The following is a 141,506-nucleotide window of genomic DNA, read 5'->3' as shown; positions in this document are numbered from 1 at the left end:
GTGGGCGGCTGACACCTTGGCAGACAGCTAGCAACCTGTGAGGGCACCAAGCTGTCACTCAAAGCAATTCCTCCCTTAATTATGCAGAAATTTAGACCCATTCATTGTACTCTAACATTTTAATATGGAGGGAATCCATTCACTTTTGAGGAACTGTAACTTTTAGGCATTTCCGTGTTGCCTTTGTAAAGTTGCTGCTGGTCCGGGGCAGGACATCATCATTCCTCTTATGTGTACAGCTGTCTTCATAGTCTTTGTTTTTTGTTTTTTTAGTTTTGTCTTCTTAGGGTGCAGGATTTTTAATAAGCTTCGAGGTCAAATCTAGATCTAACCATTTACTGTAAATTGCACAGCAAAAGCTCATGAATCAACATAAAGAGCACTCTCTCTGGCTGCCCTGACCATTACTGCTGGCTTAATCAAACAAAATTTCAGCATCAACTTTTGTTTAAAAGCCCAATAAAATAGTTCTTTTGTCTTTTGTTGTGCTGATAAAAACCCGGTTCTTGGTACTGGAATAACAACTGACCAGCGAGAGCTCTGTAGATAAAATGTGGGTCGTCATTTGTCACATTGCGCAGCAATAAAAAGCAACAATGGGGTGGATTAACAACCATTAGAGTAACATTTCAGCAGAGAAGAATTTCTCACAAAAGGAATGAGCTATCGTTTAACGTGATGTCTCGCTGAATGAAGGGTTTTTTTAGATCGACTGTCTTGCGCAGACAGGTTTCCGTGTATCTTCTTGACATTTTAAAAACGTTTGTTGAGCCGAGGACGACATAATGTCAGTAAATGAGTTTCAATTGCACACGTTTCACACAGCCCTTCATTTATTTGTCTCCAGATCTAATGATCTAATAAAATACATGTTTGGTTTCCAGACTTGCCCTGCTTCTGTAAACAACTCTTATTGATCAGTCTGGTCAGCAAATGGTCCATCACAGAGGCAATGTGTGGGTTCATTAACTTTTTCTTTAACTAAATACGAAACAACTGTTGGAAATTAAACCTGCGGTTTTGATATCGCTCCAAAATTAGTCATTCAACTCAATTTAAAGTGAAGGGTAAATCCAGTGAGCGCAATTTACCGACTCAGTGACAGAGCTGCAGTTGCAAAGTAAGTGACAAGTGTTTCTAACGGACATGCGCGAGGCATTCATCACAAGAATCAGGAACAATGGTATTAAGCACAGTGGGAGAATCACACACAGCACTCCTTTCATTTCCTTTCAGCCATTTCTGAATTAATGAAGAGTTATTACCAAGGTTAGTCGACCACAGGAAATCCATGTCGCCGTCTTTCTCACTATGGAATTAAAGTTAATTGACTGTACCGGGGATTAGGTGTGGAACCAAATCAGTCTTTCTGTTTGAGGTGGAAATTCAGAGCACATTCTCAAAGTGAAGTATTCATTTCAAACTATTTAACATCACTTTGTCACGTTTTAGCACATCCAGGTGATAGTGATGCAGCTTTGGTATGTTTACTCGCGTTGTTGATTTCAAGGTGAGGGCAGATCACAGAGTCCCTGTCTTTTTATTTTAGTTCAGACCTTTCTCAATAGATGATAATTCATTAGTTACTGTCATAATCACTCAATTCATTGCAGCTTGACCTTTTATTCTCAAATTTCTGACTTAGAAACATATGTAGTATTTAGCTGAAACCTTTACCTTTAGTTGAAGAGCTTACATAGTGTCAGAACGTAGCCAATGCAGGCATTGCTGGATAAGAACAAAAAAAGAACAAAAGTTGCTGCCGGGATGTGCAGAAAAAATCTGAAACGTAAGTTCAACAAAAGTGAGTAATCCGACTGATAAAAACAAAGGTCAAAGCCAAAAGGGAATAGCGAAAGGTGAGGCACACGGAACCAGGAAATCGCACAATTTACGATAATGGCAGGTACACAGGATGACTGACAACAAACTGAAAAAGGAGAAGGTGAGAGACAGGGTTAGACACAAGGGCTGATGAGATAACGAGACACAGGGGACACTAACGAGGGCAGAGCAAGGAAGACAAGAGGGACATAAAAACTAACAGGGGCAACAAACTTTTCAAAGCAAAACAGATATGAAAATTAAAGACTGAAACTCATGGGAAAACAACAAAAGTCAAAAAACAAAGGAAAAACTAAATCCTGTATCATGACGCATACACAGACCAGGCTTAACATTGTGACCAACTCCCTAATATTATGTCTATCTCCCTTATGCCTCCAAAAGTTGTGTGGCGTTTTTGGTACAATATGTGCTCTGTCAACTGATCTAAAATTAGATTAGATTAGATTAGATTAGATTAGATTAGATTAGAAATGCAGTGTAACATCTATCTAGTATGGCACAGATTGGTTCTATAGCATATGGACAACATTTACAGATGAAAACCTATGTACCATATACCCCCATGGACCATATATACAGGTGAGAGGAGAATATACACAATGATTGATTGAGGTACTATGAATATGAGATATACAGATGGGTTTGTATGTTAAAAGTAAGTAGACTATAAACAGGAACTAAAACTTAATTTATAGTACAGATGATACAAAATACAGATGAAGTGAGCATTAAACAGTGTATAAATAATAAGCAGTAGCTGCCTAATGTTACTAAACTAGTGCAATATTCAGCACATAGTTCTGTGCAAACAGATTGTGCTGAGCAGTCCAGTATTGCAGTGATGTTGTAACAGTCTTTAGTCAGAGAGGCAATGAGGAAGGTTATGAGTAGATTGGTGTGAAGGGGTCACTGGAAGTGGGGGAGTTCAGTAACTTCTCAGCTCTGGGGAAGAAGCTATTCCTCAGTCCGCTGGTATCTTGTATGGAGGCTTGGATTTGCTGGTGACGGACTGAGGATGCATTTGAGATTCTAACATTGGGACTGTTCAGACTCGGTTATCTGAATGTGTTCTCTGTGATCCGACCACAAGTAACCTAACAGTTTAATGCTTTTGCCTAAACATGACATTCTAAATGCATCCCGAGATCCGATCGCAGTTTCGTGCTCCGCATGCGAATAAACCCCATCATCATTTAGGACGCGGCAGAAAATACTGAACAGCTGCTGTCTTTAACGGGCCTCGAGCTACTGCTGCATTATAACCACAACCAGTGCTGTTTGTAGCCTGTGCATCCTGACATGAAGACTTGTGGAAAAGGGAACAAGATGTGATGTGTGGCTCGCTAAAAGCGTGCACGTTAGTTATCATTTATTCATTGATCACTGCCCTTGCCCATCCCTGAGACTCATATTTTAAAAATCTCCGCTGATGAAGGTAAATAGGCTGAAATCACTTGTCACTGCTGAGAAAATGCAGCAACCTTACTCCACATAGCTGTTTTGTACACATCAACATGATCACATAGATAATTAACCACGTGGCAATATGTATTTAATGACAAAATCACACAGTATACACAGATTCAATAATTTAATTTGTCAATTCTTGCTTAGAATTTATTTATCATTTAGTTAGTTAACAGCTCCGAGGACAGCATATTTTAAAAGGTTCTCATTACTAATGCACAGACATCCCTTACAGGGCTTTTGTCTTTTCATGAGATCATTTGTATTAGTGCATGTGTGTGTGTGTGTTTTTTTTTCTTTTCCAGAATGAATGAGGCTAAACTCTTAATGCAAGACAGCCCATGTTTGTCGGTGGTCTGTTTTAATAGTGGAAATAAGACGTGTGTTCTGGCCACAGATACACACAGTATCTGTCTTTCTAAACATTACTTTACAGAAATATAAAACTCTGAGTTTAAAAATATCTTTTACAAGCGCATCACAACCAAGAGGTGCAGCAGCAGAATTAACAGGATTTCAGTCACACGCAAGAAAAAGTAGAAAATCATCAGTATCAGGGATCAAAGCATACACAGGTCATTGAAAATAACTCTGAACTCTGAGCTTTCTAATATTGCACATCATGCGGACTGTATCATTTGCTCAAAAGCACAAAAGGTCATTCTGTCCAGGAATTAGTCACAGCCGATTTATGCACGGAGCCCGTGGACATCCAGAAGGTTGTCCCCAACCTTGCAACGACATTAGCACGTATTAAACCTGCAAACTTTCTGTTGCTCCAACCAATGGGCAACCTTTATTTTCTCCTCAGGGCCTGGAGTCACAGCTCTAATTATATATGCAAAGAATGTCTTCCCTTGATTTCAGTCTGCAGAGCCAGCATGGGCCTTTGAAGGTTGACGCAGATAATGTTTAAATCAGTAAGTCCTGACTTCTGTCTGTCTAGGCAAGTCTCTGCAGATTATTCTGATGGCATAAGCTCGCCACGCTGCATTGTTGAATTATTTCTGAAGACTGAGAATTGTTTTCTGAGCTTTTTAGGCTCCCCCACCGCTGACAAAGCAGAAAGACAAATTTGGTTTCAGACTCTGGTTTGAACTGATATAAGATTTTGAAGACACATTTCTAGTATTTTTTTTATGAAGGCGTTCATCTAATAAACACTTCTGAATATTGTTTTCCGCCTCCAGTTTAGAAGCACCCTGAAGGATAATGTAAGTGTAGTTCACAGCGTCTTAGCTCCTTTCGCAGTAACTACTTCAGCTGTGGTGGAAAGTACAACCACTCAAGTACAGTGTATTCTGTAAACCTTCCTACTTTCATTTCAATTAAATTTCATTTCATTTAACCATTATGCCTTCCTCAAATTCACTACCCTCTGGTCGTCTTCGTGGGAAAAATGTACACGTGCAAAAAAACAGCCATAAAATTCTCATACATCAACATTTTTTCTACTTTTTTTTTTCATAAATCTCTTCTCTTCTCTCTTCAGCCTTGCTCAAAACTACCAAAATTGCAATAACTTTCTATAACTAACCAGGATTTTAACTCTTTAAATGCCAGTCTAATGATTTGAGAACAAAAAAAAACAAAAAAAAAAAACACAAAAACTGAATTATTTTCCATAAAATGAACAGTGGTATTTTGGTGGTAATTGGAGTCTTGGGTATGTCAAAGATCAGCAATAAAATTGATTTGATAGCATCATTATTTTTTATGCAGTGTCACATTTAAAATTTTGCACCTTTGCTCTGGACACCTTTGTGGAAAAAATGCACACGTGCAAAAAAAAGCAGCCATAAAATCCTCCTCATAAGTATTGAATGTGTTTTACAAATAATACAAAAACTCAGTGCAATGCAATAAACAAATGCACAAGCGCAGTGGCGTCTTTACATTAGGGGCCCGTGGGGCACGGCTCCACCAGAGAGCGCTGCTGTGCAGGAGAGGATTACAAGCTTTTATAAGTTTTCCGGTGTAAGTTAATAATAAATTCAACTTTGGCCCCGATGAAATGTCGCAGTTTTCATTTTATGAATGCGATTTTTTCTGTGAATATGTTTTTTAGTATAGTTGTGTGTGAATATTGTTCCAGTGCCACTTGAACACTGTGTGTTTTACATCTGTCCCTGTTTTCTTCTGCTCTATTGTTATTTCGAGTGTAATTTAGGACATAAATAAAATTAAAGATGCGTTTCCTGGATTTTTCCGTTATTTCAGTTTTTGTTATAGTGACTTTTTTTGTCCATTTTTTTGAAGTGAAAATCTGATATTGTGACAGACCTACACTGCAAAAAAGGAGGGTCTAAAAACATGATAAAAACACTAAAAACTAGTGAAATTATCTTGCTGCATGGAGAGATAATTTCACTTGACAAGATTTCTTAAATTAAGATTGTTAAATTTAGAAATAAGCAAGTTAAACACTTAAAATAAGAAATTAACTCTTAAAACAAGACAAATTATCTTGCACTTCTAAATCTAAGTTGTTTTTTTTGTCTTGGAAAGAACCAAATAATTTGCAGTGTAGTCTCAATACGCTTTACAGAACCCAGAGCAAGGAACCAAGGCAGTGATGGCAAGCTAAAAGTCCCTTATGCAGAACAAAGCTCTTGTGAAGGAACCCATACACTTGGGGTTCAGCCTGGTAGAGACAAAAAGAAAGAGAAGACTGGTGGAGAAGAGAGCAGCTAGAGAAACATGATGGTACATCTGTCGTACATACGTATCATTAAAGCATACATGTAGCATCTAATTGTGATGCAAGAGTACAAGATAACGCTGATGCATGTTACATAAGATATTAATAATAAAAAGAGATGGATAGAGTTGGCACTTGAAATATTAATTGTAGAAATGCTTAATGGGTATACAGAGTGCTCATAAAGTTACAGGGGCATTAAACTGTTATGAGGAGGGAAATGTTTTTTTTTTTTTGGCTTTATGTAATGGAGCCCAGGGGTTCCATTCATACGCACGATGTTGATGCAGTACGGTTATGACATGAATGCTAAAACGTTTACAATGTCTAGTTTTAGTTAAATACACATTTCTGTATTTGTTGCAGTAAAAATATATATAAGGGTGATATAAAGCAGAGGAGGGCTGGCCGACCCGTCTGTGGGAAAAGAAACCTTTAATCAGTGTGGTTTGAGTGTTTTCTGTTTTAAATCATTACCTGCTCGAGCCAGTACGCACCTCCTTCTGGTTTTCTCCTTGGCCTTTTGGAAAACGGTTTGCAAAAACAAACAAAAAAAAAACACACATAAAAAAAAACACTGTCTTAAGAGGCAAGGCAATAAAAGCAGAACTTGTGCTGATTTGTTTATTTGGTTTCAGTGTTTGAGCTATTGATCTGTTGAGGGGTATTTGCATTTATGTAAATACCTTTTTTTGTGTGTGTGTGTGTTCTCTGGTGTAGGGTTGATGTGAGTATTATAGGGTAAATAGTGTAGTATAATGTTTCATGAGATGTTGTCCCCTGTAAATAGACTCGTCCTGTCCTTCCTTTGGAGGGTATTAAACACAGCCTTATTGTCTCGGTTGGCGCCTCACTGGAGTTAATAAATGGCTTTTATTAGCCTTTTTCATGGAATTTACTTCAGTCTCTTTCTAAAAAAAGAACTTGAAGTCTCCAATACTGACACCTCTCGAATCTTTGCAGAACCTTCTTTGTGCCTCACGCCACTGCACTACACTGTGACATACTTATACAGTACATTTATATCCGCTGTTGTGTCTGCTTTGCAGAGTAGCTGCCCCACTACAGACGCCGGTGTGATATCTGCGTTGCTGTGTTCCACATCAAATAAGTCACATCTTTATTGACACGCACAAGTTTCTTTATGTACTTCAAATAATAGCGTCTGGAACCAGCCGGCAGTCAACAGCCACTGAACTGAGGCAGGATGAGCAGCCACTGAGACGTGAGTGGAAGAGGAAGCGGATTTTGGACGAATCACAGTCGTTGTCGCTCTGCATCACCGTGACATGTATTTATATATGTGGGGAGGTGCTGGTCAGGCTACGGCATAGCCTGTCCGAGCTATGACAATCCAATAAAGCTCAACACCGCTGCATGCACATCACGGATGCACTTACTTTATAGACCTATGTTGTATTTTACACACTGTAAAAATCTTCACTTTACACTGACGCTTTTACTCTTATTGGTCCTAAAAGTCATATTTTCTAGAGACATTAAACATGTTTTAATAAAGGTCAGTGAATTTTGCGTTATTACCCTTTTTCCTCATTGTAAAACAGCAGTCATGCTTGGAAACTCTAAGGAGCAGTTCAAATGGGAATCGCCATGACCAGCTTACAAATTAAAATGCTACTTCCATTAATTTTTTACCATTAACGTGCATCTCTTCTGCAGTTTTAGTGGACATAAATGCAGAACCTCTTCTTGTAATGAAGTCTGTCTGCATGTTCGGTATAACATTCCTCCATCACATGTTCAGCTGCTACGGTGTAAAGATGATAATCAAATAGAACATTTCACTCATTGCATTGCAGTTTTAAAGACTGGCAGCTCTAGTCGAGGAGTGCACATAATATTAAAAATGGAAAGCCCTGTCTGGCCAATAAAAGAGCAATCAATATCATAACCCTGCCTCAATTATACTGACACAGAGTGAACCCTGCAAACTGGTAACTGCTGGTTTGCACACTAAGGAGGCTGGCTGCCTGACAGGTCTGCGACGTGCAATGCATGAAGAAACGAATAAAATGGACTTCTGTCTGTCTTTTGATTCATAACTTGCGCCTTTGAGGATTCATCTGTCCAGTGTGTACATGAACGCATTGATTCGTTGTCTGATCCCTCACATCCTCCATCTTTATTGAAATCTGCCTCAACGCCTCGTTCTGAAGTTGGTTCTGATTAGTCTGCTTTGTCTCCGGCTACAGGTTTTCCATAAATAATGTTGCCAGTGCACTGATGGGTCACACTTGAAACAAAGGGGGCTGAACTCTGCAGCGACCTCCTGTTTCATCACTCTGAATCATTCATTATTCTTTTGTGAGCAAAGAGCTGCAGGAGGATCAGCGGCGGGGGAAATAAAAGACATATAGGATTGGAGTCGGTCAGCCATGTGTTTTAAGAGGGCCTCTTCTCCTGACAGTCCGCCGTAAGAAACAGCAGGATCAAAGCAGGAGACGCACTGGAACATAAATGAGTATCGACTGCGCGGAAAGCCGACGGCAGCTGAGACGAAGCTTATCGTGGCGATCTGTCATTTTCACACACCAGCCTTTTCACAAAAAGAGTGCCTCCCTCTCAGCTGAAAAAAAAAAACAAAAAACGCTCAGTTCATTAACCTTTGAAATAATTGTTACTGCTTACTGTATATCATTAGCATTAAGCTGAAGTCCCCTGGGAGGGCTTGGCTGTTTGTTTCCTTTGGGCTCAAACAGTCGTGCTCATCCTGTTGAATAAACAGGCTCAGATTATCCTACCCTAACACGCTAACTGCTTGAGCAACAGATCCACTAAGAAGCAACTCTCATAAGGAGCATTAAATGATCTGAATTAGATGATGAAATAAAAAGAAGCAGAATTATTTATGGGACAAGTCTTAAGAATATAAATCAGTTATCTGATATAATTTACCTCATGACATACAACTATCACATATATATATATAAACTATTTTAGAGATGCTACATTATACACAGATCAGCCACAACATTATGACCACTGACACTGAATTGTGATAATTCAACGTTCTGCTGAGAAACGTTTGGACCTGACATTCATGCCCAGCAGGATGCGGCATCAAAAAGCGTGTGAGCGTGAATGGTTGTCTGTCTTTCTGCGGGATGATCTGTCTTTCTGTGTTAGCCCTTCGATAGACTGGTCCAGGCTGCACCCCGTTTCTCGTCCACTGACAGCTGGGATAGGATCCAGCAGCCCCACGACCCTCTAGGACGGGGGTGTCAACTCATTTTAGTTTGAGGGCCACACACACCCCAATTTGATCATAAGCGGGCCGGACCACTAACATAACAGAACGATAACCTAAAACTAACTACAACTACAGATTTTTTTTCTCCATTTGTTTTAGTACAAAGAAGAGTAAATCAGAATGTTTACATTTACATTACAGTTAGAATGTTTACAAAAAATGAAAATTTCTTAAGGAAAATAAATGCAATTTGGGCTCATTTCTGTGGTCTCAGTGTTGTGTCCTGTCCACTTCTCTGACTAAAACACTGGACAAATTGGGGATTGCAGTTATTTTCAGTGAAAGAATTGGGACAGATTTAGACTCTCTGGTAGTCTGCAGACCATATGCTTGACATAATATGAACAACTCAAAAAATAAATAAATAAAAATTGACCTGGCCTCCAAATTCACTAGATCCCAAACTGTTCAAGTGTCTGCAGGATTACCAGATACCACAGGACGTCCTCAGCAGGCCCATGTCCATTCTCTGATGAGTCACAACTGATTTGCAAGCACAAGGGAGACCTTCACAAGATTCATCATAATGGTCATAATGTTATGCCTGATCGGTGTAGGAAGTTACTATAACTTCAGTTCAGTGACAAGACCCCTGTGTAACTCTATTTCCAATGCTTATCTATAAAGCAATATGTTCCATCTTTCATTACAGGAACAAGGGGGGCAATCATCCCTTCCCCTCCACCCTTCTCATCCCTCCAGCCATTTCCTTTACCTAACCTGTCTACTAATAAACTTCCTTCCATCAATTCCGACTTGGCCTTTTTGTTAGTGAAAGGTATATTAAGTATGCACACATTAGATTAGAAAGTTCCTCCTTCTTTGCTGATGAGAAAGCTGCTACAACTATAAATAACAAACCGTCACTGAAACGACACACAAATCTTGCAGTGCATTTGTGTCCAGACGTGACTGTGCACGTGGCAAAAGATCAGTCAGAAATAGCCCAAATACTTTTATAACTCAATCTTCCCTTCAGCGTGAGTATGTGTCAAGCACAGAGTCCCTGAAGCAAAGCGCAGCAATGCACGTACAGGGCCGCGCAGTTAGTGTGACTCGGTGCTCGTCACATAACGTTTTGCAGCATTGTCGTCCTGGCTTTATCTCCACTCTCATTTAACACACACTCTCACTTCGTTGGATTCATTCACAGTCTCAACCAAGTTACTGCACGCAACAGGACGCTTAATTTAAGTTTTCCTTTGCTTTTAGCCATATACCCCAAGTATGGGGTAACGCATACAAGAGCACTTCACAAATAATATTCACATTACATGAAAGAGAAGTCAGGAAAATAAACCTCGCTAAGAATCTCAATCAAACTAATCCTAAAGCATCATTACTATTATTTAAAGCAAAAAATAACAATAACAATAACAATATGATATTATTCTGTTTTTTATTCCTATGTTTGTTTTATTCCTTTATGTTCAAGATTAATTCTATTAGTTTCCCACTTGTGTTTAGTTCATGTTTGTGTTTCATTTGGTCTAATCAAGCCGGTATTTAAGTCCTGTTGTGCATCATTGTTCATTGTCATTTTGTTGAGTTTAACTTTGTTGATGTAAAGTTGTTAAGTTATATTTCATCCAACCTCATGCATAAAACCCACTGTTTCAACCCAGAACATTCATCTTTTTGTTGCCCTACTGCTTGGTCCCCCACTGGTTCTTTTTAAAACAAATTAAACAGAATATATTCTTTCGTTTGAACTTGACAAGCTGGCCAGAAACTAATAAATGCAACATTTTAGATGCTGAAAGGTTTTTCATTGGAACAGGCTTGTATAGGATTGAAAGCATGAAATAACTTCCAAGGGTAGACTTTGCTTATTAGCACTGACTCGTTCTTGCCTCATTAAAGTTGTCTTTTGATGTTGAACATATGAAACTGAATGCAGCCATAAGACTGACTGGAATGCAATGATTTTTTTTTATTTAGTTTTGCTTATTATGTTGAGGATTGTTGGCTTCATTTAGAATGAATTTGTTGGGTAACTTCCAATGTTTTCTTGCAACATTAATGTTGGGTTTTGATCCAAAATTATCCAGATTCACTCAGTGGTTTCAGTAAAATTGTGTTTCCAGTGTATTTTCTTCTAACATTGCATCTATTGTGTTCTTACTCAAGCCTCTAATATTCAGCGCGTTGCTATAATGTCTCTATCATTACTGAGGTACCACATTCCTCAGGATGATGTTCTATTTACCTCCTCTCAGTTTCTAGTTGCAGCACAACAGCATCTGACTTATGAGCAGAGAGTGTGATTTGCTGGTTGCCATGACAGTGGGTTTAGTGCCACCAAACTCCTCATGATGGCTAAGCTGCCATCACATTGCAGTAGTCACAGTAGCACGGAGACGCCACAAGATGGTGGTGTTTTCCAGGAAGTTGACACTGATTTTAACTTCTACTGGCTGATATTCAGCATATCAGTCAAAAATTGACAGAGTCTTTGGTTTTTGAGTCAAGGTTCTGATAAGCAAGCTACTACGTGCCTTATCGGAATGAAGCAATGATCAAACGAATGATTCCCTCCAGTGAAAAACAAAAATGTCATGTCTCTGGCACAAATTGGAATGCAACCAAAGATTTTTTCTCTTTTATTGCAGCATTTCTTCCTGCTTATATTAAAATATAATTGCAGGCTTAAAGAAAACTCTTCAGAGGCCAATAAGTTTTGATGATTAACTAAGTTAGCTGTAGTCAGGCGAGGCCAAGATGGTGGGGCCCTGAGCCATCATTCCTGAATATGCAACTTAGATGCTGATCCTGAAACATTTATCATTAGAACATAACTGATTGATTAACAACTTGCAAGCTGACTAGAAAGTAGCGAATGTTTCTCAGGAGATCAAGCTTCATTTTCTTTTGCCATTTTGCTTTGCTCCTTGTTAACATGTGTAGGCCTGCAAGCGTCCTTAGCTTAGCTTTGCTTGTTAACTTCAGGGTAATCATTTGCTTTCTACCTTTGCTAAAGAACATTTCTGTAGAATATATTGGACATATTAAACACATTTGGATAAATGGGATAATATTTCATTTGAAACATACATCCCTATAATGTCTTATAAATTCATTCAGATCGTCACTGGAGATTATGGTGGAGTGGAGGTCCTGGGAGCCATAATCCTCCAGCCAGCTCTGAATACATGCGCAAAGAAAAGCAGAAAGCAGTCTTTGCTCTCCCTTTATGCCGTATGTCATATTTGTGTTAATGTGCTTCCAAAACAAAAAGCCTGAGTGAAACACTTCAGGTCAGTAATAAGGTTAATGGAAATAGTAAAATCATCTGGGGTCCATTTGTATTTCTCTCCAACTATGGCTGAATCACATATAACCTGTAATTTAATATTTTAAGAAAATTGAAAAAAAGATCTGTATGAATCTCTTCCGTCCTCTAGTGGTGACATTAATGATGGCATCAAGTCCAGCGTTCCCTCCAAAGAAATGCTGTACATCAAGATGCAAATAATGGCTCGGAACAGCGGCGTCTTTGCATTAGGGGACACCAGAGGGCGCTGCTGTGTAGGGCTGGATTATAACCTTTTATAAGTTTACCTGTGTAAGTTAGTAATAAATTCAACTTTTTCCCTAATTAAATGTCGCAGTTTTCATTTGATGAACGCAATTTTCTCTGAAGACACTTTTTTTGTGTGTTGTGTGTGAATAGTTCGTTGTTCCTGATGCTGCGTCTCTGTTTCCGCTCGATGGGGGACCCTGGTCTGTAGTGTTGTGGACTTGTAAACTGCTGCACGTGAATGCAAGTGTACAGAGCACACTTCAGTTTGGATAGTTGGGCCTGAAGCTCAGGGCCCCAGGGTGCTTATCATTGGGTGATTGGAAGCAAGGGGCGGCCACTGCACAGGTCTCACTACCTCAGCTAAAGTGTGTATTGTAACATACTGGTAGCTATTAACGTTTCATTCATTCATTACATGATGAATCGAGTTGATTACCTGGCTAGTGAAAGATTTAGGTCTTTACCACTTGAGCAAAAATTAGAGATAAAACGTGTGGGACCACATCGACCGGAGAATTTAATTTAATTTCTCAGAAGTAAAAAGACAAAACTAAGTCATTCCACCCGGAGAGGTTTAAGGATATGGAAATGAAACTGATAATGTAGTTTATGGGGTCAGCTCCCTCTGGCCTGGATCAGATTGGGCCCTTGGTCTACCTAATCAGTCTCTGCGTTGTGTATTTTTTATTCCTTGGCTGAGGTGGAAGACAGAGGGAATAACCAGGCGAGGAGACAGGATCTGGGTTGCTCGGTTTTCGCTTTACAAAACAAGAACATGTCACACTGCAATAAAACCTCTAGCATAATCCCCTCCAGTAACCAGTAGGTAACAGGTGCGTGCCAGGGTAATCGAAAGAGTATGTGTGGTTGTAAATGAGCGAGTGAGTGAGGCTCTTTGTGTGTGCGTGCACGCCCACATGACAGCACCATAATATGAAAAGAAGCAACACATTTCTGTTCTGCTCCCCCCCTAGTGGAGAGATGTAGCTCTCACTGCTTACCTTAGCACAAAACATCAGATTGTGACCTAAAATGGCCGCAACCAACAAAGAAGAAGGCCATTGACAGTACCAGAACAAAACAGCAAGGTAGCGCCCCCTGGAGGCTCCTTGGATAAGTTATCCATATTGTTTGATTTATAGTGGAATTTGTGTAGTGTGTATGAATGTGTGTGGGAGATACAACCTTATGGAGCTGTCCACCTGTTTGTGGTGCTGAAATGGCTGTTTGGCTGTGGCATATCGTGTGTGTTTAGTTTGCATTGATTGTTGTATGTATTGCCTGTGCGCCTTTCACATTATGAGCCGTGCATTGTGTTTTTGTTGTTGTCACATAAGAGTATTTGATATGGGGAGATCTAGAACACTGGCATTTAGTGGTGATGGCCGTCAGACTGGCATTGTTTGTGTGGTCGTATCATTCAGCTAACATTTTTGTTTTCGGGTGCAATTTTGAAGCTAACTAATTGTTACTGCCAGCAGTGATGAGGACTTTACTTTCTTATACAAACAAAAATCCGTCCTTGTTTGTACCTTTGAGGCACAAGCTCTGTGTGCCTCAAAGGTACACACACGCTGCAGGTACCAAGTGCAAGTTCACAGGGAAATCGTGGACTGGATTTTCAGGGCTGGAATGGAATGGATTGGATAAGGACGCACTGAAGGGAAACGGGCAGGTTTATGATCATATTTAAGTTGTCATATATTATTATCTATATAAAGTCGTATTCTGGCCACTTTATATTGAATTTGTTGTAATAAATAAATAAGTTTAGGGGGGCTTAAGAATATTTTAGGGAGGCTTCAGCCCCCCTAAAATAGGCCTAACAAAGCCATTGGTGACGGTTGTTACACAATTTTCATGGTCTGGGTGGGAAACCACTGCCACACTTTTGTAATCCACACACTGTATAACCTAGGTGGATATTTTTAGCCGGTGCAGTTGTGCATCACTACAGTAAGAGCCTCCATACATCAAGCACAGTGAATCCCTACGGGAGGTCCAAAGGTATTTGGAGCTTCTACCTATCAGCTGTGTTCAGAATCAATCAATTCAAATATTTCTTTAGGCTTATTGTAAAGGAGAAACCCGTTCCCAAAGGTTATAGGTTATCAGGTGTTAATTAATTAATTAATTTAATTTAATTAAAATCTAAATATTTCGAAAGTCAAATTTGAAGCCAAATGCACTCCCTTTGATTGTACACAGCAAGGTTTGAATTTGGAAAAAACATATTAATATTGGTAGTCAAGGTATATGGTTAGATTTAACTTGATAGGGTTGCTGCTCATCAACACTTCACACAGCCGTGTCATTTTGAAAGGGTATGTGGCAAGAATAGATTAAATATTACATATTGACCAGTTAATGTTGTTTTTGGAAAGGAGTTTCCATTGATTCTGCCCTAATGGACAAATGGAATCATGTCATGGGCAGCTGTTGAAATAAAATTAAAAAAAAAAAAACAAAACAAAGGTATACTGTTTACAATAACTAACAAATAGTAACATGTAGAAAATATTGTACCACACATTACACGCAGAATAGTACACCTGCAAATGCGAGTACAGCTGACTGAACTAACTGTCAAAACTAATGTTAACTTGTTAGTATTTTACATTTAGACGAGTAAATAAGGTACAATAGCAGCAATAATGAGAAAAAGAACATATTGTATTACGAAGACAATGAAGCAGTATTGAGAAATTAAGGAAAATCCCAGTTGCTCAACAGCTTTTGATTCATTGTTTCCCAACTGAAGTCAGATGCGGTATTATTTGTTTACTAACCCTTCTGGCTGCTGTTCCTACGTTTACGAGAACATCCGACATAAAAGTGAGCGTGTATTTCTGTAAAACAGTTACATTTTAACAACCAAAGACAAAAAAGAGTATTGGACATTTTTAGAGTAACACCAATTCCTTCTTCCCATTTTACACTTGAAAGCCAGATCACATTTGAACCATAAAAATGCTTTACTTCTTCTTTTTTTCTTTTTATTTCTTATTTACTCAAGACAAGAGGACCCTGGACTGAAATTTAAAGCATTTTGTTTGCCCTATTGATTCCTGCAAATGATTACCAAGAAAGAAAAACAAAAAAGCAAAACAAATAAACCTTTTAAAGGCATTGCACGACATTTAAAATGTTCTGGAAAATAAGTTTATATTTTTGTTTAGTTGCTTTTCCGAATTTATTGAGCACCCATGTGTCTTAGTCATACTGTATACTGTGCTAATGTTATCAAAAAACTGGATTTTGTTAAGGATCTTGTGTGTGATATAAGGTGTTGTGTGTGGGCACTTCTGTTGACAGTAAGCCCTGATTATATTTGGAGGCTGGAACATACTTGCGTAAATCATTGAGCAACATTGAGCACTGTAAAATGCACAGCTCATCCCTTGTATAATAGCAGTTTGGTCTTCAGTTTGGACTCTTTGGTTTGGTGATTGAGGGCAATGAAGATAAAATGCATACAATAATCAAAAGCTGTGCTCTACTTTTGTGGTTGCATACGTTGACCTTTGTGAAAAGCCAAGGTAAGATCCAAATCATTTCATGTTAACATTTAAAGATTTGCTCCATGTTGGCGTTGAGATAAACACACAAAATTGGATGTTTGTTGCTGTCCCACAGATTGTGCTCTTCAACAGTTTTTAGATGACCCAAGCTTGTATGATTCCAATTTTGACACCACTGGTCTTCAGGCCAGCTACCCTGGTGGAAAACAAGTAAGAGTGGGCTGCAATGTTGGTTACAGTGGCTTTTACAAGCTGATTTGTGTCGAAGGAAAGTGGCAGTCTAGAGGCAGTAGATGTCAACGTAAGTTACTTTCTTTAACTGCTTATAAAGGCTACAAACGTATGTCATTCTGTATCAGTGTATGTTTTCTAAATTACCAAGAAGCTTATTGAATGTACTGCAGATTCTCATACATTCACTATTATATATTATTTACTCACATTCTCCCTTGTTTGTGTTTTAAGCAAAATCATGTGGTCACCCCGGTGATGCAGAGTTTGCAGATTTTCAACTCCAGAAAGGAGACGATTTTGTGTTTGGATCACAAGTTCTATACACCTGCTACCCTGGGTATGAAAAATATATTTATGTTATGCGTTATGTATGTATTTTTAGTAAATTTGGCTTCACTTATTGATAGTTTACCTTAAACTTGTTTCAGTTATCAAATGGTCAGTCGGACGAACATTCGCCGTTGCATGGCTGACGGCTGGGATGGAAACCTTCCAGTCTGTGAAGGCAAGAGCTGAAATGAAGGATCTTGTTCCTTCAGTACCTGACACGAAATGGGAATGTCACATCACCTCATGTTTGCTTGTTTGCAATTTACTGTAAATACCTACCTGCCTAAGTTTATTTTTTGGTCTTCCTGTTAATTTTTCATGGTGATTTTTCTTCCAGCCCAACTGTGTCCAGTGATTCATGTGGCCGATAATGTTCAAGTGTATGGGGATACAGAAGAAGCAACCTACGGCAAAGTAGTACGATTTAGCTGCAAGTCCAGCACTGAAATCCTGAAAGGGGCACCAGAGATTTTTTGTAATGAAAACAGCGAATGGAATGAAGAACCTCCTACATGCAAAGGTACTGTACTGCTGTCTACTTTCAGAAAAGGCTTCACTCGGCAACTAATCAGGAACAAACTATCTAACTGGTGACTATGCTGTTACACCATAACAACCAGTACAAATCATTATAACCTGTACTTATTTCAGATGTTAACTTCCACAAACTGACCAAATCTTTAGTATTTATTTATTTTTTGTTTGTTTTTGCATTTACTCGCCATTTGCTCTTATTTAAGTACAACTCTAAACGTGCAGTACGAAACTGTAACAGAAGTGATAAGGTCTCTTGAATACTCTCTGACTTGCGGATTGTAATGCTAAAAATGTGGCCTTCTTACTAACATGAAAAGATCAATGCCACCTTCACCTTTTCATATATTACATTTTTTTGATGAATCTTTATTGTCTACGAGAACATAATGAAATTTTGCAAAGACCTCAGGCTTAAAAGGCACACACATATGAACAGACATTTACATAGCACTTATGAAAAATACGAAGACACTTATGAAGAAAGAAAATGTAAATAGTGTAATAATGTACATAAAGTGCAGCTTAGTGCAAGTCCAGGCTATGAAATGTTGTGAGTGTGTATTTGTGAGGGGTGCATGTGCATGTCTGGAGGGGGGAGGGTGGAACCTAACCTATGACTGTTGAATATGTTGGAATACAGACATAGTTGTCCTCGCTTTTTTTTTGATATTGTGATTTTCTTTTAACAGAGATAACATGTGGAAGACCTGCTATTTTAAATGGCTTTGTGAGGGGAAATATCGAAGAGTACAGAGAACATCAAGTCCTGGACTATGGGTGTAATGCTCAATATAAGCGTTCTGAAGAAAGATCTACAAAATGCGTAAAAGTAGGATCAAGAGCAGAGTGGAGCCCCACACCTTTGTGTGAATGTGAGTATAACCTGAGAAATGAATACACTGGACATGACACCATGACTAGTAAAAAGTGATGACGCACTCTATATGTCATGGTACTGAAGTCTGCCTTGTTAGAGCAAACTGACAGATAATATGACTTTATTTTCCACTGTAGACGCAACGTGCAAAGTGAAAGTGCCACCACTGGTAGGAACGCGATATGAACCATCTGGCAAAAGTGTTTTTTCTCCTGGTGACAGAGTGAGAGTTATTTGTGGAGAGAAATACTTCATTTTCAACCGTCAGACGGCCTCAGCAGAGATTCTTTGTAACGACATGGGATCCTGGGAGCATAGACCACTATGTGAAGGTACAAGTCGACATGAACTTTAGTATCAGTTAATGTGGTTATTGTTCTTTGCTGTGGGTTTCATTATCAACCTGTGGTGATAATTATTATTCTTTCATTACAGAGATCACATGCAGCCGTCCCGACAGCCAACTTTTAGATTACTGGGGTGGAGGTTGGTATCTTAAAAGAGCGGGTGACACTGCAACTTATAGGTGTATATCAGGCTACAAGAGCACGAATGGAGATGATCGGGCCACATGTGCCAGAGATGGATGGACACCAAACCCACTTTGTCAAGGTATTGTGCCCTTAACCTTGTGTTGTATTTCTTTACTGATGTTATGTCTTTAATAAAGGAAGGAGACATTTTCTATTGGTCACATTTTACCCCAATGATTTCTTCCCATCAAAATATCCAGGAAGTATGAGATGTAAAACCAGAGATAAATCAGGAGCTAAGACTTCTGTCACTTCAGGATACAGTTAATCCATCCCGTTCTCCAATGCAGTCCTTTAGACAAAATCATAATACATACATCATCACACTCACATATGCTTCATGATCTACAAGGTAACTTCATGTTCCCACTCCACTTTTACACTGGGGTGTTGTCACTATTATTGTAAAGCATAATATGGAGAAACAAGTTGAAAACTATAGAAATGTTTTACTTTAAAATCTGGATCTAGTTCATCAGCTGCAATGTGAAGAAATAAACTGCACAGAATAACTACATTAGATATCATTTTTATTTTATTTTTCAGAGATAACATGCATGACACAGGATCACCCAAATGCTATCATTGGTGGAATAATTAAGCCAGTATACAAGTACAATGATCAGGTCAGGTATATCTGCAAGAATGATCATACCCGATATTTTACTCTAACCTGCACGGACAAAGGATTGTGGAGGGGATCTGTTCACTGTCCAGGTAAGAAAATACATTAAACAACACATCAAAAAAGATGAATACAATTCTTTCTAACTCCCAACGTTGATATTGTTATTAAGGGTGTCCAAACCAGTAAGGCTTGATAACACATTCAAGAAGTGATAAAAAAATTAAAATAATTTCCTGACAAAAGTTTTGTCTTAGGTTATCATTATTGTTATTATGGTTGTTATTAGTTTAGATTCAGTAAAACCAAAGCTAATTAAAGCCAAACTAAGACTAAACTTAAAGTTATTAACATTTAGACTCATGTGGCCAGCACCCTTTTCTCTGCTGTGGTCTGCTGGGGGAACAGCATTGCAACATTGCATTGCAATATCAGAATTACAATTCAAATAAGAGGATGCTCACCTCTACGTTTGTTCAAAAAAACAGAAGAACAATGACTTCAAAAATCTTGAGCAAAACTATAAAACAATAAAATTATTTATTTTAGTTTGGCCTTTAGAAGAATGTTCATGTCTGATGACACAAATCTACTCCCACACAGAGAGGAGCAAGTGAGCCATGTGTCTGTTTTTATAACTTCTCTCTCACTATTATATTTTTTCTAGACATTGGCTGCTCAAAACCTGTCATTAAAGATGTGGACATTATTGAAAATGACAGGAGGGAGCGTTTCAGTCATGGTGAGCGTGTTGCATGCAGGTGCAATCACGGTGCTAGAGAATCTTTTACTGTTACCTGTGATCAAGGTAAATGGACGGGGATTAAAAGCTGTTCAGGTAAGAGCAAACAATAACAACAAACAATCTGATGGTTCATGGGACGGTCATGAGTGTGGTGAAATTTAGATTATGTAATTGCTATAGCTATATCTGCTAGGAAGCATTGAATACCAAATTACATTACACAATCTATTTATTACTTGTGACTATTAGTTTAGACCAGATACGGTATCTCTGTAGCCACACTACAAGTACACTACAATCTTTGTTGCTGTCATTGTAATTACAAAAATTTTTTTGTTTAACCTCTTTCTGCTTTTATTTATAACTCAGGTTGTGGAGAACTTTCTGTTGAGCATGGATTTGGGGTTCATCCAAATGCAACAGTGCCATTAGCGTACTACACCTGTGATGAGGGTTACAAGCTTTTCACCAAAGGCTGGTGGGCTGAAGCCAAATGTAATGATGGTGAATGGTCTAAACTTGACCAATGCATTGGTAATTAATCTTTATTATCTCTTAGCAATATATTTTACCTGTTTGTACCTTATTGTTCCATCCTGTGCTAATTTCCATCCATAGTCCTCACATTAAAAGACCAACAGACCACAAATAGTAGTTAATGCAATACTGTATGTAGAGGGAACAAACTGTTGGAAGCAGTGACACAATAAATTGCAATGGAATTTAATAAATAAATAAGGGGCTACAGTAGAGACTTTTAATAGAGAGCTAATTAACATTTAGCAAAGGTTCAGGTAGCTGACAATTAAAATAATCTTCAATGTAAGTGTGATTGTTACCAGTATAAACTAAACTGGTCACATTAAGTCCCAATAACAATGTCAACTATAGTTCCATTGAGCTGTGCCGCTCCTTCTCTGCTTCTTATATTGAGCATCATTTAGAAAGGATAAATTTGTATTTAATGCAGTTTTTTTTCCTCACAGTATATGAACTTAATTGTAATTGTATCCACTCTAGAGCAAAGCCAATGTGGAGAAGAACCCGTGATTCCTAATGGGAAGGCAACACGTCGAGAGACCAGACAAGGACCTGTCCAAACTTTACAGATCGATTGTGATGCTGGATACTTGGCTTCAATCGCTCAGTTAAGGTGTCAAGAAGGACAGTGGAATTTAGAATTACCCCCTGAAGAAATCTGCAAACGTGAGTCAGTTTTAGTTTTATTTAATCAGATGTACAATATTACTAAAAAGAATAAAATTTTAATACACATTGCCATCTCTTGCAGGTAATGCTGATCTCTGTGGTCCCCCTCCTAAAGTTGAGAATGCTGTTGTTTCGACGCCATATCAGAAGGAATACTTGTCTACCTCCCAAGTAACTTATCAGTGCCGTGATCAGCATAGGATCCAGGGAGAAGACACAATTAGATGCAGAGACGGAGAATGGGAGAGGAAGAACATTAAGTGTATCCGTATGTACATAACACAAGAAAGAAAAAAAAAAGTAATATTCAGACAAAAGTTTATGCACATGGTACATGGATATGTTCTTATTACTTCAAAGACAATTAAAACACAATTTCATTATATCCAAGAAGCAACATAATGAGTTTAGGAAATTATCCCCACGTAATACTCCTGCTGTCAATCACGATTACCACCCTGTGGCTTCTGTGTGGCGTATGGACTGTATGTAGTTCTATTTAAAGAAACACAACAATTAAATGTATCACCAAGGCAAAATAAATAAGGACTACACAAGTTAATATCAAAGAAAATGATTTGACAAGATTGTCCCTTGTTCTTTCAGCATTCTGTGGGAAGCTTAAAGACAAGATGAAAACAATGACTTTCTCAAAAAGTAAAGAAAGGTATGCGACTGGAGACGTCATCAATTATCGGTGCGTCGTACCTGAGCCAATAGCTCGAGGCACTGCAACATGTGAGAATGGCACATGGATTAAAACAGTGGAATGTAAAGGTAAGGAGAACCTGTAATATATATATATATATATATATATATGCAATAGTGGTATTGATGAATAATCTATTTTTCTTTTTTCCTTCAGTGAAACCATGTCCGACTCCTAATAATATTAATGGTGGCCGGCATGCCATCATTAAGGGTAAAGGCTATGTTTATGGAACAGCTGTGAAATACACATGCAATGAAGGGTATGTGACTCTAGAGGGATTTGTAGAAACTTGACACACTGGTCACACAGCTGATATAAGAATTACGGACACACCACGTGTTATTTAAAACATGTGGTATTGTAACACTGTGTTATTACCAACTGGTTTTCTTTACAGGTATCGAATGGAGGGTCAGCACACTTTGAAGTGTACGCTGGATGGTTGGGACAATATCGAGCCACGTTGTGAAAGTGAGTCTCAGCAGAAGGGTAGTTTTGCTCAATGTTCAGTCTATTTCTATCATTGTTCATTACTCCGCACAGAAGGTGCTTTATTTGTGTAAATGCAGCCACAGATTTAAACCATCACTGATTTACAAAGCGTTCCATTACTCATAGCTTTACATGAAATTGTCCAAGTTGAATCGCTCCTACAAGATTCTACTGAAGGGTCAAACTTCACCACCACATCCAAAACTGTCCACCAGTCTATCAGCTCAGGGTTTTGTCAGGTGATGCAGGACAGCAGGAGATGAAGCAGGAGCTCAAACAAAAAACTATATTTAATGGCAACAAAATCTAGCAAAGCGTTACAGTGATGGCAGGTAAAATCCAGATATGAAGCGAAGAATCCATGAGGGGACAAGAATGTGATAGGATGACAAACAACACAACAGTGAACAAATGGAAAGGCAGGGCTATATAGACACAGGTGGGCAGAGGAGTGACGAGACACAGGTCAAATCAATCAGGGTGCAGCACACAAGGAGAAACCAATGAAGCAATCAAAAGGGGAAAACACAGGGAGTAAGAACTTTACGAAATAAAACAGGAAACTAAATACAGAACCATGACTGTTTGTTCGTGAGTGTTTTGAATTAATTTTAAGTCTAAACGGTTTCCGGTGGTTTAGGTTTATGATATCAAAGAACCGCTACTTGTTTATTAATATTGTTGGACCAAAATATATGCTTGATTGTGGTCTACAAATGAATCCTCTTTTTTTCTTTTTTCAGGAGTCACGTGTCAAGTTGGTTCAGTAACCCCTGGTTTTGCGGCACCACCGGCAGGTGAAACGGTGACAGCTGGAGAGAGCTTGGTGTTCAGCTGCAGAGATAACTATGACCTGGAAGGAGATGGAGAAGTCGAATGTTTAGGAACTGGAGAGTGGAGTGGCCCCTTTCCAACCTGCTCTAGTATGTTCACTCCTTTAAATTTATTTGGTGTGCCATTTTCATTTGCATATTTCAATTTAGCCAAGTGATTTCGATATTAATGATCCACTGAACTCATTCTTGGAATTTCTGGAATATTAAAAGAATTTCAGACTTTTTCCCTAAAACATCTTCATATATTCCAATATGCAGTTACTGGTGTTTGGCCACATGGAAGCACAAAACTGCCATGAACACAAAAACAGTGACTATATATGCTTAAGTTCATATGGTTTACTTGGTTATAAAATGTTGTTCAGCTACTACAGAGCAAAAATATTCAGCACTAAGCTAAAGTTGCTGTGTCTCACCACACCAGCGTTCATTCTTTTTTGGTTCTGCTCAAGTCTCTATTAAACTCCAAAGTAACAAAACTAAAAGCGACACTTTTACTGTATTTATCTGTTGGATTCAGTCATTTCAGACTCTTTTTTTTTTAAATGAAACTTCTGTGTTGTTAAAACTTTTAAATCTTATCTCCAACTACTTACTGGGACCTGCACATGGATTTACATCACTTTATGGTACATCAGATTTAAAATGTTATAGTTTATTTGGTGAACTTTTTAATAAAACAGATTCTCTTCTTCAAAACAGAGAAATGCCAAGTCCAGAATGTGCCATCCACTGTAAACTACACCCCACGAGTACCAACCCTAAGTAAAGGAGAAACATTAACATTTTCTTGCAAAAATCAACAACACGTGATTCAAGGGAGTTCAACTGCTGAATGTTTGGAAAATGGAGAGTGGAGTAAAACTTTTCCGAGTTGTGGAGGTAAGTCTATTCCTGTCTTTTTATATCTTATCACTGAAAATGATGGCGTGAAGATCGAAGGCAACGGTGGCGAGGAAAACACGAAGAAACCTCGAGCAGAATAGAAAGTCTTCCATTTGCATTCAGTTTTAAGATCACAACACATGACTGCAGCAGTTTATCACAAGTAAACGTTACTCATGGTGATGATGTGATAACTGCAATATAATAATTTGTGAACCTTAACTCTCTTTGTCCCACTTTCTTGTAGCTTCTTCACATTGTGGAAGACCACCCTCTCTGGAAGGTGGAGACACAGAGGAAGCTACTCGAGATCAGTACAACCGGTACGACAGGGTTAAATACATTTGTCAACGTTTCTACACTATGGAGGGTGGGCCTTACAAAACCTGCATCAATGGTGAATGGACCGGAGACATTAGATGCCTCAGTAAGTTACAGTTCTCTTTGTATTTTTCATATTGTACTCCAGCTATTATTATTACCAATTTTAATTTGTACTTCAGAAAAGTCATAATGTAAGGGAGCATAAAACACAAGATCCTCCCAGAGAATGTGGAAGTGAAGTGTAGTAAAGCTTTAAAATTAGTGAAACAGCCATTTGGTGGATGTTAGAAGTTGGGTAATTAAATGTCTCAGCTTAAAAAATACAGGCTTCTGTTTCCTGTCTAATGAGTTACATGAAGAAGAAAAACGTACATTACATTTTGGGAAATTACTTAAGAAATGATTTCCTTTAGGTAATTGATTTGAGCTCTGAAAAAAAGGATGATTTAAGTATGTTTTCTTAAGAATTATAAATCCTAAAACCGTTATTAACACTTTCACGTTTAGCCGCTCCACTATGCTCATTTTAACCCTTGTCTAATTTCATGCATCGCTTATTCCTGTCTGTAAAGGGTCTTTAAGTTCTGGAGAAGTGCTATACAAATAAAATGTATTATATGTAAATATATATATACACATACGTGTATATCACAGAAGAAAATCCTATGACAACATGATGAATAGCAGAGCCTGTGTAGCATCGGACGACTTGACAGAGGACAAAGGGAAGGACATTGTTAATTGAACTGGGTAAAACTGATTACAAAATAAAACAGGAAACACCATAAAACCAAACAAAGTCATGCAAAAAGTTCAAATTCAACCGTGACAATCTGCCTGTTGTCTCTTGCAGAACCCTGCACGGTGGATCAAGACGCCATGACCAGGCATAATATTAGATTCAAGTATTCATATCAAGATAAGCTGTATTCAACCCACAATGATGAAATTGAGTTTACGTGTTCCAGCGGAAGACATGTTGGTAGAGTGGGAATGCGTCAGAGGTGTCTTCATGGTGTTATTGAGCTGCCCACTTGCGAGTGAAACTTTTTTTGTCAGCTGAATGTCATAGACATGTTTAACGAATTAGTCAAGCTTTGTACTGCGCTGCTGTGTACTTGAAATAAAAGAACATATATTCACTCTGTTCAGTCTGTTTTATGCCTGTTTGAATAAAGTCTCAAAGGTAAGGTAGGACAAAAGACATAAACCTTAATGCAAGTATTCAAATTTAATAATGTTTTGTTTTGGATTTCACATTGAACATGGAGTTTCTTCAAATGCTCTTAATTTACAGTGGCACTGTTTGGGCCACTCAGGGCCACTCAGGACCCTGAGCTGCTTGATGATGATGTTTTCTTTGTGGGCATTTTACGAAAGAGCTGTACTTTCAGAATAAAGCAGGCATTTGTTACTCACCAACATCAATGAAAAGATGAAAATAACAAATCTTAAGATGCAAATCTTTTTTGTTGAGAGCTATTTTCAGTTACGGATTTCATTTACTAATGATTGTTTATGATGGCAGGATGGTGTATGTGAGACTGACTCTATAAACTAAACCCAATTGCTTTTAATACTTTTCAGACTACAATGCAGAACATTATGACCATCTTCCTAATAGTAGGTCTGTAGTGTATTGTATAAGGAGGTAGATCATCCAGGCCTCGTGATGTTCTTCACTTTTTATTTATATATTTTAAAATTTTCCAAAAAAGTGTTTTTGTCTATGTGCCGGAGTCAGGCAGCATCCTACTGGAGATGACTGCTGCCATCAGGGAGTGTCATTGCTATGAGGTGCAGGTGTCTGGTCTGGTCTAGGTGGGGGCTACATGTCAAAGTACCACATGAATGAATGCCAGGTCCAAAAGTTTCCCAGCAGAACACTGAACTGTCACAAGAAGGGTCCGGTCATAATGTTATGCCTGATCGGTTTACAAAACAGTCACAACCTTTTCTGAAAATACAACTTGCAAGATTTTACTTAAACTATGAACTGTCTCTGTCATTACATATGAACATTTACAAACATGTGGGGACCTCCTGGCCTGGAGGTTTTGTCTAAAGTAGTCCGTCCACATTGTCCTCCAACATAGAAACATGTCTATGGAAGGGTTTAAATTAGAATACAAAGAGTTAATGTCTTCAAACTATCTGTCTGAGAACAATTTCCTTAACAGGCCTTTATGATCTGAAGGGATAGTAAACAATGAATCACGTGCCGTAACACACACTCCCACTGGGAAGTCCACGTTAGGAGTCCATAAGCTCAGTGAGGACTAGAGCTGGGAACGACACACTTGGGATTCTCCACAACGAACAACAACATGAAGACCATGAAGCTGTCTTTAACCTTTCTATTCCTCCAGCTGTGGGGGTGTGTGGACGTTTCTTTGTCTTTGACTGGTAAGACTTGACTCATGTCTTATGATTTAGGTTTGAGTGTAGACTGCCATCGGTTTTCCATGTTTGTCGTGTTTCATTATTACTTATGAATCGTGCATACCATAGGAGATGAAACACAACACATTCAGTTTCTTAGCTGTATAAAGAATTTTATAACCTCATGTTAATTAGGTAAAATAATGCCTTTAACATTAATCAGCTCAATCGTGTTTGGGCACAGCTGGTTTACATAGTCCATTCCAGCGGAGAACATTTGATGTGGAACCTCGTGAGTTTGAATGTTCTCAGGTCTTAAATAGCTTTAAAGATTAATATCTGACATATAGTTAAGCATCTAAAATAGTCATCAGCTACTACGCTACAAGCTGTACAATCTGAATATTTAATGTATTTCTGTTTGTACTTAATTGAACTTATACAGATGTAGAATAAGGGGTGGGTGCTAGCTGCACACAAAACAACTGTTAGTGTCAGAGTTTATTTTCATACAACCATGTTTTTCGTTCTTAGCATGTTCAACTCTCCCAGAAGTTCGTCACGCTCGTGTGTCAGAAGAAAGCAAAAAAACTGAATACCAGGAAGGAGACGTCATCGATTTCCCTTGTGAACTTGGTTATAGGTCAGATCAAACCTCAAAGTATGTATGCACAAGAGCAGGCTGGCAGATGGCCCTTCAAGGAATGTGCTACTGTGAGTTGAATGGCTTTATGAAAGACCGATTATTGGGGTTGTGATTTGAGTGCAGACGCATTAAAATAGACCATTTACCAACCACTTCATCCACTGATAGAATTCAGGCCAAGATACGAGATTCAAGTGCATTTCACTGCGCAGGTCTGCGTGGTGACCACAGTAAGGTTAAACCCTGACTAGTTTTGTCATATACTGTACATACAATAGCAAAAACTTGGACTTTAGTGTCCAGATCCCTTGAAGATATAGATAAGCTATCAAGCTCAATGATAATGGCTGAAAAAACTGTACTACCATTATGTGAATCATATAGACCGCTAACCTTGCGGGTCATAAAGTCATCCTCGACACCAATCAACAAGCAGAACCATTTGGATCTAATAATGCTGGCTTATACTTCTCTTTCACTTACATATTTAGGGAGAATTATTATCCTACATTTAACTATTTTACTATACATGTTCGGTGTCTTATTTCCACTTCTGTTCTTATGTCTCAATGTATGTTAGCATGCTCAGTGACCCCTGATGTCCCACATGGATACGTAACAGAAGAGACCAGAAAAGCTGACTATGAAGTAGGAGACATGATCGATTTCGCTTGTGAGGCTGGTTATTCTTCAGGTTGGACCATCAAATACGTTTGTTCCAGTCAGGGCTGGTTGCGGGTCCGCCAGGGATCGTGTCACCGTGAGTTCAATGGCTTTCACCTTCCATCTGCCATTTTGGATTTTCAACTTGTTTTCAGCCACTGTTTGGTTGACAAAGATTGTGGTTTAGGTCAAAAGAGACCCTTCAACGTGGAACACACATCACAAACTTCTCCGACATGGTGACTAGGCCCATCCCACACATGTTTACACAATCACAGGATGAGTAATAGCTGCGTAGACCATATTATGTCCTATTATGTCTTATGTTTTCAGACAATGCACATGGGTGCAATGAACTGCACCTGATGAGTTTTTTTTCCAATCTTCATATCAGCATACATGTGCACCCTCTGGCTTTGGCTGATGAAACTTGTGTATTTTAACATCCAAATGTTGCCCTGTTAAGCTTTTTCTGTATTTGTCATGTTTTCAGTTTCAGCTTCGGGCTGTGACGCCTATCCTGCCAATGACAATGTCACAGTGAAGGGTTTACTAGGAAATGGTAATCCCGTACCTCCTGATCACATCCTCACATTCAGCTGTGATGACCCTGGGAAACATCTAGAGGGAAGTTCAGTGCTGATATGCGGTAAAGACGGACAGTGGGATAATCCTTTCCCCTCTTGCAAAGGTGAAGATCAATATGTTAAGAGTCCATGTCAAAGTCAACTTTATTGTCCATTATACATATACAGGATTGAAATTACATTCCTCAAAGGCCTACGGTGAATACAAAAGATGACTTAAAGAGGAGATAAACGGGAGACAATATATGTGTGTAAATAGTTACTTCACACTGAAATCATTTTACTTGTTGCTGGACAACACCACCTCAGGTACTCAACCCAAGTTAATAGCTATTACCAGATCTTTTTACATCATACAGGTCCGTTGCTCAACAGGCAGGAGCAATGTTCAGAAAAACAAAGAGGTCACCAAACCCCCCACTAAAAGGCGGACGCCGGCAGCCAAGACGGGCTGCTACGCATCGCAGACGAGGAGCGTACGACCCAACCACAGGTTGGAGATCAACGCTGAAGCCAATGCGACTGACGCCAGCGGCACGAACCCCGCACAGACGGTCAGAAACTGAAGCAGGACAAAGCAGCAGCAGTCACGGAGACGAGAGGGAGCCGATGGAGATACGGTGTGACACCTGTACATAAGAGCAGCGAGACGAAGCGAGGCAGCTACCGGCATTCACCTGTGACCACTCTAGCATTAAACTACTGATGGTTAGAGCCACTTGAGCCAGCGCAACGAGAGAGGATACGCACCAGACAATGACACCACACGGAGCCGGAGCCGGAGCCGGAGCCGGAGCCAGACCAACAGCCCCTCTGTTGCAGCCACACAAGACGTCCCGGAAATTACCCCAGCGGAAGACGAACAAAGGAGGCGGAGGAGGGGCCGCTCTTTTATTTGCGACCACCCATAGTAATTGGCCCCTGGCCACGCCCAGCCACATAATTCCATGCTACATTCATATATATATATATATAAAAGTATAGCCTATATATACAAAGTATACTATAAAGAAAAGAGAAGAAATGCATGACGATATACACTGCAAATTATTTGGTTCTCACCAAGACAAAAAAAAACTTAGATTTAGAAGTGCAAGTTAATTTGTCTTGTTTTAGGAGTTAATTTCTTATTTCATGTGTTTAACTTGCTTATTTCTAGATTTAATGACCTTAATGTAAGAAATCTTGTCTTTGTTTGTTTATATATGTATATATGTTTATAGTGTTTTATCTTGTTTGGCAGTTTACATAAAGTGGCTGGTGCAGCCGCTGAGTTGAATAGTGCAAAAACGGATGGAATGAAAATACAATATACAGTGTAAATATAGAAATATAGATGCCACTGATGAAATGTAAGGAAAGTAAAGTGCAGAGAGTTGGGGGAAGGGGGTCAGAGTCCTTAGTGTGAGTTAGGGATCAGCACGGGGAGAGGGGGCAGAGCAGGTACGAAGTTCAGTTTCCTGACAGCCTACTGGATAAAGCTGTCCTTGAGTCTGCTGGTTCTTGCCCGCAAAAGAAATGTGTTGACAAAGTAAAGGCAGTTCACCAGTTTATGTTTTGTTTTTTTAGCTATGTTCTAACCCTAACCCTAACCAGCACATATGGCTTCTGAATCTTCAGCAGTGTTTATCAGCTAGTCTCTAACTTTGTCTGCACGACACGTACCCAGCAGAGCTTTTACTGTGCAGTTGGTTTGCGTGACATTTATTGGCATTACATGACAATCCATCTTCCCAGGCTTGAAGCTATGCTCTTTCGGCTTAGCCTGAGTCCAGGCTCTGTGCAGTCCTCAGGTGGTTGGGGAGACTGTTCCACTCAGAGGAGGAAGCTTCCTGCAGGTTGAAGGGTATGTGGGGAGGATTGTGGGGCGATGAATTCTTGTAGGCAGGGTGCTCGTGCCCATTGAGGCATTTGTTGTTGAGCAGCAGAATGCTATAATCAATCTGGAATGAGACAAGGATGGGGCTTATGTGATCATGTTTACGGACTCTCATCAGGACCTCGGAAGCACTATATTGGATGTATTGCAGCATCTTGATGTAGTTGCCATGAATTCTGGTGAAGATTTCATTGCCGTAGTCAAGTCTCAAGGAGATAAAGGCATGGTCGAGTTTTTCAGCACCTGACAGGGTGGAATTAGGTCTTGCACAGGTGCTTAATATGGTCATGGAAAGTCAAATGAGGGTCAAACCGAACTCACAGAGGAGAGGGGGGTGATCAGGCCATCGAAGGAAATTTGGGATATGAGTGAAGACTGCACCTGGTGTGGGGTGCCAATGAATCTTTTGAAAGAGCCAAGATAGTTCTGTGTAACAGCTGAAACACAAACACAAAATACGGGTTGGGTTTTTTAGGTTTTAATGCTCACAACTTCAGCCAATGTAAATTACTCCAACAGAAACAGCCAGACTGTAAACGAAACTAAAGCTGCAGCAAATCTCAGTCTGTCTGAGCTGGACAGTGTTTTTTCTTTTTTTGTTGTTGTTGTTGTTTTTGGTTTTTCAGATGGATAACTTTGTTTTGTATTTTACAGAGAACACCTGTAAAGCTGCAGCGATGCATCCTCACCTCTATGTAGCTGGGTTACCACCAACAAATGGAGAAATGAAAGCTGGACACAAATTACACTTTCAATGCAGCAATGATTATAAACTGGATGGACCTAAAGAAATTGAGTGTTTGCAAACTGGGCAGTGGAATTCCCCCTTCCCAACTTGTTCTGGTAAGTTCACGTGTATGGGAGTGCAATTCCGTATGCAATGCAAGAACAGACAGGAAACCAAGGAAGAACTTTACGAAATATCTACTGGAGAGTGGAGTGGCCCCTTTCCAACCTGCTCTAGTATGTTCACTCCTTTAAATTTATTTGGTGTGCCATTTTCATTTGCATATTTCAATTTAGCCAAGTGATTTCGATATTAATGATCCACTGAACTCATTCTTGGAATTGCTGGAATATTTAAAGAATTTCAGACTTTTCCCCTAAAACATCTTCATATATTCCAATATGCAGTTACTGGTTTTTGGCCACGTGGAAGCCCAAAACTGCCATGAACACAAAAACAGTGACTATATATGCTTAAGTTGATATGGTTTACTTGGTTATAAAATGTTGTTCAGCTACTACAGAGCAAAAATATTCGGCACTAAGCTGAAGTTGCTGTGTCTCACCACACCAGCCTTCATTCTTTTTTGGTTCTGCTCAAGTCTCTATTAAACTCCAAAATAACAAAACTAAAAGCAACACTTTTACTGTGTTTATCTGTTGGATTCAGTCATTTCAGACTTTTTTTTTTAAATGAAACTTCTGTGTTGTTAAAACTTTTAAATCTTATCTCCAACTACTTACTGTGACCTGCACGTGGATTTACATCACTTTATGGTACATCAGATTTAAAATGTTATAGTTTATTTGGTGAACTTTTTAATAAAACAGATTCTCTTCTTCAAAACAGAGAAATGCCGAGTCCAGAATGTGCCATCCACTGTAAACTACACCCCACAAGTACAAACACTAAGTAAAGGAGAAACATTAACATTTTCTTGCAAAAAGTCACTGAAAATGTGAAGATCGAGGGCAATGGTGGCGAGGAAAAACTCTTTTAACAGGAAGAAACGTCGAGCAGAATAAAAAGTCTTCCATTTGCATTCAGTTTTAAGATCACAACACATGACTGCAGCAGTTTATCACAAGTAAACATGTACTCATGATGATGATGTAATAACTGCAATATAATAATTTGTGAACCTTAACTCTCTTTGTCCCACTTTCTTGTAGCTTCTTCATATTGTGGAAGACCACCCTCTCTGGAAGGTGGAGACACAGAGGAAGCTACTCGAGATCAGTACAACCGGAACAACAGGGTTAAATACATTTGTCAAAGTTTCTACACTATGGAGGGTGGGCCTTACAAAACCTGCATCAATGGTGAATGGACTGGAGACATTAGATGCCTCAGTAAGTTACAGTTCTCTTTGTATTTTTCATATTGTACTCCACAGTTTTAATTTGTACTTTAGAAGGTGTCATAATGTAAGGGAGCATAAAAAAAGGTCCTTCCAGAGAATCTAAGCTCCTGTACTTTATTCATTATATGACAGAGACAGCCGATCAATATGTTTATAAGTAACGTAGCAAACCATTGAAATTATGTCTAAATTAGAGAAACAGCCACTTGGTGGATGTTAGAAGCTTGGTAATTAAATATCTCAGCTTAAAAAATACAGGCTTCTGTTTCCTGTCTAATGAGTTATAGAAAAAAGATAAGCGTACATTACATGTTGAGAAATGACTGGATTTATTTTAGGTTATTGATTTGAGCTGAAAAAAAAGTATAATAAGCATCTTTTCTTAAGAATTATAAATCGCAACAGCAGCATACTGTATACACAATTCAACAAGAAAAGAGATTACAAAATAAAACAGGAAACACCAGAAAACCAAACAAAGTCATGCAAAAAGTTCAAATTCAACACCATGACAATCTGCCTGTTGTCTCTTGCAGAACCCTGCACGTTGGATCAAGACGCCATGACCAGGCATGATATTAGATTGAAGTATACACATCAAAATAAGCTGTATTCAACCCACAATGATGTAATTGAGTTTGTGTGTACCAGGGGAAGACATGTTGGTGGAGTGGGAATGCGTCAGAGGTGTCTAAATGGTGTTATTGAGCTGCCCACTTGTTATTGAGTAAAGCTTTTTTTGTCAGCTGAATGTCATAGACATGTTTGACAAGAGTGAGGAATTAGTCCAGCTTTGTACTGCGCTGCTGTTTAATTGAAATAAAAGAACATATATTCTCTCTGTTCAGTCTGTTTTTTCACCATTTGAATAAAGTCTTAAAGTTAATGTTTGTATGTTAAATGACACTGGACAAAAGAAATAAACATGTATAAAGATTTTAAAACTATAATGTTTTGTTTTGGATTTGACATTGGACATGGAGTTTCTTCATATCCTCTTAATTTACAGTGGCCCTGTGTAGTTTAAGCAAAAGTGCCTCCTTACCAGCATAAAAACTAAAGCTGTCCAGAAATGCTACATTGTATCCACACCAAATATAAATATACTCTTTCCATTTGCAAAAAAAAAAGGGGGTACTAGAAGATGTGCTCCAATTATTGGGGAGCCATACTGCTCTTAAAGGCACTGGAAAACAGACTCCGATCGATTGCCATTATAAAGGGGATGACAGGAATTTTGTCGTCCACTTTGTGTGTGTTGTGGACTTGCAGAATTCTTACAGAGGTAAGGAAAACTGTGGGAGGAGTTACGGGTCATTGGAGGAGTTTCTACAAGTCCATACCTTTGTCCTTGTATAACAGAAATGAGAGTTGTGTCTTTATTTTCGGCACTAATTAAATCATGTTTCAGATGTTGATTAATGCTGCCATTTGTCTCCGGGCCTGTTTCTGACTGTAGACTGGATCTCTAGGAGGAATCAAATGTTTTGCAGATAATGATGTGGCTTTGTTGACTTTATCAGAGTGTGACGTTGTGTGTGAGCTAGGAGCGTTTGTAGTCAGTGTGAAGTGGCCAGGATGAGGTTCAGCATCTTCAAGTATGAGGCGATGGTGCTCTGATAGAACAAAAGTGGGTTTCTCTTTCTTCGTTTCTCCTGAAAGGATTATGATGATACACAATAAATCAGTCAAGACCTTGTTCAGTCCATTGTAATGAACTTGAGGCACCAAAAAAGAGAGAAACCTTGTGGGTGGTTGGTTGATGTAATGGCACTGACCTCTTGTCAGTAAAAGTTTCAGTTAACTGGAAATGACATGAGCTGGATGAAAAAAATATAAATGATTAACAGGAGAAAAAGGTAAACAAGATGTGTGTTAATCGTATGTGCAGGTGAAGGGAGGGTTTTTTGGGGGGAGGTGTTCCTGAGACCGTTTCTCTTGCATATGTGTTTATTTCTGTTTGCATGACTGTGAGACAACACATACTCTGGTCAATAACCTGGATCTTCATTATGAGAATCTCTTACCTTCTTTGGCTTTTTATCTCATGGGTAGACGTGAAGAAATCTTCGCAGCAGAATGGTAAGAAAGTCAGATTAGTCATTTCTGTTTAATTGGTTTTGCAAAGTTGGATTAAAAGGAAGCAGTGCACATAATTCAATTCAATTTAATTTGTGTTACGTCAGTAACAAAACAAACATCTGCCATAGATACATACATCTGAGTAAAATGTACATGTAGAATATGACGATGAAACATATACAAGACATAGTTCGTGATGTTACGGTATGTAGTTCCATGTAAAGTAACACAACAATTAAATGCAAAATAAAAGGACTACATTAGTTAATTTCAGAAAATGATTTGACGCCCCAACGGTATTAAAACTACCCCACCGAATGAATTTACATGGCTTGTGATAACTGCACTCCCAAACCTTAACTCTCTTTGTCTGACTTTCTTGTAGTTCCTTCACATTGTGGAAGACCACCCTCTCTGGCAGATGGAGACACGGTGCAAACTACTCAAGAACGGTACAACCAGTACAACAGGGTTGAATACGTTTGTCAAAGTAACTACATTATGGTGGGTGGGCCTTACAAAATCTGCATTGATGGTGAATGGGCTGGAGTGATTAGATGCCTCGGTAAGTTACAGTTCCCTTTGTATTTTTCATATTGTACAGTTTTAATTTGTACTTCAGAAGTATCTGACACAATGAATGTAGGAATGATTTAATTATCCTGTAAGAGGAGAGAGTGATCTGCTGATTCCTGTCAGTAATTGTCTTTGGCATTTTGAATCAATTGAAGGCTTTTTAAAGAGCTTTTTTTTTGACATCTCATTACACTATCATAGCAGGGTAGTTATTAGTTTAGATTCAGTAAAACCAAAGCTAATTAAAGCCAAACGAAGACCAAACTTAAAGTTATTAACATTTAGACTCATGTGGCCAGCACCCTTTTCTCTGCTGTGGTCTGCTGGGGGAACAGCATTGCAGCCAGTGACACCAACAGACTGAATAAACTGATCAGGAAGGCTGGCTCTGTCATTGGCTGCACACAGGACACTTTGAAGTGATGGTGGAGAGGAGGACACTTAACGAACCATTATCAGTCATGGATAACCCTGACCACCCTCTCCACCAAATATCAGACAGACAACTCTGTTGCCTCAAAGAACGATCTTTGGCCTTTGGAAGAATGTTCATGTCTACAGTACTGTACTGTTTCTAAAGTGTTGAATGTTTAGAAAATGGAGAGGGGAGCAACCACTTTCCAAGTTGTGGAGGTTAGTCTATTCCTGTCTTTTCACATGTTATCATTGAAAATGATGGCATGAAGAGAGAAGGCAACGGTGGTGAAAAGATCTCTCTTAACAGGAAGAAACCTCGAGCAGAATGAAAAGTCTTACATTTGCATTATTAGTTTAAGTTCGTTTAAGATCACAACACATGACTGCAGCAGTTTATCACAAGTAAACATGTACTCATGGTGATGATGTGATAACTGCAATATAATAATTCGTGAACCTTAACTCTCATTGTCCCACTTTCTTGTAGCTCCTTCATATTGTGGAAGACCACCCCCTCTGGAAGGTGGAGACACAGGGGAAGCTACTCGAGATCAGTACAACCACAATGACAGGGTTCAATACATTTGTCAACGTTACTACACTATGGAGGGTGGGCCTCACAAAACCTGCAACAATGGTGAATGGACTGGAGACATTAGATGCCTCAGTAAGTTACAGATCTCTTTATATTTTTCATATTGTACTCCACAGTTTTAATTTGTACTTTAGAAGGTGTCATAATGTAAGGGAGCATAAAAAAAGGTCCTTCCAGAGAATCTTAGCTCCTGTACTTTATTCATTATATGACAGAGACAGCCGATGAATATGTTTATAAGTAAAATGTAGCAAACCATTGAAATTATGTCTAAATTAGAGAAACAGCTACTTGGTGGATGTTAGAAGCTTGGTAATTAAATATCTCAGCTTAAAAAAAAAATGCTTCTGTTTCCTGTCTAATGAGTTATAGAAAAAAGATAAGCATACATTACATGTTGAGAAATGACTGGATTTATTTTAGGTTATTGATTTGAGCTGAAAAAAAAAGTATAATAAGCATCTTTTCTTAAGAATTATAAATCACAACAGCAGCATACTGTATACACAATTAAACAAGAAAAGAGATTACAAAATAAAACAGGAAACACCATAAAACCAAATAAAGTCAAACAAAAAGTTCAAATTCAACACCATGACAATCTGCCTGTTGTCTCTTGCAGAACCCTGCACGGTGGATCAAGACGCCATGACCAGGCATAATATTAGATTCAGGTTTTCATATCAAAATAAGCTGTATCTCACCCACAATGATGAAATTGAGTTTGTGTGTACCAGGGGAAGACATGTTGGTAGAGTGGGAATGCGTCAGAGGTGTCTTCATGGTGTTATTGAGCTGCCCACTTGTTATTGAGTAAAGCTTTTTTTTGTCAGCTGAATGTCATAGACATGTTTGACAAGAGTGAAGAATTAGTCCAGCTTTGTACTGCGCTGCTGTGTAATTGAAATAAAAGAACATATATTCTCTCTGTTCAGTCTGTTTTTTCACCATTTGAATAAAGTCTTAAAGTTAATGTTTGTATGTTAAATGACACTGGGCAAAAGAAATAAACATGTATTCAGATTTTAAAACTATAATGTTTTGTTTTGGATTTGACATTGGACATGGAGTTTCTTCATATCCTCTTAATTTACAGTGGCCCTGTGTAGTTTAAGCAAAAGTGCCTCCTTACCAGCATAAAAACTAAAGCTGTCCAGAAATGCTACATTGTATCCACACCAAATATAAATATACTCTTTCCATTTGCAAAAAAAAAGGGGGGTACTAGAAGATGTGCTCCAATTATCGGGGAGCCATACTGCTCTTAAAGGCACTGGAAAACAGACTCCGATTGATTGACATTATAAAGGGGATGACAGGAATTTTGTTGTCCACTTTGTGTGTGTTGTGGACTTGCAGAATTCTTACAGAGGTAAGGAAAACTGTGGGAGGAGTTACGGGTCATTGGAGGAGTTTCTACAAGTCCATACCTTTGTCCTTGTATAACAGAAATGAGAGTTGTGTCTTTATTTTCGGCACTAATTAAATCATGTTTCAGATGTTGATTAATGCTGCCATTTGTCTCCGGGCCTGTTTCTGACTGTAGACTGGATCTCTAGGAGGAATCAAATGTTTTGCAGATAATGATGTGGCTTTGTTGACTTTATCAGAGTGTGACGTTGTGTGTGAGCTAGGAGCGTTTGTAGTCAGTGTGAAGTGGCCAGGATGAGGTTCAGCATCTTCAAGTATGAGGCGATGGTGCTCTGATAGAACAAAAGTGGGTTTCTCTTTCTTCGTTTCTCCTGAAAGGATTATGATGATACACAATAAATCAGTCAAGACCTTGTTCAGTCCATTGTAATGAACTTGAGGCACCAAAAAAGAGAGAAACCTTGTGGGTGGTTTGTTGATGTAATGGCACTGACCTCTTGTCAGTAAAAGTTTCAGTTAACTGGAAATGACATGAGCTGGATGAAAAAAATATAAATGATTAACAGGAGAAAAAGGTAAACAAGATGTGTATTAATCGTATGTGCAGGTGAAGGGAGAGTTTTTTGGGGGGAGGTGTTCCTGAGACCGTTTCTCTTGCATATGTGTTTATTTCTGTTTGCATGACTGTGAGACAACAGATACTCTGGTCAATAACCTGGATCTTCATTATGAGAATCTCTTATCTTCTTTGGCTTTTTATCTCATGGGTGGACGTGAAGAAATCTTCGCAGCAGAATGGTAAGAAAGTCAGATTAGTCATTTCTGTTTAATTGGTTTTGCAAAGTTGGATTAAAAGGAAGCAGTGCACATAATTCAATTCAATTTAATTTGTGTTATGTCAGTAACAAAACAAACATCTGCCATAGATACATACACCTGAGTAAAATGTACATGTAGAATATGACGATGAAACATATACAAGACATAGCTTGTGATGTTACATGGCAGTTTGAAAATATAAGAGGTCTCATAGGCAGTCTAAAACGTCTAAAACGTCTACGTGAAGACACACTTTGACAAGTCATAATGAACTTAGGAAATGATCCCCACGTAATACTCCTGGAGTCTATCACAATTACCACCCTGTGACTTCTGTGTGGCACATTTACGCTATGTAGTTCCATGTAAAGTAACACAACAACTAAATGCAAAATAAAAGGACTACATGAGTTAATTTCAGAAAATGATTTGACGCCCCAACGGTATTAAAACTACCCCACCGAATGAATTTACATGGCTTGTGATAACTGCACTCCCAAACCTTAACTCTCTTTGTCTGACTTTCTTGTAGTTCCTTTATATTGTGGAAGACCACCTTCTCTGGCAGATGGAGACACGGTGCAAACTACTCAAGAACGGTACAACCAGTACAACAGGGTTGAATACGTTTGTCAAAGTAACTACATTATGGTGGGTGGGCCTTACAAAATCTGCATTGATGGTGAATGGGCTGGAGTGATTAGATGCCTCGGTAAGTTACAGTTCCCTTTGTATTTTTTATATTGTACCATTTTAATTTGTACTTCAGAAGTATCTGACACAATGAATGTAGGAATGATTTAATTATCCTGTAAGAGGAGAGAGTGATCTGCTGATTCCTGTCAGTAATTGTCTTTGGCATTTTGAATCAATTGAAGGCTTTTTAAAGAGCTTTTTTTTTACATCTCATTACATTATCATAGTAGATATTTAACTGGTACAATGTCTACAAGATTTAGAAGAGAAAAAGACAGAGCGAGACAAATCTCCCAACATCAGGGCACACCTTAGCTTACAGTGTCTTTAAGTTGGCATGCACACATGTAACATCATGCTTTATCAAGGGTGTAGTACAAAAGTAGTGGAGGAAGAGTTTAACAGTTAGACAAGAGCACAGGTGCCTATAATCTGCTGACCAACAATATTAAAACTACCCCAACCTCCTAAACCTTAACTGGAGGGTGAAACCTGAGCTATGACTATTGAATATTCTGGAATACACCCATATTCCCATCTTTTAACAGAGATAACATGTGAAAAACCTGCTACTGAAAATGGCTTTGTGTAATAATATGACTTTATTTTCCACTGTAGACGCAACGTGCAAAGTGAAAGTGCCACCACTGGTAGGAACGCGATATGAACCATCTGGCAAAAGTGTTTTTTCTCCTGGTGAAAGAGTGAGAGTTATTTGTGCAGAGAAATACTTCATTTTCAACCGTCAGACGGCCTCAGCAGAGATTCTTTGTAACGACATGGGATCCTGGGAGCATAGACCACTATGTGAAGGTACAAGTCGACATGAACTTTAGTATCAGTTAATGTGGTTATTGTTCTTTGCTGTGGGTTTCATTATCAACCTGTGGTGATAATTATTATTCTTTCATTACAGAGATCACATGCAGCCGTCCCGACAGCCAACTTTTAGATTACTGGGGTGGAGGTTGGTATCTTAAAAGAGCGGGTGACACTGCAACTTATAGGTGTATATCAGGCTACAAGAGCACGAATGGAGTTGATCGGGCCACATGTGCCAGAGATGGATGGACACCAAACCCACTTTGTCAAGGTATTGTGACCTTAACCTTGTGTTGTATTTCTTTACTGATGTTATGTCTTTAATAAAGGAAGGAGACATTTTCTATTGGTCACATTTTACCCCAATGATTTTTTCCCATCAAAATATCCAGGAAGTATGAGATGTAAAACCAGAGATAAATCAGGAGCTAAAACTTCTGTCACTTCAGGATACAGTTAATCCATCCTTTTCTCCAATGCAGTCCTTTAGACAAAAACATAATACATACATCATCACACTCACATATGCTTCATGATCTACAAGGTAACTTCATGTTCCCACTCCACTTTTACACTGGGGTGTTGTCACTATTATTGTAAAGCATAATATGGAGAAACAAGTTGAAAACTATAGAAATGTTTTACTTTAAAATCTGGATCTGGTTCATCAGCTGCAATGTGAAGAAATAAACTGCACAGAATAACTACATTAGATATCATTTTTATTTTATTTTTCAGAGATAACATGCATGACACAGGATTACCCAAATGCTATTATTGGTGGAATAATTAAGCCAGTATACAAGTACAATGATCAGGTCAGGTATATCTGCAAGAGTGATCATACCCGATATTTTACTCAAACCTGCACGGACAAAGGATTGTGGAGGGGATCTGTTCACTGTCCAGGTAAGAAAATACATTAAACAACACATCAAAAAGGGTGAATATAATTCTTTCTAACTCCTAACGCTGATATTGTTATTAAGGGTGTCCAAACCAGTAAGGCTTGATAACACATTCAAGAAGTGATAAAAAAAAATTAAAATAATGTCCTGACAAAAGTTTTGTCTTAGGTTATCATTATTGTTATTATGGTTGTTATTAGTTTAGATTCAGTAAAACCAAAGCTAATTAAAGCCAAACGGAGACCAAACTTAAAGTTATTAACATTTAGACTCATGTGGCCAGCACCCTTTTCTCTGCTGTGGTCTGCTGGGGGAACAGCATTGCAGCCAGTGACACCAACAGACTGAATAAACTGATCAGGAAGGCTGGCTCTGTCATTGGCTGCACACAGGACACTTTGAAGTGATGATGGAGAGGAGGACACTTAACGAACCGTTATCAATCATGGATAACCCTGACCACTCTCTCCACCAAATATCAGACAGACAACAGAGCTCGTTCTCCAAGAGACTCAGACAACTCTGTTGTCTCAAAGAATGCTCCAGGAAATCTTTCCTGCCTCCAGTCATACGCCTGTTCAACTCCTCATCTGCATGTGACAGATAACACTCTGTACATTATTTCTCTTTCCTCCTTGTATTCACTTATTTCTGTTCACTTATTTTTTATAATTCTGTTAATATCCTGTATATAGTAGATTGTGTTTTTCCTGTTATATACTACGTTTTATTAATTCTCTCTCATTATTATATTTTTTCTAGACATTGGCTGCTCAAAACCTGTCATTAAAGATGTGGACATTATTGAAAATGACAGGAGGGAGCGTTACAGTCATGGTGAGCGTGTTGCATGCAGGTGCAGTCACGGTGCTAGAGAAACTTTTACTGTTACCTGTGATCAAGGTGAATGGACGGGGATTAAAAGCTGTTCAGGTAAGAGCAAACAATAATAACAAACAACCTGATGGTTCATGGGACGGTCATGAGTGTGGTGAAATGTAGATTATGTAATTGCAATAGCTATATCTGGTAGGAGGCATTGAATACCAAATTACATTACACAATCTATTTATTACTTGTGACTATTAGTTTAGACCAGATACGGTATCTCTGTAGCCACACTACAAGTACACTACAATCTTTGTTGCTGTCATTGTAATGATTCTTTTTCGTTTAACCTCTTTCTGCTTTTATTTATAACTCAGGTTGTGGAGAACTTTCTGTTGAGCATGGATTTGGGGTTCATCCAAATGCAACAGTGCCATTAGCGTACTACACCTGTGATGAGGGTTACAAGCTTTTCACCAAAGGCTGGTGGGCTGAAGCCAAATGTAATGATGGTGAATGGTCTAAACTTGACCAATGCATTGGTAATTAATCTTTATTATCTCAAAGCAATATATTTTACCTGTTTGTACCTTATTGTTCCATCCTGTGCTAATTTCCATCCATAGTCCTCACATTAAAAGACCAACAGACCACAAATAGTAGTTAATGCAATATGTAGAGGGAACAAACTGTTGGAAGCAGTGACACAATAAGTTGCAATGGAATTTACTAAATAAATAAGGGGCTACAGTAGAGACTTTTAATAGAGAGCTAATTAACATTTAGCAAAGGTTCAGGTAGCTGACAATTAAAATAATCTTCAATGTAAGTGTGATTGTTACCAGTATGAACTAAACTGGTCACATTAAGTCCCAATAACAATGTCGACTATAGTTCCATTGAGCTGTGCCGCTCCTTCTCTGCTTCTTATATTGAGCATCATTTAGAAAGGATAAATGTGTATTTAATGCAGTTTTTTTTCCTCACAGTATATGAACTTAATTGTAATTGTATCCACTCTAGAGCAAAGCCAATGTGGAGAAGAACCCGTGATTCCTAATGGGAAGGCAATACGTCGAGAGACCAGACAAGGACCTGTCCAAACTTTACAGATCACTTGTGATGCTGGATACTCGGCTTCAATCGCTCAGTTAAGGTGTCAAGAAGGACAGTGGAATTTAGAATTACCCCCTGAAGAAATCTGCAAACGTGAGTCAGTTTTAGTATTGTTTAATCAGATGTACACTATTACTAAAAAGAATAAAACTTTAATACACATTGCCATCTCTTGCAGATAATCCTGATCTCTGTGGTCCCCCTCCTAAAGTTGAGAATGCTGTTGTTTCGACGCCATATCAGAAGGAATACTTGTCTACCTCTGAAGTAACTTATCAGTGCTGTGATCAGCATAGGATCCAGGGAGAAGACACAATTAGATGCAGAGACGGAGAATGGGAGAGGAAGGACATTAAGTGTATCCGTATGTACATAACACAAGAAAAAAAAAAAAAAAAAAACGTTTCAAAGTAATATTTAGACAAAGGTTTATGCACATGGTACATGGATATGTTCTTATTACTTTAAAGACAGTTAAAACACAATTTCATTATATCCAAGAAGCAACATAATGAGTTTAGGAAATTATCCCCACGTTATACTCCTGCTGTCAATCACGATTACCACCCTGTGGCTTCTGTGTGGCGTATGGACTGTATGTAGTTCTATTTAAAGAAACACAACAATTAAATGGGTCACCAAGGCAAAATAAATAAGGACTACACAAGTTAATATCAAAGAAAATGATTTGACAAGATTGTCCCTTGTTCTTTCAGCATTCTGTGGGAAGCTTAAAGACAAGATGAAAACAATGACTTTCTCAAAAAGTAAAGAAAGGTATGTGACTGGAGAGGTCATCAATTATCGGTGCGTCGTACCTGAGCCAATAGCTCGAGGCACTGCAATATGTGAGAGCGGCACATGGATTAAAACAGTGGAATGTAAAGGTAAGGAGAACCTGTAATATATATATGCAATAGTGGTATTGATGAATAATCTATTTTTCTTTTTTCCTTCAGTGAAACCATGTCCGACTCCTAATAATATTAATGGTGGCCGGCATGCCATCATTAAGGGTGAAGGCTATGTTTATGGAACAGCTGTGAAATACACATGCAATGAAGGGTATGTGACTCTAGAGGGATTTGTAGAAACTTGACACACTGGTCACACAGCTGTTATAAGAATTACGGACACACCACGTGTTATTTAAAACATGTGGTATTGTAACACTGTGTTATTACCAACTGGTTTTCTTTACAGGTATCGAATGGAGGGTCAGCACACTTTGAAGTGTACGCTGGATGGTTGGGACAAGATCGAGCCACGTTGTGAAAGTGAGTCTCAGCAGAAGGGTAGTTTTGCTCAATGTTCAGTCTATTTCTATCATTGTTCATTACTCCGCACAGAAGGTGCTTTATTTGTGTAAATACAGCCACAGATTTAAACCATCACTGATTTACAAAGCGTTCCATTACTCATAGCTTTACATGAAATTGTCCAAGTTGAATCGCTCCTACAAGATTCTACTGAAGGGTCAAACTTCACCACCACATCCAAAACTGTCAACCTGCTACGCCAGTCTATCAGCTCAGGGTTTTGTCAGGTGATGCAGGACAGCAGGAGATGAAGCAGGAGCTCAAACAAAAAACTATATTTAATGGCAACAAAATCTAGCAAAGCGTTACAGTGATGGCAGGTAAAATCCAGATATGAAGCGAAGAATCCATGAGGGGACAAGAATGTGGTAGGATGACAAACAACACAACAGTGAACAAATGGAAAGGCAGGGCTATATAGACACAGGTGGGCAGAGGAGTGATGAGACACAGGTCAAATCAATCAGGGTGCAGCACACAAGGAGAAACCAATGAAGCAATCAAAAGGGGAAAACACAGGGAGTAAGAACTTTACGAAATAAAACAGGAAACTAAATACAGAACCATGACTGTTTGTTCGTGAGTGTTTTGAATTAGTTTTAAGTCTAAACGGTTTCTGGTGGTTTAGGTTTATGATATCAAAGAACCGCTACTTGTTTATTAATATTGTTGGACCAAAATACATGCTTGATTGTGGTCTACAAATGAATCCTCTTTTTTTCTTTTTTCTTTTTTCAGGAGTCACGTGTCAAGTTGGTTCAATAACCCCTGGTTTTGCGGCACCACGAATAGGTGAAATAGTGACAGCTGGAGAGAGCTTGGTGTTCAGCTGCAGAGATAACTATGACCTGGAAGGAGATGGAGAAGTCGAATGTTTAGGAACTGGAGAGTGGAGTGGCCCCTTTCCAACCTGCTGTAGTATGTTCACTCCTTTAAATTTATTTGGTGTGCCATTTTCATTTGCATATTTGAATTTAGCCAAGTGATTTCGATATTAATGATCTATTGAACTCATTCTTGGAATTCCTGGAATATTAAAAGAATTTCAGGTTTTTTCTCTGAAACATCTTCATATATTCCAATATGCAGTTACTGGTGTTTGGCCACGTGGAAGCACAAAACTGCCATGAACACAAAAACATTGACTATATATGCTTAAGTTCATATGGTTTACTTGGTTATAAAATGTTGTTCAGCTACTGCAGAGCAAAAATATTCAGCACTAAGCTGAAGTTGCTGTGTCTCACCACACCAGTGTTCATTCTTTTTTGGTTCTGCTCAAGTCTCTATTAAACTCCAAAGTAACAAAAATAAAAGCGACACTTTTACTGTGTTTATCTGTTGGATTCAGTCATTTCAGACTGTTTTTTTTTTTTTTAATGAAACTTCAATGTTGTTGAAACTTTTAAATTTAATCTCCAACTACTTACTGTGACCTGCACGTGGATTTACATCACTTTATGGTACATCAGATTTAAAATGTTATAGTTTATTTGGTGAACTTTTTAATAAAACAGATTTTCTTCTTAAAAACAGAGAAATGCCAAGTCCAGAATGTGCCATCCACTGTAAACTACACCCCACGAGTACAAACCCTAAGTAAAGGAGAAACATTAACATTTTCTTGCAAAAATCAACAACACTTGATTCAAGGGAGTTCAACTGTTGAATGTTTGGAAAATGGAGAGTGGAGTAAAACTTTTCCGAGTTGTGGAGGTAAGTCTATTCCTGTCTTTTTATATCTTATCACTGAAAATGATGGCGTGAAGATCGAAGGCAACGGTGAAAATAGAAAGTCTTCCATTTGCATTCAGTTTTAAGATCACAACACATGACTGCAATAGTTTATCACAAGTAAACATGTACTCATGGTGATGATGTGATAACTGCAATATAATAATTCATGAACCTTAACTCTCTTTGTCCCACTTTCTTGTAGCTTCTTCATATTGTGGAAGACCACCCCCTCTGGAAGGTGGAGACACAGAGGAAGCTACTCGAGATCAGTACAACCGGTACGACAGGGTTAAATACGTTTGTCAAAGTTTCTACACTATGGAGGGTGGGCCTTACAAAACCTGCATCAATGGTGAATGGACTGGAGACATTAGATGCCTCAGTAAGTTACAGTTCCCTTTGTATTTTTCATATTGTACTCCAGCTATTATTATTACCAATTTTAATTTGTACTTCAGAAAAGTCATAATGTAAGGGAGCATAAAACACAAGATCCTCCCAGAGAATGTGGAAGTGAAGTGTAGTAAAGCTTTGAAATTAATGCAACAGCCATTTGGTGGATGTTAGAAGTTGGGTAATTAAATGTCTCAGCTTAAAAAATACAGGCTTCTGTTTCCTGTCTAATGAGTTACATGAAGAAGAAAAGCGTACATTACATTTTGGGAAATGACTTAAGAAATGATTTATTTTAGGTTATTGATTTGAGCTCTGAAAAAAAGGATGATTTAAGTGTGTTTTCTTAAGAATTATAAATCCTAAAGGCGGCATGCAGTATACTCAGATAAAAATGGAAACCGTAATTAACACTTTCACGTTTAGCCGCTCCACTATGCTCATTTTAACCCTTGTCTAATTTCATGCATCGCTTATTCCTATCTGTAAAGGGTCTTTAAGTTCTGGAGAAGTGCTATACAAATAAAATGTATTTATATATAAATATATATATATATATATATATATATATATATATATATATATATATATATATATATACGCATACGTGTATATCACAGAAGAAAATCCTATGACAACATGATGAATAGCAGAGCCTGTGTAGCATCGGACGACTTGACAGAGGACAAAGGGAAGGACATTGTTAATTGAACTGGGTAAAAGAGATTACAAAATAAAACAGGAAACACCAGAAAACCAAACAAAGTCACGCAAAAAGTTTAAATTCAACACCATGACAATCTGCCTGTTGTCTCTTGCAGAACCCTGCACGTTGGATCAAGACGCCATGACCAGGCATAATATTAGATTCAAGTATTCATATCAAAATAAGCTGTATTCAACCCACAATGATGAAATTGAGTTTGTGTGTACCAGGGGAAGACCTGTTGGTGGAGTCGGAATGCGTCAGAGGTGTCTTCATGGTGTTATTGAGCTGCCCACTTGTTATTGAGTAAAACTTTTTTTGTCAGCTGAATGTCATAGACATGTTTGACAAGAGTGAAGAATTAGTCCAGCTTTGTACTGCGCTGCTGTGTAATTGAAATAAAAGAACATATATTCTCTCTGTTCAGTCTGTTTTTTCACCATTTGAATAAAGTCTTAAAGTTAATGTTTGTATGTTAAATGACACTGGGCAAAAGAAATAAACATGTATTCAGATTTTAAAACTATAATGTTTTGTTTTGGATTTGACATTGGACATGGAGTTTCTTCATATCCTCTTAATTTACAGTGGCCCTGTGTAGTTTAAGCAAAAGTGCCTCCTTACCAGCATAAAAACTAAAGCTGTCCAGAAATGCTACATTGTATCCACACCAAATATAAATATACTCTTTCCATTTGCAAAAAAAAGGGGGGTACTAGAAGATGTGCTCCAATTATTGGGGAGCCATACTGCTCTTAAAGGCACTGGAAAACAGACTCCGATCGATTGCCATTATAAAGGGGACGACAGGAATTTTGTTGTCCACTTTGTGTGTGTTGTGGACTTGCAGAATTCTTACAGAGGTAAGGAAAACTGTGGGAGGAGTTACGGGTCATTGGAGGAGTTTCTACAAGTCCATACCTTTGTCCTTGTATCACAGAAATGAGAGTTGTGTCTTTATTTTCGGCACTAATTAAATCATGTTTCAGATGTTGATTAATGCTGCCATTTGTCTCCGGGCCTGTTTCTGACTGTAGACTGGATCTCTAGGAGGAATCAAATGTTTTGCAGATAATGATGTGGCTTTGTTGACTTTATCAGAGTGTGACGTTGTGTGTGAGCTAGGAGCGATTGTAGTCAGTGTGAAGTGGCCAGGATGAGATTCAGCATCTTCAAGTATGAGGCGATGGTGCTCTGATAGAACAAAAGTGGGTTTCTCTTTCTTCATTTCTCCTGAAAGGATTATGATGATACACAATAAATCAGTCAAGACCTTGTTCAGTCCATTGTAATGAACTTGAGGCACCAAAAAAGAGAGAAACCTTGTGGGTGGTTTGTTGATGTAATGGCACTGACCTCTTGTCAGTAAAAGTTTCAGTTAACTGGAAATGACATGAGCTGGATGAAAAAAATATAAATGATTAACAGGAGAAAAAGGTAAACAAGATGTGTGTTAATCGTATGTGCAGGTGAAGGGAAGGTTTTTTGGGGGGAGGTGTTCCTGAGACCGTTTCTCTTGCATATGTGTTTATTTCTGTTTGCATGACTGTGAGACAACAGATACTCTGGTCAATAACCTGGATCTTCATTATGAGAATCTCTTACCTTCTTTGGCTTTTTATCTCATGGGTGGACGTGAAGAAATCTTCGCAGCAGGATGGTAAGAAAGTCAGATTAGTCATTTCTGTTTAATTGGTTTTGCAAAGTTGGATTAAAAGGAAGCAGTGCACATAATTCAATTCAATTTAATTTGTGTTACGTCAGTAACAAAACAAACATCTGCCATAGATACATACATCTGAGTAAAATGTACATGTAGAATATGACGATGAAACATATACAAGACATAGCTCGTGATGTTACGGTATGTAGTTCCATGTAAAGTAACACAACAATTAAATGCAAAATAAAAGGACTACATGAGTTAATTTCAGAAAATGATTTGACGCCCCAACAGTATTAAAACTACCCCACCGAATGAATTTACATGGCTTGTGATAACTGCACTCCCAAACCTTAACTCTCTTTGTCTGACTTTCTTGTAGTTCCTTCACATTGTGGAAGACCACCCTCTCTGGCAGATGGAGACACGGTGCAAACTACTCAAGAACGGTACAACCAGTACGACAGGGTTGAATACGTTTGTCAAAGTAACTACACTATGGTGGGTGGGCCTTACAAAATCTGCATTGATGGTGAATGGGCTGGAGTGATTAGATGCCTCGGTAAGTTACAGTTCCCTTTGTATTTTTCATATTGTACAGTTTTAATTTGTACTTCAGAAGTGTCTGACACAATGAAAGTAGGAATGATTTAATTATCCTGTAAGAGGAGAGAGTGATCTGCTGATTCCTGTCAGTAATTGTCTTTGGCATTTTGAATCAACTGAAGGCTTTTTAAAGAGCTTTTTTTTGACATCTCATTACATTATCATAGCAGATACTTAACTGGTACAATGTCTGTTTTTGGTATACTACTGTTCCCACCACAATGTGGGGCAAAAGAAGATTTAGAAGAGAAAAAGACAGAGCGAGACAAATCTCCCAACATCAGGGCACACCTTAGCTTACAGTGTCTTTTAGTTGGCATGCAGACATGTAACATCATGCTTTGTCAAGGGTGTAGTACAAAAGTAGTGGAGGAAGAGTTTAACAGTTAGACAAGAGCACAGGTGCCTATAATCTGCTGACCAACAATATTAAAACTATCCCGACCTCCTAAACCTTAACTGGAGGGTGAAACCTGAGCTATGACTATTGAATATTCTGGAATACACCCATATTCCCATCTTTTAACAGAGATAACATGTGAAAAACCTGCTACTGAAAATGGCTTTGTGTAATAATATGACTTTATTTTCCACTGTAGACGCAAGGTGCAAAGTGAAAGTGCCACCACTGGTAGGAACACGATATGAACCATCTGGCAAAAGTGTTTTTTCTCCTGGTGAAAGAGTGAGAGTTATTTGTGGAGAGAAATACTTTATTTTCAACCGTCAGACGGCCTCAGCAGAGATTCTTTGTAACGACATGGGATCCTGGGAGCATAGACCACTATGTGAAGGTACAAGTCGACATGAACTTTAGTATCAGTTAATGTGGTTATTGTTCTTTGCTGTGGGTTTCATTATCAACCTGTGGTGATAACTATTATTCTTTCATTACAGAGATCACATGCAGCCGTCCCGACAGCCAACTTTTAGATTACTGGGGTGGAGGTTGGTATCTTAAAAGAGCGGGTGACACTGCAACTTATAGGTGTATTTCAGGCTACAAGAGCACGAATGGAGTTGATCGGGCCACATGCACCAGAGATGGATGGACACCAAACCCACTTTGTCAAGGTATTGTGACCTTAACCTTGTGTTGTATTTCTTTACTGATGTTATGTCTTTAATAAAGGAAGGAGACATTTTCTATTGGTCACATTTTACCCCAATGATTTCTTCCCATCAAAATATCCAGGAAGTATGAGATGTAAAACCAGAGATAAATCAGGAGCTAAAACCTCTGTCACTTCAGGATACAGTTAATCCATCCTTTTCTCCAATGCAGTCCTTTAGACAAAAACATAATACATACATCATCACACTCACATATGCTTCATGATCTACAAAGTAACTTCATGTTCCCACTCCACTTTTACACTGGGGTGTTGTCACTATTATTGTAAAGCATAATATGGAGAAACAAGTTCAAAACTATAGAAATGTTTTACTTTAAAATCTGGACCTAGTTCATCAGCTGCAATGTGAAGAAATAAACTGCACAGAATAACTACATTAGATATCATTTTTGTTTTATTTTTCAGAGATAACATGCATGACACAGGATTACCCAAATGCTATCATTGGTGGAATAATTAAGCCAGTATACAAGTACAATGATCAAGTCAGGTTTATCTGCAAGAATGATCGTACCCGATATTTTATTCTAACCTGCACGGACAAAGGATTGTGGAGGGGATCTGTTCACTGTCCAGGTAAGAAAATACATTAAACAACACATCAAAAAAGATGAATACAATTGTTCTAACTCCCAACGTTGATATTGTTATTAAGGGTGTCCAAACCAGTAAGGCTTGATAACACATTCAAGAAGTGATAAAAACAAATTCAAATAATTTCCTGACAAAAGTTTTGTCTTATTATTATTATAATTATTATTATTATTGTTATTATGGTTGTTATTAGTTTAGATTCAGTAAAACCAACGCTAATTAAAGCCAAACGAAGACCAAACTTAAAGTTGTTAACATTTAGACTCATGTGGCCAGCACCCTTTTCTCTGCTGTGGTCTGCTGGGGGAACAGCATTGCAACATTGCATTGCAATATCAGAATTACAATTCAAATTAGAGGATGCTCACCTCTACGTTTGTTCCAAAAAACAGAAGAACAACGACTTCAAAAATCTTGAGCAAAACTATAAAACATTAAATGCAGCAAATAAATCTATTATTTATTTTAGTTTGGCATTTAGAAGAATGTTCGTGTCTGATGACACAAATCTACTCCCATACAGAGAGGAGCAAGTGAGCCATGTGTCCGTTTTTATAACTTCTCTCTCATTATTATATTTTTTCTAGATATTGGCTGCTCAAAACCTGTCATTAAAGATGGGGACATTATTGAAAATGACAGGAGGGAGCGTTACAGTCATGGTGAGCGTGTTGCATGCAGGTGCAGTCACGGTGCTAGAGAACCTTTTATTGTTACCTGTGATCAAGGTGAATGGACGGGGATTAAAAACTGTTCAGGTAAGAGCAAACAATAATAACAAACAATCTGATGGTTCATGGGACGGTGTGAGTGTGGTGAAATTTAGATTATGTAATTGCTATAGCTATATCTGCTAGGAAGCATTGAATACCAAATTACATTACACAATCTATTTATTACTTGTGACTATTAGTTTAGACCACAGGACACAGGATTACCCAAATGCAATTCTTGGTGGAATAATTAAGCCAGTATACAAGTACAATGATCAGGTCAGGTTTATCTGCAAGAATGATCGTACCCGATATTTTATTCTAACCTGCACGGAACAAGGAATGTAGAGGGGATCTGTTCACTGTCCAGGTAAGAAAATACATTAAACAACACATCAAAAAAGATTAATACAATTCTTTCTAACTCCCAACGTTGATATTGTTATTAAGGGTGTCCAAACCTGTTAGGCTTGATAACACATTCAAGAAGTGATAAAAACAAATTCAAATAATTTCCTGACAAAAGTTTTGTCTTAGGTTATCATTATTGTTATTATGGTAGTTATTAGTTTAGATTCAGTAAAACGAAAGCTAATTAAAGCCAAACGGAGACCAAACTTAAAGTTATTAATATTTAGACTCATGTGGCCAGCACCCTTTTCTCTGCTGTGGTCTGCTGGGGGAACAGCATTGCAGCCAGTGATGCCAACAGACTGAATAAACTGATCAGGAGGGCTGGCTCTGTCATTGGCTGCACACAGGAATCTTTGAAGTGATGGTGGAGAGGAGGACACTCAACAAACCATTATCAATCATGGATAACCCTGACCACCCTCTCCACCAAATATCAGACAGACAACTCTGTTGTCTCAAAGAACGATCTTTGGCCTTTGGAAGAATGTTGAAATCTACAGTACTGTACTGTTTCTAAATTGTTGAATGTTTAGAAAATGGAGAGTGGAGCAACCACTTTCCAAGTTGTGGAGGTTAGTCTATTCCTGTCTTTTTATATGTTATCATTGAAAATGATGGCATGAAGAGAGAAGGCAACGGTGATGAAAAGACCTCTCTTAACAGGAAGAAACCTCGAGCAGAATGAAAAGTCTTACATTTGCATTATTAGTTTAAGTTCGTTTAAGATCACAACACATGACTGCAGCAGTTTATCACAAGTAAACATGTACTCATGGTGATGATGTGATAACTGCAATATAATAATTCGTGAACCTTAACTCTCATTGTCCCACTTTCTTGTAGCTCCTTCATATTGTGGAAGACCACCCCCTCTGGAAGGTGGAGACACAGAGGAAGCGACTCAAGATCAGTACAACCACAATGATAGGGTTCAATACATTTGTCAACGTTACTACACTATGGAGGGTGCGCCTCACAAAACCTGCATCGATGGTGAATGGACTGGAGACATTAGATGCCTCAGTAAGTTACAGTTCTCTTTGTATTTTTCATATTGTACTCCACAGTTTTAATTTGTACTTTAGAAGGTGTCATAATGTAAGGGAGCATAAAAAAAGGTCCTTCCAGAGAATCTAAGCTCCTGTACTTTATTCATTATATGACAGAGACAGCCAATGAATATGTTTATAAGTAAAATGTAGCAAACCATTGAAATTATGTCTAAATTAGAGAAACAGCCACTTGGTGGATGTTAGAAGCTTGGTAATTAAATATCTCAGCTTAAAAAATACAGGCTTCTGTTTCCTGTCTAATGAGTTATAGAAAAAAGATAAGCCTACATTACATGTTGAGAAATGACTGGATTTATTTTAGGTTATTGATTTGAGCTGAAAAAAAAAGTATAATAAGCATCTTTTCTTAAGAATTATAAATCACAATGGCAGTATACTGTATACACAATTCAACAAGAAAAGAGATTACAAAATAAAACAGGAAACACCATAAAACCAAACAAAGTCACACAAAACGTTCAAATTCAACACCATGACAATCTGCCTGTTGTCTCTTGCAGAACCCTGCACGGTGGATCAAGACGCCATGACCGGGCGTAATATTAGATTCAAGTATACACATCAAAATAAGCTGTATCTCACCCACAATGATGAAGTTCAGTTTATGTGTACCAGGGGAAGACATGTTGGTGGAGTGGGAATGCGTCCAAGGTGTCTAAATGGTGTTATTGAGCTGCCCACTTGCGAGTAAAACTTTTTTTGTCAGCTGAATGTCATAGACATGTTTAACAAGAGTGAAGAATTAGTCCAGCTTTGTACTGCGCTGCTGTGTACTTGAAATAAAAGAACATATATTCTCTCTGTTCAGTCTGTTTTATGCCTGTTTGAATAAAGTCTTAAAGTTAATTTTGTACGTTTAATGACACTGGACAGAAGACATAAACATTAATGCAAGAATTCCCGTAATTTATGGTGGCCCTGGGAGGATCTCTGACGACCTCACATTTAGAGAACACATCACTGCACAGGTGATAAAGACACAGCAGCATTTGTTTTTCCAGAGGACACTGAAGACGGCTGGTCTAACACATGAGATGCTGGTAACTTTCTTCCGCTGCTGCTCTCAACATGGTATCATATCATGGTATGATGGAGGAGATCTATGCCACCAGGTGCCTCAGGAAAGTGACCAGCATCTGCAAGAAACCTACACATCTGTGCCACCACCTGTTTGAACTGCTGCCTTAATGCAGATGTTCTCCACACCCACACAATCAGAGCTGCAGCTACTGTAAATCAGCCCCACATCAGCAGTTTAAATTAAATTTAAAACCATGCTGCTGCTATGTACATAACTTACATCCTATAGCTGTATATTCCATAGCCATATTTCTATTCCACTGTCATATTTATGTTGTTATTCATATTTATACCCATATTATACGTTTCAATTTGACTACTGTTTTTTTCCCGCATGTTTTTTTTAATACTGTTTAATACTGAGCACAAAACCTTGCTGCACTGTAAATGCAGTGCATTTGACCACAACACATGACTGCATAGAATTGTACAGTGTATTAGAGGTGATAATGTGATAACTGGAATATAATAACTCCTAACTCCTCCTTTGTCCCACTTTCTTGTAGTTCCTTCACATTGTGGAAGACCACCCTCTCTGCCAGATGGAGACACTAAAGGTTAATGGTTTTTAAAGGAAACTAGCCTAGCAGAGTAGCTCACTGATATCAGCTTTTCAGAGAGTAATTTATTGACTCTAATAAAATACTATCTTGTCTCCTGTATTTATCCGATGAAAATGTCATCAAATTTCAATGAACTGAGAAGCCTTGTTGGTACAGTGAGTTTTGTGGATGTCAATGTCTGACAAAGAGAAGTTCTTTAGATCTAGTTCAAATTAATTAAAGTACATATATTCACCCTGTCTGTTTCTTGGCAGCGTTGTTGGTGTAATGGTGCTGACCTCTTGCCAGTGAAAGTTTTAGTTAACTGGAAATGACATGAGCAAACACTAAATGATTAACAGGAGGAAAGAGTAACCAAGTGGTGTAGAAATTGTGCGATCATGTCATATGTGCACACAGTGTAAAATAGTCTTGCCTTAATACGTCTCATACTAGATTGATACTGTGACACCAACAATTAATCACATTTGACTATTTTTACAAATTAATATTTCTCATTTCACCATAACGTTTTAAATGTTAGATAGTTGGGACTCTGAACTACTGGCAGGTCAGCATGGGGTGCGGAGTCCCTCAAGGATCAACACAAGAACCCCTTTTGTTCAGTCAATGCTGCATCTCAGAACAATTATTACTGTTACGAAAGAAGAAACACATTTCAACTTTTGTTTCCCCATCTATTAGAGCAGTGGATAAGGAAAGAAATGTGGGAGTTTTTTGGACAAAGCTCTGCATTTTATCATATTTAATTAGGTGAGAGCACAGAAGACCAAGGATGATAACTGTGAGACGACCTATGTAGAAAAGGGGTCTGTATGCTTCTAAGGTAAATGGCCTGTTGTATCATCTTTCTGTCAAAGAGCTGAGAGAGAGAAGATAAGTTCAGTTTAAGGGTAATTGGGATAAACTTATTTAGATGATTTGTTCCCTGTTTTCCCAAAAAAGACCATAAAGCTGATGTGTTCATGCCCTCATCTCATCATTTTGCACAAACCTTGGCTCGTAAATAATTTTAGTTCATCTGAAGTCAAGTCCAGCCAAAGTAGGGGTGAGAGGTCAGCTTTATTTTCATTAGATTTTTATCAAATCATGTGGGTGGAGTAAAGCTCATCCAACATGGCTGAGGTTCAGAATCCAATGGGTGACATCCCGATGGGTTGTATATACAGTCAATGATTCACGTGCAGCCGTTCACCAGTTCACAACACTACAGACCAAGGCCATCTCGGCTGTGAGCACAGCAACAAGACAGATCAGAACTACTACAAAAATGTTACAGAAATGGTCATCAATGAAAACTGCACATTAATGGGAATTTTTAACTACACCTATCAAAAATAGGCTTGTGTTCGTACGAGTAGATAATCATGCAGATTATGCATAAATAAATAAATGCTGTGGAAATTATCAATCAGCAAAACATTCAGATATGGAAAACTAAACTAAGGTGTGTGCAGTGGATCCAGATTTCATCTTGTCTATGTGTACCGAGAAAAGGACCCGTTGGCACAGTGGGAATGCACTCGAGGAGTTTCAATGGTGTGATTGAGCTGCCCACTTGTGAGTGAATGCTTTTGGCCAACAGTACGTGAGCTGGCGAATGATAAACCAAAGTCAATAAATAGATTTCCTGTGTCTATTTCAGTGTTGTCACCTTTGGTTTTTGTAATATAACATGCACGGGATGCGAGTTGGTTGTTTTTCTCCAGAAATTGGACTATTCCTTAGTCAGTGCAAGGATGATCAGCCACAACATTAAAACCACTGACGGGACAGCACAAGGTGTTGACCTGGCCTCCAAATTCACTAGATCCCAAACTGATTAAGTATCTGTGGGATGATCCACAGAGGCCCCTCCCCTCAGCTCATTGAACTCAAAGGCCCCCCCACAGAGCCTTTCGGTGTGGCTGCACCAACCCTATGGAACTCCCTCCCTCACAATATCCGCGATGCCCCAACACCTTCAAATCATCTCTGAAGGCCCACCTTTTCACCATGGCCTTTCCCCATCATTCTTAGTTTGCCTTCCTTTATCCGTTTCCCATGCCTATGTGAAGCGCCTTGCATACTTCGAACGGTGCTATAGAAATGAAAATTATTGTTCTACAAAATATTAGGGAGGTGGCCATAATGTCAAGCCTGATCAGTGTATGCATGATGTGTAGATACACATAAATATTTAATGTACACATTCATACATATACATGGACATAAGGGAATGCCACGGCAAGATATTGAATAACAAATTTATGTTTGGAACCAGAAACACAGCCAAATGTTTTTAAAGGAAATAACATTAATTCAGAACTCAGAAGAAAATCCAACAAGGAAACGAAAGGAAAGGTAGGACTATATAAACACTAACATACTACACATTAAAATAATAAGGATGAAGCACACAAGAAGAAACCAATCCAACAAATAATACAAAACCTTAACATCTGGCGCAAACAGAAGTTTAATGTACCCTATTCAAAAATGTCATCCCAAACCTCCTCTGGATGCACCTCCCTTAGATGTGCCTCTTGTTGGTCAAAATACAATGAACAAGTGAATGAATGAAAGCTTAATAAAAACCTTCAAATGGGTACAAAATAGATAGCCAAAAACATCATATCTCGCTGGGACATTCAGATCTTTGATGAAGTTTGATATTAAGACAAGTGGTTTTATTAAGTTACCTGTAATTAATTCAAAAAGAGTTGTTTTTTATGCTGTTGACCTGAACCAAATGAAATAACCACCTTTTATTAAATTATCATACAGGACAACGATAAAATATTCTCACATTAAATTGGAAATTGGTGATTTGTGATTAGTAGCTAATATGAAATACATAATTAAATTGGATTGTATTGAATTTAGTTGAAATTCATAATGTTTATAATAATGAACTTTAGGTACCAAACTTTTTTGTCAGAGTGAGATAGTGTGGTTGTTCTGTTGGCATAATGACGCTGCCCTCCTGCCAGTAAAAGCTTTAGTTAACTGGAAGTGAGCTGAGTGACTGGACAAACAATAAATGATTAACAGAATAAAATGGCAAACAAGTTTGTGCAGAACTTGTGAAACCATGTTGCGTGAGGACATAATAGTTTTTCTTTATTTTCTCGGTCCAACTTTTGAAATATTTGATCATATGTTTTTCTGTCCTGATCCAGCTTCTATTTTGAGGACAGTGATCCTTTCACTCTACTGGCTTTTTCACATTCACATCAGCATGGCCTGTGGAGTCCCTCAAGGATCAATATTTGAACCTTAAATGATCAGCAGACATGTGACGTTACACAACGTCACCTGTATCTCTTTTTTACACCAGATGACTGTGGCACTGTTGCGTAATTGATTGTTTGGATGCGACAGAATTATCTTCTGGTAATTCACTATCAAAGACCCACTGAAACTTTGTATCTGTTAAAACACAGTTCAGACAAGAACTTTGTTTAGGCTCTCAACTATTGTTCTGTTCTGGAGATTAGGGGGTCAGGAGATTAATCGTGTTACTCTCGGGCAAGCCTGTGGAGTCCCTCAGGGATTAGTACTTGGACCCATTTTGTTCAGCTCATACTATCCATTTTTAAACATTATGCCTAATAAATATCTGTATGTTAACTCACTATTTTTAACCTGTAAAAGTTCTCTGTCGTCCAGATTATGGTATATCCAAAAATACATTATAGCACCTGAGAAAAAGGCAACTAGACTTGTTGAGTTTCATCCACGTAATTTCTTCGGTTCTCAAAGACTTGTAGGGACTTGTAGGGGTTTGTGGGTCTGTGGGTGTTGCCTATCAGAACCTCACATGGCCAGAGTCTGTTAACGCTAGCAGGAGGAAACTATTTTGATCCTATTTTCCTCCAAGTACAGATTGAACCTGAATGACTGGTGAAACATCTTCAAGAAACTCTACAAGACCAATTGCCATTGTTTCAGTCTCTTTTTATTTCAACTCATTCAAACTATGCTCAACAGAATAAGAAGGAGCTGGAGAGTGTGGCAAGCTACCTTGTAGCAGAGTGGCTATTTGAGTGTTGCTCTGACACGCCATCATTCATGTAAAAATGAAGAGATGAAACAAACTGTACTTTGGCTCAACTAACTAACAAATAAAGTAGCATCAAGTGTTGAGGGTCAGTTTGCAACTTCATATGACCGCCTTACTATGAAAATGTCTTGTAGCCTGCTGCATGTTTTGAATTACCACTATCGTAAGTTTTTGTTGAAAACCTGTTATGACTTTTAGGCTAAAAGTAGATTTAAGTACATTTTTCTACCTATTGGTTCCTGAGCTGATTTAAATTCATGATTCACACACACACAATGGAAGGTCCTCCCAAAGACAGAAACACATCTTAGTGACTGTATTTCGTGCGTGTGTGTGTGTGTGTGTAATTGTACAGCTATCTTTCTGAGGACCAGCTTAAGTTTTACACCATCAGATTGAAGACATTTGTGCAGAGTGAGGACATTTTGGCCGGACCTTACTTCTTTACTAGGCTGTTTAAGGGTTAAAAGATAAGATAAGACAGTATTTTATTGATACCCATTGGGGAAATTCAAAACTCAGTTTTAGGGTAAATGGTTAAAATAACCTTATCATTAGGGTAGGGTTAGGGTTAGGTGTTCAGTTGAGATGGTTAGGGTTAGGGTAAGGGGCTACAGAATGCAATATGCTAGTGAGTGTCCTCATAGCCATACAAACGCGAGCGTGTGTGTGTGTGTGTGTGTGTGTGTGTGTGTGTGTGTGTGTGTGTGTGCGTGTGTGTGTCTGAATTGTGAATTACTCATGTTGTGGGGACAAATCAGTTGAATTCTGTTTGGCACCTCACCACCAGCAAGTCCTTAAATCCTTAAAGTTGACCTTTAAAGTTTAGAGTTAAAACTTGTTTTGCAGAATGACAGTAATAAAAGCAGAAGTTATTGTTGTGGATTTTGTTCTGTTAAACAAATCTGTGTTTGTACAGATCAGGGGTCCTTTGGGGATTTTACGATGTTCTCAGGACCATTTTGTTTGCAGATTCTCACATTTCCAAAATGTGGAAATACTTCTGTCTGCATGATTATAAAACGTAAAACAAATCCTTCAGCAACAGATCAGTGAGTGTTTCCTAAACGCAGCAAATACCCTGCATTATCATTATGAGAATCTTCCAGCTTCTTTTCATCCTGTGGGTGAACGTGAAGAAATCTTCACAGCAGAATGGTAAGAAACTCAGATTAACAATTTCTTTTATATAATATGATACTGATTTTTTTTTTTAAAAATGCTCGCAGTACTTGTACTACTTGAAAACCTTTTAATCTGATAAACACTGGAAACGTAACATAAAAAACTCAAGCTTAAAGTGAGGTGTCTTCTCAAAATAAAAAAAATAAAAAAAGAAAGATACGGTATGCACTTACGGTATGCAATATTGAGGATTTAAAACATAATTGAAGGTGCTTTTTGGCCAAGGATTGACAGAAAAGATGTTACATCTCATCTGGGACCATATCCAAGACTCTGAGGTTTCTATCACAAAAGTCAGAATCACTCTGAGTGATATTGTTCTTGAGTAATCAAAGTTGGAACACAGTTAAAAAAAAAAAAAAAGAAGTTTCCGGGTCCACCTGAATTTGTTTTGAAAAAATGTATTGGTTGTGTCGGCTGGTTAATGATTTTTATCAATGAAATTAGAAGAAGCATGCAACACTTACTCAAACACAACTCATGTACGGAGCCCTGAATGGTTCAAAAAGCTACTTCCGTCCCCAGCGGAATGATAAAGGTTTAACTAGTAAATCAGAATAACAAAATTAATTCCATAAAAGTTTAAAAAGATATTCAAAGAACTGAAATGAAAGCCATGTCCATGTCCATGTTGCAAAACTTATGCTAATACATCAGTACCTTCACTTCATCAGTATGTGCTTTGTTTTTAGTGCACGAGAACCTCCATTAGCTAAATTCGTGCATTGTATGAGTACAAAACAATAGTGGAACTAGTAAGGTCCGAACAGTTTTACTGGACTTGAAGTTTAGGAAATATGTGACTTTCTTGCTGCTGTTAGCTTGGCTTCTAGCTAAACTGATACAAAACATTCCCTGTCCAGAAACACAAATGACTAACTGGAAAGCAATATTAAAAATAACTAACTCATAGATTCATTATACTGTGTTTTCATAATTACATTTTTTATTACAGTGTGTTCACCACCAAATTAGAAACATGTTATGGTTAGTTTAGAATGAGCCCAGAGGGAGTGGGGTCACCTATGATATGCCATTTTTTTTTTTTTTTCAGCAGTTGCTATCTATAACTTCACCACTAGATGCCACTAAATCCTACAGACTGGTCCTTCAAACTAAAAACCGGACTCTCAAATCAGATTAAATAATGGTTACTCTGCCCTGGCCTTTTAGTGACCAAATGTTCAATGTGTTTATTCCTCAACAGAAATCAAATGTGCAGTACCTCTTATTAAAAATGGTTTCACGCTGGGAGATATCCAAGAGTACGAACTGCAAATGACTCTGAATTATGAGTGTAATCCTCAATACACCCAGCCCAAAGGAAGACCTTCAAAATGCACATCAGTTATAACTTTTCGGGGACCAAGAGCGGAGTGGAGACCCACACCTGTGTGTGAACGTGAGTATGAACTTAATCCGGCTTCATTGAACACAGGATTTTGTGTACTGCTTGATTGACACGATTCAATAGTCTGTCTTCTTACAACAAACTAACGTAATGTGCTTAATTTCCCAACAAATGCAGCAATAAAATGCAAAGTGTCACCGTCCCCACCCCGAGGAACCCAGTATGAACCATCTTTAAGTGTGTTTTCACCCGGTGACACAGTAAGAGTTACATGTGCGGAGAATTACTGGATTTTGAACACTCGGACAACCTCGGTGGAGACGACTTGCAAACCTGACGGACAATGGACCAACTATCCATTTTGCCAAGGTACAAAACTACATGAGCTTTAGTGCAAAATTATGAGATTGTTGTTCTTTGCTGCGAGTCGGTTTATAAATTACGAGTCTTTCTGTCGTTCCAGAGTTTTTATGCAGCACTCCGAGAGACAAACATTTGGATTACTGGGGAGGCGGTTCTTTTGGGCCAGATAGACTGGGTGACACTGTCAGTTATTGGTGTAAATCAGGCTACAAGAGCACAAATGGCACTAGACGAGCCATATGCACCAGAGACGGATGGATACCTAAACCTTTTTGTCAAGGTACGTTGAAGTTGACCTTGTATTTCAAACATTACTGCTGCTTTTTGTGACCAAATCTTGCACGTGCTTGTTCTTCAACAGAGCTGACATGTAAAGCACCTGTGATTGAAAATGGTTTTGTGCTTGGAGGTATCAAAGAGTACAAAATAAATGAAGTCCTGAATTATGGGTGCAACCGTAGTTATTCTAACGCTGGGAGAGGGCCTTCTGAATGTAGAGAATATGGACATATAGCAGACTGGAGCATCCCACCTCTGTGTGAACGTGAGTATAAAAAGAATAATCCACTTTACTTTACACAGAGTAAACATGGTGCTAGCCCGTCATGGTGCTCTGGTCAGTGCTGTTGCAGTAAACTATCAATTAACTATTAATTTCCAACACAAATGCAGCAATACAGTGTCACCTGATGCAGCCACCACTTAAAGGAACACAATATGAACCATCATTCAGAGGTGCGTTTTCACCTGGTGAAACGGTGAGAGTAATTTGTGGAGCGAATTACTGGATTTTGAACCATCAGACGACCTCAGCAGAGATTACCTGCAAAGATGACGGACACTGGAATCATCCACCAATATGCGAAGGTATAAAAACTTTTGTGTCAGATGAGTAATGAGATTACTGGGCTCTGAGTTGGTTTATTCTCCGATGTTGACGATTATAATGTCAAATTCTGTCATTCCAGAGGTTATATGCAGGCACGTGACAGACCCACTTTTGCAATTATGGAGAGATGGTCTGTGGCAAAAAAATTATCTCGGCAAAAATGTCACTTATACGTGTAAATCAGGCTACAAGAACACAAATGGCTCCACTCAGGCCATATGCACCAGAGACGGGTGGACACCAAAACCACTTTGTGAAGGTATGGTGAAGTTAAACTTACATTTTCACATCTGAAACATTTCAATGATATTTCAAAAGATGCACAAATTTGGTCTTTACAACACATCACTGGTCAGCAAATGAACAGTCACTATCTCTATCTCTGTTGGTTCAGTTGCTTAACAATTACAAGAAATACATTTATAGAGCTTATGATCCAAAGGCTTTAGCAAATGTTTTTTTTTACTTTTTAATTTCACCTTTTTTTAACCGGGTAACCGAGATGAATAACTCATTAACAGAAGAAAAGAAAAAATATTTAAAAAAGCGAATCATAAAAGACAAGCCTCAAAATTTGAAAGAACTCACTGAAGTTAGTTTCCAGTCATTCTGCAACATGTTCCATGCAAAGGATTCAGAGTCAAAAGCCCAATTTGGTGCACACAAATGGAACAGAAAGCAACTTTTTTTGTGGTGGATTTAAATTTAAATTTAAATTAATCAGAGTGTGAGATGTAGAAACAGGGACAATCAGCTGTTATTTCTTAAATGCAGATATAAGATTTGTAGTTTTTCCAGCCATTGATATTAATGAATGTATTGATTGACTATTAGTGTTTCTATCTATGACTCACAGAGGTGGGTCTGATTTTTAAAAAGAACTCTCTTTATCTATGATTTTCCATTTAATTGTGTTGCAGAATGTGACAAACCTTTAAACAAGGGGTGTCAAACTCATTTTAGTTTAGGGGCCAGATAGGACCCAATTTGATTTCAAGTGGGCCGGACCAGTAACACAATATTGTAAAAACTTATAAATAACAACAGCTGCAAGTTTCTTCCTTTGTTTTAGTGCAAATAAGTACATTATGAGAAATAAGTGCACTTTTAACACATTGCCGTTGGAATAGCAGTTACTTTTATTGATAAATTTGAAGTTAAAGTCTTTGCAAATTCATTTCCAATGGCCGAGACGACACCTATTCTGTAAACAGTCCTACTGCTTGAAAGAACTTTCTAAAAATCCTAATGAGGATTTGGGCCATTTTTGAGCACGGAATGATGGTATTTGACTATTAACTTTTATTATACCTTTAGCAGGCTTGCGTGACTTATCGGACTAGTTACCAGAACTGGGCCATAACTCGGTCATCGTCTAGTCAGTTTGAAATAGTTTGGGTGGTGCTAATTTATAACACAGAGGGAAAAGAGCAGTCAGTGCATGGTAAACTGTAGCCTAGATGTTTATTCCCTAGCCAGAAGATGCACAAGAAAGATAATAAATCAGGTAATAGACACTGAGGGCTTTCAATGTCCCTACTGTGAGCTGGAAGAAGCCTCGAATTCAAATAATTTCTAATGCTAATGAGTGCAAAAACTACGACAAAAAACAACATAATCAGTGCATTAAATGGAGGAAACAAACACGGGCAAATTAATGAAACGCTGTTTATTCTTTGTCTCTTGCAGAAAACCTGGACGAAGATGACGCGAAGCCACAAAACATGACTATTTATTGATATATGTTTTAATAATTTATTTGAATGTAGCAGTCACACATTTGTAGCTCAGGAAGAAATAATGGAGTTCAAGTCTGTGAGAGGAGTCCACATTAGTGTGGTTCTCCTACCAGCATGAATGTGACATTATACTTGTATGCGTTGTTCCTGTCTTCAGATAACTTTAATAAAACCGAAATGAAAATGATTATTCTGTTTTCTGCCTACACATTGACATTGCTGTAATGTGGGTCGTAGGTCAGCAGGAGCTTCCACCCAACTCCACTTCTGTGGAATTGCAGATGAATTGTTCCATATTTGTCCAGAATTAATTGAACGGAAGGTTAAACCATAGCAGAACTCAGACCCAGTTAAGTCCTTTCCTCCTCGTCCTCTCTGGACTCCAACGTCACGTCTGCACGGTCCTTGTTGGTGATTTGGAATTAATGGTGAACATAATTTACACACAAATTGTCCTTCGCATGAAACTTTTTTTTATTTGTAGACGATCTAACACAGCAGCGTAAACCACAGCCAGTTCATTTAACCGAAACAAGCTGCAGATTTAATGTAATTTTATGTTATCTGTGATGTTATCTGAATCAATATTTTTAAGTAAAGTCAAATAAATTACGTTAGTAATTGTTCCTCAGTTAGTTTAAGTACATTTTAATGAAATTTCCTTAGTGGGTCCAATTAAATATATACTTAAATAAATGACTTATTAGAAATTATTGCTTTCTTAATTTTTTTTTTATTTCAAATCGATTAAGTAGTTTAACCTTTAATAAGATGTAACCTTTAATTTAGTTGCTTCTAATAAAATACTTTAGCTACTATTGAGCATCCTCTACACAATGCAGAAACAAGATGTGTTTAGACAATCAAAATCCTACACATATATATATATATACATATATATATATGTGTATATATATATATATACATACACATATATACATATACATACACATACATATACATATATACATATACATACACATACATATACATACATATACATATACATATATATACATATACATATATACATATACATACATATATATATACATATACATATATATACATTTATACATACATATAAATATAAAAATATATATATATATAAAACATATATAAAATATATATATATATATATATAAAAAAAATATATATATATATATTATATATATATTAAAATATATATATATATAATATATAAAATATATATTTATATATATTCTCTTAAAATATATATATATATATATTCTCTTAAAATATATTCTCTTAAAACATCCAGTTACGTTTTGAATTTAAATGAATATAAATCATTAATTTTAATCTGGATCTGGACTGAGGACACTTTGCTATAAATCCTGAATATTATTTAATGCAGGTCAGCCGGGCCGATTGGACAGACATCAGTTCCAGACTGTGGAAGCCATTATTGAAGACATCCACTCGCATCAAGCATCGTGCCCAAATGAATTTTTGAACAACAAGAAGCTGGGCCCACTCACACTTTTAAAAGCGTTTTGTCTCTTGCTCCAGTTTCTTCTTATTGCATTTTGAAGCTCTACTTAAAACTTGAAATGAAAATACTTGTAAATTGTTTCCCCCCGTTCTTAATATTTTGTTCACGATTGTATTAGCTGTTTTAACTCATCATGTAGCTTCTTTCTGAAAAATCAGATGTACAGGAAATCAAGTCAATAAAAAAAAAAATCATGAAGACACAGGTTAACAAAACAGATTCGTTTTAATATATACAAGGGAATGAAGTGATTTAAAAAAACAAACAAACAAAAAAAAAAACATGAAAATATTTTCCAGTAAGCCCATTGTGTTTGTCTCATCTTTGTGTATTTACAGAACAATGGACAGCGTGTCAGCCACCATGTGAATGGCCCTGAGAGGGTCCACGACGTCTTTGAGCTTGTCCTTTCTGAGAACCCACTCTGGCGCAAATCTGAAACAGAACAAAAAGACAGGATTTAAATCATCACTGCAAACACGTGACCTGTAAAACTCAGACACACATACAGCTCGGGATATAAACACACGTACTTCGGCACGGGGCGGGATTTACGGGGCGTTGCGGGAACGAAGAAGCTCCCGTTGATGGATGCGTTCATCTTCAGTTTGGTTATCGTCCTTTCTGTGTCCATCTTCTGTTTGCGAGCAGTGAGGCGGTAAATGCTGCGTATCCTGTCCAAGACCTTTGGCAGCTTCATAACCTCCTAAAGAAAATAGATTTAGATTTTCTGTCCTGGAAAAACTTGTTGAATATTTCCCTGGTCACCATAGTAACAGACCTCAGCACGGTGCTTGTCCTGCAGCAGGAGGGCGAGGAGGAAGCAGGCCTTGGTGAAGATGCTGCCGCCCTTTTCTGCCACTTTGTCCCCGGCCTTCTCCCGGTATCTCTGCAGAAGATCCAGCAGCGTCTCCACAGAGTTTTCCACCGAATACACCGCCTCGATTGTCTTGTGGTACTGAGGAAAGAAACAAAGGGTGAGTGAGTAGAAGAGAAGGAAATGAAGCAAAGGAGGAACTATAAATACAAATCCAAAACTTGGAGACATCGCAAAAGCAGGTAAAGGTAAAAGTTAGGTGGCTTTTTGTAAATTTGAGCCATGTAATCACACTAAGTAACAGATTGTAACAGAACTTCAATGAAATTTGGCGCAGTACTGCGCAAACTCTGACTCCAAAGTTGTATTTCCAGGAAAAAGCATTAGATTGGTCAATGCAAGGAAAAGGCGACATGTTGTCCATTTTCATACAGTCTACGATTGTGAGCAGAGTTGGCTTAGCTTTGCATAAAAAGCGGAAACTGTCTCTTCTCTCTGATTGACTTGACTCAGGCATGTCGTATTACTTTCGTGTAATCCTGGTTGTTGTACTGATTTATTGTGGCTGTGTGGCTCCGTGTCTGCTGTACCTTGGAGAGGTTGAGGAGGATCTGGATGGAGAAGGTGATGACGTCCATGCACGGCACGCTCCTGTTGCAGCAGCGGATTAAAGTGAAGATGACGTTGGTGGCGCCGCTCTCCACCAGCCGCTCACAGCACTCGGGGGACAGCCTGGTGGCGGTTTCTGTAAGCGCACATATGAAAACAGGGTCCTTCTGTTAGCGCTCAGATTTCTGTGACCACAGATAATGTGTTTTATCCTGAATAACATTTATTAGCAAAGTGTAGCCAACCCTTTTCCCCATGTGACAGATTTAAAATTTTAGGGATTACGACTTTCCAATAAAAACCTCACAACAACAGCAACAAAACAGGAGCTTTTTCCCCCCACACTTCCTGTCTTCTTATTCTGAACTCTAGGTAAATAGAGTACTATATAGATATAAAGAACTGCAATAAATGCCAGTGAACATTTATTTGCTGCTTCAATTTCTATTTGATTATTTCCTGAAATTCTACTTTCCCACAAAACTATGACCAATCAGAAAACAGTTTGAAAGAACATAAGGTTGAGGGCGCATCAGAACATTTTCTGTCCTGTGAACACAAATCGAACCAAGCTTAAAGCTCCTTGGCGGCTGTAGTGCGAACGTCTGGTGGGAAAGCAACTGGTCTTACCCAGATTTTTTAGTGCCTCTAAAATATAGGAGAAGTGTTTGTATCGAAGGAGGTAGTCCAGCGCCAGCGACGTCTTGTTGCACAGTTTGTCCTCCTCTCGGACACCGGCAGAGACTTCGCGTAAGCGGTGGCGCAGCTTCACCACTTTGGTGTCATCATTCAGCCGGCGGGAGCGGTGTCCTCTCCACAGAGCCTGGAGGGAGAAGATGGGACAAGGACAAAAGACAAATAAAATAAGCCTCAATTAGCAGAGGATGTTCATTACCTGTAGTAGGTCCTTTTTGTGTGGATGAGGTCGACAGAGTGCTTTAGCATCAGTGGTGTTATGGAGAAACAATAACACCACTGATGAAAGATGTTTGCTTCCTTTCAGGACTGCAATGTAACTGACATGATCTAAATGTGAATTTATATGCAATACTGTGGTGTGTCTCAAAAAAAACAAACAAACAAAAAACCGAAAAAATGCCTGATCTAAATCCACAGCAGCAAACCTGCAACGTTTGAGCATCTGAACGGAAAAGATTCATCTGCTTTACAAACAAGACAGCACAGAGAGAGATCTCTGAAGCAGCCCTGAACCTATTTCTGCACAGCACGCTGATTTTTCCCACATAAAGCTGGTAAGAAGAAAGATTACACCAAACTACTTAAACTGTACTGATCGCTCTGATGGGTCCATGTCTGTCGTTTAAAGCGAGTACCACTGTGTACCTGAGCCTTGACGATGCCCTGCTGAACCCTCTCCTGGCGCCTGAGGAGGAGGAATTTCTTGACGGCCTGCTGGATGACAGACGCGGCCTTGTGGCGTCGGGCTAACCAGCTTCTGACAACTCTCTGCGCTGCAACCACCTTCTTCTTGTCCTCCAGGAACCGCCTCCTCTGCTGCCTGGCTCTCGCCCATCGCTGAGAAAAAAAAAATAACAAGATCATTTTAGGACACGTTCTGCCATTCGCCAGAAATGTGGGCTCTTTGTTGCTGCGCCAACCTGTATGGCGATGACGGAGTGGATCTGTCGTTTCGCTGACTCCAAAGCCCAGTGAGCTCTCAGAGCACGCTGGATCTTTATGGCGTTAAGATGATGGAAAGCTGCCGATGTGAAGCGGAGCCTCCTCTCTGCTCGAGCGGCCTCTAGTGCCTGAAACACGTTAGCACACATGCAGAGAACTTAAATCTTTTTACCTTGATGAGTATTCAGCTTCTTTTCAGGATGGCACTGTTTTAGTTTAAGTCATGATAATTCCAGCTCCCTTATTGAAATGACCACCTTCTCTTGCATCGAGCTCTGCAACGTCTCTAACATGCAGCTTGTACCTTTTACCCTGGAGCTGTTCCGCTCTCTGCAATGCACAGCTGCTCTTTTCTCAAAACGTCTCATGAAGCTTGATTGGCGAGCTTAGCCTCAGGCTGGGATGAGCGTTCCTCTCCCCTGAAGCGAGCTGTTGGTTGGCCCGCGACCCTCCTCAACTGTCAATCTGTCAAGCTGATGGGATTCCTCGCTGGTCGTAGCCCTTCCTCTCATCTGCTCTGTTTGCATTTGCTGTTCTCCATTTGCAGGAGAACGTGGCGCTGGCACTTGCAGCCATACCCAGACCTGACAGCGATGCGCCATCTTCGATGCCCTCCTGAGGCCACTGCCGTGTGCTTACTGGAATGTTGTCCGTCAGTTTTGCTCTGAATGCTTGAAGAACAGCAGCATAGCCCTGGTTATTGCAGAGCATGCTCCTTTCCTGTCTTTCTGAGACAAGAGCCCATGCCGAGCTTCTCTGACTGATTATCGGACAGGCAGATATGCTGTCGATCTTGGTAATTTTGACTTTGCTCTTTCCGTCTTTCTGAAGACAGAGCCGGATCAGTAGTACTGAGCTGCAGAGCTATCCATCTGAGCTTGACGCCTCTGTAGCTTCTGAAGCAATTCAAGTACTGATCACTGGTTCCTTTCATGCTCTTGTGTCTCTTGCTGAATGTTGCTGTAACGATCGTTTTAATTCCTGTGTTTTTCAAATGGCTCTGTTAGCTACTCTGGTAGCGGCGGCTTCATGGCCCTGAGATGCTGTTTCATCACTAGTTGCTGAAGAAGCAGGTGGCTTCTAACTGTGTTTCATGCGAACTCTTGAGCTGCGGCTTAACCTCGCTTAAGACAAGGCCCAGGGTCGAAGTCTGACTGCTTTTTCTTTGAAGATGGCTGAATGCAGTAGCTCTCTGTGTTCTCTGAGTGGTCCTCCTTTGTATGATCCGTCTTTGTGCTAAGCTTCGAAGATACGATCGTAGCGTCGTTCACAGTGAGCTCTGTAAGCTCTCTGGATAGTGGCGGCTGCCTCATGGTCCCGCTTGATGATTTGTCTGGATTTCATGCCACGATACGCAGCTTGTAGAATGATGGTGGCTTTTCTAACTTCTTGATAATGTTTCATGTGAAGGATACTCTGCTTCTGGGCTCTAAACCTCCGCTGTAAGACACAGGCGGCCCAGCGGCGTCTCCTGAAGTCCGACTGCTGTTTATACATCTTGAAGTTTGCCTGAATGACAGTAGCTGCTCTGTGCTTCTTCTCAATGTCGGTCCTCACTTTATGACCTCTGAAAGCTGCTTGAAGAACGACAGCAGAACGTTTTATTTTCAGGAACGTTCCTCTTTCCTGTCTTTGAAGAACAAGAGCCCGATAGCGTCTCTGGATGATAATGGCAGACAGACGCATGGCCTGGAACTTGACTTCCTCTCTGTGCTTTCTGAAGACAGACTGGATCAAGGTGGCAGCCTGATGCCACTGAGCTACTTCCTTTCTGACCTGATGTCCTCTGTGTACTGCCTGAAGGATGATGGCTGCTTTGCGTAGTTGTTCATATTGTTTCCTTTGTGTCTTGGCTTCAACTTTGGCCCGATATCTTCTCTGAACATTGAGGGCACAGGATTTCAGAGTAAGATACCGTCTGCGTTCACAGCGGGCTCTGTAAGCTCTCTGAATAACACTTGCAGACTGATGCATTTGTTTGATCATCTGTCTGGATTTCATCCCACGATATGCAGCCTGAAGACTAATAACAGCTTTTCTAACTTCTTGAAATTGTTTCGCATCAATGTCACTCTGTCTCTGAGCTCTAAACCTCTGCTGTAAGACACAGGCGGCCCAGCGGAGTCTTCTGAAGGCCGACTGCTGTTTATACATCTTGAAGTTTGCCTGAATGACAGTAGCTGCTCTGTGCTTCTTCGCAATGTCGGTCCTCACTTTATGACCTCTGAAAGCTGCTTGAAGAACGACAGCAGAACGTTTTATTTTCAGGAAGTCTTCTTGGTCTCTCCTCTGAAGAACAAGAGCTCGATAGCGTCTCTGGATGATAATGGCCGACAGACGCATGGCCTGGAACTTAATTTCCTCTCTGTGCTTTCTGAAGACAGACTGGATCACAGTGGCAGCGCGGTGCCAATGAGCTACTTCCTTTCTGACCTGACGTCCTCTGTGCACTGCCTGAAGGATGATGGCTGCCTTGCGGAGCTGTTCATATTGTTTCCTTTGTGTCTTGGCTTCAACTTTGGCCCGATATCTTCTCTGAACATTGAGGGCACAGGATTTCAGAGTAAGATACCGTCTGCGTTCACAGCGGGCTCTGTAAGCTCTCTGGATAACACTTGCAGTCTGATGCATTTGTTTGATCATCTGTCTGGATTTCATCCCACGATATGCAGCCTGAAGACTAATAACAGCTTTTCTAACTTCTTGAAATTGTTTCGCATCAATGTCACTCTGTCTCTGAGCTCTAAACCTCTGCTGTAAGACACAGGCGGCCCAGCGGAGTCTCCTGAAGGCCGACTGCTGTTTATACATCTTGAAGTTTGCCTGAATGACAGCAGCTGCTCTGTGCTTCTTGGCAATGTCTGTCCTCACTTTATGACCTCTGAAAGCTGCTTGAAGAACGACAGCAGAACGTTTTATTTTCAGGAAGTCTTCTTGGTCTCTCCTCTGAAGAACAAGAGCTCGATAGCGTCTCTGGATGATAATGGCCGACAGACGCATGGCCTGGAACTTGACTTCCTCTCTGTGCTTTCTGAAGACAGACTGGATCACAGTGGCAGCGCGATGCCAACGAGCTACTTCCTTTCTGACCTGATGTCCTCTGTGTACTGCCTGAAGGATGATGGCTGCTTTGCAGATTCTTTGGTATTTTTGCATTTGTTCCTTTGCTGCAAGTTTGGCCCGATATCTTCTCTGAACATTGAGGACACAGGATTTCAGAGTAAGATACCGTCTGCGTTCACAGTGGGCACTGTAAGCTCTCTGGATAACACCGGCTGCTTGATGCATTTGCTTGAGGACTCGTCTGGACTTCATTCCTCGGTAGGCAGCTTGTAAGACAACAGCAGCACTTCTCCTGGTTCCAAGAGCATGCATGTCTGCTTTCATTTTTTTGTTCGCTCTGTAACGTGCTTGCAGCACACTGGAAGCCCAGCGGAGCCTCTCGTAGCTTGTTCTCTGCTGGTACATTCTGAAGTGGGACTGAATTGTTACAGCTGCCATATGCTTGATGCGCAGCTGCTTTCTGACTTCGTATCCTCTGTAGGTGGCCTGCAGACAAACAGCTGCCCTGCGCTGTAACAGATAGTCCAGACGGGCTTTTCTTGCCAGGGTTGCTGCTCTGTACCTTCTCTGACAAACCAATGTTGCTGCCTTGATGGCGAGGAACTGCTTCCTTTGTCGGATTGAAACATATTTTCTCTGAATGACTGTAGCAGCTCGGTGCATCTCTGCAATCTTTCTCCTGGTTCTGCATCCACGGTATGCTGCCTGGATGACCACAGCTGCAGATTTCATTGTCCTGTACCTCCACATCTGTTGATCCCTGAGCCTTTTAGCCCTGTATCGTTCCTGAATAATAATGGCAGCACACTTGGCGGCGAGGTAAGCCATGCGCATCCTGTGCATCCTGAACTGAGCTTGGATTGCTCTGGCAGCATTGTGTCTCTTCTTGAGGTCTTCTCTTACTCTGAATCCTCTGAATAGAGCTTGGATCTTTACTGTGGCCTGCTTTAGCTTTCTGAATTCAATCTGCTTCGCCCTGCATACAAGAAGAGCCCTGTATCGGCTTTGGATGATAATCGCTGCACTCTGAAGGAGAAAGTATCGTTTCCTACTTAAAATCATCCTAACTAAGGACTGAATGAGAGTTGCTGCATGGTGTTTTTTCCTCTGCTCTGTCCGGACCTTCATGCCTCTGAATCCAGCTTGAAGAGTAATGCAGGCATCTCTCTTCTGAAGGTATGCCTTCCTTATCTCCCTTCCAGCCACAAAGGCCCTGTAATGATGCTGTATTACTACAGCTCCGGCCTTCTTAGCGCTATACTCTTCTTGTACTTTGTACCGACGATAATACGCCTGTATCAGTGTTGCACATTGATGCAATTTCTCTATTCTCTTTCTAATGGTTCTGCCTCTCCAGTTTGCTTGTATAGTGAGCGCAGCATTCCTAAGAGCATCATATTCACTCTTTGCCTTATGCGTTAAAACTGCAGCTCTGTACTTCTGCTGTATCAGAGCTGTGGCTTTTCTCAAGGCCAGGTAGTTCCTTTGGGCAGCGCCCTTCCTAAAAGCCGCCTGGATGGCTGTGGCTGCCTTGTGCTGTTTTCTCAGCGCCTCCCGAGCTGCTTTTCCACGATAAGCTGCCTGTAAGGTGACCGCCGCACATCTCATCCTCACAAACATTTTCCGTTCCAGGTCTCTCGCCACCGAAGCTCTGAAGCGGCGCTGGATTACGACTGCAGCGCATCTCATCTTCGCCACATGTTTTCTGACGGCGTGCCCTCTGAAGGCACTTTGGATGACAATGGCCGAGCGCTGCTGCAGCTTCATCATCTGAAAGCAGCGCCTCTGTGCATGGCCTCTGTACAAGGCTTGCATGAGCACAGCGCTTTTCTGAATCTTTTTGTATCGATTGACAGACTTCTGCATCCTGTACCAAGACTGAATTCTTACAGCAGCAGCAGATCTTTCAGACATTTTTGCCTTGTACCATTTCCTAAACACAGCTTGAATCACTTTTGCAGCACAGTTCTCCTTTTGTGTTTTCTTTGCTTTCCATCTCCTGAACGCTCTCTGTATCTTCATTGCAGCAGCTCTGAGAAAGAGATAGCGTTCCCGATCTTTCCTTGAAAGAGCCCACGCTCTGGAGTACTTCTGAATGACTGTTGCCGCCCAGTAGATTTTTCCATAAGCAGAGGCCGCTCTCTTCATTCGCCATTGTGCTTGGACAACAATGGCGTAATATCCGAGGCACTGGTAAGCTCTCCTGGCTGAAAACATCCTCCACTGAGCCTGCATGGACAAGATAAGAACCATCTATTCAAATACCAATTACACGTGACAGCTTCATTATGAAGTTTAAAAGAACAGAATGAAGAGTGATTCTGGCAATAAAAGGAAAAACAAAAAGTTCACTTCACAGCATGTAAATTCATGACGATGCAAATTAAATTCTGTTCAGACATTGCATCCATCCAAGGCAATGCAGTCACAAATAGCCAGCTTAGTGTTTCTGTTCATCCCTGGCATTTAAACGTTTTTCCACACGCATCCACAGGCAGCTCTTCATGCAAATAAACACCAACTGTCTCTAATAGATCTCTACCTACTACTGTTTCAGAACCGTTAACAGCTTTTGTGTGTGTGTGTGTGTGTTATGACTTGGGCCCACACGTTATTATTTACTGATATTCGCCTTGACGTTAGTTAGAGCTGCACAAAATTCAGATTATTAAAACTCCAGCGCTTGAAAGTTTCCACACACAGTGTAATATCTGGTAATAAAGGTAAATAAAGACACTGGTGATTGTAACAAGTAACAGGCTGGCATCCAACAAGATCACATCAATAATTAACCACATGCCAATGTGACAGAATCACACACTCATGAACTCATATTGATAATTTAATGAGTTATTCCTGTTTAGATTCATTTATTTTTAGCTACTAACTGCTTGTATTTATTTTTTTAAACTTTTATAATACTAGTTGTGGGTTTTTATTTGATGGAATATTGAGTATGTGGTTGTTAATGATGAAGGACCAATTGTGTGTTCACACCACCAAAGGAATGAGGTCAAATATAACCTCCACATGTGGTCAGAGATCAGATCTCTCAAATGTGACCTCAATGAATCCAGGGGGTGTTGTTCACCTGTACTTTAAGATGGTCAGTTGTGACTGGATTCCCAAGGAAGGATGATAATGCAAGGTCTGAACGCAGCCTTAAAGTCACAGCTTTCACAGTTCGTCTTACTGAAGTACCAAACCCTAAATTAGAGCAACCAACACTTGAGAACGCTTGTTTTTACACACTAGCGGAACATCTGATAATCAATAAAATGTAGACCATCAGGAGAGGCAAACTGAAAAAAATGGTTTTATGGTTTCCTTTTTTTCAATGTCGAATTCAGACTACTGCCCTCTGCTGGTTTGGAGAGTTATTTCTTCCCACTACGGCACATAGCATACTCGTGTCATTTAGGTAAATAATAACACACCTACCTGGATGACTGTTGCTGCTTCGTGTTGAATGGCACGAAGCTGAGCCTCTTTCTTCAGCCTCAACCTGTTGCGGGCTGCGTAACATCTCCAGAATGACTGGATGATAATGGCAGCTCGATTCTGCCTCTTAGCTCTGCACTTCAGGAGAAAACTCTTCACCATCGCCTGGATCTTTGCAGCAGCCATATTTCTTTCCTGTATCCAAAACAGAATGTAAATCTTCATGTTGATATTATTTCAGTATCACAAACATCAGCGACTAAACTTGCAGCATATACACACACGCACAAACAACAATAGTGTTTCCATGACCAAGTAATAACAACTGCACAAATAACATCAGAATTTTTAAAAATAAACTTCCCCTCGGACTCCTACTAATCCTGGTACCATTCAGGACAAAAGTGTCACGAGCGACTGACTGCAGTTGACTGAATTTCCTACAAATATATTAAAAAGCATCAACCGACCTGGTAGAGCTGCAGATCTTTCTTCAGTCTGTATTTCCTCCAGGCGCCCTGGATGAGCCGAGCTGCTCTGGTTTCGTTCCGCAGGTCCAGCAGACGAACACACAGGAAGGACAGGTAGGACATCACAACCTGGAATTAAATCCATGTGGATCAAGCAAGAGCTGCAGCATTTCACTTTGAAAACTGGCGTTAAGAGCCGACACAGATTTAGCTTATTTTTTTCCTGCGCTGCTGTAGGAGATGGCTTTTAGAATTAAAATGACTTTAACAACTCTTTTTTGATTGAACTTATCAGTTTAACTGTTTTTTAAGCTAAAATGACATCGGTGGTCTCCAGCTCCAATAATCTGAGGAATAATTGCTGGTTACGTCCAAACTACCTTTTAAAAAAAAAGAGATAATGTGGTTTTCCACAAAAATCTATAAGCCTAAAGCTTAAGTATGCATTAAACAGGATTTTTTTTAATCGCTTTAGAAAGATATTCACATGTTCTGTGAGGATCTTCTTGAATCCTTAAACTACTCCTGTGATTAACACAGGACACAGAAGAAACAAACCGGAATTATTCACTCGGTTTTGTGTCTTTAAATTGTGCTTAAAGAAACAAAATGAAACACCAAGATACCACCTATGACTTTCACTCGGTATCTATGGACATGAACAACACTACCTCATGGAGTCTTTGCTCATATGAGAAAAATCACCCTAAAAATCTGTGTGTTTACAGCCGACTTCTCAAAAGTTACATACGGTAACTTCTATAATGGGGATTGGAAAGTTAACTTTGTTTTGTATTTCATGACCATATGAGTAATTAAGGTACATCGTCTGGCCTCACCTTCTCGCTGGGGATGGTGTTGGACATGTCAGCTGGGTTGATCATGGCTGGGACTCCACCCAGGAAGGACACGGCATTGTTGACCAGTCTGAAGTTGTTTTTCTCGTTCTCCAGCAGCTCTTTAAACTGCAGCGATGGAGAATCTGGACCTTTTCAGAAAAAAAAAGAAGAAATCAAGTTAGTTAATATCTCTACAATCTTTTCTTAATCTCTGTCTTGACCCATCATTCATGTTTTCTCTAAAGGGAAGTCACACTCAAAAAAGAAAGATTGCAAAGGCACTCTGTGGTTGAAAAAGTATTTAAAAAAAAATCTTTTTAAACATGGCAAAACTGGTTAAAAGCACATGGGCCTTGATGAGGACATGCCCTGATGAAGGCAGAGTGCCTTTGCAATCTTTTTTTTTATTTTTTTGATCTCTCACATCACCCGTCACAAACAGATCACCTGAGGAAAGAACTATTTTGACATCTCCTTAGATGCTCCAAACTGTCTCTAAACCGCGGACATGTACCGTTAAGACCCGTCGGAGAGAAGTCGAAGGAGCTGTCGGAGTCGCTGGCTGAGCAGTTGAGCTCCAGGCGGCCCCTCGGTGAGCACTCGACGGTCTGAGTCGTGCTGTGACTGACGGAGGTCTCTGGCAGCAGACCGGGGTGGTAGTGGTGGATGAGGTAGCAGAGGACGCGGCCATCCGAGAACGCCACGGTGAAGTTCTCCACCTGCACGGACAGAGGACAAACTCCAGGACCACGCAGAAGCTTTGACACTGATAACAATTTGGTGAAACACATGAACTGGGACCAAATGTTACGTTGTCAGCTTCAGGATAAATATTTCACTATATTTTATTACCATAGATAGAAATGAGCCACAACTTCTAGCCATCGTAATTGCATTTCATATATTTTTTTCATATATTTTTTCCTGTCTATCTATAGCTGTGTCAGTGAAATGTAATTTAATCTGAATGTGCACTGCATGTGTAGGGCTTTTAATGACAATAAAAAAGTTTTAATCTGGCGTTAAAAAAAAAACTGTTCTTTCTTTTTTCATAAACTTGAAATATTAAAATGTACACAAACCCAGCTGCTTCCAGGTATATGATATTTATTCTGATGATGACCCTTGTTGAAGTAAATTATGTGTTGTACACTGAAGTTCTTTATTTTCGAAAAAAACTGCATCAAGTCAAACAGGACGGAGTTCGGCTTTTTCTTTGAGCTCAGAGCTGAAAATAAAACTGTCAGTCTCACCTTCAGGCTGTAGAAGTCGCACACGGCGCGGACCCATTCCATCAGCAGGGTTATCTTGGTGCTGCCGTGCTCGTATGTCCCTCGAGTCTTTGCAGGACTCGGCTGAGGGCCCCGGTCGGCCCTCAGAGACGCCAGCCTCAGTTTGATCCTCAGGGTTCTGTTCAAGAAGCCGATCTCGTCTCTGAGCAGCTCCTCGTCCAGGATCACCTCCACCTTATTATTTGAGAAAGGCGTGTCCGTCAAGAAACCATGTAGTTATGTATTATATACACTACTAGGAGAAACTCAATGAGATACACACATGAAAGGCAAAGATGATTTTCCACAGGAGGCTAAGCGTCTTTTCTCTGTGTCCATCCACGATGTCTCTTGAATCTATGAGAGAGCCTGAAAATCAAGTATAAATGGACATTAGTTAATTACATTCAAAGTGAGTCATTCTCATATAAACTTGCTTAGATGCTTTTGGTCTCTATTGCCATTTTCTCCAATCATAAAACACTGGATTAAATTACATAAAGGCTTCAATTTATGTATATTTACGAGCAGCAGGGCTGCACTGTGTGGCACCTCAGCTCCACGTCCTTCTTTGTTGTCAGAGCATTATAAATTGAATAAAAATAATTGGCGGAGACCAAAGATGAAGGTGTTCATGTTCACGTCAAAGATGAAAACGCTATGAACATGTAACATTCCACATGAAGGCAGAGGTTCATTAATTAATAATCACCGTGGTCGTCCTTGAGGTCGACTCCTTTGCTTCGGAGCACTTGCAGAGCGACGTCGACGTTGTGGACCTTCTGCAGCCGACTGATGGCCGGCAGTCGGAGCTTCGGCGACAGACTCCAGTCCTGGACGAGGAGCTCCATCACACGCCTGCAAAGAAAAGGAAATAGGAATTTCCATCAGCAGGAATCTTCGTTTGGCTCTTGTTTTTCGCTGCTACTTGTTCGACTTTATTATTCTGAAGACATCATTATAAATGACTGCGGACACCTGCAACGATCAAGGATATTCACAGCAGCAGATGCAGGAAAGTTGCAGTTGGTATCACGAAAGACAAGTATATCCACTTAAGTAAAAGTGAACATTTTCGTATTTGTCAAATCCTTTCAACATTATAACCCAGACAGAGGCATAACCTGTCATATCCTCCAACCCCATATCCAATTGTTATCATTCATTATTCAACGTTTTTGTCAAGCGTTTTTTCGTGAAAGGGTTCTTTATTGTCTCTTGATTTTGATTCTTTTCACCTTAAATTGAATCTCTACAAAAAGATCCAAGAAGTTTAAAATATAGTCACTAACACTAATCTAATCCCCAGAGAAGAGATTTACCCTGAAGTCATTCTTTTCAACCTGTTTTTCTGTACTTTAAGAGGACTAAGCACACAGACACAACAGTGAGCCGTGATCTGAGACTAATGCTGTCAGAGTTTATCCTCCAGTGAGAACCCCATGGAGGAAATCCTCCGCCCTCAACGCCGAATCCCTCCGAGTTGCCAGGAAACTGCGGCGCGGCTGAGCCTGACCTCCGAGAAGAGAGCTCCACTCACACTAGACGAATGCCGCACTTCAAGTCCACGGCCAAATTCTTCACGGCGAAGTTGAACTCGTCCAGGGGCGTCTGAACGTGGGAGACGGCCAAACCGAGGTAGCCGAGGTGCCGGGGGAGGATCCCCTCGCCGCTGAGGAAGTCTCTGGAGAAGGCCAGCAGCAGGTCTTTGGTCGCCTGTGAGGGAAACGAGTTGAAAGATTCAAAAGGAAGAAAATATGAGGACTGCAGGGAGTGTTGGATTTGTATATACTCTCCTTTATTTTATCGTCAAGGAGAGGTTCTCAGATAGCAGACATAGATCTTAATAAATGAATCCACTATATTAGACCTATTTCTGTACGATGAGTATAACCTGGGGACGTCATGTGATGCATTTCAAATGGTAAAACTCCGTTTTACTTTATGTTACTGACATTACCCTGTATATGACATTAGTCTCTACTAGTTTCTGCTCCCACTCAACACTTTTGTTTCTTTTCTGCTTCTCTAGTTTTTGCCCTTTTTTAACATTATTCAACTCTGTGGGATAAACAAAGGATTATGTTACCTTATATTGTACCTTTCATACACTTTTTGAATCACGTTCATTATAAAAATATCATTTTTAAAAATAAAACACCACATTTCAAATGAATATCACATGCATTTCATTGGTGATGAAATGATGGGTGCACTTCATTTCTTTTTCTTAACCATTATAGACTGAAAATATGTCCGGTAAGTCAGACATCCTGACAGATCTTATAAAAGACACCAACATTGCAAAATTTCAGTTTACAAATAGACTTTGTGACATATTTTATGGGTGCAACAGGGAGACGGTGACTGACTAAGTTAAGGGTTTAATGTTTCTTGCAGACGCAGGTAAAGCCTCGGCCTACCTTGAACTCGGCGTCCACACAGAACAGACAGGGGTCGTGTTCAATCAGCCGGGACTCTTTGGCTTTGTCAAGGAAACACACGAGCAGCAGCAGCTTCTTCAGAGTGAAGCGAGACAGCGCCTCCTCGTGGCCTGAACAAGAACAGTTAACAGACGTCAAAAACAAAACGAAACACTGAAGACGTGCACAAAGAAAATCCACATAAACCCTTTCTTTCCGCGTAGATTCTCTTTGGTTGATCACAGCAGGCTTTAATCAAATAGATATTTTCCGACAAAATCCTCTAAAGTGCGTAGAAGTGTTTCAAAAGACAGAAAAAAAACAACAACATGACACTTAAACACGTCGCTATCGGTAATAAAAGACAATCATAAGCTTCAGCTCCACATTTAAGGCTGTTCTCCATTAAAATGTAAAGGTGCAGTAATAAAATCATAAAGACTTTTCGCCTCGCGTACGCCGACACACTGACTAACAGACAACATGCTCTCATTTCTGAGACATCTGCTTTAAATGTCACAGTTGCTCTGTTGTCAGCAGGAAATTAAATAAAAAGCCAGTGAGAGAATGATAAGGAGTCGTTTAATTAAAGTTACACTCTTCTCCCGAGTTGTTCATTTTCAATCCTAAAGGTTTTCTGTCTGCTCATGATAAGGCTAAAGGGTGTATCACCCAAGTGGGAAATTACAAAACACCCACACAGTTAATAACACACAAAATACCTCTGCAATTACTCTGCAACTACTTCCTAAAGAAAGTCTACACCCCAGAGTTTTGCTGACACTTTTTTTGACTTTTAAATTACCGTCTTTGTAGAGGTTAGGCACTCTGGCGTGTCTGTACTCCGCGGCGATGTCTGGGTTCCAGAGCAGCCGCTGCAGGATGAACATAGCCAGACCCAGGGCATCGCTGTTGCTCTCGAGCGAGATCAGCTCCCCGAAGATCGTCTGAGGACGGGCAGTATTATTAAAAAAAAGTGAGAAAACTGACACAGCTTGCAGAGAAAAGTGTTGAAAAGCAAAGAAGACAACATCAGAATACCTCGAGGCCAATCCGCAACCACAGCGGATTGTATGAAAGGAGCCAGTTGAGGACTTTTTTGCGTTCGCCTGAAAGATGATCCAAGAAATTTGCTTTAGTCTCAGGAAGTTTTAAAAAAATTTAAATAAAAAATGAGCAGGGGTCATACCTATGTCCTTCCACAGGTGTCGGTCTTTCCGGACGAGCAGCCGCCTGGCCTCCACCTCCAGCTCCAGCCTCTGGATGGCCTTGACCATGGCCTCGGAGGTGAACAGCTGGCAGGCAGAGCGGCGGAGGCGGTTCAGCTTCCGTTTGGCCGTGTAGGTGCTGAAAGACATCTCCTCTTTGGTGGGTGCTTTGGGCACGCTGAACTTCTCGTCGGTGCCCATGGCAAGAGACACGGCGTTCACTACGTAGGAAACACAAGGGAAGGGGTCAAGTTTGTAGGGAGGGCGCACACGGAGAGGGACGCGGTGAAATGATGATGAAATTCATCAAGCTTTAGAGATGACAAGAGAAAAATAAACGATTACGGGAAGTGATTAGGGTTACTTGGAATTTGAGCTTCTGCATGAATAGCTGCAGAGGCTACAGTATTAACACTAGGGATGGGCATCGATAAGATTTTACTGATACTGATCCCATTACTGATTCTGCTCATCGATCTGATTCCTCCATTTCTGATTTAGAAAAAGTAGGTGTTCATGGTTTCGTGTAAACAGCTGCAATTTTATTGCATTTCTAAACAAGACATAAGTGCTTGTGTAAGTCAACAAACAGAAAATTAGTCACTGGATCCTCATTAGCACTGCTCTGCTGAAACTTTGTGATAGCTGCACTTGTTGACCGGCGGAGATCGTTGAACACACGGCACTCTCTGTATTTTATGGCGTCCGTCGCTCTTGCTTGAAGTTACGGTGCTCTATAAATTGCACGTTGCGCTGTCACAGTCCTTTCTGGTGAAGTGAAGCCACACTTTGGACCGTTACAGTCTCTCAGCCATCGCTTCTTCCTTGTCGTCACGTGATCTCAATGACGCGCTTCGACATAAAGACCCGGCACGAAAACAACTCACGAACATGAAGGCTAATGATATCGATGAATTGTGTTTCCACTTTAGTGTTTCCGGCTGCTTCTCCATTTCCGCAATTTTTGAATTGGTTGTTTTTTGCTCAATAAAGAACTGGTAATGTTGACTGAGGAGGTTAGACTGAGGCCGCCATTGTTGAAAGTGAAGCAGGAAGTAGAAACAAAAATTAACGTTAATGTTAGAGACTGAGCCAAACTGACGAGCGCACAAGTATAAATGTCTCACACCGCCGTGGGGTCTGTGCGTAGGACAGCGCAGTACTATAACTTAGGCTTTAATCTCAACTTCAAGGAGAAAACCAGTGAGTGTGACTGACACAGCTAACAAGCTAAGAGACAACAAATGATGTTTAGCTGTTCGGCAGTGAGATGGCTGCCCAGTAGGTGATACCTTTAGCGACTTCGGTGTTGACTTTGAAGTCATCTGGAGTGAGGACGTAGTTGATCCACCACCTGAATCCTCTCTCCTGCTTCTCGATCCACCTCTCGTCGTAGAACATGTTCTTGGCAGCAAAGGGCATTGGGTGTCTGGGTATAGCTGGAGGAAAGAAGTGGAAGGAGGGAGGAAGATAAATTTTCCGGACAAATAGAAGCAAAATACCTTTTCATGCATTATAAGAAGAATTCTGCCATGACGTACCAGTTTGTGAAGGCTTGACAAAAGTCAGCTTTGACTGCGCGACAGCCATCACTTTTGCCATCTTCATAGATGGAGTGGCTGATGTCTTTAGAGATGCTGCGCCTGTGAACGACAGAAACATTTTAAAATTTACCATCATACATAGTATGATGGCAAATTATCACAAATCAGATACTGGCTGCAATTAGTAACGTCCGACCTCCTTCTTATGTCAATCAGCCATCGACAGACCCACACTACAACTACTATACGTGACTCCATACCTCGAGAGATGACTTTGGAGGTTGGTCGCTTGGCTTGAGCTGGAACAGCAGGCCTCGAAGTCTTTAGAGATGATGTATTCATCGCAGAGCCTTGGAAAATAAAAGGACATGAAGAATTTCAACAGAATTCTGTGAATATGAATATGCCAGGATTGAAGAATATTAGAGGGGCACAAATGAGAAGGTTATGCACCCTTAAGCCTTAATTACTTTTCTTGTTGTCTGTGCTGTCCCTTCTGTGTTTGTTAGTGTAAAGGCTGTTGTGTTTTCAGATCATTTCATACTACACTGTCCCTATACAAATGAACATGACGATTAAATGCTGCAAAACTGCAAATGATAAAAACTCAGCTCTTACTTTTAAACTACACTATTCCACTGAGATGAGGAATATGAACAAAATGAGCTTAACGTGATGATGCACACGGACTTAATGCGACGCTCTTAACGGAAAACTTCTTTAACTTCTACCAAATAGTAAATAAGGCAGCAGAAAAAACTCTACAGGCTCTACAATGCATGCACCATTCATGTTAAATATATTTGCCAGTTGAGCAGTTTATTAGGAACAAAACCAGTGTTGATTTAACTGTGTGGGGTTTTATTTAGCCCTCCCTCGCGGACACTGGAGGTGGGAAAAAATATCGATATCGCAATACTTTTTCTTCCGATACAATATTGATTTTGAATGTCTTAATATTGATTTTAAAAGAAACAGAAAAAGTCATGTTTTGGGTCGATTGTGAACGACTTCCACCGCTGCCTTTTCTGTACAAGTGCAGTAAATTGGAAATGGATCATGTGAATGGATATTGTTTTTTGACTCGCTTTGTCCAATGAATTATCACTGTCATCTAATGTAATGCAATGATATTGCAATATATCGCAATAATGTGTCGTATTGTTACTCAAGTAGCGTGATACATTTTATTGTGAAGTCGTTGCCAGTACCCACCCCTAACTTATACCGTTCCTTACCACCTTAAACCTTCACATGAAGGACGATGGAGCTCACCTGCTGCTCTCTGCCGCTGTGGTGCGCCCCTCTTTTCCTGGACTGGCCGTGAATGGTCGGTTTTTCCGGCGACCACCCTGCTCCTTTTGACCCGCTCCGTTTTCCCGACATCCTCAATCTTCCCGTCACTCTTTAGGTACTCCTCACTCTTCCTCTTCTTGCTCTTTGTCGCCACATGTATGGGGAACATTTCCTGAACGGAGAGAGGTTCTGAAAAAGCCGGGGGCCCCTCAAAAACGTTCGAGTTCAATAGGAGGTCCTGGTGAAAAGGAGAAGACGAACCCACGGGCGAAGGAGAGGTGACGGTAAAAGTGAGGGGAGAGGGGACAGAAGGAGGCGGAGAGGTGACTGAGAAAGAGAAGCGAGACGGAGCCATGGACGGAGGGGTGGAGACTGGGAAGGTGATGGGTGCAGGTGAAGGAGTCGGGCTGGAGGAGGTAAACTCATCACAGAGGCCGGTTCCTGCGTCTATAACAGGAAGGCTTGGTGTTCCTGGTCCAGACTCACTATGAATGCTGCCGTCACACAGCTCAAGTGTTTTCTCCAAGAGCCTCCGCCGTGACTTCTTTATTTTCCTTCCGCTGAAGCTGTTTTCCTCCACTGGTGCTTTGCTCTTGGTCACTGTGACAGAGGTAAAAGAAGTCTTTTTTACCTTTTCTTCCCCTACATCAACAGCCTCATTCGCAGCCGAATTTTTACTGACAAAGAAAGTAAGTCTTGGCTCACTGGAGCTCGACTGCTCTGGACTTTCAAGGAAATATGTGAGGACATCCGTGTCAGGTCTGCCGCCGTACATCCCACTCTTGGATTCCAGTGAATCTGAAAAGTCGCTCCTTGAGCTGGTGTCTTGGGGACTGCTGTTGATGTTGCTCAAATCCGAGTCGATAATGGTTAGTGCGTCCTTCAAAGACAGAGCCGGGGCAGGAGCTGCAGACTTTACAGTGGTGGGAAGTGGGCTTTCTGACTGAACGCGAGGCATCAGCTTCTTAAACCTCTCTGGGGTCCCGATAGGTGACATTGTCCTGTTGAAAATTTTGCTAAGCTCTCTGTTTTCAGGTTTTTCTGCCAGGGCGCCTGGGCTCGCGGACACATTACCAGAGTCTACTTCCGCGGCCGGGACAAGTAAGACGAGAGGAGAGTTCCTCTGAATTTGATGGACGTTCTCCTGGTCTGATAAGGAGAAAGTCTGATGCTCTTGGCTGGGGATAAAAGCCTTCTTCTCCTCCGATTTCAGGCTTGTGGAGCTGAGCTTCGAGTGGGACCTCTGTCTGACAGATTTGCCCTCGTTAAGCGAGGCAAGCGGGCTGCGGGGCTTGTCCCGTTTGTATTGTGGTTTTCGGGACACCTGGAACGTTTTATTTGCAGCCATCTTCAGGGGGGGATCCACCGCCTTCCTCCTCGGTGCAATGGCATTTTCAGCCCCTCTTTTGTTTTTGATCGTATCCCACAAGCTCTTCTAAAACACAAAAAATACACAAAAGAGTAATGTCCACTTAAGGATGCAACTGACAATTATAATGATGCAGAAAAGTTAAAAATATCCCCTATTATTTCATTACCCAGTGTTGTGTTGCATACTGTAATGTCACATTAGATTTGTTTTTCCATCAACGATTAATGGATGCTAAAAACATGTCGCCAAATATCAAACACTTGCAGATGTGAGCGCAGCCTGAGCTGGGGATCATTTGAAGATAATCTACCTTTTTCTTCTTCGGTGCTTCTGATCTCCCGAGCAAAACAGCCTGGTGCTTCACGACGCCGCTGACGTTGAAGATGAGGAGCTCCCTGATCCCACCTTCTTCTGCTGGAGTCCATGTCACTGTCAAATCGAATGAATCATCTGGCTGCAAACACAAAGCAAAAAAATATTTTAGATTATATAGTTTCTTTTTACTACAAATATAGATTTTTTTTTCCAAATACTGTTTTTACTGTCTATACTGAACATCTTGCAGAACTGGAAACAAAATCTCGTGGCACTGTGTACTGTGTTCTGCAATAGCAATAAAGGATATTCTATTCTATTCTATTCTAAATATTGAGGATGAAAACTAGTGGTTTCTATTCAGTAGCTCGCTAGCTTTAATTGTTTATTTACTGACAATAACCCGCACACACACCTGTATCGTGAACCTGTTGTGGTCCACGGAAAAGCCTTTACTGGAGGGGATCTTCTCAACGGTAACCTCCACTTCTGCATCCTCCGTGGGGTTCTCAATCCGCAGAACAGTCGACTTCGAGGTCCCCACCTTTACTGCTCCAAATGTCACAAAGGGAGCCTTTGAAAACTGAACCAAACTTAAAACAGGAACGTCGTTCTCCTTGTTGGCGACGTCTCTCTTCGCCGGACTGGAGTCCAGAAAACCTCTCAGTGTTGCAGTTTCCGCCATTTGTATAGATAAAAGTAAGACTTAACGCCTGCTTACATGTCAGGTAGTTCGGGTTAGTTTAAAAGAAATTCAAAAAACACACGTCCAACTATCCATGTTGCGTGCTGATCGTCTTGACACTAGCCAAAAACACGCGTCCTTCAACAAAGACGATCTGGTTTGAAATTCGGGCGTGATGTTGCAACAGCCAATGAGAAGCGAGACGCGGCCTCGTCTTGTCCAATGGGGAAAGAGATTACGTCCAAACCGTATGAATACACGTCTCTCGACCAATCACTGATCGACCACATTTTTAAATTGCCATAAGCCACGCCCATGGACTGAGCTCAAAAAATAGTAAGCTATATCACTCTGATGTTATTTTTCCACAGTGCCAAACAAAAATGACTATTTTGTTTGCTCACTTATTTCCAACATCTTAAATATCATATTTAATTAATCTTAAGATTCTAAACTATAAGTTATGCTTCAAAGTTGCCGTAAAGCAGACCGCACGGGTAGTTTATGTCACTTTTCTTAACAAGAATGTGATCATATTTTTAGACTTGAGTGATTATTCTGTACATATATACGATCTTTACCTCAGCATGCTCGTTACTGGCCGTTTGGAGGAGGGATTAAATAAAATACATACTCCAATAAACTGAATTTTGTCCTCGAATTCGTTGTAATACATCCTCTAGTTACGTCGTATTTAGAGAAATATTGTAAAAGCGTTTAATGTGTCTATCTTCAGTGTACTGCAGCTTGCCGTGATCGTATAGTGGTTAGTACTCTGCGTTGTGGCCGCAGCAACCCCGGTTCGAATCCGGGTCACGGCATTTTTTCTATGAAGAAAAAAGAGGAAATTTATATCGGATTAAAAGTCATACGATCTCTCTAAGTACACTGAGAGCAAAGTGTAGCCGAAGTCAGATTCCTTGTGTGTGCATACATGATCATATAGAGACAATTAAGAAAAAAAATAACACGTCATGAATTAAACACTTATTTTAATGTAAGGTGTAAGAGGACACAAAGTTTGGTGACACCACAGGAAAGGTCTTTAATATGTATATATAAGAACAGACATGCAGTCAATTCCAACAGCATGGACAGACAAAATATACATAGGCTATAGACAGGCAAGTAAGAATATTGTGTGTCGCTTTAACATTGGTTGGGTTGTGCACAATGAAAGTACCTCAACATTACATTCAACAGCATTCAACATTAAAACAAGTGTTTAGAGGAGCTCTTCAAGCAGGAATCTGCATTTGTTAGTGTACTGTTTGCAGACATTAATGTGGCCGCCCCCTAATATATTACTTTGGGAATGTCTCTAACCTCTTTTTGTCAGTTTGACCCCCACATCACAAAGTCTTTCTGTCTTTAGCTGATTAGCCCAACAAAGGGCCTGCTGAGTTATGTTAATGCGAAATCCCAGTCCTGTGTATCTGGCTTTCAAGATGCATTCCTGATGCACTGCAGCTCCTTCACTGTACTTTGACGACAGCTATGCTGAAACAGAAGTGTGATCTGAAATAATAATACTATAACCATTAAATGTTTCGTACAGACAGGACATGTGTAGCATGTGGCTTATCATATAAACCATCACACACAAATTCACCTTTACAAAAGCAATTAAACGCAGACTATAGCTCAGTAAGTGGCACAGCTAATTTAAAGAGATCATGTAACCTGATACCACACTATGTTTACAGTAAGGCCATACTATAATGGTCATACCAAAAATATAGGTGCAATATATGTAAAAAAATATACAAACATGTACAGTTCATGTGCTAAGCTTAAGTAAATAAAGTTAAAGGAAAACCAAAAGTTAAGTAACAAAAATATACAATGATAATTCTAACAAGAATATTGCTCTTGGAAAAACAAACTGGCAATTTCACAGAATAGATAGATAGATAGATAGATAGATAGATAGATAGATAGATAGATAGATAGATAGAAATAAATTAATTCTTTATTTTAATCTTTTTTCGCACTCATGCGTTGTTGTTTTGCACCCCCACCCTCTTCCGGTTGATGCTGGTCATGTGACCTCGCCGTCGTCCAATCCGGTGCCAGAAGACCACGGCTCGTAATTTTGAACAGACGGCGAGTAGCCAGGTCCACAGTGCGTGTTGGAGCTGCAGTTTCTGTTCCCGCAGCAAAACACCGATAAATGTTTCCTCGAGTGATGGATATGTACACATTTCGGCATATCGGATGAAGTGGAAAGTCTAGCTGCGGTCTTGTTTCGTCGTTTTCTGTGATAAGTATGAGTTCTCATGTTATCACGCCTGGACCGTACCGTGCCACGAAGCTGGTGAGTTAACGTCCATTAATCAGACTGGCTTACAGATAGCTCGCTTTAAATAACCGCTACATTTTTTACAATGTAATCCACTAAATAAGATCAGCATTTAAACTAATATATATATTTTTAAAATGACTATTGTGGGTTGAATCTTGCATCACACAATTACAATAATAAAAAAAAAAAGCCGCAAAAGCTTTATATGTATAGGTTTTCCAGAGGGCTAAATTATTGTGGAAACATTTACTTATATTGTGATAAAGTAATCAGTTACTCTATTAATTAAGTAAGTAATTCATTTGGTTTAATAAATGGTATCGTGTAAATCCTTATTAAAACCTTACAAGTGACATTAACATCTTTAAACCTAAATATGAGTTTAAAATAATGTTTTTATTATTATTATTATTATTATCAGTAGTAGTATTGATTTTCTCATTCGCTTAATTATTCATTCACTTTATTTACCTCATGCTTGAAGGGGGAAAAAGAAAAGAAAAAAGTAATATTTTAGAGGTTATACCTTTGAAAAGACTGTAAAAAGATGAAAATTATTGTTTATGAAGATGAGATTCTACAATAAAGTATTAAAAAAATAAAAGAGAAAGGTAAAATATATGCATAATAAGAGAGTGGACTTAGGATACCTTTATACAGTTTGTGCATACACGTATTATTTATTTGGTAATCAGATAAATGTTGAATCAGAAATACAATATGAAACCTGTGTGAGAAATTGGGTGTCACTACTAATACTACTACTCTACAATCGACCATCATTAAGACTGATTGGTCATAATCGTTAGTCACTACTGATTGCGTGATTATTATGGCACCAGTCGGTGGATGGGATATATCAGACAGAATGTGGACATTTTGACGTCAAAGTTGATGTTAGAATCAGAAAAAAGTGGTCAAGTGGAAGATTTGGAGCAACGTAGGCAAGGGTCAACTTGTGATGGCTAAAAAACTGCACCTTGCATCTCTGAAAACTGCAGCTTTTGTGAGATGTTCCTGGTCTGCCCTGATCAAAAGGAAGGAAAAGGGATTAACCAGGGTCATGGATGGCAAAGGCTCATTCATAAGCAGAGCCAGTGAAGGATGGCCTCTGTGGTCTGGTTCAACAGATGAGCCACTGAAGTCAAATAAATAAATAAATAGGAGAAAACCCATGAAAGTTGAGTAAAGAAGACAGTACTCCGTGTCAATTATGAGTATGTTTTGGAGATGCTGTTGGTGTGTTGGTTCACAAAAACTAAAAGCAGATTTTCCTAGTTCAGAGCGAACCTGTGGGCCTTGGAAGTTTGAGAAACACAAATAGGCATGATAAATAACAGTGAATATATTTCCCTAAGATACAAACAGGTTTGTTCAGTATTGTCCAGGGAATGTAGCTGGTTCTTTAGTCTTTTGCCAGTTTGCTTCCGGATTAACAAAACTTTGTCCTATCTTATGCTGATGCCGCTAAAGTTTATTAGTTCATGAAACTACTGACAAAGTTGATGCTCGTTTTTATAAATAAATACAGATGTCGGAACACATTCGGTGCATTCGAGCAGACCGGTCAGGATTTCCAGACAAACTTTACTTCGTATTGAGATTGTCACTGTGGCTTGACCAGTTAGAGGTTTTAATCCGAATTACAACATTTGAACAGGTGAGATAAGCTGAGAGGTATAGGTTAAATGTTTCTTAACTCTGAACTTAATTTTCAGAATTATTCCGTTGATTCATTTAGTGAAGGATCTAAAAGCAAAGCTGCAAATGTCCGAATCCCAGGAAGTTAACATCTGTTCTGCAAAGTTACCGTTGAGGAATTGTTATTATATGAGTCGGTGTGTTTTGTCTTTTGGTACGTAAATGATGCCCATAAGGGTATAAAGCACCACTAATTGGTGCATTAAGATATAATTTCAGCTTTGTCCTCTTTTCAGTGGAATGAGGTGACTCGGTTGTTCCGGGCCGGCATGCCCCTCAGGAAGCACCGCCAGAACTTCAGGCACTACGCTTCCTGCTTCACCGCCTCCGCCGCTGTGGATTGGCTGCATCAGCTGCTCCGTAGCAACAACAACTTCGGCCCCGACGTCACCAGGCAACAAACGGTACAGCTCCTGAAGAAGTTTCTAAAGAACCACGTGATCGAAGATGTGAAGGGTCGCTGGGGAACGGAGGATCTGGAGGACAACAACACGCTCTACAGGTAGCGAGTTTGCACAAAATAACCCTTTAGTGATCTGAAAAAACACTGTAGAATTATAAATGAAGTCTGTGTCAATGGTTTTCCCCCAGATTTCCCACCACTTCTCCTCTGAAGCGCATTCCCTGTCCTACTCCAACCTCCAACTCCATAAAGAAAAGACCTTCATTTAGGGATAAGGAAGGCTTCTTCAAGTTTAGAAGCATTAAGAAACATGACAAGGAATCTCTGGTAAGTTAACGCTAGCGCCAGCTGGGTTTACATACAGCCAAATATTCTGATTACTATCAGTTTAGAAGCGCGAACTGATCCAAAGTCATGTAAACGGTGAATCAGAATGAAGTCGGGCTCCGTTCTGTCTGCGCATACACTGTAAATATGCAGTGACGTTTGAGTGACTGGTCTGTGGCTCCGCTGAGAGCTTATTTTTAATGACAACTCTGAAAGAAATGGACATATTGAACTGTTTTAAAAGGTCCATAAAAATCAAAACCTTGAAGACTTGAAGAGCTACTCTAAGGCTAGCAAAAGTTATCTTATCATTTATCTTTTACACAGTCCACTCTCTATTCTTGTTACTTTTCTGCACTTTGTGTGCAGTTGCAAACTGCCATTTTCCCACTGTGGGTCAGATAAAGGTTTTCTATTCTATTCTATGTGACCACACAAACTTTCCAAATCAGTGTAAAGACAATAGCAGCAACTGCTGATTCGTGGAGACCTCTGTCTTTATCAGCCATGTGACGTTTTTATCAGTCTGCGCATGTCACACGTCAGCAAAACGTGTAAACATCAGATCGGAATATATCACATTTATTGAAACCTTCAATCGGAATGAGAAAAAAGTCTCCATGGAAACCCGGCTCATTGATTATTGCATTTTATGTTTTGTCTAAATGTAAAAAAGAAAAAAATATTAATTTTCTGATGGTCGCTCATGGTTTGTTTTATTTTGTTCAACTGCAGGAAAACGTGGATCCTGCTCTTCAAGCACAACAAAAGGGAGGAACTGATCCAACAGACGAGCAACAGATGCAGAGACGAGAGCTGACAGAGGAGGACGAACAAGACATCTGGAGAGACATCACCTTGACCCAGTATGAACACGCCATTCTCTTATTCTACTCCAACTGTGGCTTATTACGTTAAAAGATAACATTTTATTTAATCACAAAGCACACAAGGACAAAAGAATCTGATGACTGAGATGCAATAGAAGTTTGGGTGATAAGTGGTGACTTAAGTTTGTGTTTAATGTTTCAGCCTCCAGAGGATTCTGGGCGTCACTTCTCTCGATGGGGTTTTAGACCCGCGTTATGTGAACCCACAGAACATCATTCATAACATGAGCAAAGTCAACAAACACGGAGTGGTCACACTAGATGACAAGACCAGTAAGTTTATTCATGAGATGAGAGGTGTTTTACCAGCTCTACTGATCTCGTATGAAGAGCTTAAATGGACAGAATCATGTAAAGAACATAAAGAATCTAACTGGAGCCTGTTTTCACCTGTTTAACAACCTCCAGATGACCTCCCACACTGGGTTTTATCCGCCATGAAGAGCCTGGCTAACTGTGAGTAGCACGAACCTTCCTTTAAGCCACTCTGATATTGTTCCGTCTTGTGACAGATGCAGTGACGCTCTGATTTTTTTTTTCTCCAGGGCCAAAGTACGACAGCGCTCAGCCGTCCTACCCCGGCTTTGAAAGAGACGTCTTCAAAACGGTGTCTGACTACTTCTACAGCCTCCCACAGCCACTGCTCACATATGAACTGTATGAACTGTTTATCAACGTCCTGGGTAGGTTTACTGTTAATCGTTCTAAGGTTTGAGGAGCAGGAAATGAAAGGCCATGTTAACATGCTGTGTCTTCTAACGGTGCTTTGTGACCTTTTAATTTTAAGGTCCTGGTTGTTTAACAGAGATACGAGCAGCTAATGTTTATGTCTCGGCGTTTGTTTGTGTTGTCTCTGACCAGCTGATGTTCGTGTATGTACTGCGAAGGTTTGAACTAACTAAACCCTCTCCTTCCTCCTCGATGTCTGTCTGCTTGCACTGACACTCTGCCTGCATTGCTCGGCTCCCTTTCTCTGTCCCTCTCCACGTCCACGTCCACGTCCACGTCCGCTTTAAGTGTTTTGTGGGTACGTTGCAGCACCCGCCACGTACCAACGAGGGAAACGCAAGAAGTCAGATCTTCCTTCAGCTCCCCCTCCGGCCAAGTCCTCTTTCCGCTCCACCGAGTGTCTCCTCCTGTCGCTGCTCAGACAGGGGACGTGTGACGAGACGGAGTCGCCCATGAGAGAGGTGCTCGTCGGGAAACTGGCTGCGCTGAAAGGAGCCGGAGGCCAGTTAGGAGGCAGCTGCATGAGCCTCGGCGCAGCCGCTTCCACGAGACCTCAAACCAGGAGCAGCTCGCTGGAAACGATCCTCGATGACTCTGCTCCAATCACCCGGCAGCGGCTGTTTCTGTCCAATGACAGCCTGGCGTCATGCCTCCATAGCAACGGGAGCCAGGACGACAGCTCTGCCTTCGCGGCTGCACTCAGTAATTCAGATTTTAAATCTGTGTCAAAAATATCTCCTGTTACTGGTGAAAACGCTCCAGGGGCCACGAACATATACAGACTGTCTGGGCTGTCGGCTGCACCGAGGCCGCGTTCCCTGCGGCCACGCAGCGCGGGCAGTTGCCTGGACATCGTCATGGAGACCAGGGAGGAGGATGTCAAAGAGATCAAGTGGCAGGGTCGCTCGACCAGCTGCTTCAACGTGAACACTCCTGCAAGCCAGCACCACTCCTCCTCCTTAGCTTCGCGCCCTCCCTCGCTGTCTTCCCGCCACGCCTCCTCTTCCTGTCGCCCCCTCTTCTCCTCCTCTCTTTCATCTGCTGCAACCAAAGCACAAGGGTCCAACGCTGCTACAGGACCCAGTGGGCCCAGACCCGCCTCCAGTACCTCTAATCTCTGGACGCTCCCTGCTCCCGCTGTTGTCCGACGCTGCCTCAGCTCTGTGGATGTGTCCAAGCCGCCTCGACCCGTTTCACTGTTCAAACCGCCTGTCTGTGTGCCCACCAGCAGCTCCCAGCCCCCCCAACCCAAACCTGAGCACAGTAAGACCGCCTCCCCTCTACCTGTCTGTCTCTCCGCTTGTCTGTTGACGTCTAATCAAATTAACCTCATCTAACATCTAACTTCTACTAGAGTTCATTGTTGTCCTGACTCAAAGTGAGGGATGAAGAACTGCTGAGGAATGGCCTCAGTATCTGCCTTCTGTGTTAGTGGCTTCTAATTAATTGATAGAAGAAGAAGAGTCCAAGAGCAGCTCATAGAATCGTTCATTCTAAATCAACAGATTTATCCTGTATTGCCAGCTCTAGAGAAAACATCGTAGTGTTATGAAGCTGTGACAAAACAAAATGATCTGGTTTAAATAAGAAGAAAACATGCAAGGATTCAAAAAGATAAGATAATATAATCTGCAGCCTCTTATCGACAGCCGTCCTACACGATCCTTGTGGTTCTTAAGCATTACTGCCACAGACTTTACTAGATACAAGATAAAACCTTTTCGCAGCATCCTGCAAACATGGAGAAGGTTATAACTAAAGGTCTTTTATCAGCGTCCAAATGGTGCATAAATGCTTTAAAGTCAATCGTGATACAGCAGCATAATAGTCAGTGCTGCCAGTGACGTCCAGATGATGTATAAATCAGGTTATCTTTTAGTATCTCTGGATATCTCCTCACCACCAGCATCAGCACTATGTTAAGAACAGATATGTGGCTGGTAGGTTGGCAATACGATTTTCTTCCATTGTTCTATTTTTATACTTTCAAACAAAACCTAATTTATAGGTTTATAGACTAATTTAAATATAAACTAATTATAAGACATCCTGTATGGTAGAACCTAGTTGCATTAGTGAAAGCTCAAGCGTGTTAATGATGGCTGCACTCGAGTTTTTTTGACTTGTATCTGAGCTTTTACTACTGTGGCAAGTAAAAGTGTTCTGTATAAACGTCTCTGTTCATAAATCTTATCCAACTCATCTAGCACCGTAGTTGATTAATCTCAACATTCATCCATCTGTTCGGTTAACGTGGTGACTGTGACGTAGCAGAGATGGATGAATGCGTTCGCCAAGAGTGATTCACCCCTTTTTGATTCATTACCCGACTTCAACACGTAGCCGTCATCGACACACTATGAACATGTCTACTGTGCGTGTGTATGTGTGTAGGTGTTCTCAAGCCTCAGTGCGAACGCGTCGCCATCGAGGCCCTGCAGCTCTGCACCCTCCTCCTCCCTCCCGCCTCCCGCAGGAAGCTGCAGCTCCTCATGAGGATGATGTCTCGCATCAGCCAGAACGTGGACATGCCTCGCCTTCACCAAGCCATCGGCACCCGGACACTGGTGAGGAGCTGAAACCGTCATACTCGTCTTGACGTCTCTGCATAGTTCCTTTAACTTTTTCCGTCTTTGCGGCTCTCAGATGGTTCACACGTTTTCGGGCTGCGTCCTGGGCAGCGCTGAGGAGTGGGATCTGGACGAGCTGCTGGCGACCAGGCTGGTGTCGTTTCTAATGGACCATCAAGAAAGCATCCTCTCAGTCCCGGAGTACCTGCTCAGTGCCATCACTGACCGCGTACAGTACCTGCGCACAGTACAGGTACACCTTTAAACTGCTGCAGCGCACATGGACCCGTGCAGTCCACATGAGAAACTAACGAAGCGAGGGAATATTTCTGTCACCTATCAATGAGGGTTTCATTTGCATGTGACGTCCCAGCAAGTAAATCAGCTAAATTACTTAACAACTCCATTGTTAACTGATTGTGAACCTCCACTCATCCACACTTGGCAAACACTTATTTTTTAATTTGATATATGCGCTGATGTATTTTTGCTTCCCTGATCCCAGGTCCCAATCGACTCCGTTCCCGATACCGACAGCACCGGTCCAGTCTGCGTCCCGGTGCCGATGTACGCGTTCTGCCATCAGATCAGCAGCGCCGAGTTTGAGCAGCAGAAGCTGGAGGCGTCTCAGAAGGCCATGGAGGAGCTGCTGGAGATCCTGCTGACGGACCAAAACATGAGCGAGAAGGACCGACGCAAGAAACTGAAGCAGGTAACGACACACTCCTGCAATAACCTGAGACCTGGAGCAGTTTATAAATGAAAACCTGACAAATGATCAGATACTGTGCAGTATTTCTTCTATATGAATGACTATAAAACTAATTTTGATTCTCTAAATTTCATTATTAAATAGGGATGTAACAATACACTCAACTCACGACTTATTTTGTACAGAATGCATGAATTATGATTGAACAAAACTATTTCTCAGACGAAAAACACAGTTGAACAGTCTCAGTAACTTCTTCATCAGTTAATGACTCTGTGGTTTATAATTTAGGCAGCAGAAGAGATATAAAGAGTCACTTAAAAGACAAAGATTAATCTTTCTTAATTGGAAGCATAGGACTGCACCAACATACTTAAATCTAATGAGTGATGTAAGGAAATATCTGGTATTAGAAGATTAAATCATTAAATTCTAGGAAAAGCAATTTGGCAATCTTTTATATATTACGTTTAATAAAATAAATGTTTAGACAAGAGTTAAGATCCCATCAGGTGAAGAAAAGATACTGATATAGAGATACTATCTGTTATTTTTCTTGTATACTGGATAAAAACAAACCTCAATAATGATTTATAGATCATCGTCACTCTGAAGAGACAGAAGTGTACTTTTCTGAGTCTTCTTGTTGCCTCTTAGTTTCAGAAGCAGTACCCGGACATCTACAGGCGTCGATTTCCCCCTTCAGAGACCGAGGGAAACAGCAAACCAAAGATTAAACCTCCGCTCCTCAACATCAGGAAGACCAAAGCTTTCAGCATCAGGAACTAAACCGGTGTAGAAGACACAGTTTTGTTGCTCTTGTTGTGTTTGCTGCACTATCACTGCACTGAGGCTTCCTGTGTGTTACATTGGAAAGACTGTTATACCTGAATATGTGCGCGCGTTCACGTTGTGTGTCTGTTCATGGATGGACACGTTCACACAGTTTGTGTGTGTTTTTAACACGTTTTCAGGTTTTTAGTTGAACTGTTCTCTCTTTATAAACTGTCTTTTCTCATCTCCTGTCTTCTCCTATGGTTGTGTTTAAATAAGCTTCAAAGGACATTTGGGAGAAAAATATGCAAAACTGAGATCACTGGTCAACATGGGAACAATTAGATGATATATTTCTTTATTTATATCAGTGAAGATGTAGGGAGCAGTGATAGATGTTGTTTTTATATAGTTGCCTTCATTTATCATAGGATAAGTGCATAAAGTCTAATGTTAAGCCTTTTCTCAAAATATTTGCTGGCTTTCTTTCTTCCTTTTCTTGGCCTCATTTGTGTTTTTAAATCCTTTTAACAATATTAGTTTATTTTATAGGGATTTTTAGTTGTTGTACTTTGTTTTTTTTTGTTTTGTTTTTTTTAACTGGGACAGTTTAATTGTATTCGTTGTGTGCGTTTGTCTCATCTCTGCTTTGTTCATTGGGTTAGAGAAATGTTTTGCACTGGGTTTGGGCATTGTGAATCGCCAGCAAGCATATGTCAATCATCAGAATACTTATTTATACATATTTAATTCATATTTGACTCCCTAACGAAACTTTTTACCAGTCACGCGGTTAGTTTTACTTAAAAAGTTGCTGCAGCTTCTAATTCATTGCTTAATTAAATGTTTTCTCCACATCCGTTCATTTCAGCGCTATACGGGCATAACTGAGCCCACATCACGTCAAGTATCTGAAGACATGCAACAAACTTGACTCAAAATGGCTATTACATAGTTTTTTTTGTTAACTTATCTTAGGCTATATGAAGTATTTGTTCTACCCTGATATGTTTGTCTATACCTCAGATTAAATGGTACGTGTATGTGTTACCATATATACATTCATCAGCAGTGTTTTAGACTTTCTTTTTTTTTTTTTAACAGAGGAGTGAGTCACAACTCTCTCGCTCTACATTGTTTACTATGCAAAGTTCTGGGAAATAAACGTGATTGGCTTGTCTTTGTTAAAACAGACGCAACAGTAGTCATTTTCTTGTCACTCAAGTTCATGTTAGAGGGAGCACTGGGGCTGCAGTTCAGAGGGTGTACAGTCATCAAACAACAACATTTCTGTCACTATTGCTTGTTATAGATCATTTCTAGCGTTATCTGATGTGCTGGCCTGTAGTTCTTCTCTTGATGAAGCAAAAGCTGAATCTTAAGTCCAAATGTTGCATCGTCAGTCCCGATGCCATCGACACTGACAAGCAAGTGAAAACAAACTGTGTGCAGCAATAAAACACCACCACCATGAAACTCCAGCAGAAAGATGCGATCCTGCACTGATGTGCCTAGTTCTGACTTCATGGGGAAATTGCTACTTCCAGTGGTTGTTGCTCCCTCAGGACAAATGACAAATCTGAGAGTATTAAAGAAGTGACAGCGCTGGTTGAAAGTGAAGTGAAGCTAAAGTTTCTTCTCTCTCTGTAGCCATCAACAGCCCTGCTTGGTCCTCAGAGCCAGCTGTTTATGTCAGAGACTCCACACATGTACGCATGTGCACACAAAATCTCATTGTAGATTTGAATATTCCACCTTTTACCATAAATTCCTCAAACAACGTGTGAATTAAGATGTGACCACTTTCTGGCATTTCATAACTCAGAGTCTAAACCACACATTACATAAATCCTTGTAGTCTATTGTGTAACCCACAGGTGCCAAACATAAAAAGTGCACAAATTACAGTGAAGACATTAAATACATATTTTTCCTTTAAAAGTAGCTGCTATTCCTAGGTTTTAGTAAGAGTTGTGGACGTAAAACAACACTCAGACGTGGAACTATACAGACATTATTCTTCTTTTTCTTAAAAGATGTCCTGTTCTTTATTACATGTCTTTTAATAAACTCTTTCATAATGTTCTTCTTTACACTAAAACATCTGAGAATACTGTAGGTCACATATGTCTCAATAACACATTACACAAAACATCCAAGAAATACTTGCCTCACCCAGAGAAATCTTGTTCAGTCACTAAGAAAGGCAAAACACAACAACATTACATTAAAAGAGTTGTTGGGGAAAGCAACAGGCAAGACACAATATGACATTATTAAGTTCCTGAGAGAAACTGAATTAGATCCACATTTGGTATTGTTTTGTTGTTGTTGTTTTTTGTTTTGTTTGTTTTTTACTGCATAATCGCTTGAGACACACTCCAGGCGAGTTGGTGGCGGTAATGCAACCACACGTTGGTTTATCAACCACCTGTAAAACCCCACTGAAGAAGAAGAAGCAGAAGGAGAAACTCTATTGGTCAGTTTTCTGATTACGTTGACGAACGCGGAAGTGGGATAATCGCTGATGTGACGTGAGCAAGATGATCGCGGATCTGTTAATATTCGGGTAATTTGTTGAGCTTCTTCTACTTTACAAATAGGCGTGTGTGTATTTAGCCTATCCATTCTTACGTGCGTGTTATCGTTTACTTTAGGACCTAGAATACGGTGCGTCGCGCCAAATGACAGGTTAACTAGCTTGATGCTAATACTAGCTCCTCAGGTAAATACTAGGAATGTGTGATGCCACTGTTTTTCCTCTCGATACGATGTTTTTAAGCGTCTACTTGTGTATATGGAAATGATGACGTGGACATTTGTGAATGTAATTGTGAAAAAAATGTATTTTATAGCTCTGTATAAGAATTAAACAAGCTGCTAAATGTCAGACTTCTCTTTTGACTTCTCACAGCAAAATGTTCAAATCAACAAGTCAACTGAAAATCTGAGCAAATCACATTAAAAAAAAATCTTTCTCAACCGAAAATGAAAATAAGAACAGTCGCTCTGATATAATTATTTTTGAACCAGGCAGAGTGGTCTTCAGGTTAGAATTTGACAGAACTTGAACTTTGACAACAAACATACGCCCATTTATATGTTTTTGTTAAGAAACATGTTTTCGATATTTTGATGTGAAGATCGGTTCTAAAAAAAATACACGTCTAGATCGGAATTATCGATATTTCTGGATTGATACGCACATTCCTACGAGTAACACCTGTAAACAAATACTTTGTCTCTGTGCCCTCAAGGACTTTGCTGGTGAACGCAGGGGCTGTGCTGAATTTCAAGCTGTAAGTGTTATAATAATTCACCTCCACTTCCAACTTTGCATGTTTATTATTAAAACAGAATGAACCCACCAGAAGTTAACGATAAGATAAGCTTTTATTTATCCCCCAGTGGGGAACATTAAAAAAATAAAATAAAAACAGAAATCATATGAATTCTTCTTAAAATAAATAAGATATGTTATTGCACACTAGTGTGTTTACATTTGTGCAACTATGGATGTTTTGCAGCAAGAGGAAAGAGGGACAGGGATTTGGAGATGAGTCCAGAGCACTAACGACAGGTGCGTATTTCACTGTATGTGATAGAAGGAGATTTAATTTTTTATTTATTTTTTCTTATCTGTCATGTTCAAATTACTGCCACAAAATAATAACCAGTCAGTATTTCAGGTGACAATATCAGAGAGTTCCTGCTCAGCCTGCGATACTTTCGGATCTTCATCGCTCTGTGGAACGTCTTCATCATGTTCTGCATGATCGTGTGAGTAGGACTGCAGTTTTGTTCCATTAAAAAGTAAAAATAAATAAATAATAAAATCAGCATAAATCCATTGCACCATCAACTGTTGCTGGAATGGCAGAGCTACTGAATCGCAAGCTTCCCGTCCCCCACCAAGCTCCACTGCGGTCAATAACATATTAAAACATTAATCCATTACTATGAAAACTGGTTTTGTGTCATTCCATTCTACCCACCCTTAATGCTGTCATCTCATTATAGATGACTATTTTATTCATTAGAATATTAGCAGGAGTTGCATATTGGATTCAATTTAGTACTGAAGAACTAAAGTAGCTACTTAGATTTGTTTTAACAATGCCACAAGTAATTGATTAAATTTTTTCGAGTAAAGGAAGGTCTGACCGAGTATTATGAAGAATTATTTATAAAAGTCATAAAAAATAATGAAAGACTGTGAAACTAATCCTTTTCTAACTAGCTGAAAATCTCTAATCTGCAGATTGTTTGGGTCATGATCAAAATGTCGCGTGCTGGACCTCCACCAGGATGCTGACTTTTCAACATCTATGATATCTACTTCCTTTTGATGGGACTTTTCTGCGCGTTTGTTCTTTTATATTGTTATTCTGCTCCATTTTGTTCACAACCCAAAAATAAAATAAGTCTATTAGAGAACATGAGCAGTTTTCTCAAGCATGTCGGTTTGCTAATGCACCAGAAACATCTGTTTATCCCTTTAACAAACAGACAAGTCACTATCTTCCTCACATAAAAAAAAATCTGTCTTTTCTTTTTTCTTTTTCTTTTTTACTGATATTTGGGACAACCATCTCTTGATTTTACTCAGTCCGTTGTTATGTTTGTTGTGTGCAACATCTTGGATTAAAACCAGTCCGACTGTCCTTTATTCTGGAGCAAATATGTTGTATATAGTGTATATGCATTCTATTGTAAAATGTTTTTGTTCTTAATAAAAACAACATGTGGTTGTGGAACTATGAAGCGACTGCTTTGTGTCTGTCAGATTCTCTTTTGATTTTGATAAATACCTGCTGCATCAGAAAGAAGCATGAACGGCAGGCCCTTGGTCATAATGTTTGGAGTTTTTGTTATGTATTTTTTATTTTTTAAGAATGATCAAGTCATGTTATTGTGTAAAGATTAACATCTGTGCCCTTTCTATCATCAAACATGTTTGTAGTATTTCATCTGGTGATAGTAAGCTAAGTAAACTGTACAGAAATTAGTTCAAGCTACACCATGAGGCAAAAAAACTCCTACTTCAGGTTCCAGAGGTCCCAGTCAGGTGGGTGTAATATAGAAGCATTTAATACACCAGGAAATCGATATTGACGTGATAGCACTGGCTGACAGTCTGGTTTGTATTTTCAACAAGATTTATTAAATGTGAAACACAGGGCAAAAAACAACGTATAATTAAAATAATGAGATTAAGTTTTTATTCACAAATTGCTTTAGTAATTCAATGGCGATGATCTAAAATGTATTTATAATACAATCCTTCGTGACATTGCCAGTTAGTTCGCCGTCTGCTGTGCTTTATAACCGGCAGTTTAAATTCACGTTTGAAAAAAAGAAAAAGAATGCGCATGCGTGTACCTTCAGGAGAGCGCGCATGCGTGTACCTTCAGGAGAGCGCGCATGCGTACCAGATGGGAGGACGTTCTTTATGACGTCACGTTCATTGAACGGTGCCTTTGATCTTTTCAACATCAAAGCCGTTTTTTCTTTTATATAGTATACAAGATTAGAGGCATTTCATTACCGTTTCTACACGCGTACACGCAAGTATTGAGAGCCTTCGACAATCATTGCAAGTTTTCAACAAACCAAAGGATAACCCCCACGTGAAAAAACAAAAACAAAACAGAGATGTCTTTATTAGAGATAACCGGAATCCAAATGGATAGAAGTGTCCTTGTTACACCAGAAGACCTCCTGCCCATTGTGCATAAACACTTTGAACGAATCTCTTCAGCACAGTGGAGTATGCTAGCTGCAGAGACTTGGCACTCTGACACACAAGCTACACTGGCTGACATGATAACTGAAATCATTCAGAGTATTTCCACACAAGTATTGAGAACAGTCTTTTCAGTCATCCAGGAGGACATTGCTGCGAGTGGTGTTGTGCCGACAACTACAGAGAGCTTTAGCACGACCCTGAGCGACTCCTTCTCTACCAGCTTTGCTGTCGCTCTGAATGTCCCACAAGAAAAACACGAGAGCGCTATGGAGCTGGCAGCACAGGTTGAGAGCGAAGTTTCTCAGAAGGTTATGGAAGTTATTTGTCTTACCACAAACACCCCTGTAGCTTGGCCGCCAGAGCCTGCTGTTTACATCAGCGGCTCCATGTCCAGTATTAAATCTTTGAGTCAGATGGTACACAGCGTAACCACATGTCTGAAAAGATATTTGGGCAAGCTGAAATGGGAATGCCTGGGACCGTGTTGGCGGCCAGCCACCTCAAGTTCATCCTCATGCTCAAGCTCAGCATCGGAAACAGAGAACATGCAAACAGAGCCAGAGAGATGTAACTCTGCTGAGGTACAATCTCTGATCTCTGTCCCCTCATTGACTGATGCTGTGAGCGCAATTCTTATCAGAACTTGTAGTGAGTCACCAGACTTAACAGAAGAGGGAGAGGATGGTCTACCTCCTCTTTACACCTATATTGAGGCTAAAGTGGCAGCGTCACAAATTGTAAGTGCCATCTGTGATGACCTGCATTACTGTGCTTCCGGTGAGAAAAGCAGCCAGCCCACACCTCATTTTAATACAGTGGTCCTGGTCAATAAGCTGAAAAAGTTTTTCAGCTCACTGGCTGATGTGCTGACAAAAACTGGTGGTGTGAACCAGAAGACACACAGACAGACAGTTTCTAAGTTTGCCAGAGGACAATTTGATAAAATGATGGCAAAACTAAAGGCGGCCTCGGAGAAAAAAGAATCAGAGTTCCTGCTGAGCATTGACACTGATGGAGACATACATGAAGACGAACCTGAACCTTCCACTACACCGTCCCCTTCCATGCCGAGACTGAATAATGAGATGAGCAAAGTATCATCTCTTGGTTTTGAGAGCATCAAACCTGATGTTGACAGTTTGCTGGAGAAATTAAGTCAGCTGGAGAAACCTGACGGAGCCGAGAACACAAAGGAAAACACGTACAGCAGTACAATCCGAATGTTTTCAAGGAAACTGACTGAAAAAATCTACAAAAAACTGATGGTTGGCCGCACATATGACGCCCCTCGTGTTCCCGTGGAAAAGAGAGTTTTTGACTCCATCCTCTCAAAGATCAGGAGGAAGGGGGATGACAACCAGTTGCACTTTTCTCCTGAAGCCATGTACGCCATGACAGAAGACGCAGTGGGCAAATTCTTGCAGCAAATGCTGCTCTGGATGGAAAAGGAGCCAATGGAACAAACAGCCCACAGTCAAGAAGTGCTGGTTGCACTAGAAGACATTAACAACTTATTGTCCTCAGTGCTGTCTTCGTCTGGGTCTTCTAAATCCAGCGAGGAGCAGTCACTAAATCCCCCTGATTCACCTGATCTAGGTCAAGATGATTCCAATGACATTGCACCAGTATCAGAGACTGCCGGGTTTCAGATCACATCTCCTGACATAAGCCCTCAGCCCTCACCAACATTTGTCTGCGATGCACCAGCTGCAGAGTCAGTTGGTAGTTCAACTATTGTAAATGAGGCCATGAGAGACGACTTTGTCACTTGTCTAATCATGAGAATGATCATGAAATCCCCCAAGAAAACCAGGAAGATCCTGAAAAAAGACATGATCAGCGGAATTATAGACCGTCTGACAGGGAAGGTCCTGGAGGAGATCAGCTCCACGGAGCCGACTGCCCAAATAGACAACGACGACAACATGAAACGCTTCACCAAAGCCATAGTGAAAGACCTTCACAAGGAGTTTTGCTCTCCAGAAAATCTGCTATTGGCTGCAATGTCAGTGGACGACACATCTTTTGACGACGCTGTTTTGAAGTATGCGAAAATCCATCTACAGTCCCCTCCCAATCCAGAGCCAAAGAAATCTAAACTTCGCAGGTTCTTCTCAGCAGTGTGGAAATCCATACACTAACCCACGTTTACACACATGGATGTATGGATGGGTGGATGGATGGATGGATGGATGGATGGATCATGGATAATGGATGGATAGATGGATGGATGGATCATAGAGGATGGATGGATTGGATGGATGGATAGATAGGTAAGCAGACAGGTAGCTAACTGTGGGTAGCACTAATGCCTCCTAGTGAGAAGGTCGGATTTTGAGTTTGCATGTTCTCCCCTGTGTGAGGGTTTTCTCCGGGTACTCCGGTTTCTCCCACTTCCAAAGACTTGCTTTTTTAGGATTAGCTTAGTTTATTTGGATGCCCATTAGCTGTTATTTAGACAACAGCTACCCCAGGGCCCACACAAAAAAAAAAAAAAAACAGCCATAGTAAAAGACCTTCACAAGGAGTTTTGCTCTCTAGAAACTCCGCTAACGGCTGCAATGTCAGTGGATGATGCATCTTTTGATGAGGCTGTTTTGAAGTATGTGAAACTTCTACACTCCCTTCCCAGGATGGATGGATGGATGGACGGATGGATAGATGGATGGATTAAATTCGATGGCTGGATAGATGGATGGATGGATGGATTCGATTTGATGGATGGATGGATGGATGGATGGATTAGATTCGATGGATGGAATATATGGATGGATCATAGAGGATGGATTAATGGATGAATGGGTGGATGGATGAATAGATGGGCTAGTAGACAAGTAAAGACTCCCCTGAGTCTTTAAGGGTTTTCCCCGGGTACTCCGGTTTCTCCCACTTCCAAGGACACGCTTTTTTGGTTTAGTTTAGTTTATTTGGATGCCCATTAGCTGTTATTTAGACAACAGCTATCCCAGGGTCCACACCATATAAAATACAATATATAAAAAAAACAGCCATAGTGACAGCCTGTGTGCCGAGGCTACTTACCCTATGAATGGAGCTTTAAAAAGGCTATTGTCAGTGGGAGCCTAAAGTCTCAAGGTGTGAATGTTGTTGTAACTTCATGGTGATAGAAGTCAAAACTGAATTGGAAATAGACGGTAAACTAAATCACAGTCCAACTCCTCTGTTTGGAGAAGGTTTTTACATTTTGACATCGATGGCTTCCTTCACTCCTCTCACAAACCATCTGTCCTCTCTGGCCAGGACTTTCACATTGTCATCTCCCTCTTGAGTGTCCTATTTCCTTCAGGTGGAGGTGGACTGCTGAGTCGTTTCCTCGTGAGCTTTCTCTCCTGTGATGAGCCATGGATTTGTGGATGGGTTGTTTTGTTTCCCCAATGTACAGGTCCTCTAGGTACTCTACATTACTCTGTTTTTGTCTGGGTGTTTTGTCTTTGGGGTGTACCGTTTTCTGTCCAAGTGTATTGTCAGGTCTGAAATAAACTGGGATGTGGTGTTTTCTGAAAATTCTCCTCAGTTTCTCCCTGTTCTTCCTGGGATGTCCTTTTGAGCCTTCGACAAAGGCCCAGTTGGGATATCCACGTGTTTTGAGTTCACTCAAGGAAGAACAGGGAAGAGGAGCACAGCAGAAGGAAGAACATCGTCATCACCTACGTGGCTGGTGTGTCGGAGAAACTAAGCCGAATTTTCGGAAAACACCACATCCCAGTTTATTTCAGACCTGACAATACACTTGGACAAAATCCGGTCCACCCCAAAGACAAAACACCCAGACAAAAACAGAGTAATGTAGTGTATACTGTTCAGTGCAGTGAGGAATGTACAGGTCTGTACAAAACAACCCATCCACAAATGCATGGCTCAACACAGGAGAGAAAGCTCATGAGGAAACGACTCAGCAGTCCACCTGCACCTGAAGGAAATAGGACACTTCTTTGAAGATAACAACGTGAAAGTCCTGGCCAGAGAGGACAGATGGTTTGAAAGAGGAAAAGGAAGCCATCTATGTCAAAGTGGAAAAACCTTCTCCAAACAGAGGAGTTGGACTGAGATTTAATTAACGGCTATTTACAATTCAGTTTTGACTTCTATCCCCGTGAAGTTTAAACACCATTCACACCTTGAGACTGGAGGCTCCCACTGACAATAGCCTCATTAGGGCTCCATTCATAGGGGATACTAGCCCTGGCATACAGCCCTGCCCGCCACCACCACCCCACCCCCCACGCCCACCCCAACAACAGGTTAGTGCCAGCGGGAACCTTCACATATGTATGGAGCCGTGGTCAGCACTGATGCCCCCTAGTGAGAAGGTCTGATTTTGAGTCCAGCACGAACCTTTCTCCATGTTTTGCATGTTCTCCCCCGTGTCTTTATGGGTTTTCCCCGGGTACTCCGGTTCCTCCCATTTCCAAAGACAGGGTCCACACCAAATAAAACACAATATAAAATAAAATCACAAGAAAATTGTAGTCCATATTTTAAGTGACAGTCTTATGTAATACAGTTCTGAAATAACAGTTTGCATCATGCTGAATGTTGTGCACAAAAAACATTCACCAACTATAATCTATGTGTCTGTGTTCTTGTAAGTGTGTGAACAGATGTAAGCGTAATTTTTATGTATATCTGAAATTGCGAGACCACTAAGGTGGGCCCATTGAGGGTTCGTGGACCATTCTCTTGCAGAAGCTGCCGCAATGTGGCTGTGGATGAGGAGAAGAGAGCCATGGGCGAGGTAGCACTGCCTGGTCTAATCAACCATAGCTGACTCTCCTGGCAGAGAGTGCATGATGTTTGAACCCCAAACACCCCACGACCCCAGGTAACATCACTGAGCCGTGTATTATAAGGCATTTACACAGGCTTTAATATAGAAAACACATATAAGAATGCCTTAGTATTTCCTGTGTGCCTTCCTAATACAGTGCACTATCGCAACCTATGTACGCCACTGCTGACACTAATGTCTGACAAACATCCACATGAATGCCAGGTCCAAAAGTTTCTCAGCAGAACACTGAATTGTCTCAAAATAGTCAATGTTATTTGCTTCCCCCGGTCATAATGTTGTGGCTGATCGAGATATGGTCCAGAAACCCCTACTTCCGTTGTTCCAGTACGTCCACGCTTGCGTAATGACGTCAGGTATGACGTAGCCTGCGGAGGGAAGGAGGACCGCCGGTCTCGTCAGATTCGCTGACAGAAGGAGCAGTCGACGACCTCCCTCTAAACTACCCCGGCCCCAAAATAAACACCGAGAGAAAACAGCGGATCTTCCGCAGCGGGACGGGAAATGGATAACAGCAAACGGACCGTGGTCGTCACAGGTTTGCACCGTGTTAACTGTCATTGTGGTCGTGTTTGTGAATTGCGGGTGAAGTGGAGGAAAAGTTGAGTTGATGACACCTGCTCTACTGTTAATGGCGTCAGTGTCTGTTACTGCTCCAGCTAGAGTTTCAGCTCTAGCTGTGGACAGAGCGGGTATTTATGGTATAATTACAGAGTAGCAGGTACTTGATATTATCATTCTGTTGTTTAAGTTTTTTTTTTTTTTTTTTTTTAAAGGCTGCATGAAGCCAAAATTCATCAATTTAGAAATTTAGACAGACATTCTGTCATCATAGATCTGTGATTAAAAGTTAACTGGAAACCAATTTGTAAACATAAAAACCTGACACTTGACAGCTTATTGTACGGTTGTGTGTCTTGAAACTCATGATTCCTATTCTGTGTTTAATAACTTTAATTTACATAATAATACAAAAGCCTGGAACAAGAATTACAGCATCCCATGAATCCTTAAAAATTCTTAAAAGCTTTGACTGACACATTTTATTTTGCGTCTCCTCATTAAAAAAGAAAATCTTACAATAATAATTACTGCCTTATTAATACATATATTTGTATTCAGCGTTGCGTCTTCCAAAAAAAGTACACTCCAACGTGCACAAACTGAAGTCTCCATTGTAGCGGAAGAAAGTGAGACAGTGATTTGGTGCTTTCAGACACAAAGGGTTGCAGAAACTCGCAGGCCCAGCTGATAGAGGACGTGTAGATTGCCTGGGAACAGCACTTTCACAATAGCGCGCCGGCTGGCAGCTGCCGGCCCCTCGCTCTGCTCCTTTTCATCAGCCTGTCAGACAGACTGATCCCCTCTCCACCCAACCCCCAGGGACCCGCTGACCCTCGGAAGGGTGGTGGAGGGGGGGATCAGCAATAGATCCCCATATAAACAGTCCGGAGTGAGAGTGAATGTTTTTTTTTATTTTTTCTCAGCCAATTTAGACTTTACTACATTTGCAGTATTTTTTTTATTTTTTATTAGTAGATAACATTCTGTAACCAGAAGCGTAATCTAGAATAGGATAGAATAGAATGCCCTTTATTGTCATTATACACTTTTCAGTGCAAAAACTGAAATAGTGCAAAAAGGTATTATTTAATGGCAATTTACAATAGATAATATCACACCAACCTTACAGTAAGTTCAGCTCCTAAAGCGCCTAATTTGTTTTGCAGGTTTTGGGCCATTTGGAGAGCACACCGTCAATGCCAGCTGGGAAGCAGTGCAGGTATTTTTCACTTATTGTTGCTATAATACACAATGTTCATTTAGGGTTTATCTTCCGTTCTGCGTGGACGGAAATTAAATAATTTATATTTTTATTCTACCAAACACACAACCGTCAATCACTCTCGAAAACATTATATATGAATTCAGAAAAAAAAAAAAAAAATCTCCATGGTCATCGTGTCATTTGAACCCGCGTGGACAATGATGCCCTGATAGCAGCCGGGCCGGCCTCGCACCACGCAGCCTCATGTGGGGGACGACTGCGGGTGTCAGGGTGTCTAGACGGACTTGATAAGGATATTAAAGGCAAACAAAAGGTCGCATTGTGGCGAGGTCACAGACGTGGTCAAACAAGCCTCATTTCAATACAAGTGGGGGGTCAGTGTCCGAGGCTATTTGTCCTGCAGGGAGACTGGGGGAGGTGTTGGTCCGTCGGCTGTGAATGTGGCGCAGATTTGTCTTACTTATGACATGTGTCGTTGCATCTTTTATTGCTGGCTTTTCTTATGCTGCTATAAGATGGCTCAGTGTAGTGCATAAATATTTGCAGGTTGTAATTTTAGTGTAAAAATTGCAAATGGAGAGATACTTATCCTATAAGGAAATGGAAATGGGGACTGAAATGTGCAAATGTAACCCATTTTTTTTGTAGGATACATTTTGCAGGAACATTTGGGTCCCAGGAGATTAAGCAAAGAGCTCAATAATCACAAATTTACTAAACTTTTACACAATAAAACATGGAAAAAGAATTAAGAAAATCATGCCACTTCTGTTCTGTGAAAGAAACTTACATGTTGTGGTTTGTCAACATCATCCACTACTATTGAATACTGCATATTATCTAAACCCAGCTCAAGTAACTGCATATGTGGACCTCACATTTTGAAGTTCATTGTTTTTGCCTGTTCTGGTAGGAACTGAAGAAACTTGGCCTGGGCAGTGAAGTAGACTTGCATGTGTACGAGGTTCCTGTCGAGTACCAGACCGTCCAGAGTTTGGTGCCTTCGTTGTGGAAGCAGTATCATCCACAGGTAAGTGGGGAACCTGACCGACCTCCTCACCACGGAGCCTGCCTTCTGTATCGGTTCGGAAATGGAGATTGCTTTGCCCTTTTATGTGTATTGAGTATATGTAAGCCAACCAGTCCAGTTTGCGATCCACGTACTTATAGGTCTCTGCAGGTGGGGCCTGGACCTCCAGAAACTCACTACCATCTCTTTGGTTTTTTGCTGTGTTGATCAGAAAGTGACGCTCTCTGCATCATGAGACAGAGTCGGTCACCAGATTCTTGTACTTCACAAATGCAGTGACGTCTGAAAACTTGTGCAGACGAAGTCCGAGGTTTACAGGTTTAATCTTAGTCTGATGTGCAAAACAACAAGTTGCAACATTGGATTTCATTGCAACTTCTCTAAATGGAGACATTTCCCGGTTCAGTTATTATCATTAATTCTGACTCTCTGTGTCTTCTGTTGACCAGCTGGTCGTCCACGTCGGAGTCTCAGGCATGGCCACCACTGTCACGTTGGAGAAGTGTGGCAGAAATCATGGCTACAAGGGCCTGGACAACAGCAGCTTCTGCCCCGATTCCCAGTGCTGCGTTGTGGGAGGCCCCGACTGCATCAACTCCGTTATTGACATGGAATCAGTCTGCAAGAGGGTGACGGCGTCGGGGCTGGGTGTAGCCGTGTCCGTCTCAAAAGACGCCGGAAGGTAATTATTTCTTCGCGCTTTTGACTTTTACCGCTGCCCCACATGCTTCAACTCTTCAGGGAGAAACTAGATGAAAACACATTCCTGTCATGCTGTTGGAGACACAGATCAGCTGTGCACTTTGGTGCCTTTCCTTTTGCCTTCGGGTCAACAGTGTGACAAAACTGTGTGCAGTACAATCTGAAAAAACTGCTTAACTTGAACTCACTGTATGTTTAAATAAGGAAATATGACCCCAGTTTCATCTACGATTTATTCTTTTTGAAGTACGTAAATAAGAAGATATTTAATCGAGGATATAATCCAGTGGTTTCTTCATCATTTGCTAGAGTAAATGATTAGATCCTGACCAGTGCTAGAATTTTGATACTAGTTAATAGTTTTATTTAACTGCACGCACATTTGCACAACAAATATTTCTTTTACAGTTCCTAGTGAGCTGCTTTTACCAATTGAAAGCAGAGTGACTGTGCTTAGTAGGAGAATGGTGAACGTCTAAATTAAGGTTCTTTTATAGCACTGTGGGACATAGACGCCATGACCTACGCACATAGCCTACGCCGGTGGGAGCCGTTTATACTCGTGCATGTGTCAGTCTGGCTCGCTGTGTAAAAACACCACCGAACACTCGTTGGCAATGTGTCTTTTTTTTCTTTTTTTTTAATTTGTTTCCACTCCCTGCTTCACTTTCAACAATAGCGACTGAAACTTTCGACGAAATGTGAACACGAGTCATCCAAATGCCTGTATCTCCAAACCTCCTCAGTCTGTGTTATCGCTGTTTGAGAGAGGACCGGTCCTCCCGGAGTGTACGGCATCCGTTGTTGTCTTATGGCCATTACATCTTGAAACCAAACAAACCAATACTAGTCCAACTGAGAAACAAAAAAATCCCTCAGCCTCAGTCTTATTCTTGTCTGCCAGTTCATTGGGTTCTACTTTGCAGCCTTTAATTCCTTTACTCTCTTTATTACTCCTGTGTAACTTGATCCACATACAGTAGCTGATCTAAACACACACGATTCACATTCTCTCTGTTTTAAAAAGTCAGATTTATTTGAGTTTTTTATGGAGATACATGTGAAGTAGGTTGATTAACTTGCAAAAATTTCCGCATGAATCTAGAGTCGTAGAGCTTCTTACAGCTTTAGCTGTTTGTTTATCTGTCTGACTCACAACTTCACTGTCTTTGCTTCACTCTCACGACTCTCATGGGATCGTTTTGGGCTTTCGTGTCAAGCTGTTTTCCCAGAAATTTTCCAGATACTGTTGGAATCCGTGTTTGCTGCTTCTTTACAAGGGAAAACTAAATGCTAGGCACCAAACTGGAGATAGAGTGTTCAGCAGCTAGCTAGATATCTCTGTCGTAAGTGGCTGGAGACCGATAAAAATATTTATTTTCTAAAATACAGGATGTAGCAGTGCTTCAGTATTCATCTCTGGAAGACAAATGAGTATTAAATGCCATGTGGACACACTGGTCGGACCATAGTAATGGTCTACGCAAGAGCAGGGGGGTGTGTTCTGGCATTTTTAATGCGCACACAAAACAGCGTGGCCGATCTCTAAGTCTCGCTCTCTTCTCTAACAGGTATCTCTGTGATTTCACCTACTACACGTCCCTGTATCTGAGCCGCGGCCATTCTGCCTTCATTCACGTGCCTCCGCTCGGGAAGCCTTACAGCAGGGAGGACCTGGGCCGCGCCCTGCAGGCCATCGTCCAGGAGATGCTGGAGCTCCTGGACCAGGCCGAGGAGAAGATCCACTGCCAGCAGCACTTCCACTAAGTGACCTCCAGACGCCGACCAGCCTCTCCAGCCCTCACCACACAAGAGAAATTGCACTTAACCACAAGTAGCCAAACTTCTTCAATTACTCTTATTATTATTTTTTTTAACTGTTGTCTTTTTCGTGGACGCGATGAGTCTTGATTATTCCTTAGCGTTGGGTCTTTCTAGTGTATGTTTATGTTCCTTTTTGGTATCGGTTTCTCAGTTTAGTTACTTTTGAATGTCTCCCAATGGTGAGAAGATAAAAAGGTGGGAGTCTGAAGACAACATGTAATGTAAAGCTTGTATCCCAGTTCCAAGAAATATAAAACATTTTGAGTTTGGAGTTTAAAATACGGAGGTAAAAAAAAGCTAAGAATACACCCAAGCAATATGTTGCTTGTTTGGCCCTGTGCAGAGCTGGTATTAACATGAAGATAATAATTATTAGTCACTGCCTTAATGTTAGTTATTATAGAGACCTGTGCAAAGCATAGATTATAACCTGGACTACCACCATTAGTAATATCGAAGTAATTATTATTTAAATTAACACCTACAAGGACAAGATCATTTAAAAGGCTCACATTACTTATGAGCAGACAACACTTAAGGGGCTTTTTGGTTAATGCCCTGTGTGTCTATGCTTCTAAACCACTTCCATGTGGTGTCCTCACCTCAGATGCGTTCTGTCTTTGTTGTCTTCATGTTAAAACCACGTCTAAACGGGAGCTAGTTGTTCACGAGCACATACGAGTCTGTAACGGAGCAGATTTTCCAACATATAACCCCAAGCGTGCCTCCTATTAATGCACCTTATAGGGTTAGGGTTATTGAAATGGTTATAGAAGGCACATTTGGGGAATCATAATGTTTCTTCTTAGTTTTCAAGTTGTACTTTTTAGTTTGTTAAAAATGTTTCAGTTAGTGAGGTGGTTAATTTACTTAACACAGCATGAGTTTAAGTCGTTTAGCGGTGAACCTTGTTTACTTATTTCTTTTGACTTCACGTATGTTGATCCACGTGCTCTAAAGCCTACCTGTGCTCTTCCACGTTTGATGTTGAATTGTTTCTGGAGTCCTTTTTTTTCTTTATAAGAAGTTGTAAATTTGCCTTCTTTTACAAAGGTTATTTAAATCAGGGAACGGGTTGGTTCCAGCTCATATTTCCCCATTTTGTTTTCGAATTCAGCCCAATTCTGACAGAAAAAACCCTCCCAAATTCACCCCACCTCTGAGATCTGGCCCCAGGCTGTGCAATGTTATTTTACAGATCTCACGCATCGTATTAATAAGAAAAATAATATTAATATTCTACCACTGCTGCACAACTGTTTGAAAATGAATAATTTAACAACAAAAAAATTTCTTTTTAAGGAATTAACCGACACGTGATCTCAAATTCAGTTCAAGACCAGATTTTTCTTTTTTTTTCATGGTTGTGCAGCCCTCTGTCTTATCACTTAATTAAAGCTTTCCGTCGTTCCCTTCATTGAATCAGATAAAGCTGCTTATTTTATCCAAGAATTTGATTTGATGATGTTGGACTCTTACGTTCAGTCAGAGTTGGGCCCTGGATTTTTATTTCTGTAGCACTTTCTCTCTCTTTTGTTTTTGTTTGTATTTTAGTTTTACTCGGTCTGAACTTTGGACAGCGTCTCTCAAGCAATGTGAAATCCGTGTGTTTTATATTTTTGATTTTCAGTCACTTAAACTTGAAATATGTAGCTTTTCCACACACACACACACACACACACACACACACATTTTTAACCTTTTTCTCCCAGCAAATCTAATGCTGTAAGATTTATTGGTGCGTTGTGCTTTTTTTTTTCCTCAGCTTTACTTTGTTTTGACCTGTTTCAACAAAGCGCATCCTTCATTTTGTCTGTGACTGTTACACCCGCATGAGTATATGCTCCGTTTTATGGCTTTTTTTTATCGGATTGTCTTGAGGTTTTATCGTGTGGATGGCGGGTGTCTCCCTGAATGCTGGCCTACACCATCAAACGCAACAACAATTCGATCAATATCGATACACAGGATGATTCAGAACCCTGTGTACCCTCACCAGAACTGTTTGTGGGAAACATAGATGTAGTTTTTAACTGTTGTAGTTAGTCTTAGGGGTACTGTTTATGGTGTTGCAGCATTGCGTTGGTGCCACTGGGTGAATTCTCACACCGTTTTACAACAAATTAGTATCTGGGGGCACTGAGCAGATCATAAGCACAGTTTTCTCTTAGCTTTTGTCATAAACTTTGATTCAAACATCTCTGCTGGGACTGATCACCAGGTCCCAGCTTTTGATTTTTACTTCTGTTACCGTTTGGCTACATGAGTGCTGAGACGTGACAGAGTTTTTGTAAGAGCCGCCTTCAGAATATCTGCTCACAAGAGTGAAAGCCACAAGTTTACATACGAGGTGACCTCTGACCCCGACTCTCCTGTGCCTTGCTGTTGTTCATGTGTGCTGTGAAAAAAAAGGCCTTACCAGTGGGTCAGTTCAAAGATGTGTTTCTGATGCTGTCCAGTCAGATGTGTGGCTACCTCAAAGATCCTTTTTTTTTTTTTATCTCGGTGTGTGCTCTGTACACTAACATCATGATTTATTGCAATATACTGTGTTTTAAGAAGAACCCTCTGAAGGTTTTCTTCTTTTGCTTGAGTAACAAAGCACTGTCAGAGTGAGTGATGTCAGCTTTGTAAAAGGAAAGGCTTTGAAATAAAGAATATTAAAAGATTACAATTAATGTATCTATGCGTCTGTGTTATTACAGTGCTGTGTATTTTAAAATCAATTATTATGCAGCATGACTTATTAATTGATTACATTTTTATTTATTTTTTGCCAATTAACTGCAATACGATTAGACATGAATACATTTTTTACAAGTGTATTAAAAAACTACTTTTATAATTTATTCTCCAGTACAATTTGACACTGGTTTTAAAAAAATGTGCATCATCAAAAAACATAGTAGACAAGGGACAAGGGAGATGCCAAATTAAATCAAATAGATAATGATGAAAGGAAAATACCCTTTTGAATCTTTATTGAATTCTTAATTAATTGTGTAAATTTAGTTATATACTGTGTACATGCAAATTATGTTATTTAATTATTAATAATTGATTCAAGTATTACGTTGTTTAACTTGAACTATTTAATGATTTAATTTTTTATTTTTAAATAATAAAATCTTATATTTACTGTCTATTTTAGTCATTAACTACTGTAGTAGTATATTACCGTATAAACACCTGATCTCCAGTTGCTACTGGACATTGCTGCCAAACAAAATTACGTTGTAATTTCTGTGCGACATTTAAGAGATGAATGCTTATTTTTATATCGGGCAGATTCGCTTTAAACAATTCCTCTTCTGATACCCGGAAATAATGTCAGAGTGAGAGCTCCTGTCTGTGCTTCCAGCCCCCGGTGGACGTCACACGTCGAGCGGCGTAGTGACGTCAGTCCCCGCGGCTGTTGGTTAGCTGGACCCATAGCTGGAGCCTTCGAGGGTTCTGATCGGTTCCATTTTTGTTTGGGTTCAAATTCAGAGTCCGGGCGACGGCTTCTAACCCGGCGATCGACGAACAAACACTTGCGTGGATTTTTAGTCGCATTTACACTAAAGCCGGAAACCGCTCCGCAAAGCGAAAGTTGAGGAGTCGCGATGAGTGTGGAGGCGTACGGGCCGAGCTCCCAGACCCTCACCTTCCTGGACACCGAGGAATCCGAGTTGCTCGGAGCGGACACCCAGGGCTCCGAGTACGACTTCACGGACTTCACCCTTCCCAGCCAGACGCAAACTCAAGGCCAGACCCAGAGCCAGCTCGACGGCCAGGTCGGAGGCGTTTAATGTTACAGGAAGCTACAATAAAGCGCGCTACTACTGGCCCTAGCCTAGCTTAGCTTAGCTCGGAGTTAGCCAGGTTAGCATGCTAGCCAACCCCATGGTTACACTCATAAAGTAATGCTAGTCGCCTTAGCACGTTTGTTTTGAACCGTTTAACTTAAAGTGACCACATTTCCTGGGACATTTCCAGCTCAGGGATAAAAAATAATTAAATGTTATCAAAATGAAAGGAAGAATCAGGGACAATTACGGTTTTCGTTAGTTTTGACATATTTATTTTAGAATAGATTATTGTCATTACACGTGTACACGTAGAGCAACGAAATGCAGTTTAGCATCTAACCAGAAGTGCAATAAGCACTAAGTACAGGTATGCATGTAGAATAAATAGTATGGTATATGTATATACATATATATATATATTTATGGACATATGGACAATATTTACAGTTGAAAACACGTGTGGGTGAGTGAGGAAAATATACTGTGACTGACTGAGGAACTATGAACATTATACAGATGGATTTGTGCGCTAAATATAAGTAGACCATAAGTAGGAACTATAACATAATTTACATTAGAGGAAACGGCAGGTGATAAATTAAGCGATACAAAATACAGATAAAGTGAGCATTAAACAGTGCGTAAATAATAACCAGTGGCTACCTAATGTTACTAAACTAGTGCAATATTCTGTACATAGTACTGTGCAAACAGATGCAGAACAGTCCAGTAGTACAGTGGTGTAACAGTCTTTAGTTCAGAGAGGGAATGAGGAGTTGTATTCATATTTAAGCAATAATTATCACGTGTTACAGCAGTACCATGGCTCTCAACATTGTTGTTAGCATTTCCCAAGAGTAATAAAAGGAATAAACTATAGTAGTAGTAGTGGTTATTGAGTAAACTGTCAGTCTTCCCCTATTCCAAACGAGAGACATAATATAATCATGTGGTAGCCTAATCTTTACCTGCAGTACAACACATTAGGAGTGATATGTGGTGTGCTGTATAACATGTGCGTTTAGCATGAATTTTTTTTCTCTCATTCATAAACCGCTAAAATCCGGGACATTTTCAGAGACAGTCCCCAGAAATCACCGTTTAAGACAAAAGTAGATTCATGGGTGCAGTTTTATTGACCAAAGATTTATGAGCTCTGACGACATGTTCGCGTATATTTAACCGTCTTCCTGTAGCTAGTAGTTGCTATCTGTTAGCATTGAGTCATTTTGGTTAAAGCTGCAGGTGTTTCTCTGCAGGTAAATGGCCCAGATGAGGGTCTTCACAACGGTGGGCTGGATGACTCCGTGGCCAAAGCCAGTCAGCTGTTAGCTGAGCTCAACTTTGAGGAGGATGAAGAGGACACGTACTACACCAAAGACTTGCCCGTGCACGCATGCAGGTACACCACGCCAGGATGTCTGGCGACTTTACTCAGGAAATGATCACAGTGCCACCATAGATCTGTGTCTCCTCCTTTGACCTCACAGTACTGTACATTTAGATTACTAACCACACCAATTTGCAATTTTCAATTCAAAACAAAAATAGACAAAGAAAAACAATGTATGTACACAGTACGAGAATTAATTGAAAACTGAAGTGAATACAAAAAATGTGAAACTGCAATGAAATTAAGGGAATTTACGGCCAATAACCAAACAAGCATTTGCAAATGTGCAAAAACAATAGTCCAATGACTGTCATCTGTCATATACAGATGAGTTGTGCAGGTGGATGGCTTGAGGCAGGAACAGTTTCCTGTAGTGTTCCTTTTTAATGTTCATTTTATGTTGAAATTGCATAAGAATTACACCATGTAATCGGTTTTTGAGGATGTGATTTGTGGTTCTGTTAAACTGTGTAAAATGAGTTTGTCACAATAATCGAAACACGTGTCAATACAGTGCGATTCCATCAAGTACGACAATCCAAAATGAAAACACAGTTTTCATTTCAACAGTTATTTGAAACACATGCAGGATAACATACCCGTCATGAAGTCAAGATGTGCATAGTGCACAAGATAGTGCAGGGCTTTTATATTAGAATGTATTTGTTTTCCCTTGTGGACCTAATGACCTGGTAAGTAAGTGTGTAAAGGGCGTAAGAGCTCAAAAATGAATCAATTCATCAAAAATGTTGCATGTCAACTACACCATGCAACCAAAACCTAAAAGGATTTCAAAATCCACAGTGACTTTTCACAATATAAGTTTTATCTGTAGAAGCAGTGTCTAAATGTTTCACCTGTGTTTATGATATTTAGCTGCTGGGACAAACTGCATGTGGAAAGAGACTAGACTAGGTTCCTGTGATATTTCATGTTTTCTAATGAATTATTTGATTCTGTGTGAGATATAAAACTCCTGCCACCGTGAACGAAGTTCCGCATGTGGTCAGATTTGCATGGAGTGAATTATGCATTATTTTTACTCGGCGCTGCAGAGTCTCAGATGTTGTTTTGACATGTTTTGCAGCTACTGTGGTATCCATGATCCAGCGTGTGTGGTGTACTGTAACACCAGCAAGAAGTGGTTCTGTAACGGACGTGGCAACACATCTGGCAGGTGTGTAGTCTTCCAATTCTTCCACACGGCCCTGGCTACACAGGTTATGATGTGTAACAAGAGATCTACATGTGGTTGTGTCTACGGTGCATTCGCTTTTATTGCATGGTGACATTACAATCAGAAACATGTCTGTGACTCATTTACAGTGGTGCCCATAACTATTAAATGCGCCGTATACCCTGTTTCTGACATGGGCTCAATATGTTTTCGATGGACTTTTATTGGGGTTTTGATTATTTTTATTCTGTCAAACTTGCAGCCATATTGTGAACCACTTGGTGAGGGCCAAATGCAAAGAGGTGACGCTGCATAAGGATGGGCCACTGGGAGAGACGGTGCTCGAATGTTACAACTGCGGCTGCCGCAACGTCTTCCTGCTGGGCTTCATCCCAGCAAAGGCCGACTCCGTGGTGGTGCTCCTCTGCAGGTAAGTTGTGGTGACATGTAGCATGCATTGACATCACTGCCGCTCAGGGCCGTGTCCCCCTGAGTGACAAAAACATGGTGAAATGTATCAGTGCATTCAGCAAGATTGGGAAAAATGTGGATTATCAAATTTATTTCAAGAACAACTGGACTCAAGATGATCCATATGAACTGGTATGGATTTGGAAAAGTTTAAGATTAACCTCAATAACAGGTCATTTCATTTTTATAAATGAAGCTAAATAAAATATGCTAACGTTAGGAGCTTTACTTTGACGTAGCATTAGCCGTACAATACTGTGGTGTTCGACTGGATGTTAAAAGGTTGATGAAGAGTGATCACAAATATTCCGTTTATTGTTTTATTGTTATTTTATTATTATTGTTATTGTTATCAGAATAAATGAATGTTGCCTGACATTAAATGAGAACCACAACACTTCTCTTTTCTTTGGCAGTCGAAGATATCTTTTTACAGATATCTCTGGCTGCTTTTCAAATCTGTTGGTACAGTCAATCACACAATTTTTGTAATTAATTTAAAATTTAGATGGTATTAAACGCCTATGATTCAAACTAATGCTGCTAATCTCCGTGCCCAACTGTCACTTTTTGCCATTCAGTGGCTGTAACCATGGAAACTTCCGCTTGTTGTGATGTCACGTGCATACCCTCTATAGGGTTCGAAAAGCCACGGGCTCAAGCAATACTTTGTGGGTCACAAACGCCACATTTAGGGTCACAGGTTGTTTGTTAACATTAGTACTCCATTCACAAATCTGCCACTTTAAGGAGTGCTGTGAAATTTGACGGAGCAGCAGATGAATCGCTCAGGCCGGTCAGTGCGGGCAGAATGTCTCGGTATGTTCGTCTCACGGTAACAGAAGCAGCAACGAGTTTTTCTGTGTCATTTTACCAACATGTCTCCTTGACTTTGCTCCAGAGAAGACCGTGTTATTTGTGTCGGTTGGAATCTAAAACCGTTATAACGTGAAATATCGTTGAACACAGCCGTTTTCGTTATATCGCTAAAATTAATGTGCTAAAGGGACAACAACGAAACACAAGTGCAGCGTCGTGCAACGTAAACATACTTTCCGACTGCCCCCTAAGCCCAAAAAAAAAACCTCACGCCTGTCACTTTGCACCTCGTGTATTTGCGCAGGCAGCCGTGCGCCAGTCAGAGCAGCCTGAAGGACATCAACTGGGACAGTTCGCAGTGGCAGCCGCTGATCCAGGACCGCTGCTTCCTGTCCTGGCTGGTGAAGATCCCGTCAGAACAGGAGCAACTCCGAGCGCGTCAGATCACCGCCCAGCAGATCAACAAGTTGGAGGAACTCTGGAAGGTATGCGTGGCTCTTTTCTGGCGTTAGCTGTTCAGATTCACATCACACAGGGTAAAGCATCGATGGTGACAGCTGCCTACTAGCTGCTATTTTTTTTTAAAAAAACAAATTAAAAAAAAACACGAGCCACTCTGTGATCTGATTCGGTTGAATACTTTTGTTTCTTCACAGGATAATCCCACCGCCACCTTGGAAGACCTGGAGAAACCTGGCGTGGACGAGGAGCCGCAGCACGTGTTGCTACGCTACGAGGACGCTTACCAGTACCAAAACATCTTTGGCCCTTTGGTTAAACTAGAGGCTGACTACGACAAGAAGCTTAAAGAGTCACAGGTACAACTGTGTAACTTAGGATGTCGGCGTTTTCTTCATCATCATCTACGTGTGGATCTTTTCAGAAATAATCTTATCTTTCTGTGATATATTTTGATTTATTCTCTTCTTTCTTTTCCAGACCCAAGACAATATAACAGTTAGGTGGGACCTGGGGCTGAATAAAAAGCGGATTGCGTATTTCACACTGCCCAAGACGGATTCAGGTGGTAATTCTCTGAGCTTGACTTCCTCCCAGTGGTTCTGTGGTGCAGATGTTGCCCCTCTCCATCCCCCTTCAGTCCTCAGCATTGCACGCAACCTCCCCTATCCCTGCATCTTTTGGTGGCATGTGTGCTTGTTTTTTTGTTTTTTTTTTTGTTTTTGTTTTTTTAGTCAGGGTTGTGTGGGTGCACGGTACTGTATCATTAGGTTCATGAACATAGGTCACCCTTCTTACCTTATGAGACCTCGAGCCACACGCACTCTCTAACTTGTGTCTTTTCATTAATCGTAGATATGCGGCTCATGCAAGGTGATGAGATATGCCTGCGATACAAGGGAGACTTGGCTCCGCTGTGGAAGGGCATCGGCCATGTCATCAAAGTCCCAGACAGTATCCTTTTACACCGGTGCTTTACATCGTCTTCCAGTGTGGCTTGTTACACTGGCACGGGATCATAGATTGAATATCCTGTTCTCCCTCTGGCAGCGATTTAGGGATAATGGTGGATTTCCTTAACAGCCTGTGTTTTAAGACTACGGGGATGAAATTGCCATTGAGCTGCGGAGCAGCGTTGGAGCCCCGGTGGAAATCCCCCACAACTTCCAGGTGGACTTTGTGTGGAAGTCCACTTCTTTTGACAGGTAAGGGAAATTTTATGCCACTAACGTATATTACTATAGAAGCAGTTCTATGTAAATGTCAGTAGAGGTTTTCCAGGTGTGCAAACAAGCGCTGACGGCTCTCATTTGTGTGCGTGTTGCTGCAGGATGCAGAGCGCCCTGAAGACGTTCGCAGTGGACGAGACCTCCGTGTCTGGTTACATTTACCACAAACTGCTGGGCCACGAGGTGGAGGATGTCACCATCAAGTGCCAGCTGCCAAAGCGCTTCACTGCCCAGGGCCTGCCAGACCTTAATCACTCACAGGTCAGGCCTAAATAAACATCCCGCGTCAGCGTGTAATTATTAATTTTTTATGTGGTTCAGATGCGATGAACTCAGTGGTACGACAAAATACGTCATCCGTGAACCTTGTCAAAACCAGGCCGTAAAGTCTGTTTTGGTAAAGTCAGATTGCACATTTTTTTTTTTAAGTTCATTGAGTGTGAATCCTTTTATCTCTTGTGCGTTCAGGTGTATGCTGTGAAGACTGTTCTGCAGAGGCCCCTCAGTCTGATCCAGGGTCCTCCGGGCACCGGGAAGACTGTCACCTCTGCCACAATTGTTTATCACCTGTCCCGACAGGGCAATGGGTAAGACACACCTGTTTTGCTTTTTTTTTAATATTCAGAGCAACTTATTTTCCTACTACTCTCTTGGAGCGCCTTGGAGTTCCTGCTCTCATTCTCTCTTGGCTATGTGTGTCCCCTAGGCCAGTTCTGGTGTGCGCTCCCAGTAACATTGCCGTGGACCAGTTGACCGAGAAGATTGACAAGACTGGGCTGAAGGTTGTCAGGCTGTGCGCCAAGAGCAGGGAGGCCATCGAGTCTCCGGTGTCTTTTCTGGCTCTGCACAACCAGATCAGCAACATGGACAGGTCAGTGGCACATAGGGAAAAGGTTCTCCAGATATGTTGTTATTGATCGATTAAACAGTGACACAGTGTAGCAACAAACCTGTCGTGTAAACCCATCAAATATGAATATAACTCAGACATCTTGTTGCTGTCTTTTTTTCTTTTTTTTTTTAGTATTCTCTATTGTCCTCGTAGAGTGACGTCAGCCCCACATTTCAGAGCAATGATTGTATGGTGTAATGTTTAGTCCGAGGACGGATGAAATATATGTGGATCAAGTCGCTTGTGAAAAAGGAGGTTGCCAAATTTATACGTTTACAGCTGTTATTTCTAGGTGTCAGTTACGTATTTGATAAATGTTAAAGTATGTAAACTTGTAGGGCTGGGTGGTGTAACATGTAAAATCAAATCAAAAATGTACATCACATTTTTTTCCCCTTGCATAATCACGTGCTCATGACATTTTCTACTGGTTGAGAGAGGAATTAATCGAGTAGACTGACTAAGGATGGACTATTTTACTGTGATAATTAGTAAATATTCTAGAATAAACCCACACTAGTAGTAAAACGGGTTAGCATGGCCCTGTGTTAGCGCTGCCTGCTGATATCCAGGGAAAGCTTGGAGATAAAAAAAAAAGAATGAATGAAATGTTACCAAGATTCAATGAAGAAACGGGGACAATTACGGTTATTTATTTATTTTTGACATATTTAAGCATATTTAAACATTTAAACTGCTATATCTGTAATGCCAATAGCAGCGCGACATGCTACCGTAATAACTGTAGTCTGTGCGCAACATTTTTTTCCTCATTCATAAAAAGCTAAAACTGGGGACATTTTCAGGGACAGCTTAAGCCGGGTGGACAGGTCATCCAAAATTGGGACCGTCCCCAGAAATCGGGGACGTCTGGTCACCCTAAAATAACCCTAAAATAAGTCTTCTCGTTCTGCCACTTCATTTTTCGGACCTTGCCACTCACCAAAGTAGCAGTCTGAATTAAGTCGGGTATCTTTGTCTCTACAGCATGCCGGAGCTCCAGAAACTACAGCAGCTGAAGGATGAGACCGGTGAGCTGTCATCTGCTGACGAGAAGCGCTACAGGGCTTTGAAGCGCACTGCTGAGAGGGAGCTGCTCATGGTGAGGCCGGTCTTCAAAGTGTTAGACCCGAATGGTTTCCTCTGATTCAGGCTGGGAGAGAGACACGTATCCCTAACAGATTTTAAGTCCCACGGAATACAAATTGTCTTTTCTATTCGTCGTACAGAACGCTGACGTGATCTGCTGCACCTGTGTCGGAGCTGGAGACCCTCGTCTGGCTAAGATGCAGTTCCGTTCCATCCTGATCGACGAGAGCACCCAGGCCACTGAGCCCGAGTGTATGGTGCCGGTGGTGTTGGGAGCCAAGCAGGTACTTTCTGCCGTCCTCCGCTACACGTTAGAGGACGTTTCATAAAATTTCTGGCAACTTTCGGTACTTTGAAAATACAGATTAGTAACAAAACATCTCAACTTTGCAGCCTAACATTTGGATGCAAATATGATTCATGATAAGTGGAAAGAGGAAGAAAAAATGCTATGAGTCAAACAGAATGGCTTAAAATAGAAACGCTGCATAATCTGTGAATTAGAGAATAGAACATGTTGTCATGGGATCTTGAGCAACTAGCTGCTGTAAACAATAGATGTAGCACTGCATCAGTCCGACGTTCATTCTTGTTTGCTTCTTCTTCCTCCTCCACAGCTCATTCTGGTGGGCGATCACTGCCAGCTGGGCCCCGTGGTGATGTGTAAGAAGGCGGCTAAGGCAGGTCTGTCCCAGTCCCTGTTTGAACGCCTGGTGGTTCTGGGGATCCGGCCGATCCGCCTGCAGGTCCAGTACCGTATGCACCCGGCTCTCAGTGCCTTCCCCTCCAACATCTTCTACGAGGGCTCCCTACAGAACGGCGTCACTGCAGGTCCGTCGGGATTTTAGGATTTTACAGAACTTCGTCTTATTGTGGCTTAGACATTAGCAGACAAAAAAAAAAATACCAGAAGCTTAAGACAAAAAAACTAATGAGACTTTCTTGCTCTTTCAGCTGACCGCATCAAGAAAGGTTTTGACTTCCAGTGGCCACAGCCAGATAAGCCAATGTTCTTCTATGTGACTCAGGGTCAGGAGGAAATAGCCAGCTCTGGAACCTCGTACCTCAACAGGTAACGTCACGCATTGTCTTTTGATTCTCTTTGGTTCATTTAACTCATGGATCCCCCAAACTGTGTCAGACTGGAACAAGCAAAACATAAACATACTGTCAACTTCCTCTGGGTTCACCCAACGCTCCAAGCACACAGTCAGTGTGGTGAACTTGATGGTAGGAATGAATTACCCTAAAATCCCGTGGTTCCTTGTCACCAGAATCGCTCCTGGTCTCTTCCTGCGTGTGCACCGCTTAGAAAAAGAATGGTTACTTTCAGGAAATGTGCAGAGAAACAAGATGAAACAGTTTTCCATGAGTTCCTTGAGCAAACAACTACTAAATAAATGTGTTAAAACCGTTATCCGCCGCCATCAACTTGAGATATTGTGAAGTACAGTGTTTGACTCAGGGGTCACATACAATTTGATCTCAAGTGGACCCGACCACTAAGATAATACCATAATAACCTTTAAATAAGATGTTACTCCAGATATTTTCCTTTGCTTGAGTGCAAAAAACTACATTGTTTTGCATTACTTTCCTTTTACAAAACATTTTATGAACCACCTGAAATTTCTTTAGAAAAGTTAAGTGCATTGTTGGCATTGCATTCAAACCGATGCTGATGTTTTTAAGGACTGAGGCCGCCAACGTGGAGAAAATAACCACCAGGTTGCTGAAGGCCGGAGCCAAACCCGATCAAATCGGCATCATCACCCCATATGAGGGTCAGCGCTCCTACCTGGTCCAGTACATGCAGTTCAGCGGCTCCCTGCACACCAAACTCTACCAGGTACGACGCTCCTCAGGCTGCACGGACAGAAAGAACTTATTCAGAGGCTGTTATGCTCAAAGGCGGAGATAATTCATTAATACACCATTAATATGTCAAAGAATAAATTCTTACAAGGTATTTTCCCCGTGTGTCCTGTTGTATTGTAGCAAGTGGAAATTGCCAGTGTGGACGCCTTCCAGGGCAGAGAGAAGGACTTCATCATCCTGTCTTGTGTCCGTGCCAATGAGCACCAGGGCATCGGCTTCCTGAATGACCCCCGGCGTCTGAATGTGGCGCTGACGAGAGCCAAGTAAGAACCTCAGAGGAACAGTTAATCAGGCTGACACAAAGCAGCCTTTTTGGTTTGCATGGAGAAGTTGATGAAGTGCACAACAAACCGGACTACCACATTGACATCATGGCAGATTCAGTTTTTAGTTTGTCCTCACTCTTCAGATTAGATTCATATTCAGTAGTCCTGTTCTGATTTTAAATAGACAAAATGTCCTCCCCTAGAGACTCATAAAGGCTTTTCTTATCCAGTTTTCTTCTAGATGCAATTGGATTCAGACCAATAAATATTTCTGTCAAGTTAATGTAGCGTGTAGAGGGCAGTTTGTATCTTGGCTCCAGAAAACCTGTGTTCTCTACTCCAGAAATTTTCTGGTCATCCAGCGGCACAAACTCCCTCACACTCTGGAATATTTTTCTCCTCGACACCGTCTCCAGGAAACCTTACTCTTCCTCTAAACACAGCGTTCAGTGTTTGTTGTTGAGTTGGGACTCTATTCTGAGTTCTGGTTTCGGTTAGTGGCAGACGTAAAATAAATAACCACTAAAGATCGGGCTTGGCTGACGCCGATGCCAGTCCAAATCGGGTTATTTTAAAAATGCCTGTTTTGGGTCGCTCCTGTTTATTTGTAATTAAGTGTAATTTTACTGCATGGTTTTCATTTTATAAGTTCAACCCTGATCAGAAGTCTGTGTTTGTGAAGGTATGGCGTGATCATCGTGGGGAACCCCAAGGCCCTCTCCAAGCAGCCGCTGTGGAACAACCTGCTGAACAACTACAAGGAGCAGAAGGTGCTGGTGGAGGGACCCCTGAACAACCTGAGGGAGAGCCTCATGCAGTTCAGCAAGCCCCGCAAGCTGGTCAACACCATCAACCCTGTGAGTAGAAACAAGTGCTCTCATCATAAGGCACGATGACGTTGCGTTTCTGTTACCCCTAGAAATTGATAAGCAAATTGACTCTGTGATGAAAAGAGCCTTCTTTCAGCTTCGGCTTCTAGCCAAAGTTAAGCCCTGTCTCGCACCCAAGGACCCGAGTCATCCATGCTTTTATTTCGTCTAGACTAGGCTATTGTAACTCCTTTTATGTCTGCGGCGCCTTCAGCTGGTGCCTGCACAAAAACCGGCGCAAAAAAACATGACCACTTCACACCAGTTCTGGCCTCTCGGCCTCTCGCGTGACTGGAACTTAAGAGAACTATGGGATCGCTAGACAAGATTTTAAGAGTTGCAGCTGCTTCGCAAAACACAATGGAAACAGTTGTAAAAAAGCGCAATTGGACGTGTTTATTGAAATTTCAGAAATATCGCCTTTTTTTTGCGAAAAACTTTAATGGAAACGCAGCTGGTGATAATATTTCCTGGTTGTCTTCTGGCCATTTAGAGTGAAATGGTGACCAAACGTTTTGTATATGGAGATCTTTTTGAACGAATGGTTAATCGAGAAAGTAACTGGCAGATTGATTGACCATTGTTGCAGTTGCGTTCATTCATATGAGCTGAGTTTTTCTTTGTCTCTGTGGCCTCGGTGCTTCCCGGTTTCAGCATTAAAAACTTAAGGCCATAAAAAGTCTAAGATACGAGTATATTTTGCATTGTAGGTCTTAATTTACATTTAGTTAAGTCTTAAATCCTTACTTTCATTTATTACTGCTTCCTCTGCAGTATTACCCTCTCTGGCCCAGGACTATTATGTATCCGTTCCTCATTAGTGGAGCCCATCCCGTGTCCTGATTTGATAGTTGAATGACAATAAATGTTATTTTGACAGTATTTTTATTTTCGTAGTTTGTGCAGGTCTTAAATTTTACCCTTATGGTCTTAAAAAGGTCTTGAAAAGTCTTAAATCTGCAGAAACCTTGTGCTGCTCTGGAGGGTTCAAGCTCCTGGTTCTGTAAAAACCACAGTTTTGATAAGTTGATGCTAAACAAATAAAACGGAGTAGAGTTGTTAGTTGCAGCCATGAATCTGTGTGGACGCGTCGGTTGTAAACTTGGACTGTTGTCTTCCAGGGAGGACGATTCATGAGCACTGCCATGTACGATGCACGCGAGGCCCTCATCCCCGGCTCTGCTTACGACCGCAGCAATGCTGGTAATTCTTGTCGGCCATCCTCCAGTTTGACTCTGGATCATAACCAGTGACAGACTTTATTATTTTTTTTTTTTTTACCTCATTTCCAGCTCGCTTGGCTCGTCTTGTCTCGTATTTATCTGACTCTTTATCTCTGTCTCTTCTAGCCGGACGTCCGTCGAACATGTACTTTCAAACGCACGACCAGATCGGGATGATTGGGGCGGGCCCGGGCCAGATGGCTGCGATGAACATCCCCATACCCTTCAACCTGGTGATGCCGCCAATGCCTCCGCCCAGCTACCTGGGTCAGCCCAACGGCCCTGCTGCAGGTAGAGTAACGCCATTAAAAGATAACCCACTAAAGCACCTCATGAACTTGATGTTCATACTTAAACAACACAGTAAGATCTTCAGTTGATCAGTCAATCGATCGCTTTATTTGTCCCCAGTGGCCATTTGTTGCGCAACAATGGGAGCAACACCGAAGTACAAAATGCATACACACACATGGTTAGGACTGGATGCCGAACTTCAAAATTCTCCGATCCTATCGAGTATCAAAAAATGAATTATCTTTCGGTGCCAAATTCCGACATCCAAGAAAGTAAATCTTAGCCATTGCGAGCCAATAATCATTTTTCATCCGTGGATTTGGAGGGGAGCTTAACCGCGGATCCTAGCACAGTGTCAACATCAATAAAGCTGCAAGGCAGGAGACGAAGTGAAGGGATTTCCACATGTTGCATATTGAAGAACTATAAATAATGAAAAGTTGGTGGTTTGTAGCCTTCACCAGCTTCCAAACTACTGAAATTAAGGAAATCAAGAGGAAATGGATGGAAAAGCCACGCTTGCTGTACTGTTCGGTGAAAAACCGGTGGCTGCTCTATGTAATAATCTGGCTGTTAGTTGTTGGTTTTGATTTCAATTCAATTCAGTTTTATTTATATAGCGCCAATAAAAATACAAATCGTCTGATTTCTGATTTGAATCACCAGTAAAATGGAAAATAAAAGTTTTGTGCTGTGATGCCGGGTTTTTTTTTTTTTGTTCTTGTACAAATTGGCTTTAAAACATCTGGTATCAAAAAACAGTTCTGGAACCGGTATCGAAATTGGCATCAATTAAAATAATATGTATCAAAAGAATATGATACACAACCCTACATATTGAATGGAAGCATAATACATGGAATACATAGGAAAATACTCAATTCTGGACTTAAAAGGATTTCCCACACTAGGGGAAGGAAGACTTACCTTTTCCTCCGGGCATTAAGTAGAGAAATAGCCGAAGGTACAAAGGAGTGTTTGTAACTGTGGGAGTCTGAGCAGTGAAACTGAAACTGTTGGAGGATGAGAACAGTCGGACAAAGTGGAGTTTGCTTTCTTGTGCAGGTGACTGTTGTAAAGATCCTGCGAAGTTTCTAGTGCAGATTTTATTTTGGTTATTTTACTACAGATGTCTTTCTGAAACCAACAGACAATTATTATGATAACAGATGATTGTTTACCAGCTGTAACACACACACACTTTTTTGTTCATAAAGGTCGTGGAGCGATGAAGGGTAAACCAGGCCGTGGTGGACGACAGAGGGTCCGTGGCTCGGGAAGCCAGGGCAGTCAGGGTAACGGACCGAACAGCCAGGCCAGCCAGGACGGAGCGTCCCAGTCCTTCTCCCAGGGGCCCCTCACGCAAGGCTACATCTCCATGAGCCAGCCCTCTCAGATGAGCCAGCCTGGCCTCTCCCAGCCGGAGTTGTCCCAGGTAACACTACCACGGCGCGCGTATCTGTGTTGGAGATGAGCCGGTCGTGCATTCACACTTGTTGGGTTTGATTGAAGCTGAGGGAACCTAAAGATGTTGCCTTGTTCTGCAGGACAGCTACCTGGGCGACGAGTTCAAGTCCCAGATCGACGTGGCTTTGTCCCAGGACTCGACTTACCAGGGTGAACGTGCGTACCAGCATGGTGGGGTGACCGGACTGTCACAGTATTAAAGTGTAAGTGGAGTCACTGTGAAGATCCGTCACGTGTCATGGAGGGGAAGGGGAAAAAAATTCTAAACCCTGTGTTTTTGTCTCGCAGGTCACCTGAAGAAGGGAGCTAGGCTTGAGCTGAGCTTAGTTCATCAGCTTTTTAATCTGGGAAATAATAAAAACATAAAATGGATACCTGTTTTCCTCTGCTACAACCGAAGCACCACCAAGTGAACGCGACGGGATAGCGAAACCAAACCAATGACCAGAGAAATGAGAAGGTAGAAGACGAAGAAGAGAGCGCGAAGAGAACGGGCAGGGAGGAGGCGAGAGATGCCGAGTGAAGGAGCGAGGGCGGGAACCGATGCCCGTGCGTAGAGAAGGAGGGAGGTCGAGAGGATGGGCGGCGTGCGGTCGGGCTGCTGAGGGAAGCGTGGGAGAGATCTCAGCGTTCTCTCGTGGGAATCCAAACGATGTTTCAGCTCCCAACAAAGTAAATCAACCCAAACACGGTTCAACCCCGCAGCCTCCGGGAAAAGCTCTGAGAAGGTTTCCACACCCGTCTTTGGATGAGGACCGAAGCTTTTCAGCGGAATTTGATCAATTCGTTCTCCAAACCTGGACGGACTTGGTTGCAGAAAGCTCAGCACAAATACCCCACCCCCCAACCCCCCACCCCGCCCTACACAAACACACACACACACACACACGCCAAGTCAGATGTCTCCGAACCTGTTCAATGTCCTGGACTGTTTTTAAATTAGGTTTACAGCGGGAGAAGAGCGGCAGTAGCAGTCTTCTACTGGGCCCCAACCACCTCAGCAGCCTCTGAAGGAAGCGGCAGTCGACACCCTCTCAAGAGAGGAAACAAAAAAACTCTGGTTTCTGTGCTCGAGTCTGACATTCGAAGAGCCTTGAGTTGAAATACCTTTTTCACTTGCCTCGAGCACCACTGGCTCGTTCACAAGGTCTTTAATCGAGTGGTTTCGTACCACGCGTCTGCGGTGGAGCGGCACAGGGATTTCAGACAGTTTCTTCAAGGCATGAGGCGCGAATCCCACCGGTATCGCGGACATCATGGGACAGTTTTTCTTTGAAGTACCTTTCTTACGACAGAGCACAAAATTGCAAAAAAAAAAAAAAAAAAACAAACAAAAAAAAAAGTCACTGAAACTATCAAACATGACCAGCATTGAATATTCAACTCGGTGTCATTTGATGTTTCGGCCAGAGGCTTTTCTTTATTTTAATCGTTTGTAAAAAAAAAAACGGGGGTGGTTGTTGACGACCCGCTGTGCTTCACGACCAGATGTCTTTTATAAAACACTCTGCGAGCTTTGATCGGCAAATGATGCCTGAATACTTGGCGCCGAGTGAGTCCTCGGGGAGGAGGAGGGAAAGGGGGGAGGGGGGGTTGTGGACTGTCCACACGCTCATCACACCAATCCCTGCTCGAGGTGAAAGGAGCGAAACGAGGGCGAGGGTAGAGGAGGCGGTCGTGGCAATCAATCCACCACAAATAAGAAGTAGAAAAGGAAGGTGGCTGAGTGGGGGCAGGGGCTAGTTCAGATCATTGCCAGGGTCAAACATTTAGAGGGAGTGGGGGGGTGGGGGGGAACCCAGCGTCTGTTCACACAGTCTTTTGATTTTGTGAGTAATTATGTCAATTGGGTTGGAAAAAAAAAAATTGAACGAAGGAAAAATGTGTTGAAAATCTTTCTATTATTAACCCCATGATTTAAGAAGTGAATCCTGGGAGACCTTTGGTTCCCGTGAGGATGCAAACGTTTCCGACACCTGCGGCGTAAATGCCATCGCCGGAAGATGGCACGGAGGTAAAAAAAGAGAAAGAAAAGAAACCGGAAATCAGTGCCTACATAACCAGTCACCTTCAGATGAACAGCTGCAGCACAAGCGTTGAATGTAGTTCAAGTCAAAGTACCAGCACGTAACGAACCTCCCAGACACCAGAGGGCTCAAGAAACCTACAGAAAAAGGACTCGTTTTATGATTATTACTGTTTTCTTAATTTTTTTTTTTTTTTTTTAATGTAATCAAGTCAGGCCGGGTAATGATGAGGTCATTGAGTTTAGCAGCGGTGAGAGTTGGGTTAATGGGGGAAAAGGAGGAAAAAAAAAAAAGCCACCTTCCTTCTCTGTGGGGTTAAACAGGCTGGTAGAGTTTATTTTTTCCTTCTGTGCAAAGCGTTTTGATTTGTGCAAAGCTGTTCAACCTGCATTGTGTAGTTCTTGTAGAATTCCTCGAGGTTTATACAGATGTTGAAAACCCTGTTCCTGGAGAATTGTGCGATCCAGACTTTGCTTTTGTCAAATTATTATTATTTTTTGCTGTGTGTCCCACAGTTGGGTGTTACTTGGCCGTTTTTTTTTTTTTTGTGTGTCTATTAAAAATCCGTCTTGTTTTGTAGCATCTCGTTTACTGCAGGAATGGAGCGGATGCCGTTTGCTTTCTTTCTTTCTTTTTTTTTTGTATCTCTTCAAACTGTCTGAGGGATTGTAGTTTTTGTAACTCTTTCTGGACACAGTAAGAATGTACTCCGCTGTTGTTTTCTCACCCGCTTCTCATTTCGGCAGACAATCATGTTGCGAGTACACGTTTAATCGACTTAGATGTAGTTCCGTTCTTCCGTTTCGTTTCGTTGTTTTTTGGACATTGTGCGAAATCTCTCATTTGTGCGGTGAGTTAACGCATCAAACCACTGAACTTCTAACGTTATATAGCTTTAAAATAAACCCCCCGCTGCCGTAATATTATTATTGCTTTGATGTCTTTTCCATCTTCTGAGCCACAATCAATTGCAACACGTGCAGTGATTCAGTTGTAGATTAGTTGCTGAAAGATTTGCATCCAAACCGTGGGTTCTCTTTATCGTGAGGCGGAGGTTAAGTTTAGCCATGTGATGTAAATGCATATGTCGTCTTATTTGCAGTGACGTTTCATCACAAGATGCTGATTTCCTTGTTGGACTGAATCAATAAACGCTGTCAACTTGAGCTGCTGTTTTTTTTTTTTTTTGCATTAAATTTATTCGCAGGTGCAACAAATATTACAAGTATTGTACAAACTGTGGAGTATAAACACGAGGCGGTTTTCACGCCGTTGTCTGCTCCGCCTTTTTCTTTTTCATCTGTTTCTTTTTCTGACTTCCTCGTTTCTGTCTCTGGATGCTCTCCTGAATTTTCTGTTTGAACTTCTTCTTCTGGCCCCTGATCTTCTCCAGCTCCGCCTTCCTCTTGGCCTCCAGATCTGGATCCTGAAAGAGCAGCGAGGTCACAATTCAAAAACTCAAAAGCAGGACAGACATCGTTTCAAATCATGAGCCTAGTATCACTGTCTGTAGGATTTGAAATGGATCAGGAACTTCTGAGTGTAGAGATGCAGGGGATGGTTCTGTGGTCACACCATGCATAAATTAGTACCTGACTATAAATTGCAAGTCTGTAGTTTTCTTCCTTATGGTCCAGAGAATAAACAGACCAACGTCCAAAAGTTTTTAAGTTGTGTTAAAATAGTTGTAAACCTCTCAGTTTAAAAAAAATATAATACTCAAAATAATACTTAATCTACAGTACCTATAAACAACTCAAACTACAAATATTAATCCTGTGCATTTATATATAAATAAAGTAAGTAAACCCTCGTTTTCAGTATCTGCTGTGACTAAACGTTTCTGGTAACCGCTGACAAGTTGTCTACAGCAGTCTGTATAATAATTACAGGCACCATCTGTAAAATGAACCTTCACTGAGCGGTTCACGTGTTAAATTTGACAAAATAATAATTTTAATTCAGAGGATCCCGATAAAGAAATGTACGTGCCTTCCCCTCCAGAATCAGCTGTTTCCTCTTGTTGATCTCCTTCTTCTCATCAAAGTCTGTTGACTCCAGTCTCTGCAACAAAACAGGAATTGAATTAAAGTTTATGCGAATGACATCAACTAAAACGATTCAATAAAAGTAGATGCTATTCTTCATCTGTCCACTAGGGGTCACATTTTTTAATGTAACACTGAGACCCTTGAGAAATTCCAAGTTGTTTATAAAAGGTTTTGTGGAAGAACAGTTCATTAAAAGTAGACATTTTCACAACATGCACTAAAACAAAGGGAAATGTCTGGAGTTATTTATAGGTCATTATGTTACTGTTATTGTTGGGAGTTGATTTCCACCTGTAAATTCTGGTAGTGCAGCTAGTTGGCTTGATTAAACCTCACACAGATCAACCACGTACGTCTTTTGTTTCCTCACAGCCAATGTGTAAAACCTTTTTCAGTGTAAAAAACCTACTTCTATTCCTGTTTGTTCCTAAATTCCCATTTTAACCCTGTATGTCATCACAACATGGTGAGACCACCTTAAGAGCAGAAACGTACTATTTCACACTCCCGTCGGGTCACGTTGACTTGTGTGAGGATCTTCAGGACTTCTTTCTCCTCCACAGGATATTCCTTCAGTTTGCTCTCTGTAGAAACACAACGGGACAGTTTTCAATAGTTAAACCGAGACTTAAATCCCACATGTGGAGGAAACTGCTGATGGTTCAATTTTCCACATTAGTGCCCCTTTAAACTTAAGATGCAACTTGACTTTTGACTTGAAGTTTAGCGACACATTAAACACTTCGTTACTGGTTTTAAATTGGAAGTAAATGTTTTAATGTTCACAAGAAATAAAAGAATGTATGTAAATATGACGCTAGTCCAACAGGGACAGATTCACCTTAAACCAACAAAACAAGTAGTTCTGCTTCATAACGTGTTACTAATGACCTATAATCTGTCAAGTTGGTTCCATCCCGTAGTTATGAAGCGCGTCTAAATGTAATGTAGCAGTTAAAGGTCCGGTTCATAGTCAACGCGAGTGATGCAAAAGAAAAAGCGACACGTTGGCCGCCGCGATGCAGGCGACGCGTGTAATACAATCCGTCACCGTGGGAGGCGCTAATGCGTGTAATGAACTTATTAACCAACTTTGTTATACAACAGAAGAAGACTGTTGGCAACATGACGGGAGAAGCGGAGAAATTGTGCGAGCTTGTACCACTGACTGTACGGGAGAAACTCACGTCACATCCTTAATCTACAAGATTGATACAAGATTAACACAGAGAATGCACGGGGAAAAAAAAAAAAGACGGACAAATTATAGGTAAGTTAGCGCAGTGCGCCACCGTTTGTTATAGCGCCGGCAAATGCATTCCCGTGTTTTTCCCGATTGAGCAACAATTGAATTTATTTATGTCGAACATAACAGAAGTACGTTTAAATGCCCAAAGACAAAGACCAAAGTTTATGGTCCTAAAATGAGCAGGTGGAAGCAAAACCTTTCTCAGTTTTTTTTTTTATCAATAAATAAAAACGAAAAATAAATACAGCTTTAAAAACATCCTCAGTAGAGGACAGGCTCTGTTGCTGCCCCCTGGTGTGTGAGCAGTGTATCGCATTTCACTTATTGCCCGTGTGTCTTGCGTCCACTGTTGACACTATGAACACACAGCTCACGTTGACGATGAACCGGGCCTAAAGGAGCTCTGAGGAGGCTCCTGACGAGACTCACGTGTCTGTTCCTCGATGGAGTGAACCAGGTGGATGTCGTACTGCGTCACCAGCGTGATGGACACTCCGTTCCTGCCTGCACGAGTCAAACACATTGTCCTTGGTGAGCTGTGTTCACGCTGCACGTAGAGACGTCAAATACAGACGATGATTAGATTTTAATTGACGGCACCTGCTCTCGCTGTTCGTCCCACTCTGTGGATGTAGAGCTTGGGAAGCCCGGGGGTGTTATGGTTAATGACAACCTGGACGGTTGGAATATCCAAACCCCTGCAGTGAAAGAATAAACGGCACAATCACGGTCTGTCTGTTGTGACAAATTATTTAGTTTGAACGCAAATTCAAATTGGTAAATTGAGAGCTCACCTAGAAGCTACATCCGTTGCAATCAGGATTTTGTAGACGCTGGCCTTGAACTGGGCGAGGTTTGCAAATCGTTGTTTCTGGAAAACAGAAAGAGCATTCGTTTAGTCTTTTTTTCTTTTGGTTTAATCCGCTTTAATCCTTTATGGTTTCTATATTATCACCAATACTTTGAGACAAATGTATTCCCCACATACGGTAGAAGAGAAAGAATTAGTTCAAAAGCTTAAATGACAATAAAGCAGATTTGGATGAGGTGTAATTTTTTCGGCATAAATGGTTTTTGAAACAGATTGGCCGGTTTGTGAGCTGCACTCATGGTCGCTCTTTTCTGACTCACCTGTTTCATCATGGAGTGCAGGGAGATTGTTGGAAAGTTGAATTCCCGCAGCATCATGGTGAGGACCTGGCAGCTCCTGATAACAAAAAAAAAAGAGATACATTAATACATTAAATTCAATAAAAACTGTACCGTTCTTGCACAAAAGTAAATAAAAGGTGGACAAATACCAATCACAATGAACTGTGTGAGGATCTCTGCACTAGATTTCTAAACCGTTAATAACGTTTCAATCACTTCTGAGCTTCTTACTTGCACGTGTTGGTAAAGATGATGATGGACCAGTCGTTGTGTTCGTCTGTAAACTTCTGGATCAGGTGGACCAGGTAGGCGTCCTTCACCTTCTCCGGAGTGAGGATGTATCTCTGGTCCAACTCGTCAACTGTGCGCGTTCTGACAACAAGAACAAAATAACAAGGTGCTGAAGACTGATTTGATTTTAGATCGATAGATTTTAGCAAAAAAGAGGTCACGGTTGTGAAGAGAAACGCTGGAGCCTGGAGGGATTCAGGCAAGTTTGTGGAACTGGCGGGACTCAAAATGATCAGATTCATTCATTTTTTGAAATGGTTGTCGATTCTCTAATTTCACAAAAAAAATACAACAACCTCTGAACAAAGAAGGTAAATAAAGACGAGAACACTGTGCATCACATCCATCTATACTTGCACAGTTCCTGATCTGCTCAAAATGTTTTATTCTACTGGTATTTCATTGTCTACACATATGAACCCTGCAAACAGTTTCACCGCCAGTAAATCCACCAGAGTCCTCATTCAACCCCAGATAAGACGTCCCACTGCTCTCATTACTTCTCCCTTCCACCTAAAATACTTTTGTGTCCATCTCCTCCGCACAGTCGATTGGTGACTCACTCTGATGTGCTCTCCCAGAAGAAAGGTTTGTTCATGGCGATGGTCTTCAGCTCCTGCAGGGTGTCAGTCAGTGTGGCGCTGAACAACACCGTCTGGCGCTTGGCTGGCAGGACTCCCAGGATCACCTCCAGGTCTTTGGTGAAGTCGGTGCAGCCCTGCTCCAGCAGCCGGTCGGCTTCATCCAAAATCTGACGAAAAGACGAAGACGACACAAGCGGAGACCACAAAGCAAATCGCGCAAATATGTTCATGAAAGGACATTTGAGAGATTTATTGGGGCTTCCCGGACTCACCAGGAACTGGATCTTGCTCATGCTGAAGGTGTTGGAGCTGCGGATGTGATCAGCCAGACGGCCCGGCGTCGCAACGACCACGTGCGGTTTGTTGGACAACTCCAGAGCCTGAGTCACCATGTCTGTCCACAGCACGGGCAATAATGGCGCATTAATTTAAATAATGACTCTTACGTTTATGGTGGTCTCCTTCACGTCACTACTTAAAACATACGTCCTGGTTTTAATCCAGTTCTTAACAATATTTTTGTTGGTCACGTCGTTCTGTTTTATATTAACTGTGTCTACTTTAAAATAATTTGATATTTTTGTTAAGCAATTTGCAAAGATGTGACTATGTTGGAGACATCTGAACCGACTCCTAGACGTCTGTGGCACTTCCTTCATAATTTACAGTATAATACTGCAAATAGAGACACACGCTCAATATCTTCCAGTTTTCTTTCAGCTGGGACGGAGGATTCCAGAGGATATCTTGCCATTTGAGATTTTCTAGCTGTGCGGGTCGTGCTGTCGCGGCTGAGCGAACAGAAATAAAAGCCTCCGGCAGCGAGGCGCATAGTTACCCATTCCACCGACGATAATGCAGTCTCTCAGACCCAGAGGCTTCCCCAAGACTCGAAACTGCTCTGCGATCTGATAAGCCAGCTCCCTGCACAACACCACATTTACAGCAATGTGAGCTTACAATGCAGGAAGAAGTAGGTGGTCGAATTCATTATATTTGAGTGTCAGCAACATTATAGATATGACAGAAGGTGAATATTTGAAACGTATTCAGTTGCAGATTGCTCAGAAGAAGACATCATTTCTTCCTCACACACTCTATACTATAATTTCTATAAATATCTACAAATAAAACTGGTGTGAGGTGACGGAAAATGCACCAAAAGAAGCATATGTGAGTCTACATTGTGACATCTTGTCCTGACCGGACTGACCTGGTAGGAGTGAGCACCAGGCAGAAGATGCCGTACGGGTCCTCTGAGAGTTTCTGAAGCACCGGCAACACAAACGCTGCTGTCTTCCCGCTTCCAGTCTTGGCACAGCCCATACAGTCTCTGCCTGTGTGAAGCAAACAAGACACATCTTCACTCATCTGCTACTGCTAAAATACAAAACCAAACTCCCCTCGAAACATTTAGTATTTTCTGTATATTTGCTCATCTCTAAACACAAACACCTTACAGAGCATCCTCTCTAAACATTTTATCTTCCGGGGGTTCTTGTGGTAAATTCGGCTAGAGTTTGATGGGATAAATTTACACTTTATAATACTCCTACTGTGTATTAAAAGAAAGCAAATGTCTTGTTCCAGACTTGTGGATCACTAATAACTCAACACATTTCTAATAAGATATATGCCGAAAGCAACTACGTGTACTAAATATTTTATTTCTTATCTTCTTCACGGACTGTTAAGGTGTTTACCTTAACTAATAAGCACAAGTCCTAAATTGATATATTTCTCAACGAAGATCTGAACGGTTTGTCGGGGTTGGGCAGTCCAAAGATTGAATCAATGAGAAATGTACATACCACTTAAACAGCCTTTTTGTATGTTAGTATATACTTTACACTCAAGCTTTTACCCTGTCTTACCTTCTAATATCGCTGGCATGCAGTTTTCCTGGACAGGAGTGGGTTTGTTGATTCCCAGCTGTTTACACTGTTTGACCAACCACTCCGACAAACCCAGAGACGAAAAGTCACCCATGGTCTGGTTTCTCTCGTTCTCCGGGAATTAATAAAGTTGTCCGTGCGCGTATTATAATGATAAAATATCAAAAACACTCTATTTCAATGTAGAAAAGCTCATCCTCGTGCGTTTTGTCCACGGTCGCCGATTGATTACGTAACAATATGGCGTCTACTTAATGCGTCACATGCGTCTTGCTGCCCTCTGCTGGTCAAATCTGGGTATAGCAACAACACCGAAAGTTCATTATAGCAATAACATCAAAAATATTTTAAGGTTCATAAGAAATATCAACTTAAGCCAACAGGTAATGATGTGTTTAATGATCGATAGATACGATCCATAAAACTGTTGCTATGCAACTGACAAACAACCGTGTCACCTTGGACACTGTTTTCCCAACTACTTTTGTAAATTTGTTCCCAATGCTGTATTTTTTTTTATTATCCTGTTTATTTTACTAGATAATATTTATTTAAATTTTATTTTAATCTAATATTATTTTATTTTATTCTTCTTGTGTTTTTTTTTAAAGTGCTTTTATGTGCAACGGAGCGACTGCGACCAAGTAATTCCCCTCGTGGATCATTTAAGTCTGTCTAAAGTCTAAACCTTGAGTTTTAAAAGTTCTTTATGCTCTCTCGCCACAAGAAACTGGTATAAGAGAGGTATGAGGCTTTTTCCAAAGAGAGCCCTTCTGCACTTCAGTGCTCTGTATCTTCGCCCTGGGGTGAAGTGTGTGTTTAGTGAGTGTGTGATGTGAAACTAACAACGTTAACAACACATGAAAGGATGTAGAAAACACGAGTTTGGCATTTTTTATGTTGGCTTGTCAACCCAAATTTGAACCCGGAAACACAATCCATATGAAAACTAGGTTGCTATGAAGGGGAGTATTATTATTAGTATTATTATTATTAATTTTACTTTGTCTAAATCTAAACTGTCTGCTTTTATTTTACAAGATGGTTCAGTTTAAGATTTAATTCTCTGTCTAGACATTATGTCCTCTGGGGGTGACGTCTTGTTTGTCACCTGCTGCAGGTCTTCATTTGCCACAGTGTGCGTGAAAAACACAGTATGAGTTTGATTCAGCTGCTGCTGGACCGGAGAGGGGAGAAAATCTTCACCAGCAAGAAACCATCTGTGCCTGCACACTGTGCTGCCAGAGGTGATTAATGCCCTGTGTGTTAAAGGCAAAGGTCTGCAGGTTCGTGTCCGCTCTGTCCAGAGTGTCCAGCTGTGCAGCAAACTGCCTCAGAAGGACTGAGAAGTGTCTTTCTAAATGAGCTGTTTGCATGTAAGCAGAGATGTTCCCTGCAG

At 40.6% G+C, this 141,506-nt stretch overlaps 9 protein-coding genes and 1 non-coding gene across 14 annotated transcripts; 8 read left to right on the top strand and 2 right to left on the bottom strand.

The window, feature by feature from the left end:
• The first annotated feature begins 16,177 nt into the window (after positions 1-16,177).
• LOC125009196 (complement factor H-like) lies at positions 16,178-37,515 on the top strand. The gene is made up of 34 exons (XM_047586924.1): positions 16,178-16,349; positions 16,447-16,632; positions 16,797-16,902; positions 16,994-17,070; positions 17,233-17,415; positions 18,122-18,304; positions 18,447-18,641; positions 18,745-18,921; positions 19,389-19,559; positions 20,135-20,305; positions 20,582-20,746; positions 21,233-21,418; positions 21,504-21,689; positions 22,028-22,198; positions 22,287-22,392; positions 22,531-22,604; positions 23,369-23,548; positions 24,164-24,343; positions 24,594-24,773; positions 25,524-25,712; positions 27,587-27,766; positions 28,279-28,458; positions 28,855-29,052; positions 29,324-29,441; positions 29,677-29,858; positions 31,482-31,670; positions 32,727-32,906; positions 33,454-33,636; positions 33,927-33,950; positions 34,190-34,202; positions 34,815-34,999; positions 35,385-35,564; positions 36,480-36,659; positions 37,210-37,515. The coding sequence occupies exons 1-34, from the start codon at positions 16,280-16,282 to the stop codon at positions 37,398-37,400; spliced, it is 5,319 nt and encodes a 1,772-aa protein (XP_047442880.1). The 5' UTR covers positions 16,178-16,279; the 3' UTR covers positions 37,401-37,515.
• Positions 37,516-39,320: 1,805 nt separating this feature from the next.
• Positions 39,321-54,298, top strand: LOC125009595 (complement factor H-like). 2 transcript variants are annotated; one of them, XM_047587672.1, is made up of 15 exons: positions 39,321-39,489; positions 40,092-40,286; positions 40,390-40,566; positions 41,034-41,204; positions 41,966-42,136; positions 42,409-42,573; positions 43,055-43,240; positions 43,326-43,511; positions 43,864-44,034; positions 44,107-44,212; positions 44,351-44,424; positions 45,205-45,384; positions 46,003-46,182; positions 46,406-46,585; positions 54,002-54,298. In XM_047587672.1, the coding sequence occupies exons 1-15, from the start codon at positions 39,426-39,428 to the stop codon at positions 54,190-54,192; spliced, it is 2,397 nt and encodes a 798-aa protein (XP_047443628.1). In that variant the 5' UTR covers positions 39,321-39,425; the 3' UTR covers positions 54,193-54,298. The 2 variants fall into 2 exon arrangements, with proteins under 2 accessions (XP_047443628.1, XP_047443627.1); XM_047587671.1 differs by lacking the exon at positions 54,002-54,298 and adding an exon at positions 47,418-47,724 and having other exon boundaries at positions 39,323-39,489.
• Positions 54,299-60,203: 5,905 nt separating this feature from the next.
• On the top strand, positions 60,204-64,900 carry LOC125009565 (coagulation factor XIII B chain-like). The gene is made up of 8 exons (XM_047587628.1): positions 60,204-60,347; positions 61,582-61,776; positions 61,903-62,094; positions 62,189-62,368; positions 62,450-62,632; positions 62,761-62,955; positions 63,057-63,236; positions 64,667-64,900. The coding sequence occupies exons 1-8, from the start codon at positions 60,284-60,286 to the stop codon at positions 64,714-64,716; spliced, it is 1,239 nt and encodes a 412-aa protein (XP_047443584.1). The 5' UTR covers positions 60,204-60,283; the 3' UTR covers positions 64,717-64,900.
• A 1,538-nt stretch (positions 64,901-66,438) lies between these two features.
• aspm (assembly factor for spindle microtubules) lies at positions 66,439-87,244 on the bottom strand. Its single transcript, XM_047587954.1, has 26 exons — positions 86,957-87,244; positions 86,537-86,680; positions 84,834-86,289; positions 83,819-83,908; positions 83,556-83,657; positions 83,307-83,453; positions 81,996-82,235; positions 81,848-81,915; positions 81,612-81,753; positions 80,807-80,937; positions 79,924-80,099; positions 79,096-79,241; positions 78,667-78,752; positions 78,366-78,578; positions 77,627-77,831; positions 77,113-77,261; positions 76,274-76,402; positions 75,804-75,998; positions 70,629-74,591; positions 69,278-69,430; positions 69,003-69,194; positions 68,289-68,481; positions 67,640-67,794; positions 67,014-67,190; positions 66,766-66,938; positions 66,439-66,667 (listed from the first exon to the last, which is right to left on the bottom strand). The coding sequence occupies exons 1-26, from the start codon at positions 87,224-87,226 to the stop codon at positions 66,565-66,567; spliced, it is 9,198 nt and encodes a 3,065-aa protein (XP_047443910.1). The 5' UTR covers positions 87,227-87,244; the 3' UTR covers positions 66,439-66,564.
• A 731-nt stretch (positions 87,245-87,975) lies between these two features.
• On the top strand, positions 87,976-88,047 carry trnah-gug. Its single transcript has one exon. It is a non-coding gene; the product is annotated as a tRNA-His (tRNA).
• Positions 88,048-89,332: 1,285 nt separating this feature from the next.
• On the top strand, positions 89,333-99,092 carry depdc1a (DEP domain containing 1a). Of its 2 annotated transcripts, XM_047586150.1 has the most exons (12): positions 89,333-89,543; positions 91,469-91,734; positions 91,824-91,962; positions 92,698-92,828; positions 92,995-93,125; positions 93,261-93,308; positions 93,398-93,535; positions 93,870-94,844; positions 95,976-96,148; positions 96,228-96,404; positions 96,657-96,863; positions 97,521-99,092. In XM_047586150.1, the coding sequence occupies exons 1-12, from the start codon at positions 89,496-89,498 to the stop codon at positions 97,650-97,652; spliced, it is 2,565 nt and encodes an 854-aa protein (XP_047442106.1). In that variant the 5' UTR covers positions 89,333-89,495; the 3' UTR covers positions 97,653-99,092. The 2 variants fall into 2 exon arrangements, with proteins under 2 accessions (XP_047442106.1, XP_047442107.1); XM_047586151.1 differs by lacking the exon at positions 93,870-94,844.
• A 1,002-nt stretch (positions 99,093-100,094) lies between these two features.
• smim7 (small integral membrane protein 7) lies at positions 100,095-102,401 on the top strand. The gene is made up of 5 exons (XM_047587310.1): positions 100,095-100,206; positions 100,895-100,936; positions 101,165-101,217; positions 101,327-101,417; positions 101,899-102,401. The coding sequence occupies exons 1-5, from the start codon at positions 100,181-100,183 to the stop codon at positions 101,912-101,914; spliced, it is 228 nt and encodes a 75-aa protein (XP_047443266.1). The 5' UTR covers positions 100,095-100,180; the 3' UTR covers positions 101,915-102,401.
• Positions 102,402-108,581: 6,180 nt separating this feature from the next.
• LOC125009901 (pyroglutamyl-peptidase 1-like) lies at positions 108,582-116,215 on the top strand. The gene is made up of 5 exons (XM_047588145.1): positions 108,582-108,734; positions 109,927-109,979; positions 110,899-111,015; positions 111,465-111,697; positions 113,289-116,215. Exons 1-5 carry the CDS (start codon positions 108,701-108,703, stop codon positions 113,482-113,484), a joined length of 633 nt encoding a protein of 210 aa, XP_047444101.1. The 5' UTR covers positions 108,582-108,700; the 3' UTR covers positions 113,485-116,215.
• A 723-nt stretch (positions 116,216-116,938) lies between these two features.
• On the top strand, positions 116,939-132,896 carry LOC125009031 (regulator of nonsense transcripts 1-like). 2 transcript variants are annotated; one of them, XM_047586521.1, is made up of 24 exons: positions 116,939-117,317; positions 118,592-118,734; positions 119,813-119,902; positions 120,165-120,332; positions 121,497-121,677; positions 121,849-122,010; positions 122,132-122,216; positions 122,507-122,605; positions 122,748-122,856; positions 122,982-123,141; positions 123,349-123,467; positions 123,587-123,751; positions 124,760-124,874; positions 125,002-125,145; positions 125,479-125,692; positions 125,816-125,933; positions 126,554-126,710; positions 126,860-127,002; positions 127,688-127,862; positions 128,996-129,077; positions 129,224-129,388; positions 130,609-130,826; positions 130,939-131,061; positions 131,147-132,896. In XM_047586521.1, exons 1-23 carry the CDS (start codon positions 117,147-117,149, stop codon positions 131,056-131,058), a joined length of 3,303 nt encoding a protein of 1,100 aa, XP_047442477.1. In that variant the 5' UTR covers positions 116,939-117,146; the 3' UTR covers positions 131,059-131,061; positions 131,147-132,896. The 2 variants fall into 2 exon arrangements, with proteins under 2 accessions (XP_047442477.1, XP_047442476.1); XM_047586520.1 differs by having other exon boundaries at positions 122,132-122,219.
• Positions 132,897-133,433: 537 nt separating this feature from the next.
• Positions 133,434-140,332, bottom strand: ddx49 (DEAD (Asp-Glu-Ala-Asp) box polypeptide 49). 2 transcript variants are annotated; one of them, XM_047586523.1, is made up of 13 exons: positions 140,087-140,332; positions 139,426-139,549; positions 139,051-139,136; positions 138,485-138,606; positions 138,192-138,379; positions 137,569-137,709; positions 137,317-137,392; positions 136,980-137,056; positions 136,786-136,883; positions 136,615-136,689; positions 135,432-135,520; positions 134,878-134,949; positions 133,434-134,311 (listed from the first exon to the last, which is right to left on the bottom strand). In XM_047586523.1, the coding sequence occupies exons 1-13, from the start codon at positions 140,199-140,201 to the stop codon at positions 134,150-134,152; spliced, it is 1,425 nt and encodes a 474-aa protein (XP_047442479.1). In that variant the 5' UTR covers positions 140,202-140,332; the 3' UTR covers positions 133,434-134,149. The 2 variants fall into 2 exon arrangements, with proteins under 2 accessions (XP_047442479.1, XP_047442478.1); XM_047586522.1 differs by having other exon boundaries at positions 138,192-138,606.
• Between the last annotated feature and the right edge of the window lie 1,174 nt (positions 140,333-141,506).

The sequence above is a fragment of the Mugil cephalus genome, chromosome 6 (genome assembly GCF_022458985.1).
Source record: "Mugil cephalus isolate CIBA_MC_2020 chromosome 6, CIBA_Mcephalus_1.1, whole genome shotgun sequence".
Classification (NCBI taxonomy): Eukaryota; Metazoa; Chordata; class Actinopteri; order Mugiliformes; family Mugilidae; genus Mugil; species Mugil cephalus.
Note: the sequence above shows the minus strand (reverse complement) of the source record. Positions and strands in the feature narration are given on the sequence as shown.

What these genes read in the sequence shown, in the direction of transcription:
- LOC125009196 (XM_047586924.1), top strand. Translation starts at nt 16,280, where the DNA reads ATGCATACAATAATCAAAAGCTGTGCTCTACTTTTGTGGTTGCATACG. An exon ending in AAACCTTCCAGTCTGTGAAG is followed by an intron (nt 17,071 to 17,232) that starts GCAAGAGCTGAA and finishes TTTTTCTTCCAG; the next exon opens with CCCAACTGTGTCCAGTGATT. An exon ending in GGGGATTAAAAGCTGTTCAG is followed by an intron (nt 20,306 to 20,581) that starts GTAAGAGCAAAC and finishes TTTATAACTCAG; the next exon opens with GTTGTGGAGAACTTTCTGTT.
- LOC125009595 (XM_047587672.1), top strand. Translation starts at nt 39,426, where the DNA reads ATGGTGGGTGGGCCTTACAAAATCTGCATTGATGGTGAATGGGCTGGA. An exon ending in TAAACTTGACCAATGCATTG is followed by an intron (nt 42,574 to 43,054) that starts GTAATTAATCTT and finishes TATCCACTCTAG; the next exon opens with AGCAAAGCCAATGTGGAGAA. An exon ending in GAAGGACATTAAGTGTATCC is followed by an intron (nt 43,512 to 43,863) that starts GTATGTACATAA and finishes TTGTTCTTTCAG; the next exon opens with CATTCTGTGGGAAGCTTAAA.
- LOC125009565 (XM_047587628.1), top strand. Translation starts at nt 60,284, where the DNA reads ATGAGAATCTTCCAGCTTCTTTTCATCCTGTGGGTGAACGTGAAGAAA. An exon ending in CAACTATCCATTTTGCCAAG is followed by an intron (nt 62,095 to 62,188) that starts GTACAAAACTAC and finishes CTGTCGTTCCAG; the next exon opens with AGTTTTTATGCAGCACTCCG. An exon ending in ACCTAAACCTTTTTGTCAAG is followed by an intron (nt 62,369 to 62,449) that starts GTACGTTGAAGT and finishes GTTCTTCAACAG; the next exon opens with AGCTGACATGTAAAGCACCT.
- aspm (XM_047587954.1), bottom strand. Translation starts at nt 87,226, where the DNA reads ATGGCGGAAACTGCAACACTGAGAGGTTTTCTGGACTCCAGTCCGGCG. An exon ending in CGACCTCAAGGACGACCACG is followed by an intron (nt 78,753 to 79,095) that starts GTGATTATTAAT and finishes CTTGATTTTCAG; the next exon opens with GCTCTCTCATAGATTCAAGA. An exon ending in ACACCATCCCCAGCGAGAAG is followed by an intron (nt 76,403 to 77,112) that starts GTGAGGCCAGAC and finishes ATTTAATTCCAG; the next exon opens with GTTGTGATGTCCTACCTGTC.
- depdc1a (XM_047586150.1), top strand. Translation starts at nt 89,496, where the DNA reads ATGAGTTCTCATGTTATCACGCCTGGACCGTACCGTGCCACGAAGCTG. An exon ending in AACATGACAAGGAATCTCTG is followed by an intron (nt 91,963 to 92,697) that starts GTAAGTTAACGC and finishes GTTCAACTGCAG; the next exon opens with GAAAACGTGGATCCTGCTCT. An exon ending in CCAACCCAAACCTGAGCACA is followed by an intron (nt 94,845 to 95,975) that starts GTAAGACCGCCT and finishes GTATGTGTGTAG; the next exon opens with GTGTTCTCAAGCCTCAGTGC.
- smim7 (XM_047587310.1), top strand. Translation starts at nt 100,181, where the DNA reads ATGATCGCGGATCTGTTAATATTCGG. An exon ending in GCGGATCTGTTAATATTCGG is followed by an intron (nt 100,207 to 100,894) that starts GTAATTTGTTGA and finishes TGTGCCCTCAAG; the next exon opens with GACTTTGCTGGTGAACGCAG. An exon ending in GCTGTGCTGAATTTCAAGCT is followed by an intron (nt 100,937 to 101,164) that starts GTAAGTGTTATA and finishes GATGTTTTGCAG; the next exon opens with CAAGAGGAAAGAGGGACAGG.
- LOC125009901 (XM_047588145.1), top strand. Translation starts at nt 108,701, where the DNA reads ATGGATAACAGCAAACGGACCGTGGTCGTCACAG. An exon ending in ACGGACCGTGGTCGTCACAG is followed by an intron (nt 108,735 to 109,926) that starts GTTTGCACCGTG and finishes TTTGTTTTGCAG; the next exon opens with GTTTTGGGCCATTTGGAGAG. An exon ending in GTCTCAAAAGACGCCGGAAG is followed by an intron (nt 111,698 to 113,288) that starts GTAATTATTTCT and finishes CTTCTCTAACAG; the next exon opens with GTATCTCTGTGATTTCACCT.
- LOC125009031 (XM_047586520.1), top strand. Translation starts at nt 117,147, where the DNA reads ATGAGTGTGGAGGCGTACGGGCCGAGCTCCCAGACCCTCACCTTCCTG. An exon ending in GTGGTGGTGCTCCTCTGCAG is followed by an intron (nt 120,333 to 121,496) that starts GTAAGTTGTGGT and finishes GTATTTGCGCAG; the next exon opens with GCAGCCGTGCGCCAGTCAGA. An exon ending in TGTCATCAAAGTCCCAGACA is followed by an intron (nt 122,606 to 122,747) that starts GTATCCTTTTAC and finishes CTGTGTTTTAAG; the next exon opens with ACTACGGGGATGAAATTGCC.
- ddx49 (XM_047586522.1), bottom strand. Translation starts at nt 140,201, where the DNA reads ATGGGTGACTTTTCGTCTCTGGGTTTGTCGGAGTGGTTGGTCAAACAG. An exon ending in CTCCATCGAGGAACAGACAC is followed by an intron (nt 135,521 to 136,614) that starts GTGAGTCTCGTC and finishes GTGTTTCTACAG; the next exon opens with AGAGCAAACTGAAGGAATAT. An exon ending in CCCGACGGGAGTGTGAAATA is followed by an intron (nt 134,950 to 135,431) that starts GTACGTTTCTGC and finishes GTTTTGTTGCAG; the next exon opens with AGACTGGAGTCAACAGACTT.